Below are 121,896 nucleotides of genomic sequence, written 5' to 3' on the forward strand. Positions count from 1 at the left end.
AGTCGGGACTGGTAGCATATACTGAGGAAAGGCTGGATTTAACTGGAACCACTGCTGCTTGGTGACATTGCACTGAGCTCTGTCTTGTCTTGATGTCCTTTGCTTAGGCTTTGAGCTGGGCTATGCCATGGCCAGCCCCAACGCCCTGGTCCTCTGGGAAGCTCAGTTTGGTGATTTCCACAACACAGCCCAGTGTATCATTGACCAGTTCATCAGCACCGGCCAGGCCAAGTGGGTGCGGCACAATGGCATCGTACTTCTGCTGCCCCACGGCATGGAGGGCATGGTGAGGGCTGGAGGCCCTCGCAGGCCTACCACAGGAGGGCAGGGTCACCCTGGATGCCTTGAAATGCCTTTCAGGCCCTCGGGACTTGTGATCCAGACTCGTGGGCGAGGTGGGAACGGGCACAGACAGGGTTGTCTCGAAGCCATCTGGACACAGCCAGCCTGAGGTTTCTGCAGACTCAGTCTGGGTCACGCGTGCTTTCAGGGTCCAGAGCACTCCTCAGCGAGGCCAGAGAGGTTCCTGCAAATGAGCAACGACGACTCAGACGCCTACCCTGTGAGTGCTGGCTGCTGTCCCCAGGCGGGGAGCGGAGACCAGGCGTGGGGTGCCGCTCCTAGCCACCCACCGGCTGTTCGCTGCAGGTGTTCACCGAGGACTTCGAGGTGAGCCAGCTCTATGACTGCAACTGGATCGTGGTGAACTGCTCTACACCGGCTAGCTACTTCCACGTGCTGCGCCGGCAGGTCCTGCTGCCCTTCCGCAAGCCTGTGAGCCGCCCTAGCCTTCCAGCACCGTGACGGTGCAAGGGTTGGATGTGGGGACCCATAGATGGAGCTCCTGGCGGCTGGCTTTTTGCCTTCCAGCTCATCGTCTTCACACCCAAGTCTCTGCTGAGGCACCCTGATGCCAAGTCCAGCTTTGACCAGATGGTGTCCGGTATGTGTCTGATCTGGGCCGGGCGGGTCTCCTTCACTGGGGTGGTGACCTGCGTGGTCTAGTGGCTGATGTGTGGACTCTGCCCCTGGAGCTCCTTTTGTCTTCTCAGTCTCTGTCCTCATTGTCCCCCCACAGCAGCTCCTGTCCCGGTCCTCACCTGTGACAGCATTGGGAGATTGTCACCTTGGCTAGATCAGATCACTTGGAATAAGCTCCAGGGTCCGGGGAGTTGGCGGGCTCTCTTACCTGTCAGTAATGGGAGGCAGAGCAGTGCCCTGTTTGCTGAATTCTGAGTGTCACACACTCATTTTCTACCTATAGTTTCACTCATGGACCAAATAGGCATCACGGGGAACCTGTGCGTCCCTCCAGGAAACAGGGCCAGGAAGGCGCATGAAGCCTTGGAGGGTGACCCGGTCAGGGCGGCACAAGAATGAAGCCTGTGGCCAACGGCAGATCTGGCTTGGCTGAGTCCTGAGTAGAGACTGTATTTAGCTAGTCAGGGCCTCAGCAGCATGGACACTTGAGTTTATTGTTGTGTGGTTTGTTTTTTTTTTTTTTTTCTACGTTGTTTTTGCTTGTGTGTCTGTTGTGGGAAGGCAGCTGTAGTGGACGGTCAGATCCCAGTGCGACTGGCCCCCTGGGAGACTGGTAGCTCTGTCCTACTGCTGTCAGCAGCTGCCCTCTGTGTTTCGGTACCCTGGGAGGGGTGGTGACACAGGGACATCACAACAGCTCTCTGAGGAGTTTTAGAGCACGCTGACTTCAGGAAGGGGAAATGGCCAGGACTGGGAGATCGAGGCTCTGCTATGGGTCTAGGGAGGAGTGTCAGTGGCCTCCCAACCACTCAGTTTGGCACATGGGGACGGGTGCCATGTGTAATGTGGGCACAACTGGGGGAGGGGTTCCAGATCTGGAGCAGGATGGTGCAATCGTGGGCCCTCACGGTACCTTCTCTGTCCTTCGGGGCCCTTTCCATCCCTGCACCCCAATACCTTGAATGTGTTCCAGAGCCTGCTCTTGTCCACAGACCTGCCTCCCCTCCCCCTTTGACCACGCAGGGTATCATCTCCCCTTTCATCCATCTCTGGGATCAAAAGCTGTCTCGTGGAATCAGCCCGGCCTGAATCAGCTCAGTAGCTGGGAAGGACCCAGGGACGGTTGGGGTGCTCTGAGTCCCGTTGCCCTTCTGGGTGCTGATATCCCTGAGGTGCCCGGTCCACCCTTTAGGAACTAGCTTCCAGCGGATGATTCCAGAAGACGGCCCCGCGGCACAGTCTCCTGAGCGCGTAGAGCGGCTCATCTTCTGCACAGGGAAGGTGTACTACGACCTGGTAAAGGAGCGCAGCAGCCAGGGCCTGGAGAAGCAAGTGGCCATCACACGCCTGGAGCAGGTTTGCCGAGGGTCTTGCCTCTGTAGCGATAGACAAGGTCAGCTCACCCGCCCCGGGCTCAGGCATGTGTGCGTGACTGACGAGCACAGAGCAGGCCCCGTTCATGTTGTCGCTCCTTGACTGTGCCTTTGTATCTCTGCCTCCCCAGATCTCTCCATTCCCTTTCGACCTGATCATGCGGGAGGCAGAGAAGTACTCAGGAGCTGAGCTGGTGTGGTGTCAGGAAGAGCATAAGAACATGGGTTATTACGACTACATCAGTCCACGCTTCATGACTCTCCTTGGCCACTCCCGGCCCATATGGTACTGGACTAGAGAGCTCGATGTCTACCTCCCACCTCTGCTAGCCTAGGTTTTCCTGCCGTATTGGCAGTGCCACTGAGAACCAGCCTTCTCTGGCAAGCATTCAAGCCCCTGCAGGTTCTGAGCTCTCTCTGTCTACAGGTTAGCACTTCAGGGTTGGGGGATTGCCAGTGGGACCTTTAAGGATAGTAAACCAGGATCAAATCTCAGACCCTCTTGTGTGACTTGGATGACCTCCCTTTAGTGTTGGCCCCTAGGCTTGCTACTGCCTCCCCTCTGCCAGAATGCAGTAGTACAGCGGTGTGTGCAGGCCAGCCCCCTGAGGTGCCTAGCAGGTGGCAGCCACTGGTGCTCAGTGTGGGCATCTTTGTCTTCATGAAGATGGTGGCAGGGATGAGAATCGTGGAAACAGCCCAAAGTGTGTTTGCTTTCAAAGTCTGTGTCTCCATGGTCACGGAGTGGGCAACTTCTGTGTCCTGTGGCTGGGTAGCTGAATTTGGTGTAGGCCCACAGCAAGGGCCTCTAAGTAGAGGACCGCCCAGGCAGGCAGTCTTCACGCCTGTGACCCTACCAGCCCTTCTCTGAGCTGACTCTCCTCCTCCAGGTATGTTGGCCGGGAACCAGCAGCCGCGCCAGCCACTGGAAATAAGAATACTCACTTGGTGTCGCTGAGGAAGTTTCTGGATACCGCCTTCAACCTGAAGGCCTTCGAGGGCAAGACGTTTTAGAACGAGGCCACGTGTGCTCAGATCTTGCTGGGGGAAGTTATCTGGAAACTCCGGGGCTCCAGATGAACCACATTCATGTAGCAATTGGGACCAAAGAGTAGCACTGTAGGCTTTGGTCTCTGTTAGACCATAGCCTTCCTTACATGGATGGGACATAGATGGCCAGCCCTGCTAACCTTTCTGGATGTGTGTGTGTGTGTGTGTGTGTGTGTGTGTGTGTGTGTGTGTGTGTGTGTTGGTGGTTTCTTTAGCTTTACTGGTCATGTCCCTAGACAGCCACTGCTCCCATCCTGGCAGACTTAGTTCCGATCACCCCACTGTCTTCACCTGTCAATTCAGAGATGCTCTCTGCTGTGATCTTGGAAGTAGAGAGCTCAGCCCTAACAGCAGGTGAAGCTCAGCCACACCACGGGATGCAGTGAGGTGTGGAGACCAAAGCGTAGAGGAATAAAGACTTAAGAAAGCCCTGTTGTCCTCCTTTCGTACCGTGGGGCTGGGGAGGGGTGTCCGGGAGAGAAACATGTCTGCTCCACAGATTCCCCCTTGAGCTACAGGCAGGCAGGACCTTCCTGCTTCTCCCTTGCTGAGTCTGCCCCTGCTAAGATGCTGGGGGGGCCCAGGCGGGGACACTAGGACTTTGTACAGATGGTTGCTGTGTCCTCTCCCCAGAGTGCCTCCTTGGAACTAGATGCCAGGACCTCCAGGTGTGGCTTCATGCCACTTGGGAGATGTATGTGTGGTTCCTTCTGTTTTCTCCTCTCCCCTCCCCATCTTTCTTATGGAACCTGAGGTCTGCACATGCTAGCATGTCTACTGCTGAGGGACAGCTGTAGGCGTGGCTTTACTTTTTGTTAAGGTGTTTACAGTGTCACATATGCATGCCTGCTACTCTCTCTCCTGTCGTCCTGTGCCTCCTGTCTCTTCCCCATCCTCACAGATTTCTCTTTCAAGTCCTTATCTTTTTTGTTTTATTTGATGAGTCATCAAGATTAATCCCAGGTATTTGTGACTGGGTCAGGAGCTATTCATTGGAGCTCTGTGGACTTAGAGGGCATATAGTTAAGACTGAGGTCTGTCCCAAATCTATTGACAGTGTGTATGGTTTCTCTGTTTCTGTGTCTCTCTGTCTCTGTCTGTCTCTGTCTCTCTCTCTGTCTCTCTGTCTCTCTGTCTCTCTGTCTCTCTGTCTCTCTGTCTCTCTCTCTCTCTCTCTCTCTCTCTGGTTTGGTCTTTTTATGGTACTGGAAATTTAGTCCAGAGCCTTGCATATGTCGAGAATTCGTTTTGCTCCTGAAGTATATTTCCAACACACGACAATGGATTAGTTCACTGGGTTAGGGGGTCTGTTGGAGAAAAGCGCTGGCACTATCAGCCTCAGGAAAAGTTCCTTGTTTTCAAGAGGAGAAGGAGGAGGAGGAAGAGGAGGAGGAGGAGGAGGCCTATAGGAATAAGATAATCTTACCTAGAATAGACCTAAGGACACTGACAATGTGGTTCCTTTTGGAACATCCTTAAGTTGCACTGGGGAGTATATAGTGCCATGAGTTTTAAATTCAGCTTTCAGCCTACACTTATTATTCTACCACAAGATTACACAGAAGGCTAGAGGGGCCTCCTATGCAAAGAGGGTGTTTCAAATCATTAAGTGGGGGAGAACTGCATGAAGAAAGGACTCCTACTCCCCTAGTAAACGCTGCCTGGGAAGTAAGGGTTTTAGTTTTAGGATGGTCTGTGACCACGTTAGAGGGCCAGGAGAAGAGGGGTACTCTTAAATAATTATAGCCTGTTTCCGAGCGTGTAGAATGGTGGTTAAAGTAACCTAAGCATCTAGAAGGATGCATTACAGATTCTGGAAGAACACAGCTAGTCATGTCCTGACACCCAGCAAAACTGTTGGGAGTGAGGACGACAGTTTCCATGATAAAAGCAGGCTGCAGAATTCATGACTGCCACACCCCTGCAGAAGATGCTGGAGAGAATACCTAAGCCAGGAGACAAAGATAAATATACCCACAAGGCTACAAGAAGAATAAAATAAACGATGCTTAGCAGGGGAGAACTAAGAAATACCCAAATGCCACAAATCAACAAACAAAACGACAGGAATCAATATACACTTTTCAGTAATAGAATAATTGTGGTTCTCTCATCAAGAGATAAGGAAATAGCAATATTGAGTTAGAAAATAGTATCTTTTTTGTAATTTATGCTTCCAAGAAACACATCTCACTATCAAAGATAAGTACTATCGGAGGGTAAAATGACGGGCAGTGATATTCCATGCAAACGGACTCAGGAACAGGCAGCATTGCTAGTCCAATTTCTGATAAAATAGACTTGTTAGAAGAGAGACACCATACTGATCACATAAATAATCCACCAAGAGGAAATTAAATACATATGCACCAAACACGGGCTCACCCAGAGTCATCAAACAAAGGCTGTAATCCTAACAGCAATACAATACCTCACTTACTAGATGACTGGGGAAAATGGATATAGAGCATTGGAATTAAATTATATCACAGATCAAATGGACTTAACAGACATTTAAAGATTATCCCACCTAGCCACCAAAGAATTTGCCTTCTTACCAGCACATGGAACTGTCTAAAATGGATCATATACTAGGAAACAAACCAAATCTTAGTAAGTACGGCAAAATTAATGTCCTGCAGCCTATCTGACCACAGTGGGGTGAAGATGTAAAACAGCAAGAAAAACTATAGAAAATTACTCATGGAGAGTAAATAACATACTATTAAATGATGTGTAAGCCATTGAAGAAGAAATGAAAATGAAGAAAGGAAAGCCCTAGAACCAAATGAAAAAGAACAGCTATGAAAATCGGATACAGTGAAGGCAGCGGCAGGGCCAGGTTTATAACTAAGTATCCACATAAAACAAAAACTAATATCCACACAAAATAAAAAACCAGACCTGGGTGGTGCATGCCTTTAATCCCAGTTCCTGGGAGCCGGAGATGTGGGGCTGTCTCTGAGTTCCAGGACAGCCTGGGCTACAAGGAGAAACCCTGTATCGAAAAACTTAAAAAACCCTCATGATGCACCGTAAGGCACTGGAAAGAACCATTTCCCAGAGCAATAGAGGTGATGAAAAGAAAGACCAGGGCATAAATTAATAAAACAGGAATGGAAAAAAGGTACAATGAATCAAAAAAGCAAATAACTGGTTCTTAGAGAAACGAGATTGGAGAATAAATCAAAAGAAATACCCAAATTCATATAATCAGAGATGAATGGGGGGCACATTAGGGGAACACAGACTTGTAAAGACATACCTTAACGTTTCATATCCCACCAACTAAACTAGAAAGTCACAAAACCAAAACCAAAACAAAACATGAATTTCTAGGTCATTAGGATCTAACAAAGCTAATAAAGCAACATAAAGTAAATCATGAAAACTGACCTATAACGAGCAATGAAGTAGAGGGGAAAAAATGTCCCCCAGATAAAAAAGAAGTCTAGTTCTGCCACTCTCTGTATAGGTTCAGGGATTGATATAACTAGGGCAGGGGGAGAATGAAGAAAGGACAGACAGACGGAAAAGCTAGGATGCGGTGTGTGTGCTGTGCTCTCTCTAGAGGGTACTAATGCAGCAGCAATTCAGAACCGGAAACACTTCTGAATCCAGAGGGTGGGGTTTTGGTAAACAGCTGCGTGAGGGGTGGGGCTATGGTAAACAGCTGGTTGAGGGGTGGGGCTATGGTAAACAGCTGGTTGATGGGTGGGGCTATGGTAAACAGCTGGGCGAGGGGTGGGGTTATGGTAAACAGCTGGGTGAGGGGTGGGGTTATGGTAAACAGCTGGGTTAGGGGTGGGGTTATGATAAACAGCTTGGTGGGTGGGGTTATGGTAAGCAGCTGGGCGAGGGGTGGGGTTATGGTAAACAGCTGGGTGAGGGGTGGGGTTATGGTAAACAGCTGGGTTAGGGGTGGGGTTATGATAAACAGCTTGGTGGGTGGGGTTATGGTAAGCAGCTGGGTGAGGGGGTGGGGTTATGATAAACAGCTGGGTGAGGGGGTGGGGTTATGATAAACAGCTGGGTGAGGGGGTGGGGTTATGATAAACAGCTTGGTGGGTGGGGTTATGGTAAACAGCTGGGTGAGGAGGGGGAGGAGCAGTTTTCATTTGTAGTCATACTGGAGGAGGAAGCTGTAGTTGACAGCTTCTGTACACACTGTGAACATTTGCACTTGGACCAGAAAAAGGCTTTGCTATGCCTCTGAGCCTTGCCTAGAGAAGGCTTTGCCACTCCCACAGGTCAGAATTATTGGGGAGGGTCTTTGATATGGCTATGCCATGTCCTGCCCTCCTCCAAATAGGTCATCTGAGAGCTGGGTGGAAAAGTCTGCCTAACTTTTAAAGACTATCACAATGTCCGGGTTATTCTGTAAATAGAGAGGGACCGCTTCCGAATTCTTAGGAAGCCCTTAATGCTCTACTACCCAGGCAAATAAGAATTGTAGGCTGATCTCCCCATATGGACATAGATGCAAACATCCTCAATAAACTATTTGCAAACCTAATTCAAGAACACATCAAATAGATCATTCATCATGCTGGTTTCATTTCAGACATTCAGGGATGCTCAACATAGCTAGATCAGTAAATATAATTCATCACACAAATGGCCTGTGCTGAAAAGTCGACTGCACCTGGAATCGAGTAAAACCCAAGCTTCTGGGCATGCCTGCCGGGCGTTTTCTTGGTTAGATCCCACCCTAAATCTGGGCCACGCCTTCTCGTGGCAGCTCACATAAAAGGAAATGAACGACGGAAGTTTTTTGCTTTTTGCTTTTTGCCTGCTTCCCTCACTCTCCCTGTTGCTGGGGCATTGCCTTTGCTTGTAGTAGAGCGGACTTCTTTGGGACGTCAATAGAGACCAAAGGCCAGCTGAGACCTCCAACTTCATAGACTGAATAGCTACTAGATACTTGGCCTTTCTGTCAGGAGATAGCCATTGTTGGACTAGCAAGACCAAAGGCTGTAAGTTATTCTTAAAAAAAATAAAAAAATTAAAAAATAATATATGTGTGTGTCTAATAAATCACACCACACACACACACACACACACACACACACACACACACACACACCCATACCTTTGTGTTCATTCTACCAGCTCTGTTCCTCTAGAGAACCTTGACTGATACCTTGACTCAAGGTTAGACAATCACATAATCATCTCAATAGATGCCGGAAAGGCCTTTGACAAAACCCAATGTCCCTTCATGATAAAAGTCCTGGCTTTTGGTGACAAAAGCACCATCTACAAACCCTGCTCCACAAAGACCTACTGCCCCGCGTCCTTCCACTGCTCCAGGGACTGATCTGATTGGACATCGAGAGAAGGGAGACCTGACCGACACAGAGAAACGCTGGAGTATGGCGGACTTGGGTCTCTGAGGGAGAAGCTGCAGCGCCCTGAAGGACCCGCGTACCTGCTACATACACTGAACAGAAAGGTGGGGGTTATTTCATACGGTTAAATCAAGGACAGGGTTCTCGCCGTAGCTGAGTCGAGCAGGTTTACCTGATCGCTGTAGGAGCAGCTTCTACAGGAAAGAGGTCTTTAGGATGTAAATATCCCAGGGGGAGAAAGCTATGGTGTACATCCCTCCCAACCCCCGCACCCCAGCACACACACACACACACACACACACACACACACACACACACACACACATACACACACACACACACACATACACACACACACACACACACACACACACACACACACACACACACACACTTGGATGAGGAGGGGAGGGTTTGCCATTGCTCTCTGAGTCTCATCCTAGAGAGAAGGCTTTGCCACTCCCGCGGGCCTGGGCCAGTGCAGTAGTTAAACATAGGTGTGGCCACAGCAAGAGCATACCTTGACCCGGGATATCATTAACTCCCAACAAACCACCCAAGACAGAAGCCTGCCCTCGCAACCACATCCCTGAAGGCCCAATCAGAGATGCGACCAGCATCTGCGACGTGACCTAGGAAAGAATGCCCATTGTTGGAACCGAATCCGTGGCCCAGCTTGAACAGGAACGCACAGAGGCAGGAAGTTCATTTGCAAGCCAATCACTAAAGGACCACCTACCTGTAGGTGTCCAGTAGCATCAGCAGCTGACCCGCAGAGAGCTGTTCACGGGTGAGAGGAGCACGTGAGACCATTCGAGGGTGGAGCAGGCCCCCTGAGAGCTGACACAGGAATACCAGGAAAGTCGAGATGGGAAGCGGGAAGCAGGAAGCAGGCCGGAATACATGCTTATCCTGTACCCCACTCGGGTCCCTCCTCTCCAGTTCATGTTTTCCTTACTTAATACTCAGTGCCAATGTCGCAAGCCATTGTTGTCCTGCTCTGCTCGGACGTTTGCACGGCACCTTCTGGTGTTATGAAAGCTAGTCGTCAGGGAAGATGTTTTTGGTGCAGTTCTAGCTGGTTTCCTGCAAATCCTGTGTCCGAGTGCATGATTCTTCAGCCATGGGGACTTACCTTCAGCTGCTGGGAGGCAACCAATGGCAGCAGTAATGGCTTCTATTGTTTTGGGGGTCTCTTGGGCAGCCTTGGCTAAAACCTCAAAGTTGTATCTCATACTTGGTACTGGGGTTATGATGCGGTTTGCCCTGGAGTTATCTGTATTTTGATGCCAATTCCACTGCCCCAAGGACAGCTGCCTAGTCACGTACTCAGGACTCAGGTGACTTCACCAGAACCTTCTCCCCATTGAATTTGTAAAATACAGGTGAGGGGCAGGTACAGGATAGAAGGAGGCCTGTCATTGGAGGAGAAGGAAGGATGGGTGGGAGAGAAGTTTGAAGGAAGAAGAGGTGACTGGAACGGAAAGGAGGAAGAGACAGGAGGGAGAGGGAGAGAAGCCATGGCAGGACAATATGGCAGGTGACATAAAGATTCCATGCTGTGCCTTTACAGGTTGTTATGAATGTTCTTAAGGGATGGATGTGTATTGGGCTTTGTATGTTTAGGTGGGCAATTATATCGTTCAATTGGGCCAAAGGTTATTGTGCTGTGTTTTCTTTCATGTGCAGATTTAAGTGTAAGGGAGTGTGGGGCAGCTAGTCTGGGGCACTGCAGCGCCAATCCTAGTGGGGATAAAAGACAGCATTTTTATTTTTTATATTTTTGCAACAACAGGGTTATTGTTAGTGTGTGACTCGTGGGGGAAATATCATTGTCCCTACTTCACTGAAACTACACGAGTTTGTCGATGCAAATGCTTACATTACCATATATAATTTTAGGTGGGTATAACATAATATGACTCCTTCTGGCTATTTTCAAACATCCTTAAAATTATATAATTTATCTCTTCTGTTGACTTCCCTCCCCAATTATACCCAACCCCTTTTCATTTCTCCCTTCACATGAGAGGGTTTGGAGAAGACATAGAAGGGGAAATGATGTAGTGATATTTTAATTTGAAAAATGCAAATAAAAACATACATGAAATTACGGCTAAATAAATTACATAAAATTTCTCTGAACTGACTTTTAAGTTCAATGCCATCCCAGTGACAATCCCACAGATACATATATGTCTGTATGTGTTTGTGTATGTGTATATTTACACATATATTCATATATAAAAACATATATACATATGTGTTTATAATACGTTTAACAAGTCACAAAACAAATGATTCCTACTTGTTTTAAAAAATACTGTCTTTGGCTTTTCGTTTCTGTTCACCGTGCGTTGAAGAATCTTCGAGGGCTGGAGAGATAGCTCAATGGTTAAGGGCACTGGATGTTCCTCCAGAGGACCCATGTTCATCCTGGCATCCGCACAGCAGTTCACAATTGTCTGCAACTTTGGTTCCAGGGGATCCATGGCACCAAGTCTGCGTGTGGTACACATATGTATACATGCAGGCAAGTGCCCATACACATAAAATAAAATAAATAAATCTTTTTTAAAAATCTTTCCTGTAGGGGCTGGGGATTTAGTTCAGTGGTAGAGCGCTTACCTAGGAAGCGCAAGGCCCTGGGTTTGGTCCCCAGCTCCGAAAAAAAGAACAAAAAAAAAAAAAATCTTTCCTGTAACACTTTACTGCTCACGTGTTCTCTTCAAGGCCATGGGGCCAAGTGATTATGGGCTGAACCCTGAATAGGGGACAACCTGATATGTCTCCTGATAGCATGAAATATTACATACACAGCATTATCCAACACATAAAACTTCCAAAAAAATGTGTGACCTGAATCTGATGCAGCCCATGGGTTAACGTCCTGTTTCTGGGAAATTCAGCGGTGGATGAATAGATTCAAGACCATCTTAAGAAATAATCAGGGGTTGGGGATTTAGCTCAGTGGTAGAGCGCTTGCCTAGGAAGCGCAAGACCCTTGGTTTGGTCCCCAGCTCCGAAAAAAAGAACCAAAAAAAAAAATAATAATCAGGAAAGGTTAGTGGCCGGGACACTGCTAGAGATCTCACCTGGTCTTGTGACAAAGTAAACAAGAAAGACAAATAAGTTAAGAAAACAAGGTGCAAAGACTATTGTAGATTAAAGGAAATAGAAACAGCTCAACAGCCAATATTCATGCATATATACATTCATGCATATATACGTTCATGCATATATACCATTTAAAATATGTACACTCTTCCTATGGAAAAGCTGAAAGAATTCAGAAAGCACTGGATGACATTAATGATTATATATAATCATATTTACAAATGTTATCTGCTAGGTGTTCTTCCAAGGCCTTGAGGGGGACTCCTGGTCAATATCAAGGAAACATTCTGTCAATAACCAGACACGAATCAGCCCCAGGAGAGCCCAGAGCCTCTGATCCAGCTGTGGAAAGACACATCATCCTCCCCATAGCATAGAGGGGAGAGCCTTTTGCTCTGACACCCTCTTCATTACTTCTAAGTATAAAGGTGTTTGTGTTCCTTATTTCATAAAACTGTAAAATAAAAATCAACAATATATCTACTGTTTAAACATTTTATTTTGTGTATGTGCAATATAAACAAACAAAACTAGAATTTGCTTTGTTTTCTTTCTTTTTGCTTTTTGTTTTTGGAGACAGGGTTTCTCTGTGTAGCCTTGGCTGTCCTGGAACTTGTTCTGTAGACTAGGCTAGCCTCAAACTCAAAGATCCACTTGCTTCTGCCTCCCAATTGCTAGGATTAAAGGTGTGTGCCACCACTATCTGGCTTAAAAGTAGAAGCATTAAATATACACATATATGTATATATACTGTACACAGACACACAGACACACACACACACACACATTCATGATGCTACAGAAAAGAATAAACCATGTTGTCAGGTCCAAAAGAAACTCAGAACAAATCACACAGCACCTGTGACTCCTCTAAGCTCTTCTTACCTGCCCCCCTCACCTCTCCAGCCCAAGGGCTTCCCGTCCTTTCCATCCTTGTTCCTATAGAACTCTGCTCTCCCTTTAGTTTCTTGGTTCTCTCAGCTCCTCTTAGCTGTCTGGTCTTTTGCTCTGTCTCTGTCTCTGCCTCTCTCTCTCTCTCTCTCTCTCTCTCTCTCTCTCTCTCTCTCTCTCTGTCTCCTCTCTCCTCCCCCACCCCTTGAGCATCTGGCCATGTTTAGTCTACCACTATCACTCCTTGCCTGGGCTCTTCCAGATGCTTCAGACTGAAGCTCCCTCATATCTACCATAAAATCCATAACGTCATAATTAACTCCGTGGAGCAGACAGGTCCTCGTTTCAATCCCAGGCTAGGACAGTAACTAAGCAAATGAATAATTAGAAAACAAATCATCAAAAGGGCAGATAGCAACTGCACCTTTCAGTAATTAACTATTATTGGTCTCAATTTCCTAGTCGAAAGACAGAAATTGGCAGATAGGATTAAAAAACAGGATCCAGCTCAGCAGTTGAGAGCACTGGCTGCTCTTCTAGAGGACTCAGATTCAATTCCCAGTACCTACATGGTCACTGACAGCCCATAAACAACAACAACAACAACAACAACAACAACAACAACAGATTATTTCAATACCCCACTCTCACATATATTGACTTGTGTGACTACTATTACACAAAAATGGCAGAAGCATACATCACCCCAAAGATCACCATGTACCCACCACCATTGAGTCTACTCACGAACCACTAACCCTAACCCTGACAACTGTTAATTCCTTTCCATTCATCTGGGCTTGTCATTTGTCATATGGAATCACCCCTTAGCCACCTTCTGATATCAGTGCTTCCCACCCATCCTCCATTCAACAATACGCCCTTACCTCTAAGAGGTCTTCATTTCTAGGGGATGAGTTCACTGTAAGCAGTGAAGCTGAAGGCTACATGTTGGACACTGATTTTATAAAAGTGTTTTTGGCTTTAATTTGGAGTTACTGATCATCTTAGGGTTTTTAATTACACCATGACCAAAAGCAAGTTGAGGCATCGTTTCATTTTACAGTTCTCAAGTCAGAGTACATCCCAGAGGAATGGGCAAGAAACTCAAGGCAGAAACCTGGAGGCAGGAGCTGATGCAGAGGCCACGAAGCAGTGATACTTTTAGGTTTGCTCTCTATGGCTTGATCAGCCTGCTTCCTTATAGCACCCAAGACCAACATCCCAGAGGTGACACCTCCCGTAGTGGACTGGGGCCTCCCACATCAATCATTAATTCAGAAAATGCCCCACAGGCTTAACTACCAGCCAGTCTTATGGAAACATTTTATCAACTGAGAGCTCCTCTTCACAAATGTTTCTACCTTGTTTCAAGTTGACATACAATGAGTCAGAACACTTATCTGTTCCCTAGTTGTTACTCAGAGACGGAGTTTTATACATTTTGTAACTTTGGTAATTAAATTCCCTGGAGAATACAGGTGGGGGGCGGGGGGGGGGTTCCAGCTGAGGCTGGGACAGATGTTTCTTGTACTGAGAAGAGAGGTGAACATTACTGAAGAGGCTTTGGGGCTTCTGCTGCAGAAAGGATAGCCTAGACCTTTCTCCATGCCCTGTGAATCTCATGCAGCAACCTGTGGCTCCCTGCCACCATGCCCTACATAGAAGTAAAGCACACCCAAGGTGTCTGGATCCCCACAGTGAAGCCAAATTTAGGACTGCATTTGCCACCCATGGGGTGATGTCAGTGCCTCTGAACACTGGCAAGAAAGGGACTCCTTGCGGTAGGGAAGTGAAACTCTCTGATGGGTGAGCCCAGGTCCACAGGGCTTCCCTCTTTCACCATTTAGCCTGCTGGGTCTCAGGACTCAGCCCATGGTGTGTGGGGGAACAGTGAGCATGTTTTGTCTATAGTTATGGACAAGGTAAAGACAAGTGTACATTTGGTTCTGCTACAACACTTATGACTCATTCTGATTTTTAGGGGGAAAATATTAGAAAAGAGGAAACAGGAACAGACACCAGTAAACCCATAAACCACTAATCTGGATCAAATCCTGATTTCTTGCTTTACTTTTTTTCATTTTAAATATTTTTGGTATTTAATTTTTTGAGTGTTTCATTCATAAGTACACCACATTCATATCATTTAAAACCTTCCAATTATCCTGTCCATCCTCAAATTCATGTCTCTCCTTTCTGTCTCTGTCTCTGTCTGTCTGTCTGTCTGTCTGTCTGTCTGTCTGTCTCTCTCTCTCTCTCTCTCTCTCTCTCTCTCTCTCTCTCTCTCTCACACACACACACACACACACACACACACAAACACTTGTAGGGGCCAGTGCTGATACTAAGGTCCTGTTCCCCAATTGGTTCTTGATCTGTCTGTCATTAAAGAAAGCTGTGGACCAATTGCTGGGTGGAAGAGACAAGTGTGACTTCTGGGTCCCTGAAGGAGGAGAGCTTTGGCTGTCCTGAAACTTTGTAGGCATAATGTTTGTGTGCATTGTATAAAGATTATCCTTGTATTATTCAAATTCTGATTTCTCTGCCCCCATATCTAGCTGCAATCTGGACACGGCACTGTAATGCTTATCCTAAGAATCTCCTACCTCAAGTTTGTGTAAACATTGCTTCCATTTATTCTCTGATTTGTCAATAAAAGCTAATCAGCCAATGACTGGGCAGAAGAGAGAATAGGGCTAGACTTCTGCCAGTGAGGGAGGGAGGGAGAAAGAGAGAGGAGGAAGAGAGAATGTTGTCAGGAGAAGGGGCCAGGTGAGACATCATGCAAAAACAACTGAAGCAGAGAAAGGCAGATCAATACTAAAAATTCGAGTATCATGGATATTTTGGCTGGAAGGTAGCTAGAGTAGTTTAGAGGAATAAAATATGTTAATGACTGTCTAGTTATTGTGTCATAAAGCCTGATTAAATAAATTTATGGTCTCTAATTTATTTGGGAACTAGTTCTGTAGACCAGGCTGGCTTAGAACAAAAAGATCCATCTGCCTCTATCCCCCAAGTGCTGGGATTCACCATTACCCTGCCTGATTTTATTTTTAATGACTCCTATTTTACAAACTTCTTTGAACAGTTTGTAATTTGGGAGTATAGTGTGGTGGTTAGTTTTATGAACTTCACATAAACCTAGACATATCTGGGAAGAGGGTGTCTCAAATGAAGAAATTGCCTCCAATTTCTTCTAGAAATGAAGACTAGCCCATAGGCAAGATTATGGGACACTTTCTTGACTAATGATTGATGTGGGAGAGCCAAGACCACATTCTAGGTAGGTGGTCCCGAGTTTTATAGGAAAGCAGACTGAGCAAGCCATACAGAACAAGCCTGTAAACAGCACCCTCTATGGGCTGCTTCAGTTCCTGCCTTCAGGTTCCTGTCATGAGTTCCTGACCTTCAGGTTCCTGTCATGAGTTCCTGACCTTCATGATGAACTACACTGCAAACCAAGCTAAACCCTTTCTTCCCCCATTGATTTTAATCATGGTATTTTATCACTCAACAGAGAAGCAAAGTAAGACATATTGTTTTATACACCTAATTTTATCTGAAATGAGTCCACCCTCAAATTGTTGCATTTGTTAACTTCCTTCTGCGTTTTCCTTTTCCCTATATTTTGGAGGTCTGATTTGTTTGAAGTTGGATGCTTTAGTTTGTTCGATCTCTCTCTCCTGCCTTGTCCATCGGGTTTCTCTTTTAATGGTTGTCAGATCCTTATGCAGTAGCCCCTTGTTTTAGTTAGGGCCCCTGTTGCTGTGATGAAACACTATGACCAAGGCAGCTTGGGGAGGAAAGGGTTTTTTCACTCATGGTTCCATAGAACAGTTCACCATCAGAGGGAAGTGAGGGCAGGACTCCACACAGGGCAGAAACCTGGAGGCAGGAGCTGCTGCAGAGGCTATGGAGGGTTGCTGCTCACTGGCTTGCTTTCGTGGCTTGCTCAGCCTGCTTTCTACAGAACCCAGGGCCAGAAACCCAGGGGTGTCTGCATCCACAGTTGGTTGTCCTCCGTCATTTGTTAAGAACATGCTTCGCAGGCTTGTGTACAGCCTGACCTTACTGAGACAGGTTCTCAACTGAGGCTCCCTCCCCTAAGACGACATAACTTGTGTCATATTGACATAAAGCTATGCAGAACATCCTCCTTTCCCCACAGGATCCATTCGAAGACATCCGGTAGATGTCCTGGAAACTTGGATGGTACCAAATCCTATACACACTTTGTCTTTCCATATCCACACATAACTATGTTAAAGAATCATTTATAAATTATGCGCAGTAATAAATTAGCACCAGTGATGAACCATAGACCTTAGCAAGACCGACATAGGATATTTGTTTGTTGTTGTTGTTATTGTTGTTGTTGCTATGGGGACCCTTGCCTTGTTGTTTAAAGGAAGCCTTTTGTATTTCTCTTTGGAAGACCTGCTTTTCCAAGCATCACCAGCCTTAACAATATTTGGAGATGTTACTAAGTGTGATATAAAGTCAGATGCTGTGGATGCTCAGCTAGCCTGATCACCAAGGTGGCTTACAAGAGACAGGGAGACTGCGTGCACATGCACAACGCATGGGCTGAGGTGTGAGTCATAGCCACTGTGACAGAGCCCAAAGTGGGAGAGTTCATCATGTTACTGAGAGTTATGCTACAAACCAATTACTTACTTCTGAAATTTTCCACCTAATATTTTTCTAATAGCAAGTTCAGCCATGTTCCTGGTTTCAGACTTCCTCTGAGGATTTTAGAAGGCAGCCAAGGATAAGGGTCACTGCAATAGAGAAGGAGGTGCAAAGGCTAGACCAGACCGAAGTCTTGAAGTACTTCAGTTATTTGAGGGTCTTTACCCAAACTACCCTTTATGTCCAGAGGCTCAAAGGAGCTGCTGCTACAGGTGTTAGGCAGACTTCACTTTGTCTCCATTTCTTGGCTGATGGATACTCAGCACCTGACTATAAGCATTGCTGGCAATCCTGCATCTGACACAATATTTTCAGCCCCAAACTTGTTGCTCTAGTGCTTGCCCATCATGGTTTCTGTGCTGCAGTGCTCGCACTCTGTGTTTTCTGTGCTGCAGTGCTCCCATGCTGTGTTTTCTGTGCTGCAGTGCTCCCATGCTGTGTTTTCTGTGCTGCAGTGCTCCCATGCTGTGTTTTCTGTGCTCCAGTGCTCCCATGCTGTGTTTTCTGTGCTGCAGTGCTCCCATGCTGTGGCTCCTGTGCTCCAGTGCTCCCATGCTGTGTTTTCTGTGCTCCAGTGCTCCCATGCTGTGTTTTCTGTGCTCCAGTGCTCCCATGCTGTGTTTTCTGTGCTGCAGTGCTCCCATGCTGTGTTTTCTATGCTCCAGTGCGCCCACGCTGTGGCTTCTGGACCATCTACTATTTCCCCCTTGTTTCTGATCTTGGGATGTTTATCTTTTTTTGGGGGGGGGTACTGACTGCATGTTCCAGGATTCTTCTCTTAAAGTTCTACCTGCCGTTGTGATGTGTGGGAGCAGAGCGTGCTGAAGTTCGATGCTTTCTTGTAGAGTGTCTCAGGGTGCATTCCTTGTGGGCCACAGACATAACCTGTAGACTTTGCATGTGCAAAGTCCGTAAAGCAGTGAGCAGAATGGATCAGAGCGTTTTGTGGCCAGGGCTGATGGCAAGTCTGTTCCATGTTTGGCTCCCGAGATGAATTCCTGGGTTTTCTATCTACTTCCTTTCAATGTGTCACTGACCCTAGAGTCACACTCTCAGAGTCATGGCACTTCTTAGCCCATCCATATCTTTCCTGGGGTAACTGGATTGACAGTTTTTGTAAGACTGTGGGTAGCACAAACAGTTTAAGCTTATCCCCGACGAGCTTACAAATAAATGAGACTCGGATCATGGTTATTTATTTATTTATTTATTTATTTATTTATTTATTTATTTATTTGGCTTTGACAGTTACTGGAGGGTAACCCCTAATCTACTCTTCTAACTGGTGGCCTGGCTACCGCCCCAGCGATGCACCCCAGACGCTTGCTGTTTCTCCTGGCCCTGTGCTCATGGTCCATCTCGCCCCATAGTACCTTTCTCTCTCTCCCTCTCTTTAGCCTCTCTTCCTCCAACCAGGTCATTTCAAACCCACCTACCTCTAGTCCCTCCAGGAACTGGCTGAAGCCAACTTTATTTAACCAGTAGTTTTAAACCAAGGAACAAGGTTTGCACTCTAAAAGCTGGTAAACAGGTATAGAACTCAGCGTTACAATACAGGCATAGCAACGGGCCAAACCTCCACAGGACTGCAGGGAATGGTGGGAGGACCCATGAGAAGCTGGCTGTGGCTTCTCGAAGGGGATGTGGGTGTTGGTCAGAGCAGCTAAGATGGCAGCCTTCTGTTGCCGGAGGAAGTATGAGGACCATGGCGGCACCCAGTCGTTACCAGTGCTTTCACACTCTTACTGTGTGTCTGCTCTGGTTTGGGCCGTGTAGATCGGTATGGATCCATCTGGGGCTCATCTGTTGGCCTCCTTCCATGGCAGCAGGAGAAGACAGTGAGTCAGTTTCCCTTTGAACAACTTCCCAGTGTCATCAGAAGGAATTCTCAAAACTTGAGAGTAGGAGGGGAACCATGTTGCAAATTATCTACCTCCACAGGCTGTTCACACCTCTCGGTCCAGCTGAAGTATAAAACGAAAACCCCCTGCAGCTGTTTCCTCCTCAGAATGTCAGACCTAGACGGAGAGGGCTGCGGAGAACAGAGGCCAGGATTCCATGCTGGGATCCTAAACAGAAGGCGGTGCAGACTGAGGCAGAGAGGAAATGAAACAGTCCTCCATCTCTATGGATGGCTTCACTTGGGATTTGAATCACACAGTTGAGGTCTACTTTAAAAAAAATGGGGGCCAGGTACGGTGCTGCATACCTTTAATCCTAAATTAAAGAGGCAGAGGCTAGTGGATTTCTATGAGTTCAAGGCCAGCCTGGTCTGTGTATGGAACTTCAGGATAGCCAGGGCTACATAGTTTCAACAAATAAATATAAATATAAATATATTTGTACTGATATATATATATATATATATATATATATATATATATTTGTTCCATTTTATAGGTGAGAAAACTGAGAAATAAGAGGCTGGATAAATTTTCAGTCATCTAGAGAGGCAGTCCTCAGAATCTCTACTTGGAGCTGTGCAGATTGGGGGATCACCAATTAAGGTTGTAAGCTTCTCTGTTTTCTGGTTCACCATCCCATCATAAGACAGCCATGAACCACCTCTGAAGCCTTCCCCAGACACAGTTGTGACAGAACGGTCTTGCCCTGTAAGGAAATTTAGGGTCTATCTTGTAGGCTATTGACATGGGTGTTTTGAACAAAATGGCGGCCATCCATGCTGGGTGGGGCCAGCTCATCTCTGATCAAGTCCGGAAAACAGCAACAATCACTGTGTCAAACTGAACGAGAGTCATGAGAAAGGGTACTGCTTTCCCAAGCATGTCATGGCGACAAATTGTTTTTATTCCTCAGGAAGAAAGATTCACAGCACACTTTCGTTCCCTTGTGCTAACACCTCCACATCAAGTTGGGAGAGTCCAAGGACTTCAGCCATCCTGATTGTGTTCTCAGTCACTCACCAGCGAGCAACCCAAGCCATCTTCCTAGCTCCATCTAGCTGACTCTGCCTCCAGTCAACTCTGCCCCTAGCAGGCAGTGGGGCTGTGAGAAGTTTCATTCTCTGGGATACTATTTTTACCATAATTTATCATATTCAGAAGACTCAATTCTGAATGTTGTCCTTGGCGACATTTTACTGTACCCGAGATAGACACATAATTGTTATCTATTAACCAATGGAATCCATGCAGTAAGGTTTGAAGGCTGGAGAGATGGCTTAGCAGTTTAGAGAACATGTTGGTCTTACAGAGCATCCAGTTTCTGTTCCCAGCACCAACATCGCACCTAGCAATTGCTTGTAACTATAGTTTCAGAGGATCTGATGCTCTCTTCTGGTATCTGTGTGTGTGTGCGCGCGCGGACACACACACACACACACACACACACACACACACACACACACACACGTAAAATATTGATGCCCAGAAAATAAAAATAAATAAATCTTTAAGACACTTGCCGTGGGTGTAGCAGAGAAACTCTGTCTTTTCTCCCTAGAGAATTAGAAATTCTGCTTGGTGCATGGAGGTCTCTGGGTGAGTGAGCTGATTGGAAGATGTCCTGAGTAGGGGAGGATTGGTAGCCAGTGATGTGGAATGTACGAGTGATTTAAGTCCAAGACTTGAGTGGAACATGCTAGGAGCTGTAGGAGGCTGTCTGGCTCCTGTGCGAGAGGTGCATTAGCCCTCCAGCATCTTGCTGAGTATCTGCGGTGTTATGGTTGGAGGTGGTTGTAGGGAAAATCACATTGGTTCCAGTGGGTGGGAACTAATTAATTCAAGCTAGCCTAAGAAAATCTGGGTCCTGTGAGATGTCCTACTCTGGCTGGCCAGGCATGAGTCAGTAGCAGCGGCAGGACGGCATGGAGTCCCATAGACCAAGGGGAGGAGAGGTGGATTCTTAAAACAATAGGACTATTGCTTTACAAAGGTGAAAGACAGCCACTGCTCACCACTGTGGCTGAAGCATCTTGAGAGTCAAGCCCCCATGTCCCACAGTCAGAGTTCTTCCAGACATCAGGATCTGAGGGAAACGGTTTCTCCAAAGAAGTCAACTGCTCCCCCAAAGGAGATGCCAAGTTACTGTCAGGGACAATCTGTACTTTGCACTTGCATGGTGACATTTAGATATCCCCCAACATGCGAGAGTGCCACACTGCCCCCTTGGGGTGTGAATGGTGTCTGCTCAGTTTGAGCAGGTTGCAACAGATGGTTGCTTTTTGTCTTGGGTACCTGTTGTGTGACCACTCGTTTCCATTTTTGTCACTGTGACCAAATACCTGACAATAAGCAACTTAAGGGAAGATTGTTTTGGCTTCTGGTTTGAGGGCTACAGTGGATCATGGCAGCCAGGGCATGGGGACCAGATTGGGATGTAGTTTGTTACATTGTATCTATGGTCAGAAAGCCAAGAGAGACTAAGGCTGGTGCTCAGCTCATGTTTTACTTCCTGATCTGCCCTGTGATGGTACCACTTACTTTCAAGGTACCTCTGTCCTCTTCAGTTACTGACTCCTGGAACCTCGCTCACAGTGATGCCCAGAGGTGTGTCTCCTAGGTGATTCTAAATCCAGTTAAGCTGACATTGAAGATAGGCCATCATATCTTCTGGGGTTCTCCATGTGCTTGTGGAGGGCCGAGGAGGTGACACCTACGTATTTACTCTTGGGTAAGAGGCACAAAGACAGAAAAATGTTATGGCTGCTACCAGTAGGTGCTCCAGACTCTCTCAGGAGGCAGGCACAGCTACAGTGTGTCAGACATTCTCTCAGAGACTGAGAAGCCTGCAGGCTGCGTGAGACCAGAGGAGCCACCTACATCTTTCTTTCTTTCACTGTCCTATGTCACAAGCTTTAGACCAGTGATTCTCAACCTGTGTGTTGTGACCCCTTTGGGGGTCGAATGACCCTTTCATAAGGATTGCATGTCAGATATTTACATTACGATTCATAACAGTAGCAAAATTACAGTTATGAAGTAGCAACAAAAATAATTTATGGTCGGGGGGGTCTCACAACATAAGGAACTATATTAAAGGGTCGCAGCATTGGGAAAGCTGAGAACCACTGCTCTGGACTCTAGAGTCAAGGTGTGGGGGCAGAAACTGTCCACACATGCACTATCTGCTCTTGTCACCCAAAACCCGTGATAATGGCAGATTCCCCAAATAACATTAGGACAGGAAGGGAGTGGGTGATGGGGACTGTAGAGAGACTCTTGGGAGCCATGTGGGAGGTGCTTTGCTGATGGAGGTCCTTGGGACTGGGAAAGGCTCTGTTGGAAGATAGAACCTGTGGATGTTCTGCCAAGGAGGAGGCAGAGCCTCACGGGTAAGAGTGGGTGCCAACCCCTTCTCATTTCCTTGTCCCCCAGACACGTATGAGTATTTTGCTCTGCTGCCCATACCTGCTATGATGTGTTGCCTCACGCTGAACTAAGAACAATGGGCTGGTTGGTGAGGCTTGAAACTCCACAGAGCTGTGAGCCTAGGCGAGCTTGTTCTCCGTATCAACGGATTATTTTAGCTGTTTGTTATGGTGATGGGGGGGCGGTGACACACTCGGGGTGGGGGGTGGGGAGGAGAAGGCAAATTGGTGATATTTCAGGAAAATGTAAGATGGCGAGGAATTGTGACAGTCGCTGGCTTTCCAAAGACAGCCGCTGAACGATGAATCAGTGTGGAGGTAGAAGCAGGTGGCGTCCTTGCCGTATGTCTTGGATATCCAAGTCAGAGATGTTCAGGATGCATGGAACAGCTGCCCTCTTTGGTTACTCATTGTCTCTGCCTGCAAACAGTCACTTTTCCTTTTGTAAACTCATCCCTTCCCCCCTACCAGGTCTGTTGTTCTAATAGGATTGGATTCTCCACGCCTTTGTCTACCCTAGAAGGGTACGTGTGACCCAGGCATGGCCAACCCAGGTCACAAGATCAATTGTAATGTGTACACGACCCAATCAGGGCAAATCAAAGTCAGGTTATAGGACTTTTTCTGGAATTAATTGGGAAGGGAAAACTCCTTCCCACCAGGGGCTTCCCAGTAAGGAATTCCAGCTGTCTTGGAGCTGCTGGTCACCATCTTCTCACTCCTTTGGGTGAGCTTGCCTGGGACCAACCAACGAACACTTCGAGAGACCGATCCGGAATGCTTTTTATTTGATACACTGCTGCAGACCCCCACCAGTGCAGAGTGACACTGGACTGGTGGGAACTCTGGAAACGGTCTTCAGAGGAACCTCTGTTTCCTCTCTCATAAAACTGCTTCCAAAATGTCTGGTTTTATCTTCCTTATTAAAAAAAAAACTCAGAAAACAACCAAACAAAACCCTGCTGGTCTTATGGCATCATGCGTGTGGGTGTGGGCATGTGCGTAGGTGAAAGAGCGTGTAGAGACCAGAGGTTGACATTGGCTGCTTCTTCTGTTGGTCATCACCTTGTTAGTTTTTGAAACAGTGTTTCTCATTGAACTTAGAACTTGCCAGTTCAGCTGGACTAGTTGACCCACAAAGCCCCAGAGATCCTCCTCGCTCTGCCTGCCCACTGCTGGCATTACAGGCACCACACCTGCTTTTACTCAGATCCAATCCTCATGCTCACAGACAAGCCATTTTACTAATTAAGCTGTTGTATTTTTACTGTATTTTTAAGTGCCTTAAAGCAGTCTCTCAATGTGTTAGAAACATCAGTGCTGTATAAGCACAGCTTATGGTTGGCGCTTTGCCGTTAGACATGTCTCTGAGCACATCTCTATACCAGCTCCCGATTCATGGCTAGTCTCATGTCCACACCCATGTTCTCCCCTTTGAGTCTGAGGTCAGGTCGCAGCCACAGCTCCAATCTAGCACCCCAATGTCTTCCTCAAGCCCTATTTCCTTTGCTAAGGCCAGATTCCAAATCCCAGTGGCTGAGCCAAGTAGTTTAAGTCAACTGCAACCGATGTTAAAAAAAAGAATATATTGGTTTGTGTAACTGAGAAATCCAGCTTCACTCATGGTTAGCCACGAATGCTCCATAGGTGACATCAGGCTCTCTCTCCACTGGCTGGTCATGCTGTCCCAGGCAAGCTCACACAAAGGAGTGAGAAGATGCTGACCAGCCGCTCCAAGACAGCTGGAATTCCCTATTGGGAAGCCCCTGATGGGAAGGAGGTTTCCCTTCCCAATTAATTCCAGAAAAAGTCCTATAACCTAACTTTGATTTGCCCTGACTGGGTCCTGTACACATTACAATTGATCTTGTGACCTGGGTTGGCCACACTTGAAGTTCGTTGTATGACACTGGTTTATCTCACACAGGTGCTGTAGCGAGGTTGTGCTTGTCATTCTTTGTCACTAAGGGGTCGGTTGGGGGGAGACTTAAAAAATAATTTGAGTCCAACACCAGGAATAGGAGGGATAGAATGGGAAAGGTTGAACTTGGCATCTCACAGAGCTTGGTTCTGCCTACAGGTTAGGCCACTTCTTACCTGAGTGAGCAGCCTGGTTGAGCTCCTCAAGTGCCCGGAGACTCAATTTCCCCATCTACTAAATAGAATATGGTGTAGGGATCTGTGTGAGGATTCGGTGACATGGGCGCTCTAAGAACACCGGATGAACTCATGCACACAGCCAGGGCTCAACTCTCACTACGCACCTAAAAAGAAGCTTAACTTTTATTATTATTTTAATAATAATATGTAGTGGTCAGGGGAGTGTTCGAGTGAGTACGGGTGCCCACGGCGGACAGAGATGTTGGCTTCCTCTGGAGTTAACAGTTGTTGAGCTCCCTAAAACCGATGCTGGGAACCCATCTCTTCCACCGGAACGGCTGCCCTCTTAACTGCTGAGCCATTTCTCCAGCTCCAAAGGAGCTCGTTATTTTCCATTTCACTTTGTATTATTGTATACAAACGAAAGTGCGTGCGTACAGCGCAGACTCGAGTGTCCTTTTGATCTGCCTGCTCACCTTGCTCTCGGCTTCTCCGGGAAGTACGTTCTTCCAAGGGTGCTTTTACCTGTGTGAATCTGTGTGCATACAACAACACACCCATCTACCTACACATGTGCACACAGCTGTTCAAATAGCTTAAAGGGGGCATGGCTGATTTTTTTGCTAATATATATATATATATATATATATACATACACACATATATACACACACACATATATACATATATACACATATATGCATATATATGCTAATTTTGCTAATAGATATATTCACGGATCATACAATTCACCCATTTAAAGCACACAGTTCTATGGATTTAGCATGTACACGGACTGATAAAAGCATCACCACAATTAATTACAGACATTTTCATTATGTAAAGAATAAGCCCTCCAGTTTTTAGCTCTCAGCTTCTCAGCACCCTTGTGTCAGCCTTACATGAGCACTAATCTACATCGTGTCCCTATACGTTCGTCTGGCTTGACATTTTTTCATATAAGTAGACTTATAGGATTTGTGGTCTTTAAAAAAAAGATTTATTGTTATTTTACGTGTGTTTGCCTGCATGCATGTGTGTGTACCATGTACATGCCTGGTGCTCTGAGAGACCAGAAGAGGAAGGTGGATCTGCAGGAGCTGGAGTTATGGATAATTGTGGATTGACATGTGGGTGCTGGGAATCCGGCCCTGGTCCTCTGCAAGAACAAGTGCTCTTAACCCCTGGGCCATCCCTCCAGCACCATAAACTATGTTGTAGAGAGTTTCTTCATTCCTACACACATTTATATGTGGATGCTGTCAGGATACGTTTCCAAAAGGGACTAATGCCGAACTAAAGGGTGTATGCTCTAATTTTATGACGAAAAATGCCAAGTTGTTATGGCAATATTTTATTAACTGGTGCTGCTCTGTCCGGGAATAAGTGGCTTCCTCCACATCCTCCTCAAAGACAGTGTCGTCTCCTCTGCTCTGGTATCTTTTAATTTGCAACAGTCTTATTATGGGTAAGGTTAAAACATCTTTTTCTGTGTTGAAGGATCATGTTTACATCCTTTTCTGTGGCTGTTCTGTCTGTGCTTTTCTTCTGTGGTAGCTGTTAGGGTTTTTTAAGAATTGATTTGTGGGAGGCCTTATATTTATTAAAGCATGAGTTGACAGACCCGGTTCCACATGTATTTTTAACTTCTAATATGATTTACTATTTTATAAAAATTGTGGAATTTTTTCTTATGGAATTGAAGTTATTCGTTTATTCTTTCATCTTTGGGGTTTTTGAGTCATACTTTGAAGGCCCTTCTTTAGGGGCGTCTGGGGGGTGGTTCTGTGTGTAAAGGCACTTGCTGTGCAAGCCCAGTGACCTCTGTTCAATTCCTAGAACTCGAAAGGAGAGAACGGACTTTCCACGTTGACCTCTAACCTCCACATGTGTTTCGGGCCATGCACTATTCCTTCCCACAGAAAGCAAATAAATCTAAAATAAATCTAAATTCTTTTTTTTTTTTTTGCTTCTCCTTGGCTTTTATTGGGTGTTGGAATCTTCTTTATTTATTTATTTTTTTTAAGAATTATTTATTTTGTGTGTATCTGTCCTCAGACACACCAGAAGAGGGCATCAGATCTCATTACAGATGGTTGTGAGCCACCATGTGGTTGCTGGGAATTGAACTCAGGACCTCTGGAAGAGCAGTTAGTGCTCTTAACTGCTGAGCCATCTCTCCAGCCTGGAATCTTCTTTATTATTGCTTTTACTTTTTCTTACAGTCCAGCTAAATATAAATTCTTACCAAAAAAAAATAACCAAACACTTTCTTTATTACAAGTTTACAAAGTTGCAGACTCGTGGTTTTATTTGTTACATTTAAATCCCTAGAATACATTCCAGAGTAAGACTAGGTTTGAATCCAACCTTCTTCAGGACTGCCGTCCAATTTTCCTGGCATTTTTAGAACAAACCTCCTTCTCTCAAGTGGTCTGAAGGACGTTTACCATATGCTACATTCGTTGGTGGGTCAAATTCCAGTTCTACTCCATATTGGGGGGTCATTAACGTTTGATAATATTTCGATATAAACATTGTAATTAGTTTGTCCTGTTTTCAAACAGCCCAGATGGCGTTTTTTATTGGTATAACATTGGATTCATAGCTCTACTTAGAGAGAGTTGGTGTTTTACGAGGAGTCTGCCTGAAGCACTTGGCAGGACCAAGGATGAGAGAACCATGTAGAAATATTCCCAAACCCGAACCACTTCACTCATCGCAAGTCAGAAGCCCTAAGTGTTGACCAGTTTTCCTCTGAATCATATGTAGGGGACATCCTGTGAGCCAGGCTCCAAGGAGCTTGGAAGAGCTTGGAATATTCCTGCAGGGCGATAGTCGCTGCTCTCCTGGGCTTGGATCCAAGTTCATGGCCAGGCTGGAAAGATTCTTGAGGCTGATACTCCCTGAACACAACCAGTTATTCCTGGCCTCCCGCTGGTTCCTGTTAATAGTTGAGATATGAACAGGTCCGGTCTTCTGCAAGGTCTATCTTAGAGACTTAAGGGCAGTGTGTGGAGGGAAATACTTCCAGCCCAGGACAGAGGCATCAGCAGTGGCCTCAAATACCAGGGCCCATGGAGCCTGCTGGAGGTGAGCCAGGCAGTAAGTAAGGTCTCCTATAGCCATGGTGCCTACAGACCTGGACGCTCCCGTCAATGTGGCTTGGAGGGGAGACTTGTCCTTCTACCATGCAGGAAGATACTTCGGATCGCACTGAGGGTTTATTTCTGATCTTCCACACAAACCCCCAGGCCAGGAAGAACTCCAGAGCCTGGGTGGTGTACTTGAAAATTTTCTACAGTATCTGTGCATTAAAATGCACCTCTTCATTCATAATTCTTTTGCTTTGGATAAAGAGCAGTAGGTACCTGCATTCCAGTGAACGGAGGCTGGGGAGCTGTGATTCTTGAAGAAGGGGGCGGGGCTGAGACACCCCCCCCCCATGTACTCCATTTATAACTTTTTCTTCTGAAGTCCTAAGAGAGACTAGTAGGGCACCCAGATAGTGGATGAGCAACTTGTTGAGCCCCTGGTACCAATGCGGCCATGTGATGGGTGAGGAAAGCTAAGTTGAGAGCCAGTTCCAGATTCGGTATTGTGCCCCTTTCCCTGTGTGCTTCGCTTCAGACCACTGAGCTGCTCTAACTCTACCGCGAGCTCTAACTGAACAGCAGCTGTGCCCCAAATGCATTATGGCTTTTTTTTCGTGACATTTAAGTCCTACCACTGGCCTGCCTTTTATTCTATATACATACCACCTTAGTTATGTTTCTATTGCCATAGTTGAACAGTACAATCAAGGCAACTTATACAAGAAGGCATTTAATCTGGGGCTCTTGGTTCCAGTTGGAGTCCATGACTGTCATGGTGGGCAGTATGGTAGCAGGCAGACAAGCATGGTGCTAGAGTAGTAGTTGAGAGCTCATATCTGATCCACATGCACAAGGCATAGAGAAGAGAGGGAGACAGGGAGACAGGGAGAGAGGCAGAGAGAGGCAGAGAGGGAGTAAACTGGAATGACATGGGTTTTTTTGGGAGGGGGGTTTTTTCGGAGCTGGGGATCGAACCCAGGGCCTTGTGCTTCCTAGGCAAGCGCTCTAACCACTGAGCTAAATCCCCAACCCCATGACATGGGTTTTTGAAACCTAAAAGCCCACTCCAGTGATACACCCACCCCAAGAAGGCCAACTCCCCCCCAACCTTCCTAAACAGTTCCACCAAATGGAGACTAAACTTCCAAAAATATGAGCTTGTGGGAGCCATTCTCACTCAAACTGCCACACATCTATCAGGACCCAAAGTTTCTCATGGTTCTGCAAAGGCAGACACATCCTTTCTCTGTTCTCTGTCTGTCTGTCTCTCTTCCTGGAATTCCTACACTGCTTTTTGGCTGACAGAACTTGTACAGCCTTTAGGTCTCTGTTCACCTGTCACACAGCCTCTGAGCCAGCCTACCCTTCCCCCACTCCATCCCTGTAGTACCAGGTACAACCTCGTAGATACTTCTGGCCAGTGGCATCACATTTTGAGGAGTATGGGGCTTGGTGGCCTCCCTAACATCTCTACATGACAAAATCTGCGGTGAAAAAAATCTCTTTTCTACTGCTTCTGTGCTCCAGAAGAACCATCAAGGTTAGCAGCCTGTTGAGGGAACATCTAAACAACATGATTGAAAATGGTCATTAGTGGGAGGTGCTAGTGGTTAACTTTATGATAAATTTACCCTAGACATGGTGCCAAGATACGTGGTCTCATTTCCTCCCCCTTCTGTCTGCTTCCTAATACCCTCCCCTCCCTTCTCTTTCTCTGCCTTTCCTAGGATGACTGATAGAGGTAACTGTTTTTCTGGTGTGTGTGTGTGTGTGTGTGTGTGTGTGTGTGTGTGTGTGTGTGTGTCCCCGTCTGTCCATCTGTCTGTTTGTACTTGGGCACATGCTGAAGTGCCCGGCACATGGTCTTCTCAGTATCTGAAACTAACTCAGAATGTGGATAGTTTACCTACTACCTATCTCAGAATCAGCTGAAACACTTGTCACAAATGTAGCTTGTTAACTGGTATAACTCAGCATTCTTTCTCAACTTCTGGGTGTGTACTCTTGACCTCCTCTGAAAGGTCACTCAAATGGGATCATCATCTTCATGGAGGTCTCTGTCTGCAGGAGGATGCAGTCCAGTATCTCTCAAGAAGCACTCCCCCCAATTGAAGAGGGGTGTGTGTGTGTGTGTGTGTGTGTGTGTGTGTGGTTTGTGTGTGTGTGTGTGTGTGTGTGTATCTGTATGTGTGCGTGCACACAGGTACTTAGCTTCTCTGGTGTCATTTCAGAAAGCTGTCTGCTGTTTTCTTTGCATATGCAAATGATTGGGTCAAAGGTTTCACTGGAACAGAGTAGTTTACATACAGCTCCACTGTAGACAGAAATGCCATGGGTATCCTGGAAGGGTGGCCATGGAATTTTTTTTTTTTTTGGTTCTTTTTTTCAGAGCTGGGGACCGAACCCAGGGCCTTGCGCTTCCTAGGTAAGTGCTCTACCACTGAGCTAAATCCCCAGCCCCGTGGCCATGGAATTTATGCGGAGACTGATACCCAGACCAAAAGTACACCTACAGCAGCTTAAGCAAACAGTACTGATGACCATGGATGTGCTTGTTTTTCAGACAGCATGGTGGTTTTCTGTTCTGTTCTGTTTTGTTTTATGAGGATTTAAAATTATAATTCAATGCTAAAACTCCTGGCAGGCATGTGGGTAGTCCTGGGTTCAATCTTCAGTACCAGAATAAAAGGAAGAGAGATAAAGTAGAAACCTGGACTTGTAGCCTTTCTGGAAAGACCCGGAAGACTAATAGCCCCAGACCTGTTTCCTCCTGGGAAGCAAGAGTGGCATTGGAGGTGAGTGATGGCTGTACCCAGAGGCTGGACGCACCTCTCTCTCCATGCTCACAGGTTGCTGGGCTGTTTGGCCTGTTGTCTCGGATGCGCTTGGCTCTGTCTGCCTGCTGTCACCTCGGCTTAGTCGCTCCAGAGAGTGAGCTTACCCTGAGCAAGCCCCTGATCTGTTTCTAGTGACTCAGGACACTTCTTCCCAGCCAAGCTGACAGCAGCTGGCTGCACCACTGTCTCATGGTGTTTTCCCTTTAAATGTTCAATTCAGGAAGGTTATCTCTTTGTGTCCCCTGTCAGACACCTGTGTCAGCATTTTCTTGTCTTTCCCCCTGAATCTGGCTGGCTGGTGTGTTTTTCCTGGGAACTTGGCACCTTCAGGGAGCATGCATGTGCCTTCTGGAAACGCAGAGCCACCCACAAGGGCAGCAGCTGGAGGTCAGCGTCTGAAGGAGACGGATGGGTATCACTTCCCAGGATTACTTTGGGAGATGTGTCCAAGGAAGTGTCAAGCCCCAGAGAGTACGAGGGTCTCTTCTTCTGTCTGTCACACTACTGAAATGTTCCTGTCACTGACTTGGAAGCCGATGGTCTCTCATATATGGCGAGGTCCCAGAGTTGTTTGTCAAAGGTTTCAAGGATAAAACTAACAAGGGGAAGTAGATGTGGTTAGCAGGGCTTCCGGGAGCAGTCCTGGAAGTCCCTCACCCCACCCCTTCAATTCTATTTATTACATTTTTTTTAAATGATGAAAAAGCTTAGAAACTCTAAATTTCATTTTAAAACTGCTGAGACAGAACCATGCCTTTGATTTTACTCTAAAAAGGACGCTCACCTTCTTTATATGGGCCACTAACAGGGCATTGATTTGTCATCTTAAAAAGCTTGGGACGTGATTAATTAAGTGGTGTTTTAAAAGCCTCAAAAGGCACCTGGATGTCTGACTTGCTGAGAGGCACAGAGCATGTTTGCCTCTACAGGGAGCGACCAGCTTCCTGGTTCCCCACAGGGAAGTGTCTTCAAGGAGAGGGAAGGCAGAAGGAAGACATTCCCAGTCATCTCCAAAGTCCATGTAAACAGAGGGCTGCCGTGCCAAAGCCCTAAATATACTTATTTAGTCTCTCTCTCTCTTTCTCCCTCCCACTCCCGTGTGTGTGTGTGTGTGTGTGTGTGTGTGTGTGTGTAAAAGGACAATTGTAGGAATTGGTTCTGTCCTTACACCATGTGAGCTTTGAGTTCTGGGGATCAAACTCAGAACTCTAGACTTGTTGGCAAGCTCCTTTATCCATGGAGTCATCTTGCTGACCCATAAGTTTATTACAGATGTTTATGTGAAAGTACTTTTTCCCATGATTTAGAATAGGTTTTCCTGTCAGTTCTGTGTGCTGGACGTTTAGTCTGCAGGGAAAAGGTGGACTCTCTGAGAGGCGGGACCTTATGGGAGGCAGCTGAATTGTGATCATTGTAGATGAGATGAATGCTGGTACCAGGACTGAATCTGGTCTCACGGGTCTCGAGAGTTATTATAAGAGCAAGCTTAGGCCTTGCCTCTTGGTCCCTTTCACAATGCACGTCACCTGCCACGTAATGACACATCACCAGACACCAGTATCACGCTCTTCAGACTTTCTAGACACAAGAATTAGGAGCCAAGCAAAGCCCTTCTCTTCATGCACTATCTAGGGCCAGATGCTGAGTTAGAGAAACACAAAACGGACCACAAGACAACTTCTTACACACGTGCAAGGAGGAAACACTCCTCTGATTTAGACACAGTGCTCAGACAGTAAACGCTCAGCCACACGGGGACAAGCTCAATATAAGACACGAAGGTAAAGGGAGAAAATACAGTGTGATCCTCACCAGGCAAAGCCAAGTTCTGTCTACATTCTGTTCTGTGTCTGTATAGAGCTAAATAAAAGAAATTCCAACGCGAGAAACACCAAAACAATGCTGAATTTCACTCTACCATTATGGAGTTTTTATCCATGGGTTTTCAGTGAAAATATATTCCTCTAAAATTCTATACTGAAACAAGGAAAGATGCTACATAATTTGTACTGAAGTTGGCCTCTCACTAAGGACGAAGGAACCGTGGAAACCAGTGCCAGACATGGGTAGGGAACTGTTCTGCACAGGAAGACTGGGCTTCTTAGTAAGGGGAGGATTAAATATTTCTCTGAGTGCTTTGTAATCTGGATCGACTCAGACAAGTGAATCGTGGGCCAAGGCTCCAAGTTTTTAGCACATGGAATCTCTGTTGGGCTTTGTAATTTAGGGGCAAGGGGGGAGCTGAGGCTCCCTGGGATGGAGGGAAAGACAGATTCCCAGGTGGTATAAATTCTCTGCAGGTCACGAAAGTGCCTTTTTCCTGCATAGTCTCCTGACTTCCGCTGGGAACTTCTAAAAGGTGAGTGGTCTTCAAATAGCCTCATGTGTAACATCATACAGTGGTGTCTGTTCCTCTCCTTGCTTTTATCATGAAGAATATATATGTATGTATGTGTGTGTGTATATATACTCTATATTATTACATATTAGATATTACATATTAACATCAGATATTAAATAGTCTATATAAGATATATACATACATAAATATATATTCTTATGTGTACAGAGAGAGCATAGGACTTAGAAAGCAAACACACATCATTTCCACACAACTGATTCTTTTTTTTAACCTTGCCTGTCACTAAAACTCCTTTCTATGAGGTTGTGTTCTCCACCCGAGAGCCCGAGAGCCCCTCCCGTCTGCCCCAGATTGTCTCCTGCCTCCTTTGGAGCACCCTGCTGTACTGGCTAACACAAAAGAAAGCAGACGCTTTCCTTGTTTGCAACAGGGACAAGTGAAGATTTGACTTCACATAATTTTATTCTAGCAGTTAAAAATGTATTCCAGCAAGAGCAAGAAATAAACCCATACAGGCGGTCAGGTTTCTGAATTCTACATTTACACTGGTTTGGTCCAGAGCCCTCATTCCGCCCCTACTCGGAAACTCTTTAATTTCACCTGTTCCTGGTTCATGGCGGATTCAGAATAGAATGTCTAATGCTTCTGGCGATGGTGCTTTATTAGGGGATGGCGCTCTGTTATTAGATTGCATTTTCTTATTTCCTTCAGATCCAGTGCACCTGATATTGGAGGGCTCTCCCTATGGGAGGAGACTGAGAGACGCTGCCAGGGAGGAGTTTTTATTGTTTTTGTGGGTGCCTATGTAGCCAGATAAGAAACACAAACGCGACAGGCTACTGGACAGGTGGCCTTGCCTTGTTCTAACTGGTAGAGCCCAGCGTCTACGTGCCCACTGAGCATCTTTTGCTGGTGCTGTAGACTGGAGGACATCGCTGGCGTTCCGTCCGCTCCCCCGGATCAGAAGGCGTCTAGCACGGCGATCCTGGCCTCTTCACACAGCGGGTCTAGTTGGCCATCACCCCCTAGAAAAATCGGTAACACCTTTTGGCCAGCTTTATGTACAGACTGATGCAATATTAAATATGCCTTGAGCTTTCACCGGGAGTGTATTTGAAGGCTACAGGCGTGCAAACCGTCGAGTAGCCTCTAGCAGTGTGGGGAGTGTGGAAGCCCTTGCTCTGAGGCACGGGGAGGCAGATATGGTGCCAGTCTATGGGGCCAGAAATTCCCCAGGCCAAAGAGATGTGCAGAATATATCCGATCGTGCCACATCCTGTGGGTTTACTGACTCTAATTGTCTCTGAAATCTAGATAAAGTAACAGATAGAACAAAAAGCATGTTGAAAGAAAATAATAAGACATACATTATTAAGGTGGAAAAAAGGAAACCAAACACAAAGCCTATTTTCTTCCGGTTGCATTTAAAGGCTGGGCTCGGCTCTGCTTTCTTTCCTCTTCTGTCTGCAATGTTTGGGGAAGAAACTGGGCAGCACAACGCTGCACTCATGTGTGTGTGTGTGTGTGTGTGTGTGTGTGTGTGTGTGTGTGTGCGCGATGTAGTGTTTATGTGTGGTGTGTATGTGTCAGGGTGTGTATGTGTGTGTGTGGTGTATGTGTGTATCTGGTATGTGTTTGTGATGTGTTTGTTGTGCATGTGTATTTGTGTGTTTTTCTGTGTGTGTCAATATGTTGCTTATGTGTGTGTGTGTGTGTTGTTCATGTACATGGTGTGTGTAGTGTGTTTGGTATGTGTGGGTGTGTATATATATTTCCACTGGAAAGGGAGGGACTGCTCGGGAAATGCTGAGGGCTGGGCAGAGGCCTCCCACAGCCTTACCAAACTCCAGGTCTTGGATGTCACATTGAAAGACTGTCTCCTCGTTCACCACGAGCTCCACCAGATTCCAGTCTTCTATCTCCTGCAGGATGATCTCATGGCCGTCTTTGGCCAACACGGCTGAAAAGTAACAAGGGGCATGGGTGACAAGTGGATAGAGTCCACGTTAGCCTATGTCCGTGTCCTCACAGATGTCAGAAGCTTGTCTCCTCCCTGGTTGTTCTTGGTCATAAGCTAACCACCTGTTGGGCACTTAGCTGGTCCCAGGCCTCCTTCTGTCCCTAAAGTCTCGGGAAAGCAAAGACAGACACCCAAGTGACATGGATCTTGCTTATGAATTTCCTCCGACCTGGAGGAACTGTTAGGAATTAGTCTCTCTTGGAGGTGGCCACCAAGCGTCCCACAGCTCAGCACCATGGAGAGAGTATTGAGGTGACCCAGCATCCAGCAACTTCTTTTCCCACGGATGGAAATATAGTTTGGTTGCCTTTCCAGAGGGCAATTTATAGTGGAAGCAAAAACCTTCAAAAAACATGTTTTAAGAACATTCCACTTAAGAAATCCCATAAGAAAAAAAAAATCAGAAATACAGGCAGATTTTTGCAACATGACGTTCTTTCTATAATACCAAAATTCTGTAAACAGTTTACAAGTCTGATGACAAAAGGATGACAGAGCCATGTGTATATAGTGAGAGTTTAACTTGGAAATTCAAAGCTATAGGCTGCTGAGATGCCTCACTGGGTAAGGGTGCTTGTGCCCGGGACTTACAGCCTGAATTCAATCCCAGAAACCCACGTGGCAGAGGGAGAGAACCAACTCTGGCAATTGTCCTCTCGTGTTCACCTGTGAGTCATGATGTACACAGGTGTGGGAATGTACACGCATGCACATACACACAATACGTAAATACATATGGAAAAATAGGGACTTAGCTAGCTGGGTGGTAGCCTTGGGGCATTTGAGGAGTGGGAAGCAGTTTGGTCTGGTAGAGGACGGTAGATAACAAAGGAATTGGGTCCATTTTGCCCTTGACATCAAAAAGTCGGCAAAGGTGCCTAAGTGAGGAACCACGAGTTAGACTTAGTCCCACCATTTGGAAGACAGAGGCCAACAGATCTCTGAGTTTGAGGCCAACCTGGTCTACAGAACTAATCCCAGGACATCCAGTGCTACACAGAGAAGCCCCGTCTTGAAAAACTATAAATAAATAAATAAATGCGATGATTTGTACCTTAAGGTCCAATTCTGAAGGGAGAAATTGAAGAAGAGAAATGGAGGACGTTGAATTATCAAGAGACACCAAACCAGCATGTAGAAACCATGCTCTAGGATTTAGAAGAAATGAAGGCAGGGACAAGTCCAACAAGACCTGGACACCGATGACATTCATTGCCTCCCTTCTCCCCGTCTCAGATCCTGGCCTCTCCCTTTCTGCTGTCGGTTTGGCCAGAACCTTGCACCCATTTTCATTCCTCTTCCTCCTCTTCTTCCTCCTCCTCCTCTTCCGTTACACCTACTACTCAGCCTGTCAGTCTATCTCAGAGTCTTAGTCCTCAGTGCATGCTGGTAATTCAATCCTTCTGAGCCCTGTCAACCTCCCTCCTCCACCATTTCTGTTTGGTCGTCCTCATCATCCTTTTCCTCCTCCTCTTCCTCCCTCTCCTCCTCCTCTGTGTTCTGCCATGGCTTCCCGTGTGAGCTCCCAGTAACCATCATGGTCTCTTTATAGTCTGTTTTCAGAACCAGAGCAGGGTCAGAATATGGCTTTATTCCTGGATAACTCTGGTGACTCCCAGCTTACTCAGGATAGACACCAAATAACTTCCAAGGCCGCCCGGCTCCTCCTGACCTCCTTGACCTACTTACACTTCCACTCCAGCCACATTCACACCCTCACTGACCATGAAACTCTCTGGGCATCCCAGGAGCTTATGCCTGGGATGCTTTTTCCTCATGATCTTCCCTTTCCTCCCTCAGCCTTCAAGTAATCAGCCCCAAAAGTCACCCTCATGGACAAGACCTTCTGGAGTCTCGTTTGTGTACATGTTCATTTGTGCGTTCATTCCTGTGTGTGTGTGCGTGCGTGCGTGCGTGCGTGCGTGTGTGTGTATGCATGCTGACACTTATGTGTGCAGTTCAAGGGATAAATGGCAGGAGTCAGTTTTCTCCTTCCACCATGAGGGTATCAAACTAAGGCTGCTAAACTTGCCAGCAAACGCCTTTACCCGCTCACTGGCCTTACCTCCTCACCTCACTCGCACTTGGATAAACTCTTCAGAGATTCCTATCTGTCCTGTTCCCTACTGGGTCCCAGTGCCTAGGACTGTGTCTGGCACAGAGTTGTAAGACTTTTTCTGGGAAGATATGATCACTTTCTATTCACCCCAGATGGGGCACTAACTGACAGCAGACTGGAGAAACAATTCCACCCATGTCTAACCCGGTAAGCCAGTGGGCTTACTGGAATTGCCCACTTACAGAAGCGGGAGTGACTTAAAGATGGCTGCATCACAGGAAAAGCCAGTCTTCGGTGGGCAATGACTCACAAGAGCTGCATCCCTGGAGCTCCCTGCTCAGCTTACTGGTAACTCTATTGAAGGCTTTCCTCTCCCCTAGTCATGGCTCACTGCTTAGATGACCCTGAGAGTGGGGTTTCCTGATAATGTTGCTTCCTGCACATTCCAGGAAAGAATGTATCAAATTTGAGGACGTAGCTATTCATCAGAAACATGGCTGAAAGGAGACTGGAGGAAGAGAGAGCCAGGCATCGGGCAGAGGTGTGGCCTGAGGACCAAGTACTAGGGACCAGAATTCAGAAGTGCTTCTCTGGCTTCAGAAAGGCAAGTGGGTGAAAGCCTCAGCGGAGCCAGAGCTGAGCTGAGGCCACAGGTGCAGGTTGCTGGTCCTTTTTGGCGAGGGAATGGTAGTGCAGAATTCTGGGACTGGATTTCAGAAGAAACAGACCGCCAACTGTTGAGTTCCAGCTATCTCCGGAGAGACATACGTTTACAGTTGTGGGTTGTGAAAGGATTAGATAATGAACATTCTTATTCTAGTTGAAAGACAAATTGGGCAGTGAGCTTGGAGGGCAACTTGGGAGTGTCTGTAAAATGTAACCCACACAACAGAAACCAAATGTCTCATTTCTAGGTGCCTTCTTTAAGGCAAATACCCCCCACCCCCCATTCTCACCCCCGCAGGTAACACAGGTGGCAGACTAGCAATGTTTTCTGCAACATACTTGGTGGGGAAAAAGAAAAGGAAGCGATCAGAAACTGCAGTGGCTCGAGACATTGTAGCACATCTGGCACCTGACGTGGGAGGTGGAGGCCTGGGTGGGTGAGCACAGCACTAGGCAGGTGTAGAGCCTCTCCTGTGTCCCCTGCACACCATGATCTCTCTCCGCTTGAAAGGGCAGATGACTAAAGAGGGACATAAGGTAGAGTGAGGCTGGTTTTTAAAATGCTGGCCTTTTCTATAATGTCTAAGATTTTTACAGAATCTCCAGTCTGCTTTACATTTGTAATCTGAAAATCTTTTAGATTATGCTGTTTCGGGGGGGGGGGAGGTGTCCTAAAGAAAGACAGAGGAACAAGGAACCGGTGTACATCTGTAATCCTGGCCCTTAGAGAGCAAGGGTGGCAAATTAGCAGTTCAAGCCATCTTGGGCTACATAGGGCTCTGAAGGGGGGAGGACAAAAGAAAAGGAAGACTGGCAGTCAGTCAGCATGTCAATACCTGTGATCAGCCTCTGCATTCAAGAGGCTGAGGCAGGAGGATCATGAGTTTGAGGCCATCCTAGGCTACTCAACAAGATTCTGCTACCAAGTACAAAATAAGAAAGCGGTGGGGGCTGGGGGGAGGAAGGGTGGAGGAAGGAGAGAGAGGAAGGAGAGGGAAGTAAGAAAGCAGGATCAGAAAGGAACAGAGAGGCTTGGTGAACTACTGAACTAGTGCTTCTCTGGCTTCAGAGAGGCAAGTGGGTGAAGGCTTCAGTGGAACCAGAGCTGAGCTGAGGCCACAGCTGCAGGCTGTTGGTCCTTTTTGCCGAGGGAATGGTATTTTGAGGAAGTCCTTGGGGTGCATTTTGATGGCTGTCCAGGTTTGTAAGGTATCTGCAGGTGGCTGATTTGTAAAGTAAGCTGTGCCCACCCTTGCTCGATAACGCATCTAATAACAGCTGCCAACATTTACAGAGGACCTGGCGACAAGGGCTAGGGTGTTAATGGCAACAAAGCAGGGAATGTTTACCCCCCCACTCCACCCCCAACTCTCCCACTTTAAAGCCAGTGTTAGCATCAGAGTGAGCAGACCTACTTGTAAGCCCTCCTCTGTAGGATCGGCTTCTGAATGCTGTGTATGACTTTTAAAAATCATAGCTCTTTATCGTTTCCCGAAGCCCCGCTGTCTTTGGAAGGATGCCTGATCTTTTCTGAACGTGCCCTGCCCTAAGCAATCTGAACACTCTTTCTTTATTATTCACGAATTATAATGGCTCAGCAGAAAAGAAAAACGTCTCCACTAAACCGGTGCTTAAAAGAGCCCTAAGTAATTGGGCCATGGTTTCTCCTCATCTACTGTGCTTGAGCCTGTCAAACGATGCCCTCAAAGGAATTAGAAGGCACTGTAACTGACCATTAAAAATGGAATCCATCTTTATTTAGGCAAGGTACCCAAGTGCCACCCTCCGTCCCCAGCCATGCATTAGCTGTGCTCGTTAATGGTCCCTGGCATTATGTCTGCTCTGAATGAAGAAAGGAAAGCGATTCATCAGTATACCAGCAGCACTGACGTCATCCACAGATGGTGCACAGCTCTGCCAGCTAAGGGACGACAGAGCCTCTCCCCTGTCCCTGCACTTTATCCGGATTCCCCGTGAGGAATGAGGTGCCACTTCAAAGAGATGGGTGTTCTGTGGGTGGCTCACGGCTTCTGGCTGATTTATGCTGGAGTTTAACCACTGCCTGTGCACAGGCTTTGTTTCAGGGAACATATTTATCTGACCTTTCTTTGAATAGACAACCCAGTAGCAGCCCAGGAAACCATGTCCCCCTCCGTGCCGGGTGGTGGCATTTGGGTGAGCTGCAGGAATTCCAGGGGGTTGCCTTCTCTCTTTCCTTCACTCTATACCAGCCGTGCCACCTCCTCTCTGACAGGAAGGCATTGAAGTCCTGAGACTGCTAGTGTGACCAACTCTGAGGTAGTTGTCCCTAGAGTTTGAATCAGACAGGTAGCCAATAGCCACGAGGGAAGGTGCATTATTCTGACTTTGCTGTTTCGGGGAGCTTGTGTTGACCCCAGGTTCCTGCAGGAAGGTCAAGAGAGCTGCCCTAAAAGAGGTCAGGTGCCTGTGCCTGGCAACCCCCCTAGGAGAGACGATCCCTTCTTGTCTGCTCCTGGGAACCCTTACCATTCACCTCTCAACTCCATGGGTGGCTTGTTTTGTGGACCAAATCTGTTTTCAGTTATACCCTGTTCCGGAAGAGTAATGCTGTCTCTATAAAATACTCCAAATCCAGGTGTAACCTGAGTGTCAGTCAGAGGGGCCTTTCAGGGACAAGTCAGGGGCAGCTGGGAAGTGCTTGCCTCCTGAGGTCTCTTGCAAGACCATCTGCCTAGTCCTTGACTCCTCTTCTCTCAGAGCCCCTCAGGCCTTAGAAAGCTAACCTGAGGAGTCCAGAACAGAGTGACAGCTAGACTCCCACCCTGTCCCTTTCAGATCCCAGCCAGCTCCCCAGGAGGGTCTACAGACCATGCAAAGCCTAGGTCCTTAAAGCCATGTTGCACCTTCCCAGGAGTAGCTACCTCCCGTTGGGGAAGGGGGAGCAATGGGCAGAGGAAGGTGAGACCAGAAATCCTTACCCAGGGACTAACATCTTGCCTCCCTAGTTGATGAACTGCCCTTCCAAAGCAGCTGGACCACTTCCAGCTAAACAAGCCACTGAGTGCCCTCTTCAAAGATGTTTAAGATCAAGACACCAAAACAGGATGCAATAGCACGAACATGCCAAAGAAAGACACGGGCATCCTTTGGAGAGAGGCATTAGCTGAGGTAGGTCAATTAGGGCCAGCATCAGGCGCCTGGGGAGCGTGATTGTGTTAATGGAGACCCTCACCGAGTCCTTCTCAAGTTTCTTTCCAGAAGTGAAATCCAAATTATGCAATTAAAAGGCTCACAGCTGGGGCCGGATGTTCTCGAACTGATTGAAGGATGAGGGAGTGGACACAACAACTTTCTGAAACAGCGATCGTCTCTGTAATTAAATGCAATTAGCTGACAGAAATGGCTGCTCTTCCCCTCCGAAAGCTGATTGGAATGCTAAGACTTTAAAAACTAAACCAAAACAAACAAACAAAAAAAACAAAACAAAACAAATAACCGCCCCCAAAACCATGACCCCATCTCATGCCTTGTTCCTTCTAACTGGATGCTCGGCCGATCAGGCAGAATGCTAAAGATGAAGGGTGCACAACTCCAGGATGTACGGGGCCGTGAGAGCATCAGGGGGTCTGGAGAAGATGTCTGCTAGCTGTAGGGGCTGTGGCTGTGCACGAACCACAGGACAGAGATGGAGTTTGCGGGGCTGTAGTGCCGACTTGCCCAGCCCGCCTGCTTCCCATTCCTCCAAGGTTCAAGACCCACCTCCTCCTTCTTTCCTAACGACTGTCTCTGAAACAAGTCCTGGCTCACTAGTCTGCATTTCTTATTAGACTCTCACCAGTCAGGGGCTCACATTTTCCTTCTCCCAAGGGAAAGGGAGGCTCAGAAAGACCATGTCAGAGCTAGGTTACCTCATCTTCAGAGCCTCTGTACACAGCCTCGGCTAATGCCATTTCCCTGGCCACAGTGCAGTCCTGTAACAGATTTCATGCATATTAAATATCAAATGCACCGGGATGGAAAGTTGATTAGAGTGCATGAGGTCTAGGGGTGGATGTCGATGTCGGAAGACTCTGGGAAATCTGCAAGTGATGGTTCTATGATACTGTGATCGTTAGTTACTGGTGCAGCACGACACCTCTATGGGCTGAATTATACTTCTCTCAGTTTGTGTGTTAAGTCCTAACTCTGGCCTGAGGCTAAATGAAGTCATAGGTAGCCCCTGGTTCAAAAGGATTAGGTTCCTTGTACATTTTTCCAGCTGTGGGTCTCTGCCAGTTGCCATCTGTTACAAGAAGAAGCTTCTCTTATGAGAGCTGAGAATTCTACTCATCTATGGGTATATCGAGAAGCCTTTGGAACTTGGTTTAATACTCTGTCCATCTAACAGAAAAATAGTGGTAGGTCTGTCCTCAGAGTTTATAACCTACCCAACAGTGCCGTGGTTCCAATAGTGGTACTGGGTACACCTTTTGACTTGTAGTGTGTCCTTTAAATCCAATCAGAAAGTCTTCCGTTGTTCCCACAACATAACGTGCCCCTTCTGCACCAGTGGGCGTGTCCTGCCAGGCCAGTCACTTTGTTTACTCAGAGTTTACAGCTGAGTAGAATGAACGAGTGCTCCCAGCACGGTAAAAGCTGGACAGTAGAGCTCACCTAAATGGGACACGAATATCATACTCTCTAGTGCCGTGTCTCAGGGGATTGCGATGGAACAGAGGGGCAGATAGCCTGCAAGCAAAGGTAGCTGGTGCCCAAAGTGAAGCTGGCTTTGGATATAGCACATAAGAACTCAGAGCAATTGTGATGGCATGCCAAAGCTCATGCCAGACAAATGCCAGCCTGCCAAGAAGGACGGACACGGAGCCCCACTCCAAGCCTTGGCGTTTTTTATTAGCAATTAATAACTTCTGGGGCAGGAAGAGTCTGTTTTCCCTAAGGGCGCGTCTCCAAGGTTTGCCACGCCCCGAGAGATAGACTCACAGCCCAGAGGATTTGGGCATCAAGGAGTTGACTAGCTGGAATGAGAGCGAGTGACTAGGAAGCTGGGGATGGGGCTGGAGGGGGTGAATCTGACCAAAATATGTTGTATAAAAGTGTCAACGATAAGTAATAAAATATAAAAAGAGGACCCACGTCTCCCTGAGATATCAGTTGGCTTGCTACTGTACCCATCTTCTCAGTACCCGAGGGCAAGAGAGAAAGTGGCCATCAGCAAGCTGGGAAGGGAGCTACACCAGAAATAACCCTACCTAGCCAGGGCCTCCAGCATGGAGGGAAATAGATTTCTATTGTCCAAGGCACAGGGCCTGTAGCATCTGGTGCTGGCGGCTGAAACAAACTAATATAAATGCTGTCTTAGGGTTTCTAGTGCTATGATAAGACAGTATGACCAAAGAGAATCTTGGGGAGGAAAGGGTCTTTTAAGCTTATAGTCCACTTGACTGTCCATCACTGAGGGAAGTCAGGGTAGGAACTCAGAGTCAGGACCTGAAGCAGAGGCTATGGAGGGGTGCTGCTTACTGGCTTGCTCAGCCTGAGATCTTATAGAACCCAGGACCACTGGACCATGAGTGGCATCACTCAAAATGAGCTGGGTCCTCCCCACATCAATAACTGGTTAATAAAATACACTACAGACTTGCCTACAAGCCAGTCTTGTAGAGGCGGCGTCTCAAACGACAGTCTCTCTTCCCAAACAACTCTAGCTTATGCCAGGCTGACATAATTACAAGCAGAGACACCATTGGATTTGCCACAGAAACCTCTCGGCAACTATTTTCTTAGAGAGAGGGACACTTTGTAACAGTGAAAAGCTTACCCCACCTTTCAGGTGTGAACTTCAAATACCATCTCCTCCAGGAAGTCATCCCTGATTGTTGGGCCCAAACTGATTTTTGTGTCCTCTTGGCATTTGGCCCTAGTCTGTCAGGCTCTAAGTATGACTCCCTGTGTTGAACACACCCTGTTCAACAGTTCAATCCCTGTCACTGCAGCCACTTGACTTACGGAGGTCAATTATTCCTCACCCTAAACTTCCCAAATCCTAAGTGGGATTAGCTTACTTTTCCCTAAAATTTGTGTACTTTGACCGGTAACACTTAGGATACCCACAGATTATATACCTAAGTAGGGGGAGTCAGAGGGAGGTGCTAAGTCATCCCGGGAAGGCCTCCTTGGGGAGGTGGCACTTGACTGGGGTCTGAGGAGGGAAGGTCTAGGTAGGGCACTAAGGCTGCATCCCAGAGGCTAAGGCTCAGCGGGGCGGCCCACCTTGCAGACCCTGCAGTCGGTAGGTGTGGTGCTCCACAGACAGGCCCACTGCGCTGTAGGGTCCGTAGCGCAAGGTCACTACTGCGTTTTCTGGCATGGTGCTATGTCCAGGTTGAGAGAGGTTGTCAAGGACTCTAACACCTGCTGCTAGGCAACCGCCCCTCCAGCTTTCAGGGAGGTGGGCGTGGCCACGTGCTGGGCGGGGCTGAGGCTTTTAGGTCCCTAGGCTTAGAGCAGAGTTACTGGTATACAGCCTCATAAACTAACTCAGTTTCCACCTGCTGTGGTAAGTGTTAGTGGTGACTGCGCCAGTGGCTAACTCCCGCCAGCTAGGGAAAGCATGAGTCTGACTGCGCTTCCAGAGTTGCCTAGTTTCATCGCTAACCATCCAGTTGCAGCCTGCATTTTGTATTAACTCGGCTGAGGTTCAGGAACCTCGCTAAGCCGTGCAGGAAAGCAGAAAAGTAGAGTGGATGGGAAACTGTGTTTTCTCTCCTTTTTGACCCGTTTTTGATTAATTTATTATGCATACATACTGACATCCCCGTGTGTCTTTGTTTTGTTGAAGCCTCCTTTGTTTGGCCACCTTAAATAATCTCTCTCTCTCTCTCTCTCTCTCTCTCTCTCTCTCTCTCTCTCTCTCTCTCTCTCTCCCCCCCCTCTCCCCCTCCCTCCCTCCCTGCCCACTCTTTCTCATTCATTACCACCCTGCCAGACATGGACAACCCCAGGAGAACCTGGAGGCTCCATGGATGAGAGACCCCACCACAGGGAGGAAGCTGGATATAACCCCCAGGGACACGCTTTATTTGGGAGGGGAAGGGGGAAGCATTTGTCCTACAGTCCTTGAGATTAGTTTTTGTTTGTTCATTTTGTTTTTTGTTTTCTCACAGCAGTTAGCCAAGCCTAACAATCGCCTTCTTGTGAGTATGACACACATTTATAAATAGGACAGAGTTGATATCTTTGTATTCTTTATGAAGAGTACAAAGATTAAAAGCTCCTTCCCATTAATTCCTCTCCCAACATATGCTACTGTTGTGCATACAGTACACACCCCCATGTGTACAGTCTGTTCTGTGACACACGCTGGTTCATCCATGCTGGTGAACAGAGGAAGGACGCCGGTAGAATTCTGAATCTCTCTAGTACATGGCTTCACACCACCACTGCAAGACCCACCTTTCTCCTTAAGAGGAAGAGTTGATTCTGAGCCCAATGCCAGTGACCATGGCCCAGAAGCAGGAATTCAGGCTGCCTCCAATAACATGTTCTGACATAAAAGTGATCTTACAAACATTTAAAGTCACAGAACAAAAGGAAGTCATAATTCAAAACATTGACCAAATATATTGGTGGGCACAGCGGTGGGCGGGTTACAACAAGGCAGGCTTCAGATATTTATTATCTGATGATATCTTAGGTTGAAGGTATGGACGCTAGTCTTCTGTTAATATATTCCAAAGGCTTTACATACATAATATCTGAGAAGATATTAGATCAGAGAGGGATGTTAGCAATAAATGAATATTAAGGAGACTAACAAAAACCCAAGAAAATCTTGGCTCTGGGTCTGAACATTAGGACTGTCTGCCATGGTGACGTCCAAACCAACCAATCGGCCATGTGGAGTCTTTTGCATGGGTATGGCTTTCTCTGGGAGCTTCAGTTTACAGCACAACCCAGCAGCAGACAGTGACTGAACACAGATGGGCACAGCAAGCTTGGAGAAAGGCAGACATGACATCATTGCTCTTAACTCTGTCAGTATGGCCTCATGCCTTTCGGAAGGATCTCATTGTGCTGGCTAGATTTCTGTCAAGTTGACCCAAGCTAGAGTCATCTGAGAGGAGGAAGCTTCAACTGAGAAGATGCCTAGAGAAGATCAGGTTGTAAGCAGACACACCTGTAGGTATCTTCTCAACTAGTGGTTGAGGGAGGTGTAAGCCCCTTGAGGCGCCCGAGTGAACAGGCTCCACCCCCAAAGACCTCCAACTATCATACTCTGTCCACAGAACATTCCAACCACTCCTATTGGCCAGCCCAGCCCTTCCAGACAGAGAAAAAGCTCTGACCTGCAAAGTAGAAAGCCTGAGATGCTGTCAATACTAGGGCTTGATGTCCCACCAATTAATTCCTGGACTGACTCGAGCTCAGGTCATGAAATCCCACCAATCCCCACCCTGGAAAGTTCCACCCCAAAGAAACTCCTTGTTGTGCAGTGTGATGTTATGGTATTCCTTACCTCCCCCATGCCAGGATATCTTTCCCTTAAGAGCTGGAACATTTGCACTGGGGACATCTTTCCCGTCAGAACTGTAACACTGGGGACAGTCCAGCCTATTGTGGGCAGAGACACTCCTAGGTTGGTGTCCTGGGTTCTATAAGCACGTCATGAAGAATAAGCCAGTAAGCAGGGCTCCTCTGTGACCTCAGCTCTTGCCTCCAGGTTCCTGACCTGTTTGAGTTCCTAGCCTGACTCCCTTCAATGATAAACAATGATGTGGAAGCGTAGGCCAAAAAGCCCATTCCTCCCAAGTTGTTTTTGGCCATGGTGTTTGTCACAATGTAACCCTAACTAGCAATAGTAATACTAACTAGGACATTACAAGCTTGGCTTTTCTCTAAGCTTTGTGCAATTTTAGAAGATAAATCTACCCCTCACTGGGGTACTACTCTTTGGATGATTAATTTTGTTAAACATGTCTGTAAGGATTTTCTTCTTGATTTTACTACTAATCTGTTTTTCATATTTCATTTTCTTTTTGTGTGTGCACATGTCTAATTGTGTGTGTGTGTGTGTGTGTGTGCGCACATATATGTCCAAAGAGCCTATATTCACTGAGTCCTTTTATAGTCCATTAGCTGGGATTTAATGTTGTTTTTTGCATTTTTGAGACAAGGTCTCTTTCTATATATTTAGCTCTAGCTGTCCTGGAACTCGCTATGCAGATCAGACTGGCCTCAAACTATCCTCTACCTTCTGAGTGCTGGCATTAAAAGTGTGTGCCACTCAGGGGTGTGGGTGAAAAGGACTTGGTTTTTTAAGGGGCTGGCCATTGGGAGTTTGCATTCTCCAGTGAGTATATGGGCAACACAATTTGGTTGTCATCTTCTTCCTCTTCTTTTCCTCCTCCTCCTCCTCCTCCTCCCCCCTCCTCCTCCTCTTTCTTCCTTCTCCTTCTCCTTCTCCCTCTCCTCCTCCCCCCTCCTCCTCCTCCTCTTTCTTCCTTCTCCTTCTCTCTCTCCCTCCCTCTCCCTCTCCTCCTCCTCCTCCTCCTGCTCCTCCTCCTCCTTCTTTACTGGGGTAGGTCACAAAGGTAAGGAGTAGATCTGAGAAGACTGGGAAGTGAGTGTGATTGGGGCTCATGATGTGAAATTCCCAAATATTATGTATTTTTATGTATTTAAAAAAATGTGTGCCACCATGCCTGGCACTACCTTGGATTTTGATACAGAATCTCGCACTGAACCCAGAGTTTACTGATTTGGCTAGACTGGTGTCTTAGAGTTTCACTGCTGTCAGGAGACACCGTGACCAAGGCAATTCTTATAAAGGAAAACATTTAACTGTGGCTGACTTATACAGGTTCAGTCCATTACCACCACAGCAGGAAGCATGGCAGAATGCAGGCAGACATGGTGCTGGAGAAGGAGTCAAGAGTTCCGCATCTGGTTCTGCAGGCAGCAGAAAGAGAATGCCACACTGGCCTGGCTTGGGCTTCTGCCATCCCAAAGCCCAGACCCCAGTGACAACTTCCTCTAACAAGGCCACACCATCCAAGGCTACATGTCCTAATGCCACTCACTAAGAGTAATGGTTTGAATGTGCTTGACCCATAAGAAGCAGCACTATTACAAGGTGTAGCCTTCTCGGGGGAGGTGTGTCACTGTGTAAGCTGGCTTTGAGGGCTTCTAGTGTTCAAGCTGCATCCAGTATGGAAGAGACAGTTGTCTCCTGACTGCTCTCGGATCAAGATGCTCAGCTCCTTCTCTAGCACCGTGGCTGCCTGGAAGCCGCCATGCTTCCTGCCATGATGATAGTGGACTGAACCCCTGAACCTGTAAGCCAGCCCCACTTAAATGTTGTCCTTAGAAGAGTTGCCTTGGTCATGGTGTCTCTTCACAGCAGTAAAACCCAACATAACCCCTTAAACACTCAAATATCTGAGACTACTATTCAAATCACCACAATTAGCTTGTTGGGTAATTCCATAGAAATCTTTTGTCTCTGCCACCTCTGGTATTGAGGTTACAGATGTGAACATCCACTTTCAGCTTTTACATGGGTGCTGAGACGCAAGTTCAGGTCCTCCTGCTAACTCAACAGGCACTCTGCCCACCGAGCCATCTTGCCAGCCCCTAAGCCGTGTCTTTTCAATGGTCATTTTATAAGATAAATTTAGTTTTATATATTGATTGTATATAAGCTACCTTGGTCTTATTTGTTATTTTTGAAACTTTTTGTTTATTTTGGGTTATCTGTGAAGACAAACACAGGGTGTGCAAACAGTGACAATTGTATTTCCTCAATTGAATCTGTTTTTCTTCTTACTGCACATCACTGGCTAGGAATTCTATGGCAGAGATGACTGGAGGTGGTTATTATGTGTATTTTCTCTTTGTTCTGAACTTGAGATGCTATCTTCTGATCTTGGTTTTTCCCTCTTTGATTCTTCGCAAAGCTATAGCCTCACTTTAAATAGTTCTAATTCTAGGGAAGATTGGCCATTCATATTTAATCATCGTAACTCCCGTTTGTGGATAACAACTTGATTTGTCCCGTTACAGTTTAGGGAAGTAAATGGATACTCATACTACTGATGACACAATGTCATGCCATTTTGCATTTCTTTTTTTTTTTTAAAACAAAGTTGAATTTTCCACATGTTCTAAATGTTATTAGTAATTGGTGTAGAAATAAAAATCCAGATGTATAAGAAGTCAGTATGTCATAGATTTTGTCTGCATAACCAAATTTATTTATTTATTGTTTTTTTGAGACAGGGTTTCTTCATGTAGCTGTCCTGGAATTAGCTCTGTAGACCAGGCTGGCCTCAAACTCAGAGATCCACCTGCCTCTGCCTCCCAAGTGCTGGGATTAAAGGTGTGCGCCACCACTGCCTGGTTTCATTCCTTATTTTAAAAACACAGGTTGCAGCCACGCTCAGCATTTGAGAGGTGGAGGCAGGAGGATCAGAAGATCAAGTTCATCCTTGACCTAGATAGTTGGTTCAAGGCCAGCCTTGACAATACGAGACCCTGTCACAAAAACAAACCAACTGAAAATAGAAAAAAGAAATTAAAGAAGAAAGGAAGGGAACCCTGGCTCCAGCGGAGTTTTTTTGTAACGTTGCTTTTTTAAAATTTACTTTTTGCGTTGCAAAATGTAATGTGGCTGAGTAGTTCTTTTTTTCTAATCCAAACCAAGTATGTGATGGGACACCTTAGTCAGGAAGCATAGCTTCCAAAGCTCTGGTCTCCTAGGTTACATGCCATGTCTGTTTTGAAATAACATTTTTCATGTTCCATTCTTGAACATTAATCCTTTTTAAAGTATGTCTTTTACAAGTGTTTTTCCGCAGACTGGGTTTGTCCTAAAAGTCTTAGGCCAACCCCTACCCTCTCAGGGAGGTTTCTTGATTCTATCATTTGGCCGATTTTTATTAAAAACCATTAAAAAATTAACAACAACAAAACTGCCCTCAGAAATGGTTTTGCTGTTGTTGTTGTTGTCGTCTGCCATTGGATGCTGTTTTTACATAGTTTGGATAAAAAGCGTCAACATAAATCTTTGGTAGTTCTGACAAGGTTCAAGGCTACTATGAAGCAGACCTAAGTCTTCATAAGCTGGGGGCTGTGCAATGGCTTCCATTTGTTCTGTCTTGGCATTTTAGCTCTCAGTAGTAACACAGCAAACCAACAGGCTGCACCCAGTTAGTCTCCTTTCTTTTGAGAGCACTGGGGTGATATAGCTCTGTTGATTAAATGCTGGCTATGCAACCCTGAGGACGAGATTTCAGTCCTCAGCACCCACGTAAAAAACCTCCAGGCATGATGATGATGGTGGTGGTGGTGGTGGCGATGATGATGATGGTGGTGATGGTGGTGGTGATGGTGGTGGTGGTGATGGTGGTGATGATGATGATGATGATGTGCACTTTAAGTTCTAGCATGGGGGAGACAGACAAAAGGAGCTGTCTAGAGTCTAGACTCTAGACTAAGATGTGTGTGTGTGTGTGTGTGTGTGTGTGTGTGTGTGTGTGTGTGTGTGTGTAGTCCTAGTTACCCTAGAACTTGCTCTGTAAGACCAGGCTGGCCTTAGACTCAGAGATCTGCCTGCCTCTGTCTCCTGAGTGCTGGGACTAAAGGTGTGCACCACCTCGTCTGGCTTGTGGAATTTGTTTTTGTGGACAAATATTTCAATCCAAGTTTTGGCCTACTGTAGAGATTTTTCACCGTACCTATGATCTTCAGTCCCCTGGATAGGTCATTAAACAAACAAATGACAGGCAAAAAATTGTCAAAATCAACAAAAGCGTCAGCTTCCTCTGCCAAAGATGCTGCCTTCAGTTCTTCAGTCCAGGAATCTATGTCATGGGGACAACATCAATTTATCTTCCATGATGGCTGGATTTATGTCAGCTTGACACAAACTATAGTCATCTGAGAGGAGGGACCCTTGACTGAGAAAATGCCTCCTTAAGCCCAGGCTGTACACAAGCCCATTGTAGAGCATTTTCTTGATCAGTGATCAACAGGGAGGGCCTTGCCCATGGTGGGTGGTGCCATCCCTGAGCTGGCCTCTTGGGTTCTATAAGAAAGCAGAGTGAACAAGTCACGGTGAGCAAGCCAGTGAGCGGCACCGGTCCATGGCTTCAGCATCAGCTCCAGGATCCTGCCCTGGTTGAGTTCCTGTCCTGACTTCCTTCCATGATAAACAGTGATGTGGAAAGGTAAGCCAAATAAACCCTTTCCTCCCCAATTTGCTTTTCGGTCATGACGCTTTAGCAATAGAAACTCTGACTAAGACATCTTCTCATAAACTAATCACTGGGCACCCTATCGAAATGGAAAGAGGATTGAACAGGGGATTATATGCTGATATAAGGTATCTTTAAAACGATAACTAAAAATTCAGAACTGGTTACAGAAACTTTGAAAAAGACACCCCATTGAAGGTTCTCTTCAGCCACAGTAAAAAGAGACACACTAGGTGCTTCTTGCAAAAACAAACAAGCAACCCAACAAGACAAAAGAAAATGAAACAAAACAAAACAAAGTCCCATGATTATTAGGGAGAATGTTCCCAAAAGAAAGAATTCTTTCTAACATATTTTCCTTCTCACTGCTCAGGTTTTTGTTTGTTTGTTTGTTTGTTTGTTTTTTTGAGAAGAAAAGGCTATACCCCAAGAGGAAACTAAACTATTTGGAACTAGTTTTACTTAACCACACTTGTGTATTTCATTAGTCTCTTCAACTAACCTGTTTTTTCTTTCTTTTTTCTACTGTTTTGTTCTCTGTTTTGCTGGCAACTGTTTTTCTCTTCTACTTCATTTGAGGTCACCTTTTGGTTCTTTCTTGCAACTGAAAACCTTTACGGCTGATGTCCATGGTCCGTGCTGCGGCTCAGTGCTATGGCAATGCCCAAGTTCGTGCTCTGCCTTCCCAAAGGTCACGTGACTTCACTGGTCACGGAGGCAGTACACGCCTCAGTCAGGCTGTCAGGCTGCCTTCATCTTTTCTAGAAGTTGCACCAAGACATCTGCTGAAGTTCTTTAATTCGTACCATTTCTTCAAATAAAGAATTTTGGTACCACCCCCACCATCCGCCCCACCAAAAAAGGCCGAGGGCTATGGCGGTGCCCATGTCTGTGCTGTCGCCGAGGGCTGTGTTGATGTTTGCCGTCCGTACTGTCACTGGAGAGCGTGTGGATGTCCGTGGTCAGTGGTGTTGCCGGAAACCATGTAGACATGCGCGGTGTGGGCTGCTGCTACTGACTGTAAGGGTCACGGATGCTTCTAACGCAGAGGGTGTCGATGCAGACTCACAGTTGAGAACGAGAGACATAGAAAGGTTCTGGGACAACCTCCTCTACTCTCGCCCCCAAAAGAATCAGTCTAGACAGGAGGCCATTGACGAGAACTCTCAGAGACTGGGATAAGGATGGCACAGTTTAGCTAGCTCTTCATAGGTGATGGCTTCTGCAGGGCTGGCAGTCGGGAGGGACTTAATTTTCTTTGGGGGTTTGACCGTGAAGTCAGTGTTTGGACAAAAGTACTACGCTTTCCTCTTTCTCTTTTCCTTCCTTCGTTCTGTCTGTCTTTTCTTCTTTTCTTCCTTCCCTCCCTCCCTCCCCCTCCCTCCCTCCCTTCCTTCCTTCCTTCTTCTCCTTCATTTTCCCCCCCTGGGAGAAGGTTACAAGGATGGGAGTGGATATGGGAGAACCGGGAGATGAGTGTGACCAGGGTACATCATGTAAAATTCCCAAATAACCGATAAAAGAATTGTGTTGAAAAAACACTTTACTTTTTACTGCGCTTCCCCCACCCCTTTGTTTTATTTCTGTTTTGTGTTTGTTTTTGTTTTTGTTTTTTGAGACACAAAGGGGTTTTTCTGTGTTAGCTCTGGCTGTCCCGGAACTGTAGACCAGGTTCGCCTTGAATTCACAGAGATCTGTCTGCCTTTGCCTCCCGAGTGCTAGGATTAAAGACGTGTGTCACCATGGTCTGATTTGGCTTTGTTTTTAAGATAGGGTCTCATTATGGTGCTCTGGCGGGCCTGAAATCATTATGTAGCCTAGGCTAGTCTTCAACCCCTTATCTTCCTACCTCAGACTCTCAAGTGCTGAGGTTTTTAGGGATAGGCTACCATGTCCAGGTTCCCCCTGTTTTTTTCAAAGTTATATGTACTTCACCAGTTCTTTTATCATATTGTTTTCTGATGTGCTTTGAGGCATTATTTGCCCATAAAAACTTTTACCATGACCCAAACGTTTTGCTATGAGGTACCTTTAAGTGAATTTAATTTACCCCTCCACAGTTTCATACTCATATCTGATGGACTTTGGTCATACCTCACATCGTCTGTTTATGTTTCCCCTTTCTGCCAAACCCCCTTTCTCCTCTCCTATAAACCCTTCTCCCCCATACATGTCTTTCTGCTGCTGATTTTTACTCACTGTATTTAACTACGGTTGCCTGAATGGGCACATATGGAAGATTACTTGCTTGGTTATTTACCAGTGGATATAGCATTGAGGAATATGGCTCCCCCAATCCCAGCAAACTTTAACACGGATCCCTCCCCATCTGGGATGGAATGTTGGTAGGTCCTATGCAGATCTTGCATACTTAGCTGCTGTGAGTCACTGGTGCCCTGGCTGGAGGCTTCTTCTCTGCTTGGCTAGTTTTCATTGCACCATGACTAGAAAATAGCATTTCAGAGCACCCCTTCCTACCCTCTGATCTTCCCACATCCTCTTCCACAGGGTTCCCTGAGCCTCAGAGGAAATGGCATTGTTGTCATGTTTACAGCCAAACACTCAACATTCCTTTATTCTCTGCATAAACTACAAACAGAAGTTTCTCTGGCCATTTTGGAGAGTGGCTCTAGTCTGTGGGTATAGACCTTAGGAAGCAGTTTGGTACCATATCTACTCATAGTAGGCTCCCATCTTAGAGTTTATGACCTCCGTAGTGATGGGTTTTGACCAGGTTTATAGTACCAGATGTGAATCCCTCTTGTGGAGAGGGACCCAGATCTAACAATAAAGTGATTGGACAGTCTCATGTCAGTGGTGCCCCAATTATGCCAATGAGCACACTTGCCTGGCAAATTGGTACCGGACAGTGCACAGGGTGCATTGCAGGAAGACTGTTAAAGATTTTTCTCTCCTAGCAGATTATACAGCACGTTCCAGCAATAGGAAAGCTAGCCAGCAGGGGGCGCACTTCCAGCTCCTTTTCTCCTTGACTTATCGGGCATCCGGAGACCAAATCACGTGGCATCTTCAGCAATAGGGACTTCTCATCGAGCTCTGGCTGGTAAGCAAGAGCAATAGTAGTAGCCCGTACCGTTTGGTGATATCATCATAAGCTATGCTACCCTTGTCACTGAGGTATTCTGGGAGCAGAACCTGGTATCTTTAGCATTCTTTAAGTATTTTAAAGTTTGTGTTAGTTTTATTTTTTGGGGGGGCGGGAGGGCGGGGTTGACCGATGAGGTTTAGAATTGTTTGTTAGATTCTGGAATATTCTCAGTCATTTCTCGTTGACGAGTGCTTCCCCACATCCTGTCCCATATGTCCCTGTGCTAGCTTTTGTCTTGTCAGCTCCACAGAAGGTAGAGCCTCTGGGAAGAAGAGGAAGCCTCTGTTGAGGAGCCGCCTCCTTCTGAATGGCCTTTGGGCAAGTTCATGGTTGATGACTGATGTAGGAGTGTCTATCCCACTGTGAGGGGTGTGACACCCCCACCCCCTGGGGAGCAAATGGTCCTGGATTGTATAAAAATGTAAACGGAGTGAGCCCTGAGAGCAAGCCAGTAAGCAGCATCCCTCCACGGCTCTGCCTCAGTTCCTGCCTCAAGGTTCCTGTCTTGAATTCCTGGCCTGACTTCTCTCCGTGGACTGTGAAGAGATACCCAAGCCAAAGCAACTCTTTGCTCTCTAAGATGTGTTTGGCCACAGTCTCTATCATAGCAACAGCAAGCAAACAAGGACGCTCCTCCTTCAACCCTCACACGCACGTCAGAGTTCCTTATCCTGTCTCCCTTCAACAGTGCCTTCAACAGTTTTAAACGCATCTGTTTATTAGTTTCTCTGAAGCACCTGTGGTCCTGACTCCATTGGCTTCTGTGGCTCTCCTGGAGAGCCCATCCTTTCCTGGCTTTGTATTTCTGACCGTGAGCTCATCTGCAATAGACGGTTCCCCACTGTGGGCGTTTGATGTGTCCGAGGTGGGAAGTGGTTTTGTATGTAGTTCTCTGGGTCTTATTGTATCAAGCTAGTTTGGCCTTTTAAGATGATTTGTGTAAATGCAGACTTCTCATCCTCACAGGGCAAAGCGGTGGTTCTGCTTTCTCATGCACTTTTTCCCCTTGCATCCACCTTGGGTAGATGGCAGGATTTCTTGCCCTTGTCTGGGGCACAGGTGAGTGTTTGTGTGTGTGTGTGTGTGTGTGTGTGTATGCATGGGTGGGTAGGGTGATGGTAAGAGGTTTTTTTCATTTTAATTTTAATTTTTAGCCTTTTCACAGACAGAGATGCCTCTGGGGCTTCAATTTGTGCTGGTTTGAGTGGTTTCTTCACTCTCTGTGGGCTCGCACAGCTTGTCAACCCCATGGGACTGTGTGCTGGACAGGACAGCGGATATTGCGCTGCTGGGAATAAATGCCAACTTCCCTCAGCCTACAACCACCTGCGTAAGGAGTCTCCACTGAGGAATTATCTAGCTCAGGTAAGCCTGTCAGCACATCCTCAGAACTGTCTTATCTTTATTAGTGGGGAGAGACTCTCTGCTGTGAGTCGTGCCATTTTCTGGGCTGCACTCTGACCTGTGTAGGACACAGAGCGAGGACAGGGAGCTAAGCATCAGCAGTGGACGAAGAAGAGGCAGGGATCCAGGGGTTTCTCCTCTCTCTGCTCCTGGCTATGGTTGTGGTACCCGCTGCTCCGTGCCTCCTCGGCAATCCTGCACTGCAGCCTGGAGCTGTCAGCCGAAGAGACCCTTTCCCCATCTGTGCGGCTCAGGGTGTTGCAACACAGGCATGAAGCTAGAACAGATAAGTCATGTATGATGAACTTGTAGTTCCTGTCCACTGCTCATGGTGGTCATCCTTCTTTCTAGAATTTGAGATCAAAGCTCCTCTCCTCTCCCTCCTCTCCTCTCCCTCCTCTCTTCTTTTCTCTTTCCTCCTCCTCCTCTTCCTCCTCCTCCTCCTCCTCCTCCTCCATTTAGAAGAATCTACACTCTGCACCACCAACTGCTCACTTATGGAGTGGGTCTTGCAGCCTGGACCAGTGTGAGCTTGCCTTGGTGAGCTTGCAACAAGAATGCTAGATCTCGACAGTTTTCCCCTCTATTTTCAAACAATGGCCATCTCGTGTCATCTTGTCCCAAACCCCAGAAATAAGCAGTGTTGGCCTCAATATTCCCATGTTCCAAGTAAGGACACCCAGAAATGCGATAAGACACACAAGTCTGGAGCTCCTTTGGGCTTCCTAGTGAGGTATCTTCACTTTATGCCGTCCACAGACATGTTTAGATAGGCTTACAGAGAGCACTCTTTTCTGCACTGAATTCCTGTCAGCCAATCACAAATGCCACATGAAACCCATACCTCTCCTCAATCATGATGTGGCCACATGCACTAGCAGAGACTTGATTCCCTCCCTCTTCTTTTATGGCCCAGTGTCATTTATTTTAACTCTGCCCTTAGATGAACAGTTTCTTTATGCTGCCCAGACTGGCTTCAAACTCCTGGCTTTGTGCAGTGTTCCCGCCACACCCTCAGACACTGTTGCTGGCAGAGTCCACACAGGCCAATGAACTGTTGGTTTGGATCACAGGATTTATATCATCTGTCAGTGGGAACGATGACAACATTGTCTTTCTTGGCATTGCATTTTATTGAATACAGACTTACAGGTCCTTAAATATCTTGAATGGAATGCTTTCAATATTCTGCTCTTTATTCATACATGGATTTCTTTAAAGCACAGAACTATAAATTAAGATGTACATATTGCCATAAATCTAGAACTATATTATAAAAATAGAACCCAAACATCAACTTCATAAATAATTTGGCAATTTAGCAGTATGACAAGGTGGCCATACTTACAATGGGTCACCGCTTCAAACAACTGTGTCATTTTCCATCTCTGAGAGACACGTAGGAGTGGAATAGCCTCCTTTCCCAAGGTCCCCACAGAGCAGCCTGTGGCCGTGGCTCAGTGTTGCCTTTGCATAAATATAAGTACACTCCTTTGTTCTTGGAGGGGGAAGGCCAGCTTCCAGTCTCTTCCTAAGGGAGGAGGTGTTCCCTCCAGCCAAGGCTCTGCCAGGTATGGGTCTTACACCCTCACAGTGCATGGTTTGATACATCCAATAAATACAGTGAGTTTCTTTTCTGATGGAGAAGAGCAACCAAGGCTTGGTTCTCTCAGATCAGTAGTTTAGGAGGGAATCACTCAAGCAACGCCTTTGGACAGTGTCTTCCCAAAGGGGGCCCCACTCCTTGTCAGCCATGTGGCCCCTTCACCCACAACCCAGCTTTAGTTCTCGCAGTCTTGCCAGAGACAGCTCCATTATCCATCAAATGAAGATAATTGCTGGTCTTCCTTCCTTCCTTCCTTCCTTCCTTCCTTCCTTCCTTCCTTCCTTCTCCCTCCTCTCTCTCTCTCTCTCTCTCTCTCTCTCTCTCTCTCTCTCTGAATAGCTGGATGAGATTATCGGAACTCCAGGAAGTCTGTGCTATGGAAGATAAAGGAAGAAATGTCTTTGCGGGTGCCGGCCACTGTATTCTAAACCCACTCAGGCTATCTGTGTGCACGTGAGTGTGTGGAGGGACAGCCACAGATAGTGATCCAGAGCTAGCCTCTGCCTTCATGACCTATTTGGGCCCATAACATGTGGTGAGATGACTGTTCTTCCACTGGGCAGAGCTACCATGTGTGCCACTGGGTGTTGCTGGGAAAAGGGTAAAGGTTACGTTTCTGAAGACCTCATCGGGAATTCCCAGCTCACCCAGGTTGCTTCCAAACCAGGCTGGGTCTCATTTCCAGTTGTAAAGGACAGAGGCCACCTTGATAAATATAATGAGGGGCTCTCTCTTAACATGCCAGCTTCGTGTGAGCCCCCAAGGTTAGGGGGAGCAGCAGCAAGCTGGGGTGGGGATGGGAACAGAGCTTAGTAGGGTCTGACTTCTGTAGGAGGCTGGGCTAGTGGCTGGAGTCAAGATTGCTTGGCTTGGTTGGGCCCCTAGCTTTTTCCTTGGGTGCTGGTGGCTTGCTGTCAGCAGGCTGCCTTGAACTGCAGAGGTCTCTCATGTCAACAAGGCTCGCTCCCACAGCTTCCGCAAACTCCACAGACGAGGTCTCTTTGCAGCTGTGAAAACTGGAGATGCAGAAGGTGATGGCCTCGGGCTGGGGGTTGTAGCAGGCTCCATAGCCATTGGGGACCACGGGTCCATAACAGCAGAACATCTCCATGGTTGTGGGCACCTGGAGAAGAGCATGGGTTGGAAACAACCTATTCTGTGGCATTTGACCTTGGAACCTGCTAGAGCATGGTGGGTGCCTTTCCTGTATCTTGAGACCACCATCATATTTGCTTCCTGTTCAAGTCCCCTCGTCGTGGACTTGATTGACCAGACTGAATCGTGTTGGTGTGAATGATTGGACATGGCTATTGAGATAAAGATGCACTCAAGGTGCAAGGTGTGGGGGGAGAGACACCCCAAGCCACCCCCACTCCCCAGTGTATACTTGGCCCTTCCTGCGGAACCGAAAGCTCCCACAGTGACTTCTGCTTCGGCCTGAGTCACAGTTTTCCTTCATCTAGGGGCCATTTGAGGCACTGTGGCAATCAGGCTAATTTACTAAATGGCACCCTGGTGGCACCCAACCATTAGATGGCTTCCCACGGGGAGTAATTTATGAACTGGAGGAAATCTGGCCTTCTCCTCTGTTGATTTCCCCCAGATCCTTAATTACTGTCAGTACTGCCTGGCTGGTCTGATTTCCTCCCCAAGGCCCACCCACCCATGCACAGTTACTCAGCACCGGCACTTCCGATCCTGCTGTCACCTGGAATTTTAGGTAATCGGCTAAGACGCTCTGAATGTAGAGGGCTAAGGCTTTGCGGTCTGCATGGCAAACCAAGAAAGTGTGTCTCTGAAAGCATCCAAGCCATAAATGTTACTGTTCGATGGGAAAGATACCAATAAAGAGCTCATGCCCCGGATTCATTTTATTAGGTGAATTTAGGGATCAGTAAGGGTTGTTGAGCCAGTGTAGTGTGGGGCAGGGTCTGTTTTAAATCCACAGGTTTCTGCTGCTGTGCTCTTAGGCCTTCCGAAACGGCACTGGCCATTTAAATGGGGCAGAACAAGCCATTAGTCTTGCTAATAGAGTCACTGCATTGTCAGATAAATTTGCCGTGCAATGGCCGGAGGCCATGAAGCCATTCCAGAGCACTCTATGCCCATGGATGGTTTCCCGAAGAATTTATGTTGTGGTATTCTGGTCTCGCTTATTCATGTCTGCAAGCCCACTGCTGTAATGACAAAATTAAATTACTGAGTGGGCTTTTATCCTCAGACACAGCTTGGTCAGCCTCCTTCACCTCCCATGTCCAGCGGTTTGCAGATGTGGTAGCTTCCAGGAGACTGGTGTGGTTACACGTCTCCCCTCCCCTGCAGCACTCTGCTAATGAATGTCATTCTGTCTGTGTGGCTGTGGTCCTTTGATACAATGGTATGTCACAACATCAGGTGGGGAATATTGGGCTGATAAGTGGTTTTCTGCCATTGGTGCCCTGGCCATTCAATACCATAATCCCTATGACCTAATTGAGGGACCTCCAACCAGGCCTGCTAGGCTTCAGATCCTAGGGTTCTCTGCAGTGGGATACCCGCTCATACGCAGTGGATGGCAAGGCAGTACTGCATGATGGTTAGAACCCTCAGATGGATGCGTTCCCAGGCTGTCTACCTTGGCTAAGGGAGCCTGTGGTCATTCCTACTTAGAGGATGGGAGACTATCAATGACCTGAACATTTAGATCAGTCTACCGAAGGTGACAAACTCAAGAGGCAGAGCCTGGGGCCGGGGAAATGGCTCAGTGATTGAAAGAGCTTGCTGCTCTTCCAGAGGACCCAAGTTCAACTCCCAGCACGGAGGTCAGGCGGCTAGCTCACAACTGCCTGTCACTCTAGCTTCAGAGGATCCAACACTCTTTTATGGTCTCTGGGGGCACCAGAAAACACACCACACACACTGACATTGGCACACAGACAAATGCATACGCACACAAAAATACAGATAAAGCTTGTTAAAAGAAAAAAAAAAAAAAGAAGGGCTGAAGAGATGGCTCAGTGGCGAAGGGCACTGGCTACTCTTCCAGAGGTCCTGAGTTCAAGTCCCAGCACCTGCATGGCAGCTCACCATTGCATGCAACTTCAGTTTCAGGGGAGCTGATGCCCTCACACAGATGCACATGCCAACTAGGTTGATCAGTCTGTTACCCATTGCATGCAGATACTTGAGTGTATACTGTATCCTGTATGTATAATTATTTTGCATAAATAATACACATTAAATACTTGCAAACATATGCCTACATGTACGTGCATGTGTGTGTGTTCGTGTGTATGTGTGTGTGTGAAAACAAGCAGAGACAAAGCCTGGTTCTAAGTCACTAATGTCCTTGCGATGGGGCCTCCTGGGCCCTGGCCACACATGCAGAGGCTGTACCTGGCTGGTGGAGAGGACAAACCGGTTGCTCATCAGGTATGTTTCATCCATGAACATCTCAGGTGGCTCTTTGCACAGGTCTCGGGCCAGCTCCCTCAGTGCCAGAAGATGGTTGTCAATGGCCATGCCGGTTATGGCCTGGGAGTCAGGAACACAGAGGCAATGAGACCTGCTTTTCCTCTGTACCTCCCCTCCCCTTCTTGTCTCCTCCTCAAGACCAGTGTGACTCTAGTCACTCCTTGCTTAAACTGCTCTTGATAGATGACCTGTGTGAGCATCTTCTCTGGAGCTCCTGGACTCTAGCACTCTGTGTCTGTGTGTGTGTCTGTGTGTGTGTCTGTGTGTGTGTCTGTGTGTGTGTCTGTGTGTGTGTCTGTGTGTGTGTCTGTGTCTGTGTGTCTGTGTGTGTGTGTGTCTGTGTGTGTGTGTGTCTGTGTGTCTGTGTGTGTGTGTGTGTCTGTGTGTGTGTCTGTGTGTGTGTCTGTGTGTGTGTTTGTGTCTGTGTGTGTGTCTGTGTCTGTGTGTGTGTCTGTGTGTCTGTGTTTCTATGTGTCTGTCTGTCTCTGTCACTGTTTCTTAATCTCTTAATCACCAAGACAGTTAAACTTTTCAGTGGATGAGGGAGAAGAGGAAAAACTCCAGGAGGAGTCTGTGGAGAGGACTCTGGGACTGGAAGTAAAATCAGGGCATTTTTCTAAGGTTCTCCCCCTAGAGGCTGGGTGGATAGGGTCTGTACTCTTTTGTTTGGTTTTTCTTTGCAATTACCTGTTTTTATGGAGCAATTGAGGAAGCTGGAGACTGGGGGGATGGGGGTGTGTGGGGGAGGTGAGGGAGTGGAGGAGTGGGGGATGGGGGGTTAAGGGGGAGTAGGCACTGCTCCTAGCCTACAGAATGAACCTTATTACCATCAGAGTAATTAAGACTTTGGGGGTCTGTTATGTATGGTGGCCATTTAGCTATTACAGCCACTCCTAGGAGGAAATCCCCCTTTCCCAGTGAACTTCGCTTGGGTTTACAAGGCACGTATTAGCATCTGACAGCCATTCTCCTTCAGCAGAGAATAAATGCATAAAGATGATTTCGATGCTTCTCCCCGATGGCATCTAATTATAGTCTGAATAGACAAGTTATGAAACTTGAGCTAACTTTATTCTTAATTAATTTATGTAAGGTGGTGCTAGAGATGGAGCAGAGGGCCCTACACATGCTAAGTGCATGCTCTACCATAGTTTGCCTCTTATTTGCCTTGCTGGGACAGAGAGGAGGTATTAGGAGCCCTCTCCGGTGGTGGACATGCTTCATTTCTCTGCTGACCTCTATTTATCCTTTGGTGAAGGCTCACAGAGGAAGATATTCTGTAAGCAACCTGCCCCCCAGCCCAGCTCTTAACAGTCAAATATAACCAGAGGAAGTCAAATGAACAATTGTCTACAGTGGTGAGTAGCCCTCGACAATGTACAGAGTACAAGGACCAGGGAGCTTTGAGGGGCCTGGACAAGCATGCCTTCCCACCGGGGGTTCCTCTCCCTACAATCTCTGTCAAATACGTTCTTGCACCTTGGGAGGCTGCCTTGTTCCCCGTCTCTTTCCCCTGTTCTCGTGGCTAACTGGGTACTAGTCCCAGGTACCAGCTGCCTTCCCATCTCTCCTCTCTACTGCCCACTCCTGATTCAGTTGCTTTTGTCAAGGTACCATGAGTAACACAGAAGATCCCATGGTGATGCTTCAGAGGATGCTTCTCCAGAGAAGAAAGTTTGTAACTTTGAATTTGTTACCAAAGCACAGTGTTGGGTATCCCAGTGCTTATAGTTTAAAACCCAAAGAAGCCAATGGCTGATGTCACCTTGAGAACACCGCTTCCCACTCTACAGGGGCGAGGCCTTGAAACTTCTCCCTTTGACATTGTGCTCATTGCTCTGAATCCATGCTTAAGAGTGCTGCGACTGCATCTTCCAGGCTTACTTACAAACTTCCTGATATAAGAAATCAAGCATCTGCTTCTGCTTCCTTTACCTGCTTCTGTCTTTCAGTCTTCCCAGGAGAGTCCTATTTCAACTCCTTCTTGCTTGAACAACATACAGTGCTTATTGAATGTCATGTAGACACCCACAGCTGGGTCTTCAGGGTATTATGATTAGATTTCTCTCCTTCCCTTCATCCCTCTATTTCTCCACCCATCCTTCCTTTCTTTCTTTCCTACTGAGGATGAAACTCAGGACTTACAATATGCTAGCCAAGTGATATCAACTTAGCTATGTTCCCAGACATAGATTTTCTTTCTCATTAAACTTGTTGTTCTCCCTTGAATTGACAATCATGAAGTTGTGTTTGTCTATGTCTCTACCTCTAATTAGTTCTTAAATGCGGCCTTCATTTTAGTCTCCTCTCACTCAGTCCTCCTTTATGTACTAATTGCTCTCTAAATCTACTGAGTAGTTACTGACTTACAATCTCCGTTCAGTGTCATCCTTTTTCTACTTCTTTTTTTGTTTGTGTGTTGAATCTTCTATGTTATTTGTTTGTTTATTTTAGCTTTCATTTTCATACTTTGGAGACATGGAGCCTTTGTCAATTTTTATAAGAAAGACTATTCAGTTAGTAAAAAGTGTAAATCTCTTCTGTTTAAAATGTCTTTATTCTGTCTTTAAATCTGCTGATAGTTTAGCTAGGTATGAAAGGGGTGTTGGAGATCATTTTCCCTTAGAATCTGAAGGCATTGCTCGCAATCAAACACCTTCTGCTTATGCTATCTAAAGATCAATTATATTTTTATGAACTTTGTCTTTCTTTTTCCTCTGAGAAACTTAGGATTTCTCTATGTCTATAGGATCATGAAATTTCCTTGGTATGACTATTTTCTATTATGTGAGATGGTGAATTCCCTCAATATAGAAGGATTTTCTGTGGTTCTGAAGTTTGTTTTGTTTTGTTCTGGGGATAGTACTTAGGGATCTATGCCTGCTAGACAAGTTCTCTATCATTGAACTATCCATAGCTTTTGATATTTTTCTTGAAGTATTTGGTTGTCTATTCTCCAATTTCTCTTTCTGAAAAACTATTATTTGGGGTACTGCTCACCTGAACTAAGCCATCCTATCTTTCTTTATAGTTCATCTCTGGTTGGTGTTTAAAGTAGATTACCTCATATTATCTTTCAATACTTCCATTGACATTTTGTACTATACTGCACCCTAGAGCTATCTTTATCTCTTGATACTATTTTTAGAATTTTTTTTCTTATTTAGAGAACAAAATTTTTTGAAAAATTGTGGGGCAGTGAAACATACCAGGAAACTTGGTAAGGTTGAGTGAGTTCAGAGGCCCTGGCACCCAGGGACCTACCTAAGACAGTAGGCATCTCCCTGCTCCCTGCCAGATTCCTGGCCCAGAATATGTGGCCACACTTCCCACATGAGAATAGAGTTCTCCATGCTAATGAGGTATCTAACAGCCCTGAGGGTTAAGCCAATAAGATTCCCTCCCCAGACATTCCTTCCTGTAAAAGGTATTTAATCTTGGGACCACCCTGAGGAGGTGGTATGCACCCACTTTTCACAACGAACAGTGAATGAACGGTATGGATAAGCATGGACTCTTTTTCATCAAGAAATGCCTTGGGGAATGTGGCAGAAGCCTTCATCTACATAGCCTGCACTATCTAAGTCTCCCACAGAAAGCCTCTCCATACTCCCAGAAAATTGCAACTAAGCCAAGGACAATCTCTGATGAGCTAAACTGGAGTTCCCCATGCCCCTGGCCCTGGACTTCTAAGCCTGCAGACCCAACTCTGTTCCCAACTCCCCACAAATCAGTGGAGTCTGGATGTCCAGGAGTTTTTGAATTCCTGACCCCAGGCTCCTCATCATAGGCCCGTGCACCACCAACCCTCCCTTCCGACTTCTCTGAGCAGTCTCCTGGATACCCATCCAGGAGTCAGGGAACTTCAGTCCCCCCTCAAGCCTTGTATTGGTGCTTCCCTCAAACCCAACACCCTACAGTGGGCGGGCATAGGGTAAATACAGTCTAGCTTCTCTGCATTTCGTCTGCCCAGCAGCATTCCCACACCCTTGCTGTGGGGTGAACTCGGAACAACAACAACAACAAAAAATTCATATCTCAAAAGTTACTAGTTAATAACATTTACTAAGAGGCTCTGCTTTTAATTCGTAATCAAGTCATTGGAAAGTGAAGGCCCCTATGTGAGAGAACACACGGCTTCCAGCCATCCTGCCTTCTACCTTGGCCACATGAGCATCACACATCCTTCCTCTCGAGGATTCAATAGCAGGAACTAAGCAGATATCAAGCAGAGAGAGACCTCACTGGCTGATCCTTTCATCCTCGACTCCAAGACTCCCCAAATTGTGGGAAATCTTAGTTCTTTATAAATTATGCACTACACTAGATTCTGTTACAGCAGGCTAAACAGACAAAACCGTCAGCCAACCCTCTTTTTCTCTGGTGCCTGAGCTGCCCTGAGGTACTGCACCTCAGCCCCCTGGGTTGTCCAACGTCTTTGTCTGTGCCCTAAGCCGGCTGCCAGCTGCTCTTCTTTTCATCAACAAATGAGTTCCTGTCTCTCTGATTCTCTTCTCATAGGAATATGGCTTAAAACACCTCTGTTCTAGAGAATTTCAGAGAGGGGGACATTCAACTCTCGTGTTCAACATGTCATGTTGAATCGGAAGTCCACATGTTCCTCTTCATCCCTCTGCCCAGCCGCAGTTTTCTTCAGCATCATACAATGAGTGTCTGCTTGGCAAGCCACTCCCCTAATGCAGCTTGTTCTTCTGCCCCACACTGGAGTAACATTCAATCCAGTTTTTCTGCTCCTCAGTCCTTTGCAAACTGCACTCACCGAGCTCTTCCTATCAGATATATCATATTCACAAGACTCTTCCCTTTACAACACAATGCTCTCTCCTCGGGTTCCCTTCCCTTTCTTAATCCTTCACACTAAAGACTGCTTCCCCTGGGAAGTCCTCTCAGCTTCTCAAAACAGAGGAAGAAGCTTGCTCCTCCATGTTCTCTGTACCTTCCTAGGACTCTTCTTCATGTGGATTTGACATAACTTTGAAGCACCTCTACTCTGACTCCTTGTTAAATACCCGCTGATAGCTCTTAGGGATGTCAAAATATATTTCCTGTATATATAGCACTTAAGCTAGAGTGAAGCAGGGGGAAATTCATTGACAGCAGAGCAGGCACTTACTGGAGCTTGGATCTGAAATGTCTTCAAAGACTCATGCATTGAAGGCTTGGCACCATTGGGAAGTTGTGGAAATTTTAAGAGGTGGAGCCCAGTGAAAAGTTTTACTATAAAGGTATTTACTGCCCGTTAGGTAGATCGTGGCATCCCAGATCCTCTTCCTCTTTCCCCCTTTTATTTCTTTGTCATAAAAAGGAATGATTTTGGTTGATTATGATCCCTAACACAAAGTGCTGATGATGCTGCCTTTCTATTAGCCTGAATGCCCTGGAAGCTACTAACCGTAGCCCCTGAAACTGTGAGCCAAAATAGGCTTTTCCCTCTCTGTGTTGATTGGCTGATTGTCTCCTTTATTTGCATCCCTGTGGTGATTGGCTGATTGGCTCCATTATTTCCTTCTCTGTGCTGATTGGCTGATTGTCTGTTATTTGCTTCCCTGTGCTGATTGGCTGATTGGCTCCGTTGTTTGCTAGAGTAGTAGAAAAGCTGACTAAGAACTTTTTGAGACAAAGTCTCACGCAGATCCCACATTCACCTTGAACTTGTGATCCTCCTGCCTTGGGCTCCTGAGTACTTGGAGTATAGACCTAAGCTATCATGCCCGGCTAATACAGTGTTTAAACAGAACAAACATGGCTGTCGAGATAAATCAGGGACCGAGTTAGAGGAAAAGTATTCACCGATGAATTCTAAAACTCAGAAATATGTTGGATTTGCTTTCAAGTACACACAGAATGACCTGCTCAATCTTTCTCATCGATTTTTGTCATCTTTCTGCTTGTATTTGAGTGATCTGTAATTACCACATTGATCACCAGCTCAAGTTCCCTCTTGTTTGCATGCGAATAATAGCTTTGCAATATTAAAAAATAAATTATTCCCTCAAACCAGAGAAATGGTCCTCATACAATTTTGATTTCACTATTAATTTTCAGCAAAGTCCTTCAGTTCACAGGCGGCATAAATGAACATATAGAAAACAAGAGGGGAAATCACCACCCAGGTGATAATAATTCTGACTTCTTTCCAGTGTGCCTGGGAACAAGCCACCAATATTTTTCAGGCTGCCCCCCCCAGTTTGATGGTTTCTATAAATATTATGAAGTACCATACATATTGTGAGCCATTATTATCATTAGGGTATGTCAACAGGTTTCAAACACCACTTACTGTCCTGTGTGAAACCAGGGAAGGCGGGAAGGGTGTGTGGCCTGTGATGTAGAAATAAGAAAAAGACCATGCCCAGGGGAATCAACCTATAATCAATCCTGGCCACTTGAGAGACCGAGATAAGAGAATCACATATTAAAGGCCAACCAGGGCTACACAGTAAATTCAAGGCCAGCCTGGGCAACTTGATGAGACTCTGTTTCAAAATAAAAAGTTAAAAAAAAAGGGGGGGGGGGACTTGCCGTATAGCTTAGTGCTATAGCAATTGCCTAGCATTCAGTCCCAGTGCCATACAAATAAATAAAATAAAAATGAATAAAAATCAGGGAGTGGTAGCCTTGCTGTTGGGGCTAGTGAGGAATGGCCACTCACCATGACTGTGTACTCAGTCTGGGCCTGCATGGCTGTCTGCAGCAGCTGCAGTTTCTCAGAAGCCTGTGAACAAAGGAGAGGGTTGGGCACGGAAGGCACTGCAGGCAGGGAATCCCCGTGCATGCAACAAAGTGCACTGGCAGCCCATGGCGGCCTCAATGGCTTCCCTGTGGCTCCTTAAGGCAGAGCGGGGGTTTACCGGCATGGCAGCCTTGTGGTCAGTCATGGCTTGCACAAAAGCCAGAGCCTCTGGAGTGGCTGATCTGATGTTGTCCACCCGACCTTCCTGGAAGCGGCGGATGGATGCGCTCTCATAGGTGGGCACCAGTCTCTGGTAAAGCCTGAACAAGATAAAAGATGGATGGCAAACAGTAATTTGTTCTCAGGGAGTCATAAATCCCGAAAGAGGAATAGCTCCAGCAGGTTTTATTTTCATAGCTCTGACGTGACGTGGCCCAGTATTTCATTTTAATGTTAATAGAATTCTAGAGGAGAATTCCAGAGATGAATGCCGGGAAGTCTTTGATGTGAGGAACCATGTACACTTTTATTCACTGGGGACACCGTGTTGATATAAAATGAAGAGGCAACTGGTTTAAAAACAAAAAACAAAACACCACCCCCAATCTGTAGGAACCCCCAGTTCCCATCAGCCAGTAACATCCATGGAGTTGACTATGAGGAAGAAGAAAAACCATAGGACTGAGACTAATGAGAGCTCAGTGTCGCATAACAAGTTGTGGCCTCACATCCACCTCTGTAGGAGGTGCACTTTTGCCAGTCAGTTCAAGATGATAGAGAACTGGGTGACAGCAGAGCCTAAGATGGTTGCTTCTGGTGAGAGAGTTAAAGCGAAGCTAAAGCGAAGCTCTAGAGGTCAAAAGGTTTACAGGATGGCCCCAAAGCTCAAGGGTGGACCCCAGGAGTGCTGGGCAGCAAAGTGGTAGGATCTGATTTGCATATGTCCACGCCCACTCGTCATGAAGCCAGGACTATGCAGAGGACACGTAGGAGCAGCCATCTCTAGGGCCTATGCTGCAGCTGGTCAAGCAGCTGGTAGCTTCTTAGGAGCTGAGGGTGGTGGTTGGGAGGGCAAACAACTGGTTTAAGAGACAGCTGGAGAACCGATATGGGAATATGTGGGTGAAATAAAGGAAAAGATCAATAGGGATCCTTAGGTCTTTGACTGGACTAACTTGGGGGAAGGCTCCCATTGTTTCCACACCCTGAACAAGGATAGGAAGACCAGGGAGGTGTGGGTCACACCACGGGGACTTCGATGAGCAGAGAAAATCAGGTAAAGAGCACTCCCTACAAGTTCATGGTCTTCCTAATCCACCCGATTCTCCTTAGCTCTGCAAGAGAGTACCCCTGGACCTGCTCAGGCAGCCCCCCATTTGTGACACCTTCCTTCTGCTTCTGGATTTTGATTCCGATTTGAAACTGAGCTTGGATGGTAACGTCTCCTTGCAGTTGGCTTTGATCATCCCCCAGCCCTCTGACCCCACCCTGAAAGCCATATACTCCCCTCCAGGATGTTTCTAGACTCTAAAGCATCCCATCCACTAGTCAGTTGGGCACGAGCTTATCTTGCCCTTGCTCACCTGTAGTAAGCCAGCTGGAGGGCCACCTGGATGAAGCCGTCGGGGCTGTATTTCTGCTTCTTGATAAATGTTTTTCCATAGTTGTCAAACTTGTAAACAATGAAATCCAGATTCTTTACTATTCTGTGGAAGAGAAAGAAGATCCTCAGCATGCAAGATAAGACTCCCAAAACACAGAACCCACCCACGTTTTCTGATCCTTGTCTGTGTCCTAGGCCCAGAAGATAAGTGGATAGATAGTCCTTATCATCCAGAAATACCCTCGGGTGTCAGAGATGTGCCCTCACCTATGCAAGTGGCACAAGAAACATTGGAACTGGGGTTCGTCTAGGCAGATGAGCTCATCCCACAGGGACCCTTCTAGGGTGAGGTGGGCCTGGCTACAGTGGCAAGGTGGGAGGAGCATGCAAATGAGACATTTGCATGGGCAGAGTAAATCGTCATCCACATACAGACAGATCCCTGCCTCCTGGCAGCCTGCAAAGCAGGCATGGAAAGGACCATTTATATGACCTGTGTAGGAACTGTGTGTGGTCCAGTGTCCCGGTGGACAGCTGGCTGTCATCTAGTCTCTGCTGTGCTCTGTAGTTTGAGCGAGGACTGAAGCTTCACTCACCCATTGTTTTAATTGTTAACAGAAGCCCCATTTTATCCAGTGACTTCTAACTCACCTGATTCTCCTTAGCTCTGCCAGGCAGCCCCTGTGAGTCCCTGACCCCTAGACCAGAGCTCAGGCAGTTCCCCATTTGTGACACCTTCCTTCTACTTCTAGACTTTGATTCCTGTTTGAAACCTGGCTTGGATGGTAACATCTCTGTGCGGCTGGCTTTGGTTATCTTCTAACCCTCTGCCCCCACCCTGAAAGCCATACCTCCCTCCAGGATGCTTCTAGACTCTAAAGCACCCCATCTGACAGTTCACTTGGGCATGCCTCCTGGGATGTACCTATCATTCATTATGACAGAGTACCAGGAAGCTTCCCTCAGTTCACACAGAAATGCCCATGCCACCCCCGTATCGGCCAGTATTCTCTCTCTCTCTCTTTTTTTTTCCTTTTTCTTTTTTTCGGAGCTGGGGACCAAACCCAGGGCCTTGCGCTTGCTAGGCAAGCGCTCTACCACTGAGCTAAATGCCCAACCCCCAGTATTCTCTCTTAACATGAGTTTGGGGTCTGGTCTGATGCCCACGGGGTGGGGAGGAGAATTCCCAGCAAGGAGTGTGTCACTGGCTCAGCACAGCTTCTAGAGGAATAACCTGCCCCCACTAACACTGTCCCTGAGACTTGATGCTACGTCTGCTGTCCCATCACTCACTTTAACTGAGTTCTTCTGCCTCACATGAGCTGAGCACCCAAGAGTCATGCAGATGCTTGGGGCAGGAGCGACCCCCTACCTTTTTTTCTTTTTGGTTCTTTTTTTCGGAGCTGGGGACCGAACCCAGGGCCTTGCGCTTCCTAGGTAAGCGCTCTACCACTGAGCTAAATCCCCAACCCCGACCCCCTACCTTTTGACAGACTCCTTGGGCAGATTTCTCTGTCCCCATGGCCACTCAGAAACCCCCCTCTCCAGACTCTGCTCACCTTGGCCCACCACCTCCCATGGACTATGTAGGTCCAGGTACGACCTCATGCCCCATTAGGTAGATGCTGCAGGGTAAAGGACCACACAGGTCCCTGAGAATAAGCAGACCCTTCGGCTGTTTTCCTCTGTCTCCCTCTTCTGGCAGCCCACTCACTGTGGACCTCCATCATCAAAGACGTCAACAACATTCCATGGAAACCCAGAGACCTCTTCCTCATTCACTAAAGCCAGCTGCTTCCACAGCAGCTCCAAGACAGGAGCTTCTCCATGCTAGGTTTCCCAGCCTGGCCACGCTGTGCCCCGCCCACCTGTGCTACCTCCATAGACTCCTCCCTGGTTCCCCAACAACCCCTAGCCAGGAGCTCCTCATCAAAGACAGGGCAGGCTCTTCACAGCATGGCTCAGCCTCTCTGTCTTATGTCCCATCTTCTTGTTTGCTGGCTCCAGACCAGCCTGGCTTTTATGAGCCTTCAGAGGTTTAAAGAAGCCTTTGTCCTGGCTCCTCCCTCAAGCTGCTGCTCATCCTTTGAGTTCCTCGCTCACTGTCCAGGCAGAGTTTAACCCCTTATCTATCTGCAGGCTCGGGTGGGTCTCCATGCCTCTTTGTTTTGGGCATTTCGTGGCTCGAACATGATTTGAAATATTCTTGCATTAGAGTACGGAGGATAAAGCCCGTGCCCATTCATTTACGAGGTCCCAGTGTTTTACCACAGACCTGGCGCGCACACGATAGAGCTCTTCGAGTTTGAGGAGTGAGTGAATGGGTATTCTCACACAGGGACCTACAACAGCAGCGCAGATCCAGCCCTTCTGCCTCTGTCCACTATGGCCAGAGCCAGCTCCTCCCCTGGGCAAAAGGCCCCCTTGTTGAGCTGCGAGTGTAAACTCAAGCAAATCGAAATAGCTCAGATTCAAATGACCTATTCAAAGTAGTTGTTTATGACTCCCTCAAAGCAGGGAATCCATCCCTAATCTTCAATCTGCTTAGTCAGGTGAAACCTGCAAGGGGGGAAAAATAGCTTCAGGTTTGCATTTTATGAAAATGGTAGACATTCGAGCAAGGTTATTTCCTGAGAGTCATAACTCCTCTTTAGTTTGACTACTTCTCCATGAGGGATGAGAATGGGCGGAGCCTAGAGGGGAGCAGAGTCCCAGGGGCCTTTGGAATCTTCCAGAATGCTTCAGCAGCCATTGGGGGCGGGGGAGTGTAGGGGTTCCCTTACCTTTGAAGTTTCTCTGCTGAGGAGGCGAGATGGCCTTGGGTTTCTGGGGAACATTTCCACCTCAGCCTTCTGGGGGCAGGGAGCTCACTCACTGAGTCAGCCCTGACGAGCTTCTTGTTGCTTGTCATCCTGCAGAGGCAAAGGGACAACCTCCTGAGACCCTGCAGCCAAGGGGTGTGGGCAGTGTGGCTTTCTTGTGCAAGCGTCTTAGCTGCGCACAGCCACTGAAATGTAGGGTGTCTGAGCCGTCCGTCCGCTGAGCAGATAAACCAAACTGCATTTGTGACAGAGCCAGGACCCCATCGTCTTCCACCTGACTCTAGTGTGTATCATTCGTTTTCATTCGTCCCCGTGTTCAGCCATGTTCGGGCTGTCCTTAAGAGAGAGTTGGTAATGTGGGAGCAAGCTGAGTTGCTGTGTCTCCAAAGGCTGGTTTGTGTCTCTGTCATGCCAGAGACTGGGGACCTACATCCAGAAGAGAGCGAGCAAAACTGCAAAGCAAGAAGGAATGCGGTACGGCTAAGGGATAGACAAGCAGGGCTTAGCCTAGCAGTATGGAAGTTGGGGATATAGCCCATGATGGAGGAGACCTCCCTCTGTACCTGGCACTGTCTCAGGGCCAAGAAGAAAGATTGATCTAAGCTCCCTGGATCATCACTTGGATTCCCCCCGACTTCTCCTTGTCTGCTCTGAGTTTCCTGCCCAGCCCGCACCTCCCATCTGCGGCTCGTAGAGCTCATTTTGCAGTCTTTGAGCCTCTTTCCAAATTTCATCTTTGGCACAGCCATTTTCTGGACTGACACCCCAGTTTCTCCTGGCTCGGCATGGCAGCCCTCTGAGGTCTTCCTCTGCTCTGCCCAGACTCACATATGTTTCAGCAGGTGCTCTGTGCACTGCACCAGGACGATGCCATCAAATGGAGAATGCTCACACACCACACCGCAGGTGCCATCTCGGCCCACCACGAACTGCAACAGAGAAGAGGCAGCTGAGCTGACCCTGGGCCTGGGCTAGGACCCCCTGACCTCTTGGGGACATTTCTCCTCCAAGGATACCAAGGACTGTTGATTCCTAACGAGGCTGCTGCAGATGGCTGCGGGCACCAAACTGTATGGAAGTCTCAAGGAAGCTCTTCCTACAGGGCTCTAGGCAGTGGAAGGGCAGCCCAAGTCCCTCCCCCCCTCCCCCCCTCCCCCCTCCCCCTCCCCCCACAGCAGTGTGGTGTTCTTAGTGAGCTCGTAGTGTCTAGTGCACGGTCTATAGGGCCGAGTGGGTGTTCAGTCCCGTTTGTCCTTTATGGTGTGCACAGCGGACACCATTGCCCAGTGCCTTCAGCAACCATTTGCCTAATAGACCGACTCTGCTCCTATTGGCCACCACCGAGTTTATCCCCAAGATCTAGATGAGTGTCCAACCCAGAGCAGCTGCCGGTAATTGTGTTGCATAAATGAATAAAAGATAACGATGTGATCTGCCAGAAAGAAGATCTGTAAGGAGAAAGAACAGGTTCTTCGGTGGAAAAGGTGCGGGGAGCATGCTCTATTCAACAGCCGACAAATCTCAGTCTGCTGTTGTGTCTGCTGACCGAGGAAACATCCACCAGAGCCTCCGAACCCCTCGACCTGAGGGCTCATTTAAACCAGCCCAGTAAAGCAGCTCACAGGATTGAGATGAAAAATTAGAGAGAAAGGACCCACAGACACTATAGAGAGACCTTAGGCCCCTTTGCATCGTTTTACACAGACTATGTTGAGCTCACCTGGGAAAAGAAATACTCTCAGGGCTCAAGAGAAAATAAGGGGACTCTTAGACTGTCCCCCATGGGAAGCGGGGTGCTCTGGAGCTCCTTGCACTGTCTGCCCTTGGTAAATGAACAAACAGATGAGCAAAGGAATGAGCTCTTAAGGTGTTTGCGGAAACTACTTCCCGGGGACCACAGCACACATTTTGAGCTGTTTCTCCCCAAACCTTCCTCCAGTCTTGGCTGACTGTGCCAGACACCGAATCTCAATGTATCTCAATGATCTAAGCCAACAAACATCACGTACTCTCAGAGCGTCTCTAAGTATGCACTGTTCTCTGTTTCCCTCCACCAGTTCTTTCTTTCCATGGGGAGACTCATCTTCCATCCCCTCAAGCTCAGGTCCGTGACACCTCGGTGGCACCCCTGGTTCACCTAATTTCTGTCCTATCTACAAAATGAGGAACCTATGCTCACACCCTGTGGGCACCTTTTTGTCCCTGTCACTTAAAGGGAGGAAAATAGGTCTTTGAAAAACTGTACCCAACGGTTACTATTCTCTGTGTCCTGTGCATCCATTATATAAGTTCATTCCAACCGCTGCTCTGTGAAAGATCCCAAGCCATTAGCGGCACCGTGGAGGCTAAACAGCCAGCCCGGCAGCAACAGAACTCATCAGAAATAACAGAATCACTATGCAAACCAATAAAGAAGATGCCCCTCCCCCCCATGTGGGGATGGGGTGAGGAGAAAATGAGACACTGCTGGGAAATGCTTATGGAGGTAGGCTGTCCCAACCCAGAGAGATAGCTAACTTGCTTTTCTACGGCCACTGCGAGACTGGGGTGGCATTGTAAATAAACAAGATTGCATTAGATACTGGCAGGTTGCAGGGTTTGCAGGGGGCTAGAGGTCTGGGATGAACGGCCAACCTAGAGCACAGCCCATTTGCAAGAGTGTTTTCCTCTAAATCAACATTAGATGTGATCACAATGCCCTCGAATGAAAAGCTATGGGTTATTTGATTGTTCCTTGGGACGCATTGATCAGATGCTGGGCTGCCCTTTCTGTGTGCTGAAATGGGCGAGCCAGGTGGTGGACATTCAGAAAAGCTGGCATTTCTGGTCAGCCCCGAATCCTGTTGAGAATTTACTGGGTGAATGGGTGGTAGTACCCCACCCCAGAGTGTGATGGAGGTGGGGGAGGGAGCCCAGGTGTGACCAAGCTCTTCCCACACAGAAGCCAGACAGTCGGGGGGGGGGGAGCATTATTTGGGCTCTACACGTGGCTAGCCTAGGGGTGGCATCACTAGTTTAGCCTGAATGTCAGGAGACAGCAAGAACACTCGGCTCTGGCCTGCTCCAGAAGAGGCAATGCAGTTGCAGGGCCATGAGCAGGGCTCTTACCTGCAGGGACTTGTCATACCAGCGATTGGCTCCGTTCAGGCTGCAGCCTCCACCGTGAAGGAGTTGGAGGGCCCTGTGGGTGTCACTGAGCTCTCCTGTGCCTGGACCATCCAGGCATACCAGGCAGATGCAGCGCTCGATCATGTCCAGGGAGTCCCGGTTGGTGGAGTCTGTAGGACAGGTGAGTGTGGCCTCAGTCTGGGCCCCCTGCAGAGTCTCCCATGCTGCCAGCAGCCTGTCAGCCTTGACAGGGCCATGCAGTCAGATGTCCTGTCCTGAGCCTCTGCTCTACCCAGTGGTCTGGTCAAGACTGTTGGCCCCTAGCAGTGCCCACAGCTTCCCCCAGTGTGGGGCCACTGGTTCGGGGCATGCTTCAGTCCTCAGTCCTGCGCAAGCTCCTACTGTCTGGTCCATCAGTGCCCTCGCTCCGGCACAGACATTACTGCATCTGTGCACGTCAATCATTGACTCTTTTTTCCAAGTACTTAAATTTTTTTTCCTAGAAATTTTAAATTAGGCAGTTTCACATGAGAATCTGAAAGGAAAGGTCTTGTCCCTCTAAGAACCAGAATCTATGGCCTCGTAAGCCTAGTGGAGAGTTAGGAGGAGGGGGAGCTTGGGAACAGGATAGAGATTCCCCTTTACTATGGGGTTCTCCACACTCTGTCCACACCCCATTCCCCTCTTTTCTCCAACACACATCCATGAAGTTAGCCGTAGCGCTAAGCCTTATGTGATGCACTGTGCTGAGGGTCTCTTGAGACTCCCAGTAGAGACAGTGCCTTCAGAACATGGTGATGGTATGCTTGGTCAGTCCTGGGTCAGATCCAAATAGTCAGAGGGGAGGAGAAGCGTCCAGGAAGGAGTTAGTAGCCAGGTCGGTTGGAGAGCAGGAAGCAAACTCCAGCCACATGGGTGGAGCTTAGAGATAAAGCCACTGACTTCCAGCTTAGGGGTGAAGGCTACAGGATTTAGATGAGGCCAGATGACTACAGTAACGAGAGGTTCTTATCCAGCCTTGGCTGGGCACCTGTTATGTGCCAGATATCGATTTAGGCATGCGCACTCCAATCGGAGACTGGCGACAGTCTCACGTCCCACTTGCAGGTCCAGGGAAGACAGAAAATAAATACCCCGACTGTAGGATATTTCCAAGGCCTTACTTAAACATGAGGTTTGATAATAACTGTCCAGGAACTGGAGAAGGCTAGATCTGTTCTAGACATATAACTCCCAAGCCCAGGTTGGGAGCAGAACACCAAGAAGGTCAGACTCAGGAGTGAGGAGTCCTCCCAGCAAGAAGATCTGGGCCAAAGGTACAGGCTTGGAGTAGAGCCAAGCGTGCCTCACTCAGAACATGGGGGAAAATAAGACCGTGCTGGCTGGTGAAGGGCCATGGGTAGCTAGAATGCTGAACATCATTGCCCTCCTGACCATTTCTTTGGTGAATACTAAAAGGCTGGCTTTGTGTCTTTCTTAACCCGGATTTCTTAGAGATAAGCCCAAGGCAGTGTGGGATAGGCAGGCTGCAGCACTCCAGAGAGCCCATAGCTCGCTCATCCAGCTAGGAAGGAAGTGGTTGCAGGCCTGATCCAACCTCTGGATGGGAGAGTGAAAGCCTGGGACTCCTCCCGAATGCACAACACAGGCTTCCTCTCCGTGCTAGCGGCTTGACCTCCTTCAGACAGAGAAAGATCCCTCAGGATGGCCCAGGCCTTACTATCAAATGCTGGCCGCGTCTGGCCCAGAAGCTCAGCCCCACTCACCAGGAACCAGGCCCTGGCTCATTAGGCAAGCTGAAACGGGAGCAGGACTGAGAGCTGGGAAGCCAGGTGGCCTTGCAAATGAACTCCCTGAATGCAAGTGCTGATCAGTCAGCTACTGACAAGTTTATTGTGTGAGGCAGGAAATGAAGCCCATCCAAACCCATCCACCATGAGTGAGGCCCACGCGCGAGAGAAACACTGGGTAGTGGGATGGAGACCCGTGGCAGGGGTCGTTTGTCTCCTGACCTCCGCGTGGGGCACACCCGGGCTTGTGTAATGCAGCAAATCAATCTTCCTCACGAAGCCCCCACTCACAGGTGAGAGGCGGGACTTGAGTAGTCAAGAATTTCTTCTGGTGCTCACACTCAGAGGCTCATGGCTTCAATGGTGTGGAAGATCCAGAGGCCCGGAGGTTAGAAGCGTCTAGACTTACTCAGATGAGCAAAGATACAGCAGGTATCTCAGGTCTCTGCCTTAGAAGGCTTAGACTCTCAGGTCCTGCTCTTGAACAGGCATGCACACCTGCACACACACACACACACACACACACACACACACACACACACACCCCTGTCTAGGACTCATGCCTTCTCTGGTGTGTATCAGGTAATGGTGCAAATCACATTTCCGTCCATGGAAATGAAGTTCTGGAAGTCTTAGGGATACAGAGCTTCTAATCTCTTACCAAGCCCATCATAACAGCTCTCCTCCTTAAACCATAAGATCTCCCTTCTTTTGGGAGGTAAATTTTCAGTCAGACACTTGATATTTTCCCCTAATCTATGGCCTTGGAGGGGTGGTCTTTGTCATCCCAGTTCCCAGGGGCAGAGACAGCACAAAAGCATGTCTTTATCCCTGAGACCTGTCTCCTGTGAATTAGAACCAATTTGGATTGAGTTATAAAACCTCTTTTAAATCTTTCAAAGGGGAGAGTCTCGTCTTCCAGGAAAACGGACTAGTTTTTCCCCACCCCTCTCACTGGATATTGTAAATAAGTACTATGTTTAAACAAACATAAGACAGAATGTGGAACAGAGACTGAAGGAATGGCCATCCAGAGACTGCCCCACCTGGAGATCCATCCCCTACAGTCACCAAACCCAGACAACATTGTGGACGCCAAGAAGTGCATGCTGACAGGAGCCTGATATAGCTATTACCTGAGAGGCTCTGCCAGAGCATGACAGATACAGAGGCAAATGCTCTCAGCCAGCCATTGGACTGAGAACGGGGTCCCCAACAGAGAAGTTAGAGAAAGGACTGAAGGAGCTGAAGGGGTTTGCAACCCCATAAGAACAACAATACCAACCAACCATATCTCCCAGAGCTCCTAGGGACTAAACCACCAACCAAAGAGTATACATGGACAGACCCATGGCTCCAGCTGCATATGTAGCAGAGGATGGGTTTTGTTGGGCATCAATGGGAGGAGAGGCCCTTGGCCCTGTGAAGGCTCAATGCCTCAGTGTAGGGGAGTGCTAGGGCAAGGAGGCAGTAAGGGGTGGGTGAGGAGCACCCTCATAGAAGCAGAGGGAGGGGGAGGGGACAGGGGGTTTCCAGAAAGGAAATTGGGAAAGGGGATTTACATTTGAAATGTAAATAAAGAAAATATCCAATAAAAGATAAGAAAAGAAAAAAGAAAGAGAGAGAGAAAGGCTTTGGAAGATAGAAAGAGGAAAATCTCCCAGAAAGGAATCTCGCAACCTAAAAAGCAGGGTAGTGATGGGTCCTCTGAGTGTGTTGGGCTGACCTGTACTCCCTGCAAATCACTTATTAAAGATCTAACCTCCATTATGACTGAATTTTGAGAAAGAGCCCTTGAAATGGTAACGGGTTAAATGAAGCCATAAGCAGGGACTGTCACGGACAAGACTGCTCCATATAAGGAGTCAGTGATACTGACTCAGAGAAAGGCCTTTTAAACACACAGTGAGAAGGTGGAAGTCTGCAACCAAGAGAGAAGCTGCAGGAGAAGCTATCCTTCAGGCCCGGTAAGTTAGAAGGACACTTTCGAGGCACACCGTCTGTGGTGGTTTTCTTATTACATCTTAATTAAACCAACACATAGGGAGTTCCCCTTCCTTTTTTAGGTAAAATAGTCAACCTATGGATCAGAAGAAATCAGAAACAAGAAAAGACAAATGGGAACCCTCTCACACATGGACAAAGTTCCTACACAGGCCTGCTTTCTCTATTCACAGCAGAAGAGAGCACTCTTGGATAAGCACTTGTTTTTAATCCCAGCACTTGGGAGGCAGATGCAGGTGTGTCTCTGTGAATTCGAGGCCAGCCAGAGCTATGTAATAGAGAGACCCTGCCACCACAAAAGCAAACCAAACCAAACAACAAGAAACAAAGCAAACCCACAAACACACACAAAAGGGAAAGAAAACTCTTAGATAATGGCCTTTCTACTTCAGCCAAATATCAACAGGAATACTGTACAAACCCCCAACTCTATATATTCCCATAACCTAGCAGTTCTACCCCTGCTGCCACCTCAAGGCCAGCAGAGAGCCTAGTGAGCTATCCCCTCTGAGAATAGAGATGCCATGGTCTTTCATGGAGGCAGGGACTTCCATCTCCACTACATGGTGACCAGTCCACCCTACCATCTTTCACACAGCACCCACAGAAAGCATGTAGAGATCTTGAACCCTCATTTAGCAGTAATGAGAACTACCGCCCCAACCAGAGTGCTGACAGAATGAAGGACTTGGATTTCTGCCTCCACCTAGATGTGATGACGTAACACCTCACCTGCTGCCACAGGAGCGGAGTGAGACAATGAATTGGAAGGTTTACATAACACCCAGGGTCCCATAACATATGTCACTCAAGTTCCAGTAGAAACCAGTCACCACATCAAGACTGGGGAAAGTGTGACCTTAGCAAAGTGAAAGATGTGCTCAAATATGTGACATACATTTTAAAATTCTGTAATCATGAGGTGAATCAACAAGCAATTTTGAACGTGTTTGAAAAGATGGGTTTTTTTTTTAAAAAGGCAGAATGTAAACAGAATATAAGCGTATAGCATCAGCATATAAACAAACTCTGAAAGAAATGTAAAGAACCAGATAAAGCATTTAGAAATGAATTTATAATGCTAGTAAATATAAAGGTATAAAACCAGTCATTGGATACAAGAGCAGAATGTAGGTAGAGAAGAGAGAGGGACCCTGAAGAAGGAATAAGATCAGAAAGACTAAAGAGGGAAAGAATGAACGGCACCTATGAAACCTGAAACAGAAGATGTAAATTACTTCATCAAATTCCCAGAAGAAGGAGAAAAAGAGCAGAACAGGAAGTACTCAGAGGGACAGTGGCCAAAACTCCCAGAATTAGTAGAAGTCTTCAATCTAAAGATCGAAGGGACTAGCTACCCCAAACAGAGTAAGTTAAAAGACATCTACACCAACATATATCATGTTAGGTTTATGAAGACCGATTAATAGAGGCAGATACTGGGGGCAGTGACAGAAATGGCACTCTCTATGGAGAAAAGTGGTGAGAGCAACAGTGGACTTCCTCCTAGACCCCGTAGGACTGGATGGTAGGAGAAGTGGGAACACAGAATTCAACCAAACAGAAACCCTTTAAAACAGAGAAATCAAAGCATTCTGGAAAGTGAGAGACAGGCTAACTCACTGGTAGGGCGCTTGCCTTTGATCCCGGACTAGGGGAGAGAATTGATCTCTAGTCTGTCTACCATAAAAGAACAACTAAAGAGAGTTCCACGACAAATACAGACGTGATAGGGAACACTGGCACATCACCAAGGAAGAAAAGGCACTTGGAAGAGTGAAAATCTCATAGGAGATTTTTATGTTTTAGTATAAAGCTGACTATAGCAATATTTCACATGGCTCTAAATATATACAAAGACAGGATGAGCATGTCATAAATGAAGGGGAATGGTAAGCTTTCTGCACTTCACCAGAGTTGGCTCATTCAACACAACAGACCAGTAAGTTGTATAAACTCAAGGCAATACTCATGTGAACATCTAGAAAGATTATACAGATAATGTTAAAAAAAAACACTAAATTTTTTAAAGACCATGTGATCTACAGGAAGGCAAGAAAGAAGGAAAAGTTAAAATCAAGGGGGAGAAACAGAGAAAACAAAAATATAAAATGAGTTAAGCCAAAACATTTCAATAACTATTTTATGTATAAATAATCTAAGCACACCAATTAGAAATAGTGGTAGGTAGTAGTAGAATATATTAGAATGTTACTCAGCTGCATGCTTCACTGTCAAAAGCTCACTGTCAAATAAAATGTAAATCTGCTGTAAGCAAAAAGAAGGGAAGTACTATTTCATGCAAGCATTAATCAAAGGAAATCATGAATCTGAATTGGTGTGATATATACTTCAAACATAAGAGAACCAGAGACCTAGGACCAAATTACATTAAAAAAAAAGGTAAATCTGCAAAAGGACAAGGTGATACATGTGTTATATGTAACAAATACTTTGCAAATATGTGAAACAAAACAGGACAGGAAGGGAAAATATAGAAATGTCCTATTGTAGCTGAGACATCAGCACTTCTGCCAATGGTGGACATAACAGCTAGGTATAAATTTAGCAAGGACACAGAACTCAACACCATGACCCAACAGGAGGCGTTTGACATTTACATAATATTTCATCTAACAATGGCAGAATGAGCATTCCTTCAAAACAGTTGCTGAACATATGCCAAAACAGACTACATCTAGAGTCAAAGAACAGCCCTTGAAAATGAAAAAGATGTGTTTGTTCTCCCACCGTGATGGAAACAAAATAGAAACAAATAACAGGAAACAACAGTAATTGCACACATGTTCGTGTTGATCAATGCACCTTAAAATAATCTATAAGTTAAAAGGAGAGTCACAATATAATTATAAAATATACACCACATTGAATGAAAATACAAGTACACAATTTAAAGATTAGATTCAGGTAAAGCAGTTAGAGAGATTTAAAGTGCCATGTGGTATGTGTGTGTGTGTGTGTGTGTGTGTGTCTATGTGTGTGTGTGAGTGTGTGAGTGTGTGTGTGTGTGTGTGTGTGTGTGTGTGTAGAGACAGACAGACAGAGAATGAATCACCAATATCAGCAACAGAATGGATGACATCACTTAGGCCTCCATAGATATAAAAATACAATTTAAAATATTACAACAACTACACACATAAACCTGACAATTTAGATGAAATGGGCCAATTCCTGAAATGTATAAAACTTCCACCATGCATTAAGAATGAAACAGATCATTGAAATGGTCTTATAACTAGTAAGGAAATTGGCTTTGTATGTTTACATGTCCTTCCATCCTCCCCATAAATCTCTAGGCTCCGATGGCTTTACTGAAGAATTCCACTAGATGCTTAAGGTAGAATGAACACCACATCTGTGTGACTTCTTCCAGGAACTATAAGGAGAACGTACCCCCACTGTATTACTCTACTGCCAACACAACAAATATAACACAAGAAAACACAACCACAGTGTTCCTCGTGTACAAACATTAAAAAAAAAACTCAAGTCATATATTAAAGGATAGACGTGAGCCACAGACTTCTATAGAACCAAAAAACAAAAACAAAAAAAAATCCTTACATTATCAGAACAATTGGTATAAAAAAATTGGCCAAATCCAACAGTCACTCATGATAAAATTTCTTCGAAAAGTAAGAATAGGGCCAGTGAATAGCTCAGCAGGTGAAGGTGCTTTCCAATAAACTAGACAATGTGAATTTGATCCCTGAAACAGGAAAAGAGAACTGACTTTTGCAAGTTGTCCTTCGACTTTCACATGTGTGCCATGGCCTTTATATGTGCGCGCGCGCGCATGCGCGCGCGCACACACACACACACACACACACGCACTAAACAAACAAATGTTTCTAAAAATTCATAAAATAAAATGAAACATCAACTTAATAAATAAAACCTACACAAGCTCTATAGTTCACAGATCTATAGGTTTTAAAAAAAACCTGAATCCTTTCTTAAAAATTTTAACATCGTAGAAGAGTCACGTAAGGATGGCCACGGCCTGGGAACTTGGATTCAGGCTTCCTCAAATAAGACGCAGTGTGGAAACTGTTCCTGAAGTTTTATAGTTACAGAAAGAAAGAAACAGTCTTAAGGTGGGGTGTACTTCAAACATGCTGGTGGGCTCCTTGTGTAGGCAGCCTGCAGCAGATCTGCACGTCTCAGATGTTCTGGGGAATTTCTTAACTTTGAGGTTGGGGAAAGTTGGTGAGTGATCTGTTAATACAGTCCCAAAGGTCACCTGATAGCCACAAGGGTGTTAGGTTATATTCACGGAGGGCAATGATGGCCTAAGAGGACTAAAGATAGTCCAAGATGATTTGGTTCTGGACTACACACATCCCAACAATCTTAAAGTTCTAGTCAGGCCAAATGTGTTCTAAGATCAGAAATAAGATAAAAACACCCACTCTTGCCACACCACAGCTATTCAACATGGTGATAGTAGCCTGACCAATGTAATAAGAAAGAAAAGTTTTATAGAGATAAATAAAAAATAGGTCCCCATTTTCATATAATATGACTAGTTAGTTACCCTTAGTAATTCTTAGGATGCCCTGTATAATCTATTAAAAATTCTCAGAGGGCTGACAAGATGTCACGATCAGTAAAAGTGCTTGCTGCCAAACCTGATGGCCTGAGCTTGATCCCCAGAACCCATATAGAGAAGGAGAGGCCTCATTCCGGCAAATTGTTTTTGGATCTCTACTGAACCACATATGTATATACACACGCATACTCTCTCTCTCTCTCTCTCTCTCTCTCTCTCTCTCTCTCTCTCTCTCTCAATAGATGTTAAAAACTCTCATAGAATTAATAAATGGATTTGTCAATACTATAAGGTATACAATCAACATACAAAAGGTAAGTATGTTTTACATGCCAAGGACATTTATAAAAAGAAAAAAGAGAACTCCAATTATAATAATTCATAAAACTTAAATAATTGATAGTATAAAAATCATATATATAAATACTCCGATTTAAATCTAACAGGAACACACAGGACACTTTTATGTTGAAAACACAAATCACAAATGGAAGAAAGGAAACTCAGAAAAGGAGGGAAGCTATGCTGTCTGTGCACAGGCTTTGGAGACCCGACATTGTGAAGTTCTGTTTTCCTCAAATGGATACATGGGTTTAACAGAATTTTCATCAAGCCCCTAGCAGAATTTTTTTCCAGATAGAGATGAGATTATTCAAAAGTCTATATGAAAAGGGAAAGGAAATCAAACTGCTAAGACGATTTTCACAAGGAATAAAGTTAGAGGAATCAGTATAGTATTTTGGATTTCAAGACCATTGTATAACTACGTAAACAAGACCATATCATATTGCAGAGGGATAAACAAACACGGAAGTGAAACCTTCAGAACAGACTCACCAAATATGCCCCACAGATACTCAGATATGGAAGAACCAGTCAATGGAGGGATGGAGGAATTTCTTCAACAAAGGTCCTCAGAGCAGTGGAACCCCCACAGGATAAAGAAAAGGAAACTTGGACATGAATTTTATGCCTTATCCAGAAACAGACTCCATATGGATTTCTGTAACGCTACAAAACTCCAGGAAGAAAACACAACCCACAGGAGAAAGCTTTGACATCTAAGCCTAAGAAAAGGAGTCTCAGTCTTGACACCAAAAGTAAAATTAATTACAAATTAAACCACCAGGAAATAAAACTTACCGCTCATTAGAACGCTCTATTAAGAGAAGCTAGAAACTAGTAATGAAATATTTTGAAGCTATGTATTCAACAACTTGCATCTAGAGTATACAAGCAGCTCTCAAACTTCACAGTGTAAAACTCTAGTTAGCAAACACACAGGATGTGAAGTGATATGTTATCAAAGATGATACACACGTGATGCATGTATACTCAACGTCATCAGACATGCATGCAGACAAAAACACCCATATGCTAAACTGGGTGCGGTGATGGGAACCTTTAATCCCAGCACTTGGGAGGCAGAGGCAGGCAGATCTCTGAGTTCAAGACCAGCCTGGTCTACAGAGTGAGTGTTAAGACAGCTAGGGCTACACAAAGAAACCCCATTTAAAAAAAAAATAGAAACATCAAAATAAACTTAAATAAATCCCTGGAGAATTATGCTGAGTTAACAAAAATTTCTGATGACTATATTTTATAGGATTTAATTTATATGATATTCTTTTTTAAATATTTGTTTATTTATTTTATGTATATGAGTACACTGTAGCTGTCTTCAGACGTATCAAATCCCATTACAGATGGTTGTGAACCACCATGTGGTTGCTGGGAATTGAACTCAGGACCTCTGGAAGAGCAGTCGGTGCTCTTAACCACTGAGCCATCTCTCCAACCCTATTTAATATTCTTAAAGTAACAAAATTTATAAAGATGGAGAGCTCTGTGGTTGCCAGGGGCTAAGGAGGAGTTGAGGTGGGAGAAAGGTGAGCATGGCTAAAGTTTTCTTCAGGGAATTCTTGAGGCAGTGGCAACTCCCAGCACCTGGTCATCTGCACCCTGGGCATGACATTGTACCATAGTTTTGCCAGATGTCAGCTTGGGGTAGGCAGAGACACATGACCTCCATGTTATTGGGGACATTCATACTTATGCCAAAATAAGTTTAACGTAATTTGAAAAAGAAAGAAAAAGAGCTTCTCTTCACTCTTTTTCCTGTTCTCCAATACAATCCATTGAGTCTCGCAGATCCCGCCCTATGTCCATTTCCTGGAGACTCTGCTGAACCTTGGTGTATACCAGCTTTCCTCATTCTTGTGAACCCTCTCCACCTCTCTGTCCTCCTTTCCGTCCATCCCCATACCTCTCTGTCAGCCCTGTTACCTAGAAACATTTCTACCAGGGACCCCTAGTGGGTACAGGGGACCTGGACTCAGCCAGCATCAGAGAAGCCTCCTCCTGCAGTGAGGCAGACCCACAGTTGGACAGTGTGTACAGAGTGAGAGCCCTTAGAACACTCAGTCCTTTCTCCATCAAACTCCCCTCAGGCTCAGGGAGCTATGAGGAAGAGGAGGCAGAGAGTATGAGACAGAGGGGATGGAGGACACTAAGGAATCAGTGTCTTCCAACAACAGGACAGATGTGCACGCAAATTCAGCAGACTGTGGCAGCATGCACGGTTGCAAGCCACATGGGTGCCAGCACTGAGAAGGGAAGCAGACACCAGCCCCATCCCTGATCTAGAAGCTGTCTCCAATTGACAACCACGTGCAAAGGAAAATTAGTTTTCTCCAAGGGATTCTTGGGTATATAAATCACACTTAAGGATAGGTCCCATGCCCGGTAGATGGCTCACACAAACACAGCAAAAACAAAACAAAACAAAACAAAAAACCCACAATAGTATTTTTGTAGATTCTTTTTATTGTTTTGTTTGGGTTTTTAAAAAATTATCAGTCTCTTGCTTGTATATTATGGTTTCTGATTTTTGTGTTTTATGGATTTGGAGGGTTTTTGGTGTGTATGTGTCTGTGTGTATGTGTCTGTGTGTATTGTGTATGTGTGTATTGTGTATGTGTGTGTATCTGTTTGTGTGTGCGTATGTGCATATTTCTTGTTTTCTTGTGCCTTTTCTTTGTCATTGTTGGTTGTTTTATTCTGGTTGGTGTATATATAATATATATGTATGTATATATATGTATATATATATATATTTGTCTGTTTTCTAGAGAAAGAGAGAAGAAGGAGTGTGTCTTAGGGTTTTATTGCTATGAAGAGACACCATGGCCAATGCAACTCTCATAAGGGAAAACATGTAATGAGGGCTGGCTTACGGCTTCAGAGATTCAGATCATTATCATCATGGCAGCATCCAGGCAGACATGGCGCTGGAGGAGAAGCTGACAGTTCTACCTTTTGATCTGAAGGCAGCCATGAAGACACTCTTATTCCATACTCGCCACAGCCTGAGCATAGGAGCCTCAACGCCACGCCCACAGCGACACGCTTCCTCTAACAAGACCACACCTCCTCCAATCGGGCTATACCTCCTAATAGTGCCTCTTCCCATGGGCCAAGCATCCAAACCCCACAGAGTGCATTGAGGTGGTGGGCAGGGAAGTGGGAAGGATCTGGGAGATCAGGAAGAAGAAACTGTGACTAGAATATATTGTGTGAAAAATTATTTTCTTTGGGAGAGGGTAGTATTTGTTTGAAACAGAGCCTCTCTATGTAGTCCTGGCTATCCTGGAGTTCAATATGTAGACCAGGCTGGCCTTGAACTCACAGGATATGTCTGCTGCCTCTGCCTCCTGAGTGCTGAAACTAAAGGTGTGTGGCACCATGCTTGGCCCCCCAAATTTATTTTCAATGAGAGAGAGAGAGAGAGAGAGAGAGAGAGAGAGAACTCAAAAATCAAACTGAGCTCTTCCTCTTTGTTCTAAGCTCTCTTCCCAAGAAGAGAGACCATAAGGAGTTCCATTGTTCTAGAACTGAGGCAAGGGTGGCAGTGTGGGTGGAGATGGGGCAGATAAGCAAAACCCACTTCCCAGACGCTTTAGACTTCAAATGCTTATAAAGGGGCGGCAAAGACTGGAGAAGAGAGGGTCAGAGAATTCTTTAAAACGGTTTGTGTGCTAGTGTGTGTGTGTGTGTGTGTGTGTGTGTGTGTGTGTAGAATATATGTAGAAGGTAGGGGAGATAAAATGCACCCAAGATAAAAAGCTAATAAATTAGGATGTCATGTAAGGAAGACAGCAGCCATGGAGCCTACAGGTCTGCAGGCCATTGTCTCTGACTACATGGGCAGCACACACGTGGGCCTTGGGCAAAACAACCCAGAGATTTCTAATAATCTAATAAGAGTTCTCATGTAGTGAAAATCCTTGATACACCAGGTACTAGGTCATATGCCCCATGATACCCATGGAAGGAGCTGGGATCTCCACCATGAACAGGAATCCCCATCTCTAGCTGACAAGAGGGCAGACCCATCCTTTGCTCTGGACTCTCCCCTCTGGATTCAATCATCACAAAGGCCTCTATGCTTCTGCTGTGGAGGGACGCGTAGCCCCAGACCCTCCCTCCGGAGAGAAAGAAAATCGCATTCCAATTCGAAAGCTCAGGAGGTCTTTCTGGGCCAATTAAATCAGAGAGACCGTTATTGCTAATGTGTAATTGGTTTTAAAGCCAACAGACGTGCTGAGCTCTGGATGACAATATTGAAACAGCATTCTGCCCCCCTTCCTGAGTGGTTCTTGTAAACCATGACCGCGGCCTCACGCAGCTGCAACCACCTTCTGTCAGCTCCCTCCTCGGAAGCAATGCCTTGCCTCTAATTGGCTGCTGGGGATAAATATTTACGGGCTGTGTAAACGGAGAGCATCTGCCTGTAAGGTCTGTTCCCAGGATCACCACGCAGAGCCCAGGAAAGCTGGAAAGCCTCGGAGGGCCTCTCCATGCTAGCCATACTTCTCCTACAAATTGACAAGCACTGTAGTCTTCCAGACTCAGGGCTGAACGTCTAATTAGATTTTCAGATCACGATAATGGCGTTAGCTTCTCCTGGGTTCAGGAGGCCACAGTTTCACAGTTTGGTGGGGAGGAAGGTCCCCTAGCGATGCAAGGCCCTTCTGAGGCCCCATGTTCATCTTCAGACTCCGCCCCTTTCCCCCGGAAGTGTGGACCTCAGGCTGTGCAGCTAGGTGCTCACCCGTGCCCCCAGCCACAACCTCTAAGGCTAGGATGCTGCAGAGGCCACGTGGACAAAAAAAAAAATCTCTATATCGTAGGCAAAATGGAAACTCTGACAAAAGACAGAAATGCCCAGGTCAAGGCCATGAACAAACTGAGGAACTTGTTGTGTGGCTGAGGCTGGCATCTGAGTAAGTGGGGTCCCAACTATAGCTTCACTCAAGGGAGGGCAACAGTGTGCTTTAAAAATGGAATCCTGGGGTTGGGGATTTAGCTCAGTGGTAGGGTGCTTGCCTAGCAAGCGCAAGGCCCTGGGTTCGGTCCCCAGCTCCGAAAAAAGAAAAGAAAAGAAAAATGGAATCCTAGCCCATTCCAACCGTACTGGAAAATCCCTGGAGCAAAGGAACTCTCTCTCTGTCTCTCTCTCTCTCTCTGTGTCTCTCTGTGTTTCTCTGTGTCTGTCTCTGTCTCTCTCTGTCTATCTGTCTGTCTCTCTGTCTGTCTGTCTGTCTGTCTGTCTCCCTTCTTTTCCTTTCCAGCATTTTAAAGAGTTTTCATGTAAACAGATGACCTCACTGTGTGGCTTGCAGGACCTTGGGGTTCCACTGTCTCCTATGCCACGACAGGCCAGGCATATGGCCCCACATTCCTTCAGGATACTTCTGAAATGCGTCTCTGGTTGTAGACAGTATGCCCCGGAACCAAGGCCTCCTGGAGGATTCTCAGTGTTGGGCCACAGATGCTGGGGTTACCAATGGTGCTCACCAGGTGTGGTGTCTGAGTGGGCTTGGAAGGGGAAACTCAACTTGGGATTAGGGAGGGAGTGGACTTTGCAACAGGCAGTCTGCTCCCTCTGTAACTCCTGCACTCCTGCTCCCCCTGGGGTCCCTGGTGGACCCCTCGTAAACCACTCGGTGTCAGTGAAGAGTGTTGGGCCCGCTGACCTGAGAGCTCACAGAGAGGACCAGTCCTAGCTGAGGGCTGTGTAGAGGATCAGGGATTAGGTCTGGAAGGAGAAAGGCTGTCAGTGTAAAGATGTGACCAATTCCCTGCTCCACTGGCTGTCAGCTGACCGGAGGAGGACTTGTTCTGACTAGAGGGCACATTTCCTGTGAGCAGTATCCATGGTCAGTCTGCTGGATAGCACCTCTCTGGCCTGCGCCAATGCGGAAAAGAAAGGTGGGACCACTGGACTTCTGCTGGGAGTTGGGATCTATGACGTCTGGGAATGGCTCAACAATAACGCTGAGTCCCTTTGGGCCCCAGCAAACCCATGAAGGAGCATGGCTGGCTATGGAGATTCCTCCTATTCCCCATCTTCATGTCTGCCCCAAGAGCACTTGGTCCTCACCTACTGCATGGCTAACCTGTCTATAAATACTCCATCCACCTGCTTCAACTGCAGCCTGGTGCTCCCACCTGGTGCCCTGCAATCAGACACTACTGTTTTCCTTCATATCTATATATCTGGGGCCAAATTGGGTAAGTGCCTTCTCAGTCATCCATGTCCCTCATCCTCTTCCTTCCATTTGGATCTAGAGCCTGCAATTAGTTCCCCTTGCCCCCTCTTTGGCTCCTTGTCACTACACTGTGCCGATCTCTTCCCTGGCATGAATACTTGGGCTCTTGAATCACATTCTCCTTTCATGTTATCACTGCCATCCCCATTCTCTGCAACTCAAACATCCATGTGGATGGATGTGTGAGCCCATACCCCCTTCTCTCTATTCCTGGACCAACCTCATCTCTGACTGACCACAGCACCCATTGGGGACTTATCTCTATTGGAAGCCAGCCCCTTACCTCTAAAAGAGCTTGTTACGTTAAATGGGGCTTCATCAGTGTGGATCTTCATCCAATAGGACTGGCCTCTTTATAAGGAGAAAGGGTAGCAAGGACACAGAGCTACACATAAAATGACAGTGTAGGGTCCCAGGCTGAAGCTGTCACCTGCAAGGCACTAAAGAGAGACCCTGGTGGTGGACTTCAGCCTCCTGAACCATGAGGCCATCCACTCTATTGTTAACCACAGCCGGTGGCACTTGGCGGTGGCAGGCTGAGCACACCACTACAGTGGCTCACTCCACTCAGATTCCAGCAGCTTAGCACAACTTGCCCAACCACCTCCCCCCATCTCCTCGGAGGAGCTGAACTGTGTGTGTGTGTGTGTGTGTGTGTGTGTGTGTGTGTGTGTGTGTGTGTACAGAGTCTACTGTAATAATGTTAAGTAGCTGTTACTAAGACTGATGGTTCACAAAACCAAAGAGTCCAGAAACATCTATATCATTCCAGGGATGTTTCCTACACACACACACACACACACACACACACACACACACACACACACACACACACCCAAGAGGCTACTTTACATAATTTTCTGTCCTCAGAACCCAGCCCTCACTTCTCTTAGCTCACACCATGATTCTGCCCACCCCTGACCAGGAGCCATCTCTGGGAGCCTCCCTATAATCTACCATGCCGGCTGTAGCCCCACGGGTCTTGAACCCCTTGTCTCTATCTGCTTTTACCTTTGCAAATATTCCCTACCCTTACCCACCACCCCCTCCTTGGCAGCTCCCTTTTTCTGTTCCTTTGAGGCACCTGCCCGTCCACAACTGTGCACTTACTTGCCCTCCTATGACCTGTTTCCTGGCCCCTACCCTCTTCCAGAAATACCCCAGTATTCTGCTTTTTTAAATCCCCACTTTTCTGAACAGTCACCCACATGCGTTAGGTCTAGTTGCTGACCACCTCATGAACAATTCCCTGCTGCTGTTTCTACTCATATATGCACTGGTAATTTCTCCCCTCTTGCCACAACCTCGTCAAGCTCACAGACAGCTTCGAGGTTGAAAAGCTCAGTAGCTCCTCTCTGAGCTATTCTTTCTTAGTCTCTCAACAGCCTTCCATGTGGCTGAACACTCGCTCCTCCTCCCCTTCCCCATCTTGTACTTGCCAGGGTGTTTTGAGTCTTTCTCTGCTTAACCCCAAGACCCGGTTCCATTTCCAGATGATCTCATCTGGGCCATAACTTTAAATGATACTTACGGTCTGATGTCTTTCAAATTTATAACCGTTTTGATCTCTCTCTCTCTCTCTCTCTCTCTCTCTCTCTCTCTCTCTCTCTCTCTCTCTCTCTCTCCCTCTCACTTTCTCCCTCTCTTCCTCTCGCTCTTGCTCCAGACACATAGATCTAACGTGACACGTCCACTTAGATGACTCAGGGTGGCCCAAATCAAATGTGTGCGAACAGGATCTCTCCATTTTCAGCTCGTTCCTCGCCTCAGCAAATGATACCAGCGTCCACTCAGAGGATCAAATAAGAAACCCAGAGGTCTTCATCTTTCCCCCTTCCTTCCTGGTGATGCTTCCCCCCTGAGACAGACTCACCCACATTCTTTCCTTTTCCCTCTCAGGCCTCGGCCATGCGGCCATCAATAGTTCACTTGGAGACAGAAATCATTTCTGAGATGGTTTCCCTGTTCCCCTCAGTGGTGGCTCTGGGGAAGAGGGTGCCACTCCGGGAGGAATTGGTTTCCAGAGACACTGCCAGTGGTACTAATTGGATTAATTGATTTGCCCAAGGGGAGGTGTGTGTGATGCCTTTCTGCTGAACTTCCTTTATAAACAGCACTTCCATTCAGAAAGCCAGATCGAGAGCCATTAACAAATTAATTCCGATTAGTGCTGCCCAAGCACTCAGACCTTAAGGCAACCCCATTCAGTCATCCCGGGCCTGGCCTGCTAATAAAGTGGAAACTATCCAGGCAGCAGAGGTGATTATTTTGATGCCTGCCTCCATTTCCGGAGGGAAAAAGAGCAGGGTGTGATTTCACTACAGTCTTCTGAGGGAATTAACCACCTTCAAATTCTAAGTTATTAATTCCACAACATGGCAGTCATATCCGTGAAAAAATGGATTTGGGGCACATACGTCTGTGTCCTTTGCAGTCCTCTTTTTAGGAGCAAGTATTCAGCAGGTGCTCAATATTTAGGTGAAAGAATAATTAACTGGTAAGTGGTAATTCTGTCTATCTGTCTGTCTGTCTGGATCAAGTATCCTTAGCAAGCCTTCATTATGTTATTTAATATGTGCAATTTTATGACTGCTGTGGCTGGCCTGGCAGATTTGGAGGTTAAACCAAACAGGCTCCTGTCCTCCCAGACCCTCCAGCCAGGGTTGGGGGGGGGGAGGCAGAGCACTAAGCAGTCAGGAAGGAACTTCCAGCAGGATAGCAAGTCATTTAGGATAAGAAATTGGGTCAAGGGGACTGGAGGGATGGTCTAGGGTTAAGAGCACTCAGTGTTCTTTTGAGGATATGAATTTGGCCCAGAACCCACCCACATATGGGGGTTCCGTGACTGCCTGTAAGTCCAGCTCCAGAGATCTAGTTCGCTCTTCCGGACTCTATGGGCACCTGCACCCATACACGTATTACCTGCCCCTAACACAACCACACTCAGGGTTGGGAAAGAGAAATGAGAGTAAATCTTTAAAATGCAGATCAAGATGACAGAGTGTTGCTAGCAAGGCCGAAAACTTAGGAAGGCATGAAGCCCTGGCACTTGAGTTGAGCTGGGCATGGTACACAGGAGTGACCAAGTCTGGAGGAAGAACTTTCTGAGACGGGGCCTGGACAAGGCACCTGGGAGCCAGGACACCTGACCAGCACAGGTGTCTTTGCTCACCAGCCACTCTTCTTATGATTTCTAGAACAGGGCACCTTGGGCCACTCATGTGGTACCTGCTACTCCTATTGCTCCGTAAGGGTAAAAATGGCATTCTGGTATCTTTGGACTTCTTTATGCGTTGTCCTGTTCCTGTCACTGGCCTGCATGGGGACTTTGACCTCTGTGTCTCACATCCTAGATCTAGCTTAGTCTCCTCAGTTACACACACAGAGCCTGGATTGTGGCCTGGTCCTGTGCAATCCCTAGCAGTGGGTAAGGGTCCTGGAAGTCCGGCTTCTTGTTACGTGATGTCCACCATAGGCAAGGAAGGAAGCCATTCCTCCATGGATGGATGGCTTTTGGTTTGAAAAGTAGTTTCTAGAGGATGACTGAAAACTTTTAAAACTGGGGCTGGCAGACACTAGGCAAAGTCAGGGGAACCCTGAAGAAGAAGGGGGAGTAAAGATTCTAGGAGCCGGAGGGGTGAAGGACACCATAAGAACATGGCCTACAGAATCAACTAAGCAGGAACCATAAGGGCTCACAGAGATTGAACGACAGCCATGATCCTGCATGGGTTTGAGCTAGGTCCTCTAGATATACATTACAGTTGTGTAGCTTGGTGTCCTTGTGGGTCCCCTAACAGTGGTGGTCTGGGTGTCTCTGACTCTTTTGCCTGCACTTGGGACCCTTTTCCTCCTACTGGATCACCTTGTCCAGCCTTGATACCAGGGTTCATTCCTGGTCTTGTTGAAATTTGTTATGTCCTGTTTGGTTGATGTCCTTGGGAAGCCTGCTCTCTCTCTCTCTCTCTCTCTCTCTCTCTCTCTCTCTCTCTCTCTCTCTCAGAATGAGTATGGATTTAGAGGGGAGGGGAGGTTGGAGGGGGGGCTGGGAGGAGTGGAGGTAGGAGAAACTGCAATAAAGAATGAAAATTCAAACCAACAAGCAAATAAAAATTGGGGACGGACAGGTAGGTGAATTGAGAGAAATGCTTGACCTACAAGCGTAAGGGCTTCAGTTTGACTCCCAAGAACACATGTAAAGTTAAATTTAAAAACCACACTGAGCAAGGCTGGGTGTGTTAGTGCACCCCTTTAACCCAGGAACTCAGGAGGCAGAGGCAGAGGCAGATCTCTCTTGAGTTTGAGGCCAACCTGGTCTGCATAGAGAAACTCTGCCTGGAGAAACCAAAACCAACCAAACAACCAAAAAAACAAAACAAAACAAAACAAAACAAAACAACAACAACCCACACTGATCACTGATCATAGTATTACACACTGGTTCTAATCTCAGCATGGGGAAGGGCTGAGACAGATGGATCTCTGGGGCGTTCTGGCTAACCAGCCTTGCTTACTTGCTGAGTTCCAGGAAGTGAAAGATACTGCCTCAAAACGGGACACCTGATGAATGACTGCTAAGGTTGTCCTCTGACCTCCATATGAACACATGCACACACATGTGCACTCACATACACATGAACATGAACACACACAGAGCGGGGAAGTGGGGAGGGAAGGACTGGGGAGAGTAACTGGATTTCTAGTGAAGACGTTTAGAAGCTTCACAAGGAACGGTTGGTATGACATGAGTCACGTCCAAGTTGAAAAGACCTAGAACCGAGAAACCATATGAAGAAGGAAGCCAACTAAACTCCCAGAAATGGTCACCACACCAAGACCCCGTCTGCCTGCTCTTTCTGTGACTCGCGGCTCCAAATGAACACCACACATCCCGCCCGTAAAACACAGCTGCTAGCAGTCCCGGGCCTTCCTCTCTCTCAAAACCTCCTGCGCTCGGTATTCCCGGATGACCCACCATTCTAGGGCTCCTTTATCTCACCCAGAAAGTTGGAGTTACCATCACGCAGAGCATAAGCGCTCCCTTCTGTTTCAAGGCTCCCCACTGCTCCACCCTGAGGGCTGAGCATCCCGCACTATGGCTGATGGGAATGAGATTGTGTGCTTAACCCTGGAGGAGGAAAAGCTAATGGGCATGAGGATGAGATGGAGATGGGCTGATACTGCAGCTAACCTTTTAAGAGGACCGTCCTGGCCTTGGCCCACTCGCTCCTCCCGTCTGACGTCAGCAGGCCGATTGGAGGCAGGCGTTCATCCTCGTTGGACGCCATTTTGACTATCTTTCTCAACTGAGTGAACAGATCACCCTCACTGAGACGGCGGAAATTAATGACAACATCCAAGACAAAGAACTGTGGGGGAAACAGGTCAAACACATCACTTGTGGCAGACAGCCCAAGGCTCCAGGCCTTCACAGAGCCTTCACAGAGCCTTCACAGAGAAGCTCAGGCCCAAGGTTCCCGGGGTGTTTAATGGTTCTGAGCTGTTTAGTTTTGGAGAACGTCCAAAGCTGTTGACTGTACTTGGACTCTAAGCTCTCCCTAGCACAGGGCAGATTAAACCTAGCTGTGAGAAAGCCTTTTCGTTCCTCTCTTTTTTATTTTTATTTTATTTTTATTTTTTTTGTGGTTCCTAGAGTGTGTGAAAAATCGTCATGTTTGCAGAGAGTCAGGTATAAACCGGAACAGCCACTGTTTGAAGGCAGTGTTAATCAAAGTTAAGAGGGCTTGTCTGTGACTCAGCAGCTGCCCTTGTATATGCAGAATTTAGCCCAGGGCTTAGAGAAGCACATCCGTGTGCACCAGAAGAATGTGAAAAACCGTGTGCAGATTAGACCTTTTGGTTTAGCAAAGCAGCAGAAAGAACCTGTCTGGTTTGGGGAGTATATTGGATAAGCAAAATGAAGTACACCTATCCAGTGCGCAATGAACTAGATCAAACAACTGTAGACAGAGTTGTGGCTATAGATCTAAACGACAACAATAACATCGTCGACAACAGCAGTAACAACAACAAGCCAACAGTTGTAGACAAATATTGAAATAAAAAACAACACACAAAACACCGGGCACGTCTATGCACATGCATCTGTGTATGCATGAGCTTGGCATGTTCTACAGCTTTGAAAGCCAGATCCTCGGACTTGGCAAAGGGTCTCTTTCTCTACACAGCCTGCCACATCCTTTTCAGTATACAGACACAAGTAATTGCCCCACCCATCACCCTCATCGAAGTCCATGAAGCCTGATCTATGGTTGTTTCCCAAAGGCTTGGATAGCGTGCCATGTGGAGGCGGAGAAACACTTAGTTTGACTCCCTTTGAATGAAGATGAAGAAAGGTTTTTGTTTTGTGGCTGTCTGATCAGGGTGTTGTTAGATAGGCTGGGAAGTCTCCTGCTAGCTTTTAAGCCCTCAAATGGTGGTCACAGCTACCCTCAGAGGACAGGCTTTCCCCAAGCTCTCAGTTTACTGAAATGAGCTCAGGAATAAAGCATTAGACAATAAGAACGATGTAGGGTAGGATGCAGGGATGGTTGTCAAACTTAAGCTTTCAGTATAAAAAGATAGTAAGACCCCTCCCCAATCCCCAATCATTGCTACATAAAATATTTTGGAAAGCATCATCATACAGGCTATCTAGTGTGGTAGGCACCAGGTGGGGTCAATAGCCTTCATGCTTAACTTGTTCCCCTGCTGTAGGGACCCATATTGGCCCTGTAGAACCATGTCTATCTACCTGGCTGGACTTGGGCAGTGGGTAGGACCTGGGATCCTTCTTCCTCTTAAACACACCATTAGCTTATCCAAGCCTCACTTTCTCACCTGTCAAAGGAAGACTCAAAGGGCTGCCTCTACAGGGTTATTGTGAACAATTTCATAAAATTGGTAAATGTAAGTTCTGGACCCACAGTCTTACACAGGGAGGTCTTGTCTGTTAGTCCTTACTCTGTCCACCCATTTGATTTCAAGGAAGGATATGGACTATGTAAAATGAATTGCTGTGAAGATGAAGGCTCCAGGGCCACACTGGACCTCATTCATGACCCTAAGCCCTTGCCTTCTTAGGGATACAAACCCAGGGGATTCATTCCTTAACTGAATATTCTTTCCATTCTTACAATTCGGCTGCTGAAGAGACATGGACAGACTGAGTAGGAAGTCCTATGGCGGGGTGCTTCATGCCCCAAGCTCACTGTATGACTCGGGAACCAGCCTGCATGCTTGTGAAGAAGCAAGAATGGATGATCACACCTAGCCATTGTGTGTTCCACATCCTCCCCAGGTCTGAGAACCTGTGGCAAGGGGCCACTTACCTGGTTGCAGCAGGCCACGATGACATGCTCAGGCTCGGGCATGATACTGCTCTTCTGGGCCACCAGTGTGTCCTGGGTATGGCCAGGAAGCCGGTAAGAGGAGAAGAGTCTGTAATATTGCTTCATACAGAGGGGCTGCCCTGAGAGCTGCCCCTTGGCCCAGTCAGTGGGAAGGGAGTGGCTGGAAGGGGAGAGGGTGAGAGGACAGAGGAGGAGAGAAGGCATTGGGATGGGCTCTATGGTAACCTCATTTTTTTCTCTTTTTGAAGGTTTGTACATCAAACACAGGGCCATATGCATGCTAATCGAATACTCTACCACTGTGTTTCTACCCTGTAACTTCTTGTTGCGGTTAGGCTAGTGGTGCTTACAAGGCCGCTGCTGCAGGGCCGTCCTTCATCTTGTGAAGTAACAGATTGTTCTGCAGTTCGTGGGGCACTTCAGAATTTCCACAACTCCACCCTCACCCCAGTCTCAGGTAATACACATGTCATTTTTCCCGTCTAACTCTCTGTGCCTTTGCTTACACTGATCTTTTCTTGGCACACCTTTCCCTCTACCCCGGTGCTCCTTTGTCTTTTTAAGACAATTCCTCCTTCAAGAGTTTATTCTTTATTACCTTTCCTGGAAACTTTCTCAAAGTTCAAAGTAGAACTTGGAGCTATTTGTCATGTGGTTTCTGAATGATATGTTTGTCATTCCACCCATCTATTCGTCATTCATCTATACTCTATCCATCCATCTGCCCATCTATCTATCCACCCATCCATCCATCCACCCACCCACCCATCCATGCATCCATGCACCCACCATCCATCTATCCATCTATCCATCCATCTATCCACCATCCACCCATCCATTCATCCATTCACCCACCCATCCATGCATCCATGCACCCATCTACCCATCCACATCTATCCATCCATCCACCATCCACAATCCATCTATCCACCCACCCATCATCCACCATCCATCTATCCATCCATCCACCATCCACAATTCATCCATCCATCCATCCATCCATGCATGCATGCATCCATCCACCCACCATCCATCCATCCATCCATCCATCCACCCACCATCCACCATCCATCCATCTATCCATCCATCTATCTATCCATCCACCATCCATCTATCCATCCATCCACCCACCATCCATCCACCCATCCATCCATCTACCCAGCCACCCAGCCACCCTCCCTCATGTACCTGTTCATCTATTATTCAACCTCCCACACATCACCCACCTACCCATCCATACATCCAGCATCCACCCACAACCATCATGCATGCATCCATACATCCATCTACTTCTCATTTTTCTGTCATGCCTCTATCCATACACTATCTATTCGTCTATCCATATACTATCAATGTATACATTTATAAACCACTATTATACATTAACTCAGTGGTTCTCAACCTATGGGTGGTGACCCACTTAGGCAACAGAGGTTGCCTAAGACCACTTAAAAACACTGATCTTTACATTACAGTTATGAAGTAGCAACAAAAAGTAATTTTATGGTTGTGGGGGGCGTTACCACAACATGAGGGTCGCAGCATTAGGAAGGTTGAGAACCACTGCATAAACCCATCCATACATCTATCGATTCACTACCATCCATCCATCCATCCATCCATCCATCCATCCATCCATCCACCAGCAGCGTGTATACAACCCCTTAAATAGCCATCCATCTATAGTCTACCCATCCACCCACTAATTCACCATATATCCATCTTCTGTGCGATGAATGAGAAATGCACCACCATAGGCTCAGTATTTGAACACTTGACCTCCACTTGATGGCCTTGTTTGGGGAGGTACAGAATCTTTAGGAGGTGTAGACTTGATGGAGTATGTGCATCACTGGAGATGGACTTTAAGAGTTTATAACATCACTCTACTTCCTTGAGCTCTTTGTGCACTCCTCTCTCTCCCTCCTTCTCTCTCCCATTCTTACTCCCTCTCTCTGCTTTATATGTGCTGTTTGAATGTGTTCAGTCTTCCTTCCTTCCTTCCTTCCTTCCTTCCTTCCTTCGTTCCTCCCTCCCTCCCTCCCTTCCTTCCTTTCTTCCTTCCTTTCTTATCTCCCTGGTTGTTTCTATGCCTTCCTTACCATTCTTCTATTTCCCCCTCCCTGTCCCCAAACCATAGGCCAAAATAAACTCTTCCTTCCAAAGCTGCTTTTGACCCTGGCACTTGATGACAGCAACGGGAAAGTAACTAATGCACCACTTACTCATCTGCTCCTCTTCATGCATTCGTCCATCCACCCACTCACTCTCTCCTGCCAACATAAAACCATCCACCCCCTGGGGTTGGGGATTTGGCTCAGTGGTAGAGCGCTTGCCTAGGAAGCGCAAGGTCCTGGGTTCAATCCCCAGCCCCGAAAGAAAGAAAAGAAAAGAAAAGAAAAGAAAAGAAAAGAAAAAAAAAACCATCCACCCCCATGCATTCACCCACCAATTCATTTGTCTGTCCACCATGAATGTGTGCACACACGCAATTATTCATCCACCACACATGCATTCATGAAGAATTTACCCATCACTCTCCATCCACTGTGCATCTAACCATCCACCATGCGTTCATCTCCCCACCATTCATCCAGCTATTGACCTGGTCTCCATCCACTGACCCATCTATTCTCTGGCCCTTTCAGTTTCTAAAGTTTGCTGAGCACTTCTAGTCGGGCACTATTCTGAGGTCTGGTGAATGCAACGATAATTAGACACAATTTTCCCATGCTGACTTCTTATGGGTCCTGGGATGTGTGACTGGGAGGTATATTGCAAATTGGCAGTCTGGAGTATTTCAGGCAGGTCGAGTGACAAGCAGGGGCAGGAGCCCAGAACTAAGGGGAAGTCTCATAAAGGCCTGCTTGACTGAGCTGAGCCCAAAAGGGCAAGAAGCTTCCAGGCAGATGGGCTAGGCGGGGTGCCCCATGGCACTGCACTCATAGTGAGGATTTGAGGGAAATTTCATGACTGACTTACTTGTGTAAGCATTTGGATACTTACATGTATCCAAAAGCATTTGTAGCAATGGTGTGAAGTTTATGCCAACTGAATTCAAAAGTAGAACACGTGGTCTTGTGTTTTACACTTGAGAACTTTTTCTAGTAATTATTTTTTAGTTGTATTTTACACTATTCAGGAGTAAAGACCCTTCTCAGGAGACAGTCTGAGGGTTACCAGTGGGCCAATGGAAAGCGGAAAGTAAGCAGAAGGTTGCAACTGAATGAAGAATGGAGAAAAGGCTACTAAAACGGACAGGGACAGGCCCAGGGCTGTGGTGGCAGGGTAGAAGTTGGCCGCTTAGGCTTGGTGCATTAAAATCCCCATGGTAGCTCTGAGAGGCAGAATCAGGCTTTGAATTAGTTTCCCTCTTTTCCCCTTGGTGCTAAGCGCTGAACCGCAGATCTCATTCATGCTACACACCATCACAGAAACACAGCACTCCCAATTCTGACCTGTGGGGGGGCCTGCATGCATGTGTTGGGAGGGTTGTATTTGATTTTTCAGTACTGAAGACTAAACCCAGGGCCTCACCCATGCAAGGCGAGGGCTTTATCACTGAGCTATATTCCCAGTATGTCCTGTCCTGTTTTTGCTTTTTTAATAGCTCTGCTTGTGTAGGGAGAGGACCAAAGTCTGCCCCAGGAAGCATCAGGAAGACAACTGTAGTGACAGTAGAAAATAATGTGGGTCAGGCGGGAAGGATGCTTGGGACCTGGCTGGGGTAGGTAGTGACCTCATCTGAACACCATGGATGTCATGGAGGGAGAGACTCCTGGACCTACAGATTGGGATGCACTACTGCCTGTACTGAGAAGACAGGGTGGGTACAGAAGAAAGCACATGGGAGAGGCACACAGAACTCTAATGGGTCCTTTGTAGTGACCAGCAGACACCCCAGTGGAGATGTCCAAGGTCTAGGGAAGGGATGGGGGTTTTATTTTATGTCAGTTGAGAACCTTCTGAGAGCAGGTAAGAGGCCAAGCTTCCTTTTATCTTCCAGACATCAGTACACTGGAAATGAAGAGCTAGTTAATGGGTTGCCCTACCCAGACTCTTCCAAAGTTCCAGCCTATGATATTTTCAAGTACCGGACACACAAACCTTTATGTGGGATTCTGTGGAAACAGGCACCCGTGCACATGCACATAATATGCTCACGGATTCACATATATCTGCACACTCAAGTGAGAGTTGGGGCGGGGGTGGTGAAACATGGATGGTTCTGTAGTCCCTGGGTTCTGCTGCCAGGGTTGGAATCTTCGCTCCTTCCTCTACAGCCAGAATGCTGAAAGGGACAGGCTCTCTGACGACAGAGATGCTGTGTGAATGAAGGAGTGAGTTCTACAAGGAGTTCAGGCTCAGTCCGAGGAAGAAGGGAAGCTGTGGGAACATGGCTGGAAGGGGCAACTCACAGGCCCGTCATTCCAGTATGGAAAGAGAGCTATCAGACTGGCCCCAGGTCAGTGCTCTGGCTAAAACCCATTTCAGATTCAGGTGTGCTGACCCTAGGGCCAGAGCCTCACCTCTCTCACCCTCTTCCCCAGAGAGGAAAGTTGGGTAAACAGTGACTGGGATCAACATAGAATGGAGAGCGAAGACTGCCCCCCAACCCCCATGCCTTGTGGCTTTCCTACTTCTCAGCTGTTTGGCCATGGATACATTTCAAACCCTCTCTGAGCTTCACTTGCATATCCATGCATAGGACACTTCCTTCGGGTCCCTCCTTCATTCCAGCATCCATAGCTCCAGTTACCACATAGTTCCCAGTGCCCCAGGGTTGGCTAGGAGGGAGACAATTCTCTAGCATTAAGGAGAACTTGCTGCCGGCATAGCTGCCACCATCTACAGGAGTATGATGCATACACTGAGCTAGAATGGGCATGTGGACACCAAGGCTCAAAATGGGAGGCATCAAAGTGGAGAAAGACGAGGTCAGGAGGGAGAGCCCTTCTCAAAGGTCAGAGAAAGGCTGGGCTTATTTTAGCAGCCAGGAGAGGGGGGGCTAATGCAAGGTTCTGGTGCTGGCGGTGGGCAAGAGACATCACATAACTGAGTAAAAGACTAGATCTCTGCCCTCCGGAGCACCCAGTTTGTCCTGGAGACAGATGTGAGAGGAGACAGCCAGGCAGAGCTCTATCTATCCCGAGCTGGGGCCCCGGCCTACCTGTCCAGCAGAGTTTTGTAGCTAAGCACACCAGAGATGAGGCAGGCTGCAAATCTGCAGGGACGTGGAGAGAGGAGTGTTGTCAGTCAGCCCCGCCACCCCCACTCTCCCACCTCTCCTTTTTCCTTCCTAACTTCCTCCTCCCTTCCCTCTCCTGCCATGCCTTCCATGCCCCCTCCCTCTGCTCCAAACTCAACCATGTATCACCTGCCATATGTCAGGCCCATGTGCACTAATGGGGTGTGGGTAGCACTGCCCCTCCCCCAGTGCTGTCAGCGCGCTTGCGGATTAAAAATGGTCCTTCGGTGAGAACTGGGGGATGGCTTAGCTCTTGGGGTGGGGAGAGGAAGCCAGAATCACTTTGAGGAAAAAAGAGGTGCCTGAAGAGGCAGGGAAGGGAAGGTGAGGGGTGAGGCTCCCTCTGGACAAGGCCAGACCTGTGGCTGGATCTTTTGGGAAATGTAGTCTCCTGGGGGCAAGCCTGCAATTTTGACCCTCTTAGTGGCTAATGAAAAGGAAAGTGAGTTCTGGGAGAAAAGCCTCAGGGACTGGTTGGAGGAGACAGTGCCATCGTAACTGTCTATGGATGACTAGGCCCGGCTTAATTGCACAAGAGGAAAATGCCCCTCAGATGCAATTTGGAGAACTGTCTTCAGAATCCATCCATCCTCATTCTTCCTTTTAGAGGAGAGGGGGGCAAGTGGGAGCTAGGCCTAGGGTGTGCCTATGTTCACCCCACTGAGACATTAGGAGGATGAAATCCTGACAGATTCCAACAGGGAGAGCCTTCTTCCCCGCCCCTACCCACACTGCGACCATTCTCAACGCACCTAGAGGCCCTTTAAGCTGCTCACTGAGCTCTGAAATTGCAGCAGATGGCAGCTGTACCGGCAGGGAGGGGAGTGCCTCCCCAGGAGTCTGAAGCAGGGCTCCAGGGGCTCAGAGGAACTCTCAGACACCTGGGCCAGCATGTCCCAGTCGGAACTACTTTTAAGCGGCAGCTCATAGACCCAGGTCAGAACTGCTATGTGGGTCCCTGAGGCCAATGGCCCCCATTAGCACCATCGAATAAATGTGTTTATCGTGGAGTGATAGCAAGCTTAACCTCCCTCTGGCCTGATGTCTGGCACTGGGAGAAGATGGCTTGTCTTTCTTGGCCTCGGGAAGCTCAGTCAATGCACAAGCTGTAGCCTCTCCTTCCTGGTGAGGCCAGACCCCACATCTCAGGTGGATTTCCCTGCTGAGCACCCAGGGGGCTTCATGGCCTCACCTTAGCTGGTCATTGGTGTCTTGGAAGTGCTGCCGAGCAAAGATCACAGCAGGGCTGGAGTTGACTGGCAGGGCCAGGCGGTTGTTCAGGTACATGTCATTCAGCCAGTATTCAGAGACCTGCCAGGGAGCACAGGGAGGGGCGCCATTACATCTGACCCCTACGCAGCCCTCCTAAACAGGCACTGTGTTAGCAGAGGCCATCAGTCCTATTCTGCCTGCACTGAATCAGGCCCTGCTTGGTCGATCATCCATCCATCCATCCATCCATCATCCATCATCCATCCATCATCCATCCATCCATCATCCATCCATCCATCCTCCATCCATCATCCATCCATCATCCATCATCCATCCATCCATCATCCATCCATCCATCCTCCATCCATCATCCATCCATCATCCATCATCCATCCATCCATCCATCATCCATCCATCAATCCATCCATCCATCCATCCTCCATCCATCCATCCATCATCCATCCATCCATCATCCATCCATCCATCATCCATCCTCCATCCATCCTCCATCCATCCTCCATCATCCATGCATCCATCCATCCTCCATCATCCATCCATCCATCATCCATCCATCCTCCATCCATCCATCCATTATCCATCCATCCATCCATCCATCATCCATCCATCCATCATCCATCATCCATCCATCCATCATCCATCCATCTATCCATCCATTATCCATCCATCCATTATCCATCCATCCATTATCCATCCATCCATTCATCCATCCATCATCTATCCATCCATCCTCATCCATCCATCCATCATCCATCCATCCATCCATCATTCATCCATCCATCCATCATTCATCCATCCATCATCCATCCATCCATCATCCATCCATCATCCATCCATCCATCCATCCATCCATCCATCCATCCATCCATCATCCATCCTCCCATCCTCCTATTCCACAAATGCACTAAGTCCCCGCTGTGTGCTGAGCCTGAGTCTTCTTGGTTCTCCGAGTCTGCCCTTTGCTGTCACCCCATAGCATCTCCTTTACCCCTCTTCTTTTCCCACCTTTAGTGATGCATCCCTGCCCACTACCTGTCCTTGTGCCTTCATCCTGTCACTCAACTCTGCCTTCTAAGCTCAGCTCTAACCCCATCTTTCCCTGTCCCTGTCCCTAGCTGTGTCCCATCCCTCCCAGTCTCTCACCTCTTGTCGCCTTTCTCTGTCCTCCTCGTTCCCCATCTTGCCTGCCTCTCTTGCAGTCATCCAGCCTATGCTACCAGTGTGTTCCCATCTTCTGCCCATCTCCGTCTCCTCCCAAGCCCATTACCTCTTAACCTCACCCCTGTCCTTCCCTCTTCCCTCTTCCCTCTTCCCCCTCAGAGGTCTCTTGTCAGCTTCTGTCCAGAAACCCTTACCCAATTGGCTGTCTTCTCCTGTCTCTCCAAGAGCTTTTCCTGCAGGGTCTCACCCAGGCCACCAGGGGCCCCAAACCGCTTCACAATGGCCTGGCTCTTCCTGAACTGCTCTTCAGGTACCAGATGCTGCATGCACTGTAGGTAGGTGGCCAGGGTTTGCTGCAGCGGGGGCACTGGTAATTTAGGTAAGTCCTGGAAAAGACAATTGATGAGCCCCAGCTCCTTTCCTTTAATATGGTCTATACCTGTCCCTAAGTTGATGCCACAACACGTCTCCTTCTGCCCCATCCCAATTCCCCATTCTAGGACCTGTTTACTGGGCTTAGCTCAGCAGAATTATAAATGGAGGGCCCTCCTGTCTGCTGTCCCTGACACCATACTGTTCCTATGGTCTCAGGAAGACGCTAAATGCAGACGATAGGGCTGGACTCACACCCTGACCCTGCCGTTGGCACCAGACAGATCCGGGTTCACACCCTGTCCTTGCTGCAGATCACTTGTATGTCCTTGAGAAAGTCTCTCCCCCTGTGAGGGCCCAGTTCTTCTATGAAAAATGATCCTTTCACAGGATGGAAGGGATGACAGATGTGAATGTGCTAACAGCCCATAAAGGATGGGTCTGGGATGGACGGACGATCACTGGCGGTACGGCTGACTGCTGGTCACTCTCCACAGAGGAGCTGCTCCCAGCTGCATGCTCTCCAGCCTGGAAAGTGCTGTTCTTACAGAGACAATCAATGGGCTAAGATGGCTTTGGGGGACACGACCTGCTTCCTGGAAAGGCTTCTTGGAGCAGTGGTCATCTCCTCCCTGTGCCTCTTGTTTCAAATGCCTCTAGGTATGAAACCCTGGCAAAGAATTGGTTCCATGACAGGGGCTAGAGTCAGGGAAGGCACAGTGCAAGTCTTTCCTGCCCAGATTGCTCCAGGCTTCAGCCTTTTTCATCCATAGGACACAACTCTTCCTACCTGATGGGCCCCGAGAAAATAAGAGAAAAAAATCGGCTCCAACAAACATATGTATGTTTGGTTAACTGACCTTATCCCTCCAAAGGGAATCCCAAGAAAAAGCCTGTGGTCTCTGGGCTTCAAGTGAGGTGAGAGTGAGAAAGGAAGCCCCACTGGGTTCCCTGCCACCCTCACACACACACACACACACACACACACACACACACACACACACACACACACACGGGCACTGCCTGTTCCAGGTGATCAACCACAGTTGACCAGGGGCCATGTATGCTTGCTTTCTATAGCCAGGGCAGGGACTTTTGTTATCACAGATGGGGAAACTGAGACTACAGTGTAGAGAGACTGATCCTAGGTCACATAGTAATTTTTACTCAATGTATTTCCTGTTGCCTCTTCCCTCCCCATCACTCCCCTCCCCTCTCTTCCCTGCTCCTGTCCCATGCCAGGCAAATTACTGCTGAGCCACCCCCCCCCCGGGTTTACTTCTCTTCCCCACGGTGTTCCTCTCCTCTCCCTCACAGCCCCTCTGCTCGTTCCTCCTGTTTCCCCTTCTCAGTCCTTGATAATATAGAAGCGACATTTTTCATGCCGTTGTTAAATTGTACACAGTTGGCGTACAGCAGGGCGCCCTTCTCCAGGGGCTCCTTCTCTATAAAGTGGGGAACTGTTTCTCTCGGGCAGCCAAGGGATCACCCTACCCTGGTGGGCTGCTGAAAGCACCTGTCTTCTCCCGAGGCTCAGCCCTGGGTGGTGGCAGAACTGATGGATGAATAAGTCCCCACCTGTCTGGTCCTGTCCCTGGAGCTCACTTACTCTGACTGGAGGTGGGGTGTCAGCAACAAACTCTGGTGCTGCTGCCCTGGGAGGCAATCAGTGTGAGTACAAGGATGGGTCTAGACAGTGTTCCATGTTGCTTAGCCCACTCCAAGAAAGCTAGGCTGGCCCCCTCCCAGCCACGCTGGCTCCTCCTCTTCTACTTATGAGGTCAGTGTGCCTAGGACAAGCAAGTGTCTCTAGAAGGTGTAGCTGAGGTAGTGGTCTGGCCAAGAGTGATGACAGGCGGGGTTGGGGATTTAGCTCAGTGGTAGAGCGCTTGCCTAGGAAGCGCAAGGAAGGACAAAAAAAAAAAAAAAAGTGATGACAGACTTGGCTAGAGCTGTCCCTTGTGCTGTGGCACAGACTGGGTGGTGGGTAAGATGGGCAAATCTTTTAGGCATCTCTGCTCCGGGCACGGTTCCTTCTCCATCTCTCGTGGACCTAAGACTTGGGATGTTGCAGTCTGTGCAAATTTCTGGGTGGTTCAAATGAGCCCGGCCATGGACTAGACTTAGAGACAGTGGAGAGAAAGTGTCTGCCCCCCTCCCGAAGTCACATCCCATGACAGGGGAGGAGAGGGACGTGCCACGGACAGTGGCAGCAGAGGCATGGATCAGCTACAGAGGTTGGGGCAATGTTAGGAGCAGGTTTAAGTGCAGAAGACAGGAAGTTCTCATGGGACCAGGGAGGAGCGGGAAGGGTGTGGTAGAGGGGCCATCACATGTAGGAACTTGAACCGAGATGTGCTGCTCTATCTGGAAGGCTAGATGGAGCAGGAGGGAGGCTGCTTGCCCAGGGAGGGTAGTGTTGTTCCAAACCAATGGAAAAGATGATGTTTGGATGTTCCTGGGCTGAAACAGTGGCAGCAGCTGGAGCTGCTGGGATGTGCCAGGGCTTGGGAAGGGGGTTCAGCCTTGCCTAGGCAAGCACCTTGGGCTTAAAGCCATCTGAAGTGGAATTTGGGGTACAGTAGGGTTGGGGGAAGTGAGGGGGGTAGGGCTTGACTGGTGCCAGGGGCTCTTGGACTTGAGAGTAAGACGTGTGGTTACCTGCATTCCCCCACACCCTAAGGCTATAGCTGGTAGTTAGAAACTGCTTCTCCCCCCAAAGCATTGACACCTGCCTCACTTGGCCCATAAGGTAATTAAGAATGGATGAAAGCCTAGTACCTCTGCCTTCATTGTGTGTGTGTGTTCGCTTTACTTGGGGTGAGACTCCTGACTGACTCTGCATGGAGGCATAATAAGCACACAAGGAGTGTCTGCCTTTAAAACAAAGCAAAGCAAAGCAAAACAAAACAACAGAGATAGCCACAAGCAATACCTATTCTAAGTACCCCCTCTACGTGACAGAAAATACAAGTAATAAGAACTTAACTGTGCTGGGTGGTAGTGGCTCCCGCCTTTAATCCCAGCACTCTGGGAAGCAGAGGCAGGTGGCTCTCTGTGAGTTCGAGGCCAGCTGGATCTACAGAGCAAGGTCCAGGATGGCCAAGGTGACACAGAGAAATCCTGCCTCAAAAACGGAACTAAACAAACAAAACCAAACCAAGGGGAACCTAACCACTTCTCACAGACTCTCCAGCGCTCGATGCCAGAACCTCTGGATGTGCCCAAACCTCTCCAGTCCTTGCTCTAAACATCAATTACCTTGTACTCCCAAAACAGCACAGTCGGAAGCCTTACGGAACAGACTATCCTTCAAAGCAGAGCAATTATCCACAATAAGGAAGCTTCCTTCTGGATTAGGAAACCCTGGCAACCAAACCACTTCCTCCAAATGGTCACAGTACAACTTCTGACCACTTTGCAGACTCATAGATGAGATAACGATCACCCAGACCACATATTAAGTCTTAATTATGACTGCTTAATTGTATATATTTCTGATATATATATATATATATATATATATATATATATATATATATATATACATATGTGTATATGTATATCAGATACCAGGGTATACTCATATATCCTGATAGTTCCTCTAAAATGTCCAGCTTATGGCCATGCCTTGAGGATAGATTTAGAATCACTGGATCTCTTTACCTGACCATTTCCCCGATGTATCAAGTCTCTTTTCCCTGCCTTTTTAACATCTTGTCTCTTTAATTGATATACGGAGAACGGGCAGCTGAGTCTAGTCCATGGGGACTACTGGGACCAGAGCTGGGGTGTTTGCTCTAAGACTCTAGTAGCAAGGTTTTGAGACCCAAGAAGACAGGGCAGGGCTGCAGGAGAACACAGAGGGCCAGTGCCACTCAAGACTGCCCTGGGAATAAGAGTGTGTGAGCGAAAAGATCAGGGACAAGACACGTGGCTCAAAAGGTTACTCACCAGCTCCTCCCAGCTAGAAGCCTTTACAGGCATCTTTTGGGGAGCCTTTTCCAGGATGGGCATTGTAGTGACTCTCGCTCCAGAGTAGCAGAGCTGTAGACCTGGGAACAGAGGAGAAGCAGCGTCACATCAGTCTGAATGAATCCCATAGCCTGAGCCCCACGCCACAAGGAGGCCACTGGCTGACAGTAGTGTGTAGGGAACACCATGCCTCTGTGACTGCCATCTCAGACCTCACTCTGTGCCCCTACCCACAGGGAACTCCGAATTCCAAGGTGGGAGAGAGTGAGTCCTGCCTTGAGCCACCGGCAATGACCTGCTTTCATGAAGCTATGACTCAAGTCTACCTGACCATCCCAGGTTGCACTGGGAGGGAGCTGGGCTGGGGTTGTCCACTCCCAGCTTACCAAGATCAGAGCACTGGAGACTTTTGATTTGCCTGGAACTCAGCACCAATTTCTCCCCAACATCGTTTCCCCAAGACTGTAGCTCTCAAGTGCAAAATCATACCCGTTGGGTTCAGATTTCCCTCTCGGATGCCTGGCTTGGGTCTGGTATGGCGTAGAGGGCATGTGAGTTCAGAAAGCTCCCCCAACCCATGTGTGTACGAGTATGTATGCGAGTGTGCTTGAACGCCCGCAAATGTTCTAAGGCCCTGTGCTCTGGACGATAACCTGGGCTGCTTGAGGATTCCGTGTCTGTTAGCAAAGTGTTAACTTGGGTGGTCTGTGGGCAGTAGGCTCCAAGGTTGAGTGCGAGGGGACTCCAGAAGGGCATGACACCTACTGGAGAGTATGTGGTCAGTGCCTCTCGAGACACCTGATGGCCTTGGGAAAGGCAGATTAATTCAGAAGGTGCACTAGAAATGAGCTAAGCTAAGGACTTAGGACAGCTTTTAGAGCTGTAGGACATACGTCTTGCCCCACTAAACTAAAACCTGTGCAGATGAACAGTCAAGATTTCTACCTACCTACCCTTCATTAGCCCTCAAGAGGCTAAGGTTGACATTTAACCTGTTGGACCACCAGCGGAAGCAGTCAGGTGATGGCATAGGGCTCACGTGGTCCTGGGGAGATATCATCCAGAAAGGTGGAAGAACCAGACTCAAAGCTAAAAGGGTTTGTGGATGCCTGGTCTCAGAGGAAGGAAAGGCCTTGCATGGTGATACAGTGCACTCCCAGCACAATAATCCTTGAGCCCAACTGTGCCTAGAAATTGCTGGGTGAGTGTGTGGGTGTCCTGTCGATTACTTTTGGCCAAGACAAGGTCAAGTTAATAAAGGCTGTACTGATTATGCACCTTATGTCTCCTTTCGTGCCACCTCAGTGGGGGGAAGGGGAAAGCACTGACTGAGCCTTAAGGACTTCATACCTTGGAGAGGAGAATGGACCCCTGCCAGCCAACATTCTGATGGCTATTCTACTGCTTCCCGCAACCTCCCGCTCCTCCCTCCTAAGCTCCTTGGCCCAGGCTTAGAGAATTTGTATGTATTTGTCTTTCTGTGGTTAAGTACCCTTCCATTTCTGCTTCTATTGCCCTGGCTTGTGGGGGCACTTGGAGGTTCTCTGCTCTGCCCTTAAGGTCCAACACCATTCTGATCTGGTTTCCCAGGCTCTCAGTGCTGCCACTCCTGCAGATGTGGCACTTAATGCCAGCACTCCCCGCCTTCCCAAAAATGGCTGGAGAAAACTGAGGCCCAGGATATTTACCAACACCCCAGTACTAGACACTAAAAGCACACACGTTGGGCTTGGCAGACGTTAGACGAAGTAAAAGTAAAGGCGGGTGAAGATGAAGGGTGTCCTAAGCCCTGATAATCAAGCCCTCCCAGCCCAGGCATCCTTGCAGCTGAACCCCGCAGTCTCCTAGATGTACCCCGACGACCACTGGTGCCTGGGACGCTGTAGATTCTGAGCTTCCGGGAGCCTCTGGGCCTGGGAGCTGTCCCTCCGTGGACAGCTCCTCCGGAAAAGAACACCTCCCCCAGGGGGACAACTCCTGGGTCCGCGGGCGCCTCAGCTCTGGCGCGCCAGCGCACCACTGCCCAGTCCTTCTCACCTGCTCTCCAGGGCTGTTCCGTGCCGAACCAGCGCTGCTGTACACCAAGCAGGGCTGGAGGCGGTTCTGTGAGCCAGAAGGATCAAGGAGGGGTGGCAGCAGTGTCAGAGGTTGGGGCCGCCGCCTAGGTTCTGTAGTAGAGCCTCAGACGACGACGTTGTCAGGTCCCAGCAGCCGCCCCGACTGACTGACTGCGAGCAAACCAGCCACACCTCTCTCGACTCCCTCCCATCCCTCCTCCCTCCCCCTCTTCTCTTTTTCCCCTCCCCCTTTCCCCTCCCTGCCTCTCTTCCTCACAGTCCACTGCTCCCCCTACCCCATGCTCTGCCCTGCGCGCGATTCCCATCTTCTGCCTTCAAAAATCTGTCTAGGATAGCTTCCCACATGAGTTCCTGCACTGGCATCAGATTTAGGCTCTGGGAAGGGGTGCAGAACGTTGTCTGCCCACCGCCCCACCCCAGACTCGCTTAGTCCCCATGCTCCCCCATTCACACAGCCTCCTGAACAGCTGCTTATGCAGAACCCCTAGAGTGTTTGAGTCAGAAGAAATGTTGCCCCTCCTCACAAGGCTCAAACCTTACTGCACCCCTTTAAAATATTAAATATTAAGGAGTTGTTTGGCCGCAGTGGGACCTCCCTTCTTTTCCTTTACTATCCTATTCCTGCAGGCTCTTTTGGAAGGGAGGAGGAGACAAGGGACCACAGACTTGCTGCACTCTGATGGCAGGGGGGAGGCCCACAGACTCCTCCCAGGCAAAGTACTCCCTTGTCTCACACAAGCAGAGTCAGACAAGGACAGACAGACAGAGTACTCCTCCTACCACCACACCTCTCACACAAGAAGACTCAAAAACGACAGACAGACACACAGAGAAACAGACAGACACAAGCCCTTCTCACACAAGAAGACTCAGACCAGGACACGGACACACACACACACACACACACACACACACACACACACACACACCCCAACTGCTGACCTTCCCCCTGCATACACAGGGCTTCCATGTATAGGCAGCAGGATTCAGGAATTAGTGCACTGCCTTCAGTCTGGGCCTCCACTGTAGGAAATCAAGGACGGGGAAAGCCCCCCACCCCCATCCCTGAGTGGCCACTTGTATTCAGGACAGGATGAACTAGGGATTAGCACCAGTTCCCACATCCATCTACCTTCCATTTTCCATTCAGGACTGAGGAGAGGCGGATCCACAGGTAAGTGTCCTCTCAGTCTTCACAGAAAGAGCCTGAATCCTTAATGAACACTGTCCCCAGGCCAGGACCCTAAAAGACGGGACTACCTCCTCTTCTCTGCAGAAAACAGCTCCCTTTCTTGACAAGATGAAGCGAGTTCCCACTGTGTAGGAAAGCCCAGTCCTGGCACCCAAAATTCCTGGTGCCAGCTATCCTCCAAGGCCAGGCAGATCCTCAGGCTCCCTCGGGTGGAACCTCCAGGTGCTACACTGGACTTGGAAGGGAGAGACTGTCTGTCTGTCTGTCTGTCTGTCTGTCTGTCTGTCTATCGTTCGTGTGTGTGTGTGTGTGTGTGTGTGAGTGTGTGTGTGTGTGTGTGTGTGTGTGTTCTGAATATCCATGGGGGAGAGCCCTCCTTTGGGTTCTTTTACCAGGCAGCAAAGACGCTTCAGGGCTTCCCCTCCTCCTCAGGTCTGGACTGAACCTGTGAAACCCAGGCAGCCTTCTCTGTGCTTAGGTCTTGTGTCACACCACCCACCCCTCATCAGTAAAGAGACTCGGCCTCCTCAGATAGATATGGTTTATTAATTCAGGCCGGAGGCACCGGAGTGCAGAGACCAAGTTTGGCACTGGAAAGATCCGCAGGAAGGACAAACAGATGCATGACTCTATTTGGGGGCTCTCAGTAGGTGATTGGCGATCACCCGCACACCTCTTCACCTCTGCCAAGAGCCCAACAGCTTCTTCTGCCTCCCTGCTCCATTTCCCCAATGAATACGAGTGTGTTTGGGGAGGGGCCTAGACTGGGAGGGGTCATGGAGAAGGGATTCCAGCAAAGGAATTCAGGACGGGCGAGGGGCTAGGGTATTCATTAGAGGAGGTGGGCCCCAGGCCAAAGTTGGACAGTGCTCTTGCAGAATGACCATCTTGACCTAAATGGGGCGGGTAGGTGGCCTGGAGGAGAAGCGGGTCTGCTAGCTGCGGGAGTAATAGTTGTAGTCGTCCTCGCACCCGTCAAAAGGGCCAGGTGGGCTACAAGGTTCGCCGCCATCCTTGCCCTGCACCTCACGCAGGCGCACCGCGTCGTACAGACCCTGCGGCGGTTCATCAAGCAACACATCGCGCTCCGAACGCGAGCGTGTAAGGAGGCCTACATTGCGCAAAAGAAGAAGGACTGGTGCGTAGAGCAGGTTGGCCAGGCCCATGCCCAGGCTGAGCTGCTCAAAGCCAAGAGAGTGAACGATGTGGCCTGCCACTATGGGCCCGAGCGCGTAGGCCACAGAATAGGAGATGTCAGCTATGGCATAGACACTGCCATAGACGGATACGTGGCGCACGTCCACCAGAAAGGCGAGCGTGGGTAGGAGCGCTGTGTCCACTAACGCGATGCCGAAGCAGAGTCCGCAGAGCGAGACCACTAACGGCGCGAATGAGCGACAGGCAGGTACGACGCAAGAGCTCACTCCAATTACCGCTAGCCCGAGAGCGCCGTACAGCCAGTGCAGGTGTGGATAACGCGCCGCCAGGCGCACGGTGAGGTAGACGCCTAACACGTGTGGCACGAAAGCCGGCAGCCAAACCATGCCCATCTCCCACTCGGATGCGGCCATTGTGTGCTTCATCCACGTGGCTATGGTGGGCTCGAGGAACGCAAGGGGAATGTTACAAGTGGTGAGCGCGCCGGCTACCACAGCGATGTAAGGGTCTAGCATGAGGCGATGGATAGGTGTGCCCACCGGCAGGTTGGCTCGCGCCCGAGCCGCAGCCGAGAAGGGCTTAGCCACCGCCAGGAGCAGGAGCGCGTCGAAAAGGGACACAGCGGCGAGCACTAGAAAGGGTACACGCTTGCCCGCGAACTCGTAGAGGATGCCCCCAAACGGTGGCGCCACTAGGCTTCCAAAGCTAATAAAGGCTAGCGCCACGCCCAGGGCACGACTGCGCTCAGGCTCCTCGGGATACTTGTCGGCGATCATGGCAATGCCAGACGTGTCCGCGAAGGCCGAGCCCAGGCCTTGTAGACTGCGCGCAGCGAAGAGCGTGGCATAGTCTTCTGCAAAGGCAAACATGACTGTGGAGGCGAACATGACGCCCAGGCCTATAAGCAGCGGCACGTCGTAGCTCATGCGATCAATGAAAGGCCCGCTTAAGGGGTTCACCAGAAGCTGCAGGATAGCCTTGGAGGCAAACAGCACACCTATCTTCACATCTTCGCTTTCTGTGGGGTAGCGAGGTCGCAGGATTGACCGAGCCGACCCGGCAGCCGTCGGGGACGCCGACGTGTTGGCCAAGTAGGCACTGGCATTAGCCAGAGTGGGCGGCGGCAGAGTGGGTTCCCACACCTCAGAGACCAGGGTCGGGCCCTCGCTGCCCCCGCGCATGTGGGCGATATAGTCGGGAACAATGGGCACGATGACCATGTACAACATGTTGTCCAGTAACAGTGCAACGCACACGATGACCAGCACCAGGCGCCGCTGCCTCTGGGGCTCTTGTAGCGCGGCTCCCACCGCTTCCGACAGTTTGGTGGCCGCCGCCCGGGCCTGACCGGTTGGCGCGGTGGGTTCCATGCCCCTACCGGCTGCTTTCCCTAAGATGCCTCCACCGGAGTCGGGTGTCGGCGTCCCGCAGTGCAGAGGCTAGGATAAGGTACTTCGGGGGCGCGGTCCTAGCCGCGTAGCGCCCCCTGCGCTTCAGGTGGCTGTGGGGCTCATATCCCCGAGCTCAGAAAAAAGCAAGGATTGTCCCGCGCGGCGCCGCTGCTCTTAGATGCTTCGGGGACCAGTGGACGATGTTTCGAGCGCAACCGCAAAGGCCGGCAAGCCGAGGGGCTGAGGCGGGAGACTGGACGCGTGGTGCCCAGAGAGAGCAGAAGCAGCCCCTGCGGTGCAGAGAGGCCGTGTGCACCCGCCCAGGGGCATGCTGCCGCCGCCCGCCGTCTCTCCAGCCCTCCCCGCGCGTCCGCTCTTGCCTCTTCCTCCACCGCCGCCTCTTTTTTTTTCTTTCTCCCTCCACTTGGGGCTATGACGCGGTGAGTCTCGGCCCCCGAGTGGTGCCCCGGCCACTGGCGTCGCTCATGCTAATAGGACGTCGTCGGGGCGGGGGCCGGGGGCGGGGCGCGTCCGGGCAGGGGTCCGCTTCTGAGATGCGCCCAGGATGGAAGCCAGGGGAAGGGGGATTTGGAGAGCTATAGTCCTAGACAAGCCCCTGGGGATGGCTGAGCAGTGGGAGGAACCGGCCCTATGTTCCCCTTAGTTCTGGGACCTATGGGGGTGAGACTCCGTTCTACCCCCACTTGGAGGAGGGGTGCGGCAGCCAGTTCCCCGCAGCCTGGTGGGAGACGGGAGAGCCGGGGGCTCTAGACCTCCTCCTCAGCCTGGACTTCGGCGCACAGCGGGCACGGAGCCCCCGAGGTGAGCCGCGCTGCCTCCATCTGTTCTCGCAGCTGGAACGCGCAGCCCGGACCCAGAGGCACAGCGCACGCAACCCCCTTCCTCAATCCCGCCCCCAGCCCGTCCCATCCCCTCCTCCGGGAAGGGAGGGGGGAGGTACAGAGCCTTCAGGGTCTGGTTCCGACCCACCGCCCTTAGGCAGAAAGTCTTGGCAGCTAATTCTGAACTATGAGGGTATGAGGACTGAGAGGAGGAGTCTTTCTCTGCATCCAGGGTCCTGGATGTCAACGCTAACCCTTTTTGACCTCCCCCTGCCTGGACTCTCCCTTTGGGCTTTTCGGTGCGCGGGTCTCCCCGGCCTCCAGCCCCGCCTATTTCCCTCCCCTTCTACTCTCCCACTCCTCAATCTAACTCCTCCCAGGTCCTCTTCTTTCCAGACCTTATCCTCCCTAGGCTCTTGAGAGCCTCCGCCCACTTTTCTGCATTTCCCCACCCCACCCCCACCCCGTCCGCCTCCAAACCCTGAGTGGGCTCACAAGTGGCTTGGAAGCTTCTGGGTCTCACGCGGCAGGGCCTCTGCAGCTTTGCTGTCAGTAGAGGCTTAGGAAGGCTCACCTTCCTTCCGGGGGTGCTGCACAAGCTGAGAGTCCTGGCTTGCAGCCGACAGGCTGAACAGATCAGCCTCTGCGTTGGGCCCAGTGTGTGTCCTCCGACGAGTTTTGACCCTAGATGGCACGTGAGGCCCGCGTTCCCGTCCACAGACTGGCAGGAGAGAGGATGCCAGTCAGCTGAGATTGGGGATAGTGGTGACGTTGTTGAGATTGGACTTTTCTCTGTCTTCCGGAGTCACAGTAGCCTCCATATCCCAAGCTAGCCTTCCTCCACCGAAGGAGGCATCACGATTTGAGCTCCAGATGCAGATAGATAGGATGGCTCCCAGTGCTGCCACTTACTAGATAACAGTGCCAAGGGAGCCGTTGTTTCCTCCCTCTGCCCCCACCGCCCCTTTATTTATCTGTAAAATGGAATAGGAGTACGTACAACTAGGGTGTGGCACACGCGTGGTGTGAATCATTAGCATTTGCCGTTGTTGTTATAGCATGTGCTTGCTGCCTTGTGTTCATGAGGGTCTTGTGAAGGGCAGTCAGACACCGGGAGCATCCTGACTCTCTGATTTCTTCCTCAGTTGGGTAGGCATTGTGAGCCTGGACTCTGTCTGGGATGGTGGAAGATACAGAAGGAGCTGGAAAATTGGCTGGCTTCTGTTCTTAAGCCAGTTGCAAGAGGAGGTGATGGAGAACAGAGTCAGGGAGAGAGGCAGCAATCAAGTGGTCTAGTGCCCAACCTCCCAACCTGTACACAGGTACTCCTGAAAGGAAGAGACTCATCTGAGTAGAGAGCTGCCCATCACATACCCTGCAGTGGCCCAGCTGCCCTCAAAATGAGGGAGGAAGCCTAACTATGGGGACAGCCATGGCTATGGAAAGCATTGGGCAAGCCACATTCCCCACTAACCCTGGCCCACTTGGCCTCTGTTCATCAAGAGATTACCAAGATCCACCTTGCAGAAAGTGCGGTGAAACAACTTTAAATATTATCCTGGTGCCTTTGTTCATAGCACACACTCCAGCGATGGGGTTTTCCCTCAGCTTGCTTCATGAACTCTGTCTGTCACCTGCTTGGCTCTCCAGACACTGGAGTTTAAGAACGCTCTGGGTTCCTCTGACTTTTCTATGAAAATCCCACTGGTGGTTTTTAAAGAGGTATTTCCTGCCTTACATGGTCGTGATTACTTATTCATATATTGCCGCTCTGACTGAATAAAATCAGGGTGCAGGACAACACCGCAGGCAGCAGTTTTCTTTCTGGTGGTTAGTGGACAGTAGAATCTTTCAGGAAAGAAACTTCCCAGTGCTAGCAAGAGGCAGACCTTGTCTCTCAGCCCTCCAGCCCACATAATAATCCATGGCTTCCTGAGAATGAAGCCAATTCATTCTGGGACTCGCACCCAACTCTCTGCTCCTCCGTTCCTCCCTGATAAGGTGCAGACCCACTGGTTTCGTGCCAGGGCCATGGGTGAGCTCACTCCGTCCTTCCTCAATCTTGGTACAATGTAGATGCTATCCACCCCACCCCCCATCACACACCCCCATAGGAAACTAGGCATGGAGAAGGGAGATGGTCACTTGCTGAGTTTCCAGGCTGTTGGGACCTGCTTTGAGGTCTTCGTGCCACCTCCCTTTCCCTTGTGTTTCATTACGCCTGTGTCACTCCATGTGCAGTGTGGCACACACACCTAGGCAAATAAAATCGGAGTGAGGGAGGCATGGGTTTGGCTCCTTCCAGGTCCCTAAATGACATTCTTTAGCTTCCAAATAAGAAGGCAGAGACTTTACATCGGAAGGATATGGGGCCACAGTCAGGGAAGGATCGCCTTCAGCAAAAAGCTTCCTCTCCGAGATGAGCCAGGAGGTAGAGCGGCTCCCTGGAACTGTCCGTGGTGCTGGACAGTTCCTAGGAGCCGGTGTTTACTGTGCCGGTTCTTACTGTGTTTCTGTGTTTGTGGCTTTTCCCTCACACTGATGCTGGCAAACTCCTTTCTGGAGACTCCTGTATTTGAGCATAGCTTACAGACAAGGGGAAATTTCCTAATCAGTCTTGGAGGAAAATTAGAAACCCCCCTCCTTTCCATTTAAAATATAGACACTGGGCTGGAGAGATGGCTCAGCCGTTAAAGGCTAGGCTCACAACCAAAAATATAAGAGTTCGGTTCCCAGCACCCACGGCTGTCTCTCCAGCCAAAAAAAAATAAATAAAATAAAATATAGACACTGTTACTACAGGGTACATTTGATACAAGATGACTAAGTGAAGGAAGGGATCTCTTTTTTTGGTTCTTTTTTTTTTTTTCGGAGCTGGGGATCGAACCCAGGGCCTTGTGCTTCCTAGGCAAGCGCTCTACCACTGAGCTAAATCCCCAACCCCGGAAGGGATCTCTTTATTAGATCTGTAAAAAGCGCTAGCGATGTGTCAGGGAGTGTGATAAGCATGTATTAACTCAGTCGTCTCAGCGACATTCATATTACCCTTCTACAGTTGGGGACACCATAGTGAAGTGACTCATCCCAGTCAGCTGTGGCTTCCATGTTCATCTCCTAGTCACAGGGCCATCAGCCACAGCAGGTACAGGCCCAACGGTGACCTCACCACATAGTCTCAGGGCTCAATGCTGGATACTGAGTGGGAGCTTCAGTCTCACCTTGAACCGCTTCAGACTGGATGGTGGGTTTTGGATGACAACCTTTCTTTGTGTTTTATTCAGTGGACACAGCTGTGGCCTTTCCATTCTGGATCAGTGCCATGGGGAGTGGTTGGAGAGTGTGGAGTTCTGGTGAGGGGGATTCTGGAGAGAGGATGGGAATGGCCATCCTACAGTAGTGCCTTCTTGAGGTCATGGGTCTGCAGGTGCTGCTGTGGAGGGAGGGATCAGCCTATTCTGGCTTCGCTTCTGAGTTGCAAGCTGCCTGGGTGTCTGTGGAGAGGCAGGTTGGTGCGGTGGTTAGCAGTGTGTGGGCGGGGTGCCTGCACTTGATTTATTATTTCTTTGTCTCCGTGGAAGCACTCAAGTGCGGGCTTGGTTCCAATGACACTCAGGAGCCTCTGGATTCCAGCACTGGGGATGGGGGTGGGGTAGTGTTCTCAGGCCTCGCCAACCCCTCCCCTGTGTGCTGCCTTGGGAGGGCCCCGAGGCTTCAGCATTACTTAATTAATTTAGCCCTCTACTGCTACATAGTCACAGATTTAAAAGAACAGAGTGGCCCGTGTCAGCCATTCCCGGAACCCTGCGAGTCTGATGGCTGAAAGCCAGAGGACTGTGTGTCTGCCTTGCAGCCCTTGGCCAGCCCATCCTGAGGGCCCAGGACGATATCTTCCATAAGGTGGTGAGTGGGCCCTGATCTGCGCTTACAGCTCTTGGAGAAAGGACCCGGCCAATTCATGGCCTTTTGATTTGCAGATACCTCACATGTACTCTGACAGAGAGCCTGGCCTCAGATCTCATTGATGTTAGCCCTCATGTTTCCTTTCCATTTCAATTCAACGAGTCCTTCAGGTTCATTTTCCTCTCCAAGATTTATCAATAGACCAGCGGCTCTCAACCTGTGGGTCATGACCCCCTTGGCGAAATTGAATGACTATCAGAAAACACAGATATTTGCGTTACAATTCATACCAGTTGCAGAATCACAGCTATGGAGTAGCAACTAAAATAGCCTTAATGGTCGGGGGTCACCACAACATGAGGAACTGTATTAAAAGGCTGTGCACCAGGAAGGCTGAACACTGTACCGGACTCCCCTCTGCCTCTCCCAAGATGGGGACACTCAATAGCTCTCAAATGGGCTCCCTCCTTTCCTGGCCAACGCACACCTGCATGACACCAAATTTATCTACTCCATCAAACTTCAGGCAAGTTCCCAGCTCGTTCACAGAGCCCCCACACCACTTGTTACTCGGGCCTTGTTATCCTTGTTATCCTGGCACAAGGCCTCCCAGCCTTCCTGTTCTCAGAGCTTCTCTAACCAACGCAGCGGCTCGCCCCTGCCCACCGGTGAGTCAGCAAGTTTGTTGTTATTGTTGTCTTCTCTTTTTGGCTGGAACTCTCAAAATCCTCCTGCCTCAGCCTCCCAAGTGCCTGAATGTCAGGAGTATGTCTTCAGAGGCAGGCTCCGTCTGTTCATTAGGGATTGGTCACGGCACTGTGCATAGGAGCTGATGTGTTAGTGGGTTTCGAATTCAGCTCTGCGTTTATCGAAATGAAAATAAACCACACAAATAACACGGAAATATATTCTGCTGGTGGAAATCATGATGTTAGATAGATATTTAGTCCTCTGCCACTGTTACTGTTTCATTTATATTTCTAAGCCCCTTCTAAAGCTTTCTATACATAGATAATGAGCTCATATGAAATTTAATGAACAGCATTGTGTTTAGTTAAGTGTACTTTAATGTGTGTTGCTATATATGTGTCATTCTGGAGCGCTCTCCCTTTCTACTTAACGATAAGTCCACATTAGTTCATACAAAAGGAGTTTCGGTTCTTCCTTTCTTTAAAGGTCTTTTGATTTCTATGCATAGGGTGTCTTGCCTGTCTGTATGTCTGTGCACCACGTGCATGCCTTACAGAGGTCGGCAGAGGGCACCAGGTTCCCTGGAACTGGAGTTGCAGATGGTTGTAAACTGTCATGTAGATGCTGGGACAGAACTTTGGTCCTTTGCAGCCGCAGCAGGAAGTTTTCAGAAGTGTTCAGTTATCTCTATGGTACTAACTAGGTTCCATTTTCTTAGCTGCTATTACACTACTCTGTTTTTCATTTGTTTTAGAGATTTATTATATCGTGTGTGTGTGTGTGTGTGTGTGTGTGTGTATGTGCGTGTACTCTCTCTGAATATACACTTGCATGCCAGAAGAGGGCGTCAGATCAGTATAGATGGTTGCGAGTCACCATGTGGTAGCTGGGAATTGAACTCAAGACCTCTGTAAGAACAGACGGTGCTCTTAACTGATGAGCCATCTCTCCCGCCCACCCATACTACAGAGTTTTTGTTCTTGTTAAAATAAAAAGTATAGTATTAATTTCCCACTGACATCTGCTTAAAGATGGACCTAGGTTTTTCCTGACTCGTGATGTTACAAGGTTGCAATGCATGCCTTCCTCCTCCTGTGGAGATGTTTCTCCCAGAGATGTGAATATTCATCTTATCTTATTTCTTTGTGTGGCTGTTTGTTGTTGTTTGAGACAGGATTCTCTGTGTAGTCCTGTCTGTCCAGTGACTCCATGCTGGTCTCCAACTAGAGGTGCCCCTGCCTCTGCCTCCCGAGTGCTGGGAAGGAAGCTTCGTGCACCTGCTGCCACCAGGGCTTTTGTTTTCTCTAAGGCGGGTCTCTTCCGTAGGTTAGACTGACTGAGAACTCACTCTGTAATCCAA

General features: G+C 47.8%; 4 protein-coding genes and 1 non-coding gene across 7 annotated transcripts in view; 1 reads left to right on the forward strand and 4 right to left on the reverse strand.

Moving 5' to 3' along the window:
* The window catches only part of Ogdhl (oxoglutarate dehydrogenase L), a 26,040-nt gene extending 22,208 nt beyond the window's left edge, over window positions 1–3,832 (forward strand). For both annotated transcript variants that reach the window (NM_001395109.1, XM_039094270.2), the window contains exons 18-24: window positions 108–286; window positions 491–562; window positions 649–774; window positions 871–943; window positions 2,174–2,337; window positions 2,486–2,640; window positions 3,245–3,832. In NM_001395109.1, the coding sequence (NP_001382038.1) occupies window positions 108–286; window positions 491–562; window positions 649–774; window positions 871–943; window positions 2,174–2,337; window positions 2,486–2,640; window positions 3,245–3,368 (893 nt within the window). In that variant the 3' untranslated portion in view covers window positions 3,369–3,832. The remainder of the gene's footprint in view (window positions 1–107; window positions 287–490; window positions 563–648; window positions 775–870; window positions 944–2,173; window positions 2,338–2,485; window positions 2,641–3,244) is intronic.
* Window positions 3,833–33,647: 29,815 nt separating this feature from the next.
* On the reverse strand, window positions 33,648–44,317 carry C16h10orf53 (similar to human chromosome 10 open reading frame 53). The gene is made up of 3 exons (NM_001109431.1): window positions 44,182–44,317; window positions 35,025–35,144; window positions 33,648–34,209 (listed from the first exon to the last, which is right to left on the reverse strand). Exons 1-3 carry the CDS (start codon window positions 44,276–44,278, stop codon window positions 34,145–34,147), a joined length of 282 nt encoding a protein of 93 aa, NP_001102901.1. The 5' UTR covers window positions 44,279–44,317; the 3' UTR covers window positions 33,648–34,144.
* A 12,474-nt stretch (window positions 44,318–56,791) lies between these two features.
* Chat (choline O-acetyltransferase) lies at window positions 56,792–116,543 on the reverse strand. 2 transcript variants are annotated; one of them, NM_001170593.1, is made up of 16 exons: window positions 116,442–116,543; window positions 111,323–111,513; window positions 109,265–109,365; window positions 105,133–105,324; window positions 103,740–103,858; window positions 102,470–102,523; window positions 97,279–97,459; window positions 95,139–95,316; window positions 74,964–75,133; window positions 72,684–72,784; window positions 71,817–71,945; window positions 69,014–69,136; window positions 67,609–67,750; window positions 67,410–67,472; window positions 60,659–60,796; window positions 56,792–58,406 (listed from the first exon to the last, which is right to left on the reverse strand). In NM_001170593.1, the coding sequence occupies exons 3-16, from the start codon at window positions 109,325–109,327 to the stop codon at window positions 58,125–58,127; spliced, it is 1,935 nt and encodes a 644-aa protein (NP_001164064.1). In that variant the 5' UTR covers window positions 109,328–109,365; window positions 111,323–111,513; window positions 116,442–116,543; the 3' UTR covers window positions 56,792–58,124. The 2 variants fall into 2 exon arrangements, with proteins under 2 accessions (NP_001164064.1, XP_063131208.1); XM_063275138.1 differs by lacking the exons at window positions 95,139–95,316; window positions 97,279–97,459; window positions 102,470–102,523; ... (3 more) ...; window positions 111,323–111,513; window positions 116,442–116,543 and adding an exon at window positions 91,821–92,302.
* Slc18a3 (solute carrier family 18 member A3) lies at window positions 113,080–115,941 on the reverse strand. The gene is given in 1 exon segment (NM_031663.2): window positions 113,080–115,941. A coding segment is annotated over 1 exon segment (1,593 nt). The 5' UTR covers window positions 115,084–115,941; the 3' UTR covers window positions 113,080–113,490.
* A 2,269-nt stretch (window positions 116,544–118,812) lies between the features above and the next one.
* On the reverse strand, window positions 118,813–118,893 carry Trnap-agg54 (transfer RNA proline (anticodon AGG) 54). The gene has a single exon. It is a non-coding gene; the product is annotated as a tRNA-Pro (tRNA).
* Between the last annotated feature and the right edge of the window lie 3,003 nt (window positions 118,894–121,896).

This window comes from Rattus norvegicus, chromosome 16, assembly GCF_036323735.1.
Source record: "Rattus norvegicus strain BN/NHsdMcwi chromosome 16, GRCr8, whole genome shotgun sequence".
In the NCBI taxonomy this organism is placed as follows: domain Eukaryota; kingdom Metazoa; phylum Chordata; class Mammalia; order Rodentia; family Muridae; genus Rattus; species Rattus norvegicus.

Bases quoted from the DNA above. Each gene is read 5' to 3' on its own strand.
- Chat (NM_001170593.1), bottom strand. From the start codon at position 109,327: ATGCCCATCCTGGAAAAGGCTCCCCAAAAGATGCCTGTAAAGGCTTCT. The intron at 97,460-102,469 runs GTAGGCCGGGGC...CTCCCCTTCCAG, and splicing joins TACAAAACTCTGCTGGACAG to CCACTCCCTTCCCACTGACT. The intron at 75,134-95,138 runs GTTAGCTGCAGT...CCTGTCCTACAG, and splicing joins CAGGACGGTCCTCTTAAAAG to ACTCCACCAACCGGGACTCC.
- C16h10orf53 (NM_001109431.1), bottom strand. From the start codon at position 44,278: ATGCCAGAAAACGCAGTAGTGACCTTGCGCTACGGACCCTACAGCGCA. The intron at 35,145-44,181 runs GTGGGCCGCCCC...GTTACTTTTCAG, and splicing joins CCGACTGCAGGGTCTGCAAG to CCGTGTTGGCCAAAGACGGC. The intron at 34,210-35,024 runs GTAAGGCTGTGG...CGATTTTTCTAG, and splicing joins CATCCAAGACCTGGAGTTTG to GGGGTGATGGCCAACTAGAC.